Here is a 144,179-nt window from a genome sequence, read left to right as displayed (position 1 = left end):
AGCTCTGAACAATCTTGGTGGAGAGAGCAGAAGTGCACTTTCTTCTTTTACTACACTGTATTTATCTTTCTGTTAAAAGTACATCTTTTATAGAACCATGATACTCCTACATAATAGGATTTGTGCTCACAGGGAAACTTCACTGAATAGTGTTATGGATTTGCAGAACGTGAGACTATTGTGTATCTCTGTGAGACAAAATTTTGATGAAAAAACATAGTAACACAACTAATAGGTGGTGTCAACACTAAAAATGTGCAAAATTTGTTAAAGATGAACCGTTTTGATAAATCTACAGTAGATCATGTTAAGACTCTAGACTAAGTTTTCACTGTCTAAGAATTAGCACACCTGAAGAAATAGACATGAATTGCACATCCCAAAATCATACTTTGATCTAAAGCCGCTAGGCAAAAATTAAATACCTTCGCATGAAGTTCTTGGTTTAGCATTCTGATCAGACTGTATGAAGCCCACTGCCACATCACGGTGAACCTTTGAGTGGGTCCCTAATCTATGCCTGGAAAGGTGCAGCGTCGTGCGCCAACCACTTCCGCGGCGGCAATGCACCAGCAGGGCCAGTGACCTGGTGCCTCACAACACCCATGCTGTAAGGCTGAGTCCCCAAAATTCTAGGCCATGCCGCCCCACTGACACATACCACCACAACAATGGCCGCCCACAGCACTCTGTGAAAGGAGCTGTACACTCACCTTCCACAAGTTTCCAGTGTATAAACTGAGCAAAAAAGGCAGAACCCCTCTATGCAGTCTCCTGCTAATTAAAAATGCCTGTGCCAAATGGGAGGAGTGCTGGTCCAAGTAAAAAACAGACAAAGATAGAATACAAAATAGCACACCGGGAGAAATAGACATCAACTGCACCTCCCAAAACCATACTTTGATCCAATATCACCAGGCAACATTTAAATACCTGAACATGTGGTTCTTGGTTTAACATTCTGATCAGACTGTATGAAGTCCACTGCCATGTAACTATTTGTGTTCAGATTATTCATAACGAATCCCAAAGTGCTATTCATCAAGAATAACAAACTTAATGCAAGTCAATCGGGAACCCGAGCATTTTTCTTGCTGTGCCAAATACTGGAATGGTTCTTGGTGTTTGGGAAGCTCTAATAGTTACTATTCGCCCATCACTAGTAAATATGCTTCATTGTGTTTAACTTAGAAAAAAGACGTCTCAGAGGAGATCTCATTTATATGTGTGGCCAACATAAAGAACTGGCACATGATTTATTCCTTCCAAAGGCAATACTAAGGACCAGGGGGCATTCACTGCGAGTGGAAGAAAAGCGATTCCGACAGCTAAATAGGAAAGGGTTCTTTACAGTTAGAGCAGTCAGACTGGGGAATGCCCTACCACAAGAGGTAGGAATGGCAGATACTATAACAGCTTTTAAAAAAGGGCTGGATGATTTCCTCACTACACACAACATTGTCGGTTATAAATGACTTAGTGACCAAATGTAGAACTGGTGGAGAAAGGGTGAACTAGATGGACCTAGGCCTTTTTTCAAACTATGTAACTATGTAACTATGTGTTTTACATTCATTGCAAACCTATCAAATTCCAGCTATCAATCTTTTAAGTGAACATTAGAAAAGCTATTTTTCTTGCAGTGTGTTTCCAATGTCCAGTGTGTATAATGATGCCTTACTATTCAGCACTTCTAGGAATAGTTTTAGGAATTGGCATTTTATCAATGGCCCTAACGCCATAGTGTAGGATGCAAAGTCTCCACTTCGTAAACTCCCGTTTTATTTTCGTCTTGTGCTATATCTCAACAGGAAGCTGATATTTTAGTTATTAAAGAGTGCCTCTTACAGGGAATGTTAGCATACTGAATACAAGTGAAAATTAATTTTCTCGACAAGCTTTACAAAGGCATCTAAGCTGTAATGCAGAACGGAAATTCACAGGCACTAATATAAATAGCTGCAGAGACGTTATTAATTTTGCCACGTCTTCCCCCTCCTTCCTGTTTTTCTCTAATGCATTCTCACTCTCTCTTTATATATCCTATCATTCCCACACACAGCCGCGCTGCACACAGAAAATCATAGCACAAATGTGGAGCAAAATGAAATACCTCCCTTAAACAAGCTGAGATATAAAAATTCTCCATTGCATCCTATCCAGCAAGCTGAATTAGGCTAATAAGAGCTGCGGTGTAGAAGTACAAGATGTTCAGGCCGTGGAAGACCTCTGAGATTTAAATGCCTTTGATATGAAACATCACAGGTTTCTGGTTCATGTGTACCATCACAGCCATGGAGTAAATGGTTCCTACTTTCCCTTTTGCTCATTTTAGTAATAATGCTGGCTGTGTTGGCAGTGACCCATCCCACAAGAATCAAGTTTGCAGATATTCAGTGAGAAATTGCTGAAGTTTCATATCTGAATGACAGAATACAAGACAAAAGAGAATTTGAAATATATTGAATGTAAAAGCAATACAGGCCAGCTCGGTAATATCAAGGGCCTTCAAATAATTGCTATTTTAACACTGCATATGCAGACAGGCCAAAATGCAAGCATGACAAAAAATCAGAAATGAAGACTGATAAGATAGAACGAGTATAAAGATCATTTAAAGGAACACAAAACACAGAAAATCTATTAAAATAAATAGAATTGTGACGTCCTGGCAACATCAGGTAGTCACAAATAGGCCCCCGCATAACACCTTCCCTCACTAGGAAACACACAGCCAACCAAAAACCCTAGTCACCCCCCCTTAGGGAAAGATAGGCACACAAGTGGGCGTGACCAGGCTGTTGAAGACGCCTACCCAAGGGTCTAGACAGCCAGGGGCGGGAAAACAGTAGTTAGTTCAGTTGAGAGTTCAGTTTGGAGAGGAGTGTGGGTTGGAGCTAAGTGTAGCTCCAGCAGGAAAGTTCAAGTTGAACGGTACCAGGGTAGGAGCCCTGGTGCCACTGGCTAGGAGGCAGACGGTGGTCTCTGTCAGCAGGAGATGGGAAGACGGCTCGGTAGAACCGAGGTGGACCGGGACAGGGTTGTAGCCCGCCGCTACCGACACGGAGAACCGACCCGGAAACAGTAGCACAGAGGGGGTACTCAGACCCTGAAGCCAGAACCGGAAACAAGCGGACTGGTTAATTCACCGATTGAGGCCAGGACTACAGGTCCTGTCTCACCCAAAGTCCCTCATAGAAGACAACAGCCCACCGATAGGGATAGGAGGTCACCGCGAGGGCCCATAGATCCCATGGGCCAGTGTCTGCGGGCACGGCTCCTTAGGCCACATCCAGCCGGGAGCGGACTCTTGAGTTTCAGACTATGAAGTACACTTTACACAAAACAGTCTAGAGGAAAAAGATAGAGACCACCAGCCGGGTGGGGGATCCGAATGCAACTGGCCGCTGCACCGGCCACCAGCACCTTGGTTTACCAGAGACTTGTGTGGTTTATTAACTGTGAGTAAAGAAACTCTCCCTGCGGTCGCTATACCCTGCACAGAGACACCGAGTCCCGGGGCAACCATCCCTACCCACGGAGGGGTTAACAACTAGCTGCCACAACATCTCCCCCGGATGTCCCACAACAGCAGCGGTGGTTTCCCACCTCACCACACACCGTAGGTGGCTTCACGAACTTACTACGGCCTAGCCCGTACATCTATGTCCCCCACTTTTTATTCGTCGTGTCCGCGAGACCCCCGGGTCCGGAGACGCTCGAGCCACCACCCCAGAAGGCCCGGATCCAAGCAGCGTCAGCTGCTGGCACGGGGGCGGCACACCCCATTCCAGCAATTCCTCACTTAAAAGGGTTTTCCTGCGAACAAAGTTAATTTCACAGTTGATTTTAAATCACTAGATCTTGGAATAATAATTTCCACAATTGGATATGTTTAAAAAAAAATGTTCCCGAGGTGACATAATGTTATATATGTGCCCCTGTTATGTACTGTGTAATCGCTGGGTCTGACCAGTCAGGGAAGGAAGTAAAAGAGAGTGTGCAGATAGCACTCACTATCGGGTGGCACGGTGGCTCAGTGGTTAGTATTGAAGTGCTGGGGTTCTGGGTTCAACCACCAAGGATAACATCAGCAAAAAGTTTTTATGTTCTCCCCATGTTTGCGTGGGTTTCCTCCGGAGTCTCCGGTTTCCTCCCACACTTCAAGGTCATACAGATAGGGAATTTAGATTGTGAGCCCCAATGGGGACAGTTTTGCTAAATGTATGTAAAACACTGTGGAATCAATAGCGCTATATAAGTGAATAAATGTTATATAGGGATCATATCTGATTCTTTTTGTGAGGTAAAGCATTTCCCAGCCTGTTTTCAAAAATATTATACCTCATAGAATAAATTGCAATCCCGTACTGTAATGTCCGTATACTTGATTACTTCTCCCCCGGCCCAAGGGATGTGGGATAATGAGACTGTGTTCTTGTATGTAACAAAGGAGAAAGGGAGATGCGCTGAGTAGCACCCGGTGGTGAGGGGGATTGTGGTATTGCCTGGAGGCTGCTCACCTCAAATGGTTGTGCACCCGTGCACAACCCCGGTTGTTGCAGTAAAGGATCCACGGGGTCCCACTGATGCCTGGAACTGTCTGAAATTCCAGGGAACAGTATGGAGCGAGTTCTTCCGGGTTGGTCACATGACCGCGAGCACCCAGCAGTGCGTCACCGCAGGTCCTATGCAGTCAGAGCAACCCGGTGTCACAGCAACCATGGGTCCTGGTAATTGTTGTAGAAAGTCGCCACTCCCAGAGCTGTTCCTGCCGTTAATCTCTCAAGGGGATATTCTATGTGAGAATAACGGAGTAACGGTCAGATAGGAGCACTAGGGAACAGGAAAACAGGGAGGATTTTAAAATTACAAACCTTTTATTTAATTTAAAAACCCTCTAATGGCCACTACGTGTTTCAACAGCTGATTGCTGCCTTCATCAGGTGATTAGTGATTGTGTTCTTGTACGGTCAGACACGGCCATTACACAGCACATAGCAAGGACACATATATGAGATTATCTCAGCACAGGAACATTTTTTTTAAATACATCCAATTGTATAAATTATTATTCTAAGATCTATTGAGTAAAATGAACGTTGTTAGTGGGAAAACCTCTTTAATCTTTTTTTATTTTATTTTATTTTCTCATAATTCAATTAAAATTAAAACACAGCTCTGCAGATTACCTGGCAAAATCGGAAGTGTTGGTAAGTATGTAAGTGTAAGATATGCATTCTATGGTTAAATATCATCATACAGTATGGTGCTTAACTAATGTTGCTTAAACAACCGTTTCATAGAGATGGGTAAATGACAATTAAAAGCCATGCTGACACCGCTATATGTTGCATATGGATATAGCACTGGTCGGTGGTGCAAGCTGAGAAAAAGAATGGTTTGGTAGCCAGGTGAGAGCCTGGAGGTCAGTACAGGAACAAAATCACAATGCAGAAGATTAGTAAAAAAATAGTAACCAGTACAAGAGCCAGAAGCAAGATACTGAGCACTTTTCAAGAAGCATATCAGACTACAATGTCTCCCTCACGTGAGTGTGTGAATCAGACGAGTGCAATGAGAGAAAATTTCCCATTGCACTCTGAGCAATGTTAGTGAGGTAGAGCAGATCTGCAATTTTTTTCTCATGCCGAATTGGCATAAGGGTACCTTCACACTTTAGCGATGCAGCAGCGATCCGACCAGCGATCTGACCTGGTCAGGATCGCTGCTGCATCGCTACATGGTCGCTGGTGAGCTGTCAAACAGGCAGATCTCACAAGCGACCAGTGACCAGCCCCCAGCCAGCAGCGACGTGCAAGCGACGCTGCGCTTGCACGGAGCCGGCGTCTGGAAGCTGCGGACACTGGTAACTAAGGTAAACATCGGGTATGGTTACCCGATGTTTACATTAGTTACCAGCGCACACCGCTTAGCTGTGTGTGCAGGGAGCAGGGAGCCGCGCACACTGAGCGCTGGCTCCTTGCTCTCCTAGCTACAGTACACATCGGGTTAATTAACCCGATGTGTACAGCAGCTACATGTGCAGAGAGCCGGAGCTGGCAGCACAGGCAGCGTGAGAGCGGCGGAGGCTGGTAACTAAGGTAAATATCGGGTAACCACCTTGGTTACCCGATGTTTATCTTGGTTACAGCTTACCGCAGCTGCCAGACGCCGGCTCCTGCTCCCTGCTCGCTTCATTTGTCGCTCTCTCGCTGTCACACACAGCGATCTGTGTGTCACAGTGGGAGAGCGCCTTTGAAGAAAACGAACCAGGGCTGTGTGTAACGAGCAGCGATCTCGCAGCAGGGGCCAGATCGCTGCTCAGTGTCACACACAGCGAGATCGCTAATGAGGTCACTGCTGTGTCACAAAAAGCGTGACTCAGCAGCGATCTCGGCAGCGAGCTCGCTGTGTGTGAAGCACCCCTAAGGCCGGAGTCACACATGGGAGAGACTTGCATGAGTCTCACATCGCATCACCCGGCAAGGCAGCACACTCTCTTGACAGGAGCGGATCGGGTGCATGTATTTCTATGCAGCTGAGATGCTCCTGTTCAGAGGGCGGCAGGCTGTGCCGGGAGATGCGATGTGAGACTTGCGCGAGTCTCTCACAAGTGTGACTACGACCTAAGAGAAAGCTTACAGGCAGTATGCTACGATTGGCAGTGAGAGTCTGCTAACACCCACCCATTCAAGTCTATAGGTGCAAGTGAAACATCGAACTGCACTCTGTGATATCTGTGTGCAGTCCGACAAATGCCGAGACAGGCAATGGAGAAAATGGAAAAATTCCATTCACCTTTTTCTCCTCACTATGCTCTGAATCTCACATGTGATATATAATGACACTCAACTGATGTTCACAGCAGAGTTTGAGCCAAGTGTTATTAGCATATCACATTCTATGTTATACAGCAGGAGGACCCCGGCCTTACTGGCAGGTGGTAGCAGGATTTCAGAATCTTAAATAGCCTTCAGCCCCACCCCAATCACACAGTAATTAATGCTGTATTTCCCTGCATGGATGGGAGTACAAGTCCCAGAGGACACAAAAGAACAACAGATGCCTCACATCACCCACGAGGAGAATTTGCTGCCTCCTGATGATAGATGCAGGAAGCTCAGGTACTGATACAGATGTCATAGCAGGGACTTCCGGTTCTGATAAGACCCATGATGGTTCTGTGCAAGTTCAAAGAAAGTCACAACTTCATGAGACCAGAGATGTGAACAGTAAGGTGAGTGTAAGAATTTTTTTTTTATTTTTTAATCTTTTGTTGGCTGTTTAGGGTTAAGCAAAATAGCAGCCAGCCAAAATATAAACTGTGCTTTACTAATCTTACCTGGTTCAAGTACTGAGTGCTCACTTATTGTCTAATATCACGTCGATATAACTGCAGTCAGTAAGTGAGCTTAGATCCTAAAGCCGTCAACTCAGGTGGATGCACTGAGCTCAGTTATTGGCCACCGATTTGATGTCAGCACAGAGACAATAAAAGACACCAGGAACAACGGTCGAGATTCCAAAATAAATTTGGGAAGGGTGAGTAAAGTGAAAATTGGGTATGTGCACTCCTTGAGTATTTGTAGCTGATTTATGTGCGGCAAAATAAGGCTTCGTGGGAAAAACAATTTATATATATATTATATATTTATATATACAGTGGGTACGGAAGGTATTCAGACCCCTTTACATTTTTCATTGCAGCCATTTGGTAAATTCAAGAAAGCTCATTTTTTCTCATTACTGTACACTCTGTACCCCATCTTGTCAGAAGAAAAAGCAGAGAAGTAGACATTTTTTCAAATTCATTAAAAAAGAAAATCTGAAAAATCACATGGTCATAAGTATTCATTCCCTTTGCTCAGTATTGAGTAGAAGCACCCCTTTGAGCTAGCACAGCCTTGACTCTTCTTGAGAATGATGCAACAAGTTTTTCCACACCTGGACTTTGGGATCCTTTGCCATTCTTCCTTGCAGATCCTCTCCAGTTCTGTCAGGTTGGATGGTGAATGTTGGTGGACAGCCATTTTCAGGCCTCTCCAGAGATGCTCAATTGGGTTTAGTTCAGGGCTCTGGCTGGGCTAGTCAAAAATGGTCACAGAGTTGTTCTGAAGCCACTCCTTTGTTATTTTAGCTGTGTGCTTAGGGTCATTGTCTTGGTGGAAGGTGAACCTTCGACCAAGTCTGAGGTCTCGAATAGAGTTGAGCGTGGTTCACGGTTCGTGGTTTTCCAGTTCGCGGCTTGAGTGATTTTGGGGGCTGTTCTAGATCGAACTAGAACTCGAGCTTTTTTGCAAAAGCTCGATAGTTCTAGATACATTCGAGAACGGTTCTAGCAGCAAAAAGCAGGGCTTTTTACAGCTACAGTGTGCAGGAGCCATCGCTGGCAGCCTGCCAGATGCTGGTAACCAAGATAAACATCGGGTATCCAACCAAAGCGCTTTGGTTAGTAACCCGATGTTTATCCTAGTTACGTGCAGGAAGCCCACACTTCCCCGCTCAGCTCGCTCCACCCCCTCCTGCCCGCGGCATGTACACACGTACACACACACACACACACACACACACACACACACACACTCTGCACATATGGCCCCGCTCGGCTTACCTGCGGTGATGAAGTCCCGCCATCCCGACCTCAGCGCTGTCACTGTCCTCCATGGCCGCCGCTTGTCACATCACCTTCTCTCGCTTCCGACCCGAGACTGACTAGCGGTGACGTCACGGGCCTCTCGCGATACTTGGCTGTGAAGGCGGCGGTCATTGAACTCAGTGACAGGTGCTGTCGGCAGTGCAGGAGATCAGCGCAGGTAATTTACCTCGCTGACAGAAGCACTTGTCATGCCCTGCAGTGACCTGGGCTGACCTATTGATGTTAGCTCAGGTCACTGCACTGCTCTCCCAGCCAATGGGGAACATTCTGCTCTTCATTGACTGGGACAGTGTGGATAGTCATGGCAACCCCTTGGATTACACCAGACCTGGATTTGTTTTTCTTTCTAATAAATTGGTTAAAGAGGGAATGTTTTGGGGAGTGTTTTTTCAAATAAAAATGTGTTTGTCGTCTACTTTTTTTATTACTGACTGGGTTGGTGATGTCGGGTATCTGATAGACGCCTGACCTCACCAACCCCAGGGCTTGATGCCAGGTGACATTACACATCTGGTATTAACCCCATATATTACCCCGTTTGCCACCGCACCAGGGCGCGGGATGAGCTAGGGCGAAGCACCAGGATTGGTGCATCTAATGGATGCGCCACTTCTGGGGCGGCTGCGGCCTGCTATTTTTAGGCTGGGGAGAGTCCAATAACCATGGACCTCCCTAGTCTGAGAATATCAGGCCCCAGCTGTCTGCTTTACTTTGGCTGGTGATCCAATTTTGGGGAGACCCCTACGTGTTTTTTTTAATTTATTTATTTAATTTAAAATAACAGCGTGGGGTGCCCTCAGTTTTGGATTACCAGCCAAGGTGAGGTTGCCAGCTGTGGTCTGCAGGCTGCAGCCATCTGCTTTACCCTAGCTGGCTACAAAACTAGGGGGAACCCTACGTCATTTTTTTTTTTTTCATTTTTTTGGCTAAATACAAAGCTAAGCTAAGCACCCCTTAGTGCCACATGAAAGGCACCAAAGGGTGCAAAATTACAAAATGCAGGAGAGTGGGACATTATGTGTCTTTCTGCCATTATAATGACAGAAAAGACTGATATGAAGTGCACAAGCACAAGAAAATCACCAGAGCGCTCTACGCTGTGAAAAGCAGTAGAAAATGGCACTGGAGTGAACATGTGACCGCCTCATGTAGGATGAAGCTATGGATCCTGGGTAAATTTATGCATTTACCCTCCTTCAGTTTTTTTGCAGTACACAAAAAAAACGGAAGGCACACGGATGACAAACAGATGACATACGGACCATCTACGGAACGGAAACGGATGCCACACGGATGCACCCGTGAAAAAAAACGGACTGTTTTTTGCAGACCGCAAAAATGGATCGGTCGTGTTAATGTAGCCTTATTCGGATCTGCCGTTTATAAACAGCAGGCAGAAATAAGTGAATAACGCCCCCCAGCGTCAGAAAATCTCTGGGGTTTCAGGGCTAGCTGAGACCCTGGAGATCATGATTCAGGACGGTTTTTCCGGTCCCCGCTCACGTGATCACAGGTATACACTGTACACCGATGATCACGTTACAGTAAATGACAGCGCCGGTAAAAAATTATTTATCTCCCATCTGGCATGAACAAACACTTCTTCTCCACTTCTTCTCCACTTCTTCTCCACTTCTTCTCCACTTTTTCTCCACTTTTTCTCCACTTTTTCTCCACCTTTACTCCACTTTTTCTCCACTTTTTCTCCACTTCTCCACTTCTTCTACATTTTTGCTCCACTTTTTCTACATTTTTTTCTCCACTTTTTCTCCATTTTTTCTCCACTTTTTCTCCACTTTTTCTCCATTTTTTTCTCCACTTTTTTCTCCACTTTTTTCTCCACTTTTTTCTCCACTTTTTTCTCCACTTTTTTCTCCACTTTTTTCTCCACTTTTTCTCCACTTTTTCTCCACTTTTTCTCCATTTTTTCTCCACTTTTTTCTCCACTTTTTTCTCCACTTTTTCTCCACTTTTTCTCCACTTTTTCTCCACTTTTTTCTCCACTTTTTTCTCCACTTTTTTCTCCACTTTTTTCTCCACTTTTTCTCCGTTCTTTTTCTATGGTCGGTCTACCCATTAGCTCTGCCATGCATAGTGTAGCTCTACACCTACTGCACATGTTACTTTATGATTGACATCTCTTTCGTACCAGAGCTGTCTAAGCCTACTCTGACCCCATATTTGTCATTACTATATTGTCCTTGTACTGTATTATGACATTTGTATCATGTGTTTCATTTCTTGCTGTGTTGCAATTTTTTTGCTGCATCCCAATTGTACCTCTACATTGTTCGAGTTTATGTTATTGTTCTTACTCTTATGTGATACTGATTATTGTCATTTTTCATGATTACATGCAGATAAGTCCAATCTGACGAAGGCTCAGGCCGAAACGTCATTTGTAACTTGTTTTGGCCAAAAACATATATGCTTATGAAAAAAAAAAATTCTTAATACGGACCAATAAAGAGTGATTTTGCATTACTATCCGTTGTGACTTACTGACTAAAGCCCGCTACACATGCTTCAATATATCTCACAATCTGTCGTTGGGGTCAAGTTGTAAGTGACGCACATCCGGCATCGTTTGTGAGGTGTCTGCGTGTGACATCTACTTGCGATCAGGATTGAACGCAAAACCGTTGATCGCAAACACATCGTATCATTCTCTAGAATTGAGCGTTTTGTTGCACGAACCTAGTGAATTGTAACGTGTGACATCCCTCATACGATTTTGGTGTCTGAGGCTATGTGCGCAGGTGTGCGCTCTGCACCGCAGCTTAAAAAAGGTCCGCTTCAGAGCGCAGCTGAAAAGCTGCGTTCTGAAGCGCCTCACAATGTCTGTCAGTCACTAATCTCTGTCAGTCCGTCACTATCTCTGTCCCTCACTCTCTGTCCATGTCAGTCTATCCCCCTCTCTCATATACTCACCGATCCCCGATCCCCGGCGCTGCACGGCGTTCACACTGCTCCGGCGGCTTTTACTGTTTTGAAAAAGCCGGCCGCCCATTAAACAATCTCGTATTCCCTGCTTTACCCGCCCACCGGCGCCTATGATTGGTTGCAGTGAGACACGCCCCCACGCTGAGTGACAGGTGTCACACTGCACCCAATCACAGCAGCCGGTGGGCGGGTCTATACTGTGTAGTGAAATAAATAATTAAATAATTAAAAAAAACGGCGTGCGGTCCCCCCCAATTTTAAAACCAGCCAGATAAAGCCATACGGCTGAAGGCTGGTATTCTCAGGATGGGGAGCTCCACGTTATGGGGAGCCCCCCAGCCTAATAATATCAGCCAACAGCCGCCCAGAATTGCCGCATACATTATATGCGACAGTTCTGGGACTGTACCCGGCTCTTCCCGATTTGCCCTGGTGCGTTGGCAAATCGGGGTAATAAGGAGTTATTGGCAGCCCATAGCTGCCAATAAGTCCTAGATTAATCATGTCAGGCGTCTATGAGACACCCTCCATGATTAATCTGTAAATTACAGTAAATAAACACACACACCCGAAAAAATCCTTTATTAGAAATAAAAACACAAACATATACCCTGGTTCACCACTTTAATCAGCCCCAAAAAGCCCTCCTTGTCCGGCGTACTCGAGGATGCTCCAGCGTCGCTTCCAGCGCTGCTGCATGGAGGTGACCGGAGCTGCAGAAGACACATCCGCTCCTGTCACCTCCACGCAGGTAATGAAGACAGCCGCGCGATCAGCTGCTGTCACTGAGGTTACCCGCTGTCACTGGATCCAGCGGTGGCCGCGGGTAACCTCAGTGACAGCTCAGCTGATCGCGCTACTCACCGCCGCTCCTATCACCTCCACGCAGCAACTGAGGTGAGTAGCGCGATCAGCTGAGCTGTCACTGAGGTTACCCGCGGCCACCGCTGCATCCACCGCTGGATCCAGTGACAGCGGGTAACCTCAGTGACAGCAGCTGATCGCGCGGCTGTCTTCATTTGCTGTGTGGAGGTGACCGGAGCGGCTGTGTATTCTGCAGCTCCGGTCAGCTCCATGCAGCAGCGCTGGATGCGACGCTGGATCATCCTGGATTACGCCGGACAAGGAGGGCTTTTTGGGGCTGATTAAAGTGGTGAACCAGGGTATATGTTTGTGTTTTTATTTCTAATAAAGGATTTTTTCGGGTGTGTGTGTTTATTTACTGTAATTTACAGATTAATCATGGAGGGTGTCTCATAGACGCCTGACATGATTAATCTAGGACTTAGACTTTGGGGACTGTTTTTTCAAATAAATTTCTTTTATCGATTTTTTTTTTTTTTTTTGTTAGTACTGACAGTTTATGATGTTGGGTATCTAGTGGATGCGCCACGTCTGGGGTGCCTGCGGCCTGCTATTTTTAGGCTGTGAAGGCCCAATAACTATGGACCTTCCCACCCTGAGAATACCAGACCACAGCTGTCCGCTTTACCTTGGCTGGTGATCCAATTTGGGGGGGACCCTACTTTTATTGTGTAATTATTAATATTTATAAAATAATTATAAAAAAGAGCCTGAGGGGACCTCCACATTGGATCCCCAACCACGGTAAAGCTGCTAGCTGTGGTTTTCAGGCTACAGCCGTCTGCTTTACCCTAGCTGGCTATCAAAAATGGGGGGACCCAACGTCATTTTTTTTTAACTATTTTTTAAATAGAAAAAATTAATGGGCTTCCCTGTATTTTGATTGCCAACCAAGGTAACGGCAGGCAGATGGGGGTGGCAACCCATAGCTGTCTGCTTTATCTGCGCTGAGAATCAAAAATACCGCAGAGCGCTACGTCATTTTTTTAAAGATTTATTTTTACAGCACTGTGATGTCCAGCAATCAAAATACAGGGAAGCCCATTTTGTTTTTAGTTATTTAAATAAATAATTAAAAAAAATATATATGGGCTCCCGCTGCATTTTTTGTATTGCTAGCTAAGGGTAATCCAAGCAGCTACTGGCTGCTAACCCCCACTGCTTGGTGTTACCTTCACTGGCAATGGAAAATCCAGGGAAGCATTTTTTATTTTTTTTGCCAAAAAACTACAAAAAAAGGACGTGAGCTTCGCCATATTTTTGTATGCTAGCCAGGTATAGCAGGCAGGTGCTGGAAGAGTTGGATACAGCGCCAGAAGATGGCGCTTCTATGAAAATGCCATTTTCTGAGGCGGCTGCAGACTGCAATTCGCAGCAGTGGGGCCCAGAAAGCTCAGGCCAACCTGAGCTGCGGATTCCAATCCCCAGCTGCCTAGTTGTACCTGGCTGGACACAAAAATGGGGCGAAGCCTACGTCATTTGTTTCAAAAAGGGGAGGAAGGAGTGCACCACAGCAGCATATATAGATATATAATTATACTAAAAGGGTGCTGGAATTGCAATGAAAATTATAGATAACCACAGGAAGAAAAAAGACATGCACATATCCGCACAACCCAATTGTAATATCTAACACCTTTATTAGTACACTTGTACACAATAAAACCAATTAAAAACGTGAAACGTGAAAAACCAACAACCTGGCACCCACGGATATTATAATGGAATCAGTTAATAAACATACAATTTAAATGTATATTGCCAAAATAAGACAGGCCCGCGTCCCCCTGTTTGAACAATTTCGTATGTGAACTCCAGCAAACAATAAGGGTCACCTAAATAACAATCTAGGACAATTGTGTCCAATAGCAGGTTTTTAACAACACAGAAAACCATGCCAGAGTAAAAAGGATTCACATACAAAGTGTGTAGCAATATGTATAATGCTGCCCCAAGAATTCCTATAAGGACATGTGGCTAAAGAATGGAATGGAACCTGAGTCGGTAACAGCCAAATTAGACCCATACAAAAATGTAGTATTAGCAGCTCAGTCCCACACCCAAGAGGCGGCCAATAATCCACCGGGATAGTTTCACCCCCAAAAAGGAGGGGGGGCTGTACCTATGGGGAAGCTGGTAGACAGGGAGACACAGACCGTAGCAGTAAGCACGTGGGTGCACAGGAATTCCCACGCGTATCGCCGCCGCTGCGGCTTCGTCAAGGAAAGAAAGAGTCGTACCTGCCTGCTGTACCTGGCTAGCATACAAAAATATGGCGAATCCCACATAATTTTTTCAGGGGGCAAAAAACTTCTGCATACAGTCCTGGATGGAGTATGCTGAGCCTTGTAGTTCTGCAGCTGCTGTCTGTCTGTATGCCCACCAAAAAAATGACGTGGGCTTCGCCATATTTTTGTATGTTAGCCAGGTACAGCAGGCAGCCACGGGCTGCCTCCAACCCCCAGTTGCCTATTTGTACCCGGCTGGGAACCAAAAATATAGGGAAGCCCGTTTTTTTTAATTATTTCACTTATTTCATGAAATAATTAAAAAACAAATGACGTGGGCTTCGCCCCATTTTTGTGTCCAGCCAGGTACAACTAGGCAGTTGGGGATTGGAATTCGCAGCACAGGTTAGCCCGAGGTTTCTGGGCACCTCTGCTGCGAATTGCAGTCCGCAGCCGTCCCAGAAAATGGCGCTCTCATAGAAGCGCCATCATCTGGCGCTGTATCCAACTCTTCCAACAGCCCTGGAGCCGGGTGGCTTGTTGGGTAATCATGAGTTAATACTGGCTTTATTTTACTAGCCAGTATTAAGCCAAAGATTCTTAATGTCAGGCACGTTTGACCCGGCCATTAAGAATCTCCAATAAAGGGTTAAAAAAAAGACACCACACAGAGAAAAAATACTTTAATAGAAATAAATACACAGACACATTAGAGACTCCATCTTTATTACCCCCTGTCAGCCCTCCACGATCCATGGTCTTCTGTCTTTCTCGTTCAACAAATGCAGCTCTGCTACATCACTGCTGCATGGGGGAAGACGCTGCTTCCCGTGGAGCATTCACTCCGTGAAAACTGCACGAGAAGCAGCGTGCAGCCTTCACTCCGTGAGTGATCAGTGCTGCTATCGGTAACAGCGGTAACGCTGACAGACGCGTTACCATAGCAACGGTGCTCCCGGAGCCGCGGTTAGCGGTGACGTCACCGCTAACTGCGTTGCTATGGCAACGGTGATCTCCGTTAATGACCGGCTGTGTCAGCCGGTCCCTAACGGAGCGGGGAGTCGACCGTGTGCTAGAGCATGTCGCCGGTACACGGCGATACACAAATGTGCACCGTGTACCGGAGAGATGCACTCGCAGGTCCTACATGACGCGTCATAGTCATGTGACCAGTCTGTAGCCAATGAGATAATAGCCACGTGACTGGTCACATGGCTATTTTGACGTCACGATAGGTCCTGCATCTCTGCTGGCAGTGCCGGTCACTGGGAGGATTCAGCGATCATCGGATGGAATAGCGGCAGGAGACAGAGTGCAGGAGGGATCACGGGGACCGGTAAGTGTTATGGCAATGTTTATTAACTTTATGTGTACATTTATAATGCATTTTTATGTGTTTGTGATTGCCTCCCATTATAGCCTATTGGTTCGAGTTCGGTTCGTCGAACGTTCGACGAACCGAACTCGAACGGGACCTCGGCTCGGCGAACCGACCTCGAGCCGAACCGCGACCGGTTCACTCATCTCTAGTCTTGAGCACTCTGGAAGAGGTTTTCTTCCAGGATATCTCTGTACTTGGCTGCATTCATCCTTCCTTCAATTGCAACTAGTTGTCCTTTCTCTGCAGCTGAAAAACACCCCCATAGCATAGTGCTGCCACCACCATGTTTCACTGTTGAGATTGTATTGGGCAGGTGATGAGCAGTGCCTGGTTTTGTCCACACACACTGCTTAGAATTATCACCGAAAAGTTCTATCTACATCTCATCAGACCAAAGAATCTTATTTCTCATAAACTGGGAGTTCTTCATATGTTTTTTTGCAAACTCTATGCAGGCTTTCATATGTCTTGCACTGAGGAGAGTCTTCCGCTGGGCCACTCTACCATAAAGGCCCGACTGGTGGAGGGCTGTAGAGATAGTTGACTTTGTGGAATTTTTCCCATCTCCCTACTGCATCTCTGGAGCTCAGTCACAGTGATCTTGGGGTTTTTCTTTACTTCTCTCACCAAGGCTCTTCTTCTACGATTGCTCAGTTTGGCTGGATGGCCAGGTCTAGGAAAAATTCTGGTGGTCCCAAACTTCTTCCATTTGAGGAATATGACTTACAGCAAAGATGGACTGCAGCTGTACGTTACCTAGGCCAAAAACTACTACTCCAGCAGGATACAGCTAAGCTAGGTGGAGGCATCACAGGTGCAGGAGGAGCAAATCAAAACACACACTTCCAAACACGGAGGGAGCAATTTCTGGATGGTAAAACTGCACACTGATGGCTTGCATAGAGCGCTGTTTACACTTGCAGATGCACAGTCACAAACCCGCAGCCTATTAGGCGATGTCCATACTATTCCATCAGGCAGGCTGACAAGCCATACTCAAATGATTAAAATTTCCTCGGGGCAGTTGGTGATGGCGCAGCTGAGGTGATCTTGCTCCCCACAGGAGGAGCGAGACCCCCGGGGCGACCGTTAGGAAAGTCTATGGTGGATGTTGATGGGGCGCAGGAGAAAGCAGACGACACAAAGCTTTGCAGTCAAGATTTTTACTCATAATCTGTTCCAAAAACTGCAACTGACTGGTTTCTCCGTGGTGTGTCAGGATTCACTGTTGTGGGCCTTCGCTGATCTTGAACAGGTCAAGGGTCAGTACCAGTGCACCCCTCAATGTGTCTCTCCTGGCCGTCTCTACTGCTGACCTTCACTGGACTGTCCTGCGCCTCCGCCACCAAGCCCTGACTAAAGGGTGGCTGACTGTGGTCCTCTTGAAGCCTCCCTTGCAGAGGATGGGTGGCAAGTTGTGGCCTCGGGTGCTTACAGCAATCACCCGGGCTGTCGGATTGCTAAAAGAAATGTCTCTCTTCCTTTTGCCTGGGGACTGTCCCTGTTAATGCGGCCAGATTCCTCCACCCCGGTATTCTTGGTGGAACAAGCCCACGGAGGCCTCTCGCACATCCGTGGCACTCTGGATCCCTTCTCTCGGTGTCACCTGGGTCTAGCAGGACCCCAGGGTCTTCACTTTGAACTACAGTCTCTCCGTCCTTCTCGCTGGACCCCTGTCAACTCTTCAACTGTCGCTCACTCTGACTGAAACTCTCTCCCTGACTACAACTAACTGGTTCTGACTGATTCTCTTCACTACCCCACTGACTCCTCCCACACTCCCTCTGCCAGGCTCCACCCCTCCAGGACGGCAAATGGGACTTAAGGCTCCATAACCAGGTATACCGGTAGCTGCTTCTCAGCATTAATGGAGTGCCTGCCTTAAACCCTGACCCAGTGTGTGATCTAACAATTAGTGTGTGCAGGTTTTGTCTGTGAAAGGGTAGATAACCCCTTTCTTACCCAGGATGGGATACCACACCTCTGGCTGAGCTGCAGTACCTCTGCGGCGATGGAAGCCTCAGAGGCGCCACACTGAGTGTACATTAATGAGCAAAAAATGAACTTTTTTGAATTTACCAAATGTCTGCAATGAAAAAAAAGAGTGGCAAATTTAAAGGGGTCTGAATACATTATATATATATATATATATATATATATATATATATATATATATATATATATATATATATATATATATATAATTTATTTATTTATTTAGAACACATATTTCCATGCGTTTTCTAAGCATTTTTACTTCTTCCCCCCCCCATTTATTTGAATGGGTTCAAAAGGTTGAAGTTCAATTCTGTATGGAAAATATAAGAAGCATATGCATAAGAATTCAGAAATCGTATTCACTGTTATTGTAGAATGCAGTACTTGAATAAGGACATGGTGTTTTAAATCAAATTGCAGCTGTAAGACAGATGTTTACTGAAATCGAAAAAGCCCTTTGTGCCCTTAAATTAACAATATATAATTTCCATGCTTTTAATGGTTTGTTTTTTGGCCTCTTTTCTATTTCTTCCAGGTAAGTATGTATTTATTTGTTGCTTAAAATTACACAAAAGTTGGAGTTTGGTTGATTTTTCACCTTTTGTAATTTCAAAACATTTTGGAACAATAGATACTAATGATGCATTTAAAAGAAAAGTGCAATTTTCCTGATTAAACGCTGATTGTATTGATTTTAAGCAGGTCATAAAAATGAATAAACCTTGCTGCTGAAAGTGGAACCATATTGATTTCTGTTTTGTAAGTATCATTCCAAATTGCGTTTGTAGACTACATAAAATACCTGGCTGCTAATAAAATGTGTTATGTTCTCAAGACGAACAATAACAAAAATGCAGCAAATTCAATGCATATAGTAACTAGACTAGAATTTGAGTATAATCAATAACATAGCATCATAGAAACAGCATTTCACCCATAATGAATTTAACCCATAACTGCAAAGATTCACAAAACATATAGTAAAGTCCGCATTCAGTGTGAACACCAAACTTTACTGTTTGCTTTCAAAAAAAATAAGCCCTCGTCCAAAAATAGGCACTAGCAGGAATTTTTTGACTTTTCGGAGCAAGGCTTAAATATAAGCCCTACCTCAAAAATAAGCCCTAGTCGCAATTCAATAATGAGGTGTCCATGCAGCTAAAAAGTTAAAGCATACTGCAGGATTCTTCATTATAGAAAGCAGACACCGCCAAAAGAGAGAAGAAAGAAGAGAGAAGACCCCGCAATCATACTCACCAGACACTGAATGGGAGGACCTACAGCAGAGCGCACACACACATCAGATCACACACTCACACACATCGGATGACACACACACACACACATCACATCGCACACCTACATACTTCAGACTGCACACCTACATCCATCAGATCGCACACCCACACACATCAGATCGCATACTTTCATACGTCAGATCACACACCTACATACATCAGATTACACATACAATCACACATCAGATTGCTCATACAATTACACATCAGATCACACACACACACACACTCATTCACCTCAACCAGCAATACCGATTGCTTATGGCCGGCAGAGAATCCTGGAACACAGTGCGGTGGAATACATAGAGGACCTGCAGTGGAACGCATCTATGCATTCCACCACCAAGTCCTCCATACATTCAACTGCACTGTGTCTTATTGTCCCTCGCTGGTCAGAACCAGTCGGTATCGACGGATGTGGTGAGTGTGTGTGTGCAATCTGATGTGTGATTGTGTGTGCGATGTGATGTGTGATTGTATTTTTAATCTGTTATGTGTATGAGTATGAGTGTGTGTGTGTGTGTGTGTGTGTGTGTGTGTGTGTGTGTGTGCGCTTGCCAGAAGCAGGGGAGGACCACGAGCAGCATACCTGCTGGGAGCACCCACTGAAGATTGTAGGAGGAAATGGGATTGTGGACGCCTTTACAATCGGGACACCGCCACTCTGAAATTGCTGCTCATACATCGCCAGTGGAGTGAACAAGTGTCTAAAGTGTCTGGATGGGACTAGGTGGCATTATTTGCAGACAGACTGACTGAAAATTAATGACAGGGCTCTGTGAGTGATTGCCTACATTAAGTGTGTTACAGAACACTTGTAGACAGGGGCAGAGAAAATATATGATGATTTCATAGGCGCATGGTAACTGCTGGTATCCAGTAACCTGAATTAGCAGGGGATTCTATAAGTCTATATTTGCACTCACTTGATCACCTAAGACAGATGCAGTACAGCATCAATCTAAGCATGACTGACTAAGCAAGAAGGTCTCCAATAGAAGGTGGTCTTCTGTACAGAGAAAAGATGCTGAGATAGATTGCAAGCTGTGACTTGATTTTCAAGGATCTTTGTTGATATGCCCCTGGTGAGCCCCGATAACATTTTATAAAAGGGGTGAAACGTGTAGGTAGATTCTTGGATTAAATTATAGCAATCTTTGAATTGTTTTTCATTCAACTGATACACATACGTGATTAATCTAACTGGCAGTTGACTAAACTAGAACTACCCCACTAGATGATGACAGGAAAGTACTGACAAATGTACTCTGTATGACAGTACACATACTATCTCTTGTGGGCTTTCCTTTTGGTGATACACCTTACCCACTACAAAATAGGAGCACTGGGTATCAAAAGATAGAGGAGGGACAGTATATAGACGCCGAACGGGGGCATCAATTATTATTAGTATTATTATTATTATTTATTATTATAGCGCCATTTATTCCATGGCGCTTTACAAGTGAAAGAGGGTATACGTACAACAATCATTAACAGTACAAAACAGACTGGTATAGGAGGAGAGAGGACCCTGCCCGCGAGGGCTCACAGTCTACAGGGAATGGGTGATGGTACAATAGGTGAGGACAGAGCTGATTGCGCAGTGGTCCACTGGACTGAGGGCTATTGTAGGTTGTAGCAATTAGGACGCCAACCCCCGTATCTTAAGAAGGGAGAGAGCAGGGTGTATATGAATTTCCTACCTTTCTCTTCATTTATCAGCACACGAAAATTAAATGATTATATGTACTATGTTCGTGGCATAAATGTTCATTAAAGTAATTGTTTTTGAAGGTGGTGTGAAATTGTGGTATTTGATTGGAAATGGGAGCCACGCAGACGTCTGGGGTCTGGTAAGTATGATTCTCCTGGGAAGAGGGAAGTCTGCTTTTTTGGGAAGATAAACTTACCCCCAACCATGTTTCCCCAAGAATAAGACCTACCCAAAAATAAGCACTAGCACTTTTTCAGGGCAAAAAAAGGATAATACAGTGTCTTGTTTTTGGAAAAACACGGTAGCTAATAAAGTATCAAATGTAGCTAACACTTCATCTAAATGAAAATAACATAGAGCAGCAGTAGAGAAATAACAAACAACATAAACAGGATGATTACAAAAGCAAATAAACTGTCCACAGTATATTAAATCTGTGCGTTATGTAATAGTGTAAACAGGAGTCATTTAGAATCCATATAAAATGTATATAATAAAAAGATCCATGTTTAACTCCACCGTTAGCAAACCAAACAGTTTATCAATGGGCTATTTTGCATCACTGCTCTCTTGATAATGTATTTGCCAAATAAACAAACCAGTGAAGCAGTGAGGCGAATAGAGCCATCTGGAGGGAAAAGAAGCTATATCCAAATCTTCTCATAAATATGTAGCCCCATTGAAATTCTACAACAGCCATTTATACTACACAACCAGCCTAGTGCATTATTAGGAGCAAACTGGCTAGCCAGCATTGACGCATGATATGATGGAGAGCATCACAACATTTGGGGAATGGTTCATATTCACTTGTGCAAATCCAAGCTAAACAGGTGGATACATTAGGTTTAGTTAGAATATGAAATGTTACTGCAATTGCTTTAAGAGAACAGACATTAGATAGAATACTACTGCCTAAAATGTATTTAAAGACCAAAAACTGAGTCTATTCTTTTCCGAATACAGTACCGTCTCGGCCTACTTTATATTCATTGCGGAAAGGATACTGTAACTTGTCTTCTTATGTTATTTCCAATTTCCACATAATAGATGTCTCTCTATACTGCTCTATAATTGTCTTTCAATAGCTATTGTTTGCCCAATAGAGGAGGCAGCATAAAACAATCAAGGTTATGTCATGTCTAGCAGTCTCATTGTGTCCAATACTTAAGCCAGAAATCAGATGATGTACTATGGCACTAATGACCTAGCTACTTTAAAGGGAAATTATATCCTAATGGTACACAGGGTTATTACCTGTCAACATGATGTATTATTCACTAGCAAGAGTCATTCTACTAAGCTCGTATCTATTTATCAGCTATTTTGTGTCCAAAACAAGAAGAAGTAAAACCTATTTAATCTTCCTAACTCATCCATGGCAGCCATTTCTGCACCTTACATCAAACTTAGGCAAGAACTCAGCACAGCCCTGATATTGAATTTAGATGTACTGCAAGCCACATCATCATGTCGGATTAAAGTTTAGGATCTTTTTCTAGAAACTAATAACTATGCAAAACCTTAAATCAGATGTCAAGGACTACTATATTGATGACCGAACCTTAGGAGAGGTATTCAATATCAAATTGGTGAGGTGTGACCGCCACCAATCAGCAGATTCAGAATCTGTTGGAAGTACACGGTATATGGAACCATATAACCACAGGTCTGTACACTGCTTAGTAAATGTTATCTGGTACAACAAAGTGAATGGGAACTGCTGTAGATAGAATAGTACTAGTGATAAGGTCCAGTTACACATAACGAGGACGTTACTACGTCACAGTTTCCAGATCCTTGTTAAATCATTGGTGAGATGTCACAGTCATTTTCCCAACGACTTTAGTAACGATGCAGCGACCTGTATAACGACCTCATTGGTCGTTGGGACCCTTTCACACAGCAGCTATGTAACGATTTCGACCTCGAATAGGGGCGTAGTGTTTGACGCTGTAAGCCACGTAGGTGTGCATATGCGTCGCCTGTACCACACCCCTCCGCTCCGATTGGTGGCCAATACTGAGTTTTGATTAAGCGGCCGGCCTAGAAAGCAACTTTGTATCGCTTCATCCTTTGTCCCTTTTTGAGCCTTGCTTTGAGGATAGAACCTGCGACTCCACCCAGATTCATTCTTACTTTGTTCCCAGTTGTTTGCTTGTTTTTCGGATCAAAGCTGCACCTGCACCCGAATTTATCCCTCCTTCGTTCTATCCTCAAAGCAAGGCTCAAAAAGGAACAAAGCATGAAGCGATACCCAATCAGAACGCAGTACTGTTCTCAGCGCCAACCAATCGGTGCAGAGGGGGTGCGGAAAAGGTGACGCAACTACACGCCTACGTGTCACACTTTTAGTTCTCATCTAAGTCGTTAACGAATAACGAGATCGTTGGTAGGTGTCAAACATACAGATCCATCCTGCCTAGAAGGACTCCAATGAGCCAAAAATGGCCCAGGACATTCAGCAATGACCTACAATCTCACAGCAGGGGGCGGATCGTTGGTACATGTCAAACATAACGAAATCGCTGGTGAAGTCGTTGTTTCGTCACAGAAACTGTGACGTAGCAACGATGTCATTAGCGATCTCGTTATGGGGGGAAGTGGCCTATAGTTGGGTTCAGCACCACCATCTGCAGACATCACCATTTTTCAGGGTCATTTATAGACAGAGGAGCTGATTAGTAGATAGGGGACTGATCCAATGTTTATAGTCATACCAATCCAACAATCCAATGTTCTGCTTCTTAATGGTCTTCAGATGGTAACCTACATTGTACAATCAGAAAATTAATAAAAAGGACTGAAAGTAACAATTGTAGCTGCTTAAAGACAGGAATGAGAATTAATAATATAACCAAGAACATATAATGTACTGCCAGGTTATATGTATTTAGAGCTGATATAGGTAAATATGGTTAGATGGCATCCTCAAAAATGTGGAGAGAAATCTAAATAGTAAAATATAGATCATTTGTGTATATACAAACGAGAGGAATGGAGTACCCTATATGGGATGTGTATCAATTAGCTGAATCAGATGGCTGCTACTAAGAATCCATCAGGACAACCCCTTTCCTTATGCTTGATCATGGCAAATGGATATAATAGATTGGAGTTTTCTACTCATATTAGCCTTCCATGTACAAGGTCATACCAAAAATATATTGCCGGCAGTTCTCAGCTATCTTCTTCAGTGCCCAAGACTTTAAAGGTGATATAAACCTTGGCACAGATGTTTTTTTATTGTTCATATACTTTCAAAATGCAAAGTTAATCAACTTCTACATAGCCTTCATTATAAATGTTCTGCCATATTGCAGCTGCTAAGCATCTGTTAAGGCAAAAATTCACACCAAATAGCTGTTGACTCATAAGTTATATATTAGTTCAGAATTCTCTGCAGGGGTGGGCATACCGCCATTGCAGCCAGTGCAGCTGCACCAGGGCCCATAAGTGAAGTGGGGCCCATATTGGCAGTTAATAATGACGGTAATATGGCATTTTCGGAGCCTGAAGCTCAGGCAAGTCCATAGCCAGATTGCTCTCATCATAAATGGCGCACCGGGCAGGGAGCAGTTCTGCAGCTCCACTGCACAGTGTAGGCAGTAGAGACTCAGGAATCCTTCCACAGCTTCCTGCCTGACACTTTCTGTGACTCAGATGCATGTGGCCCAATGACGTCACCACACTGTGTCATTTGAAAAATACCACAAAATTTATTATATGGCCCTCATAGCATTCTCTTCACTCCACAATTCATTATATAGCATGATAGAGTCACCCAACAAAATTCATTATATGGCCCTCAAAACGTCTTCCCAATCCCACAATTCATTATATGGCCCTCAAGCGTCCTCCCCACCAAACAATTCATTATATGGCCCCGATAGCATCCATCCACGCCACAATTCATTATATAGCACTCATAGCGTCGTCCCCACCATACAATTCCCTATATGCCCTGATAGTGTCTCCCCACCCCCACTTAATTGTATGGCCCTCATAGAGTCCTCCCCACCTCACAAGTCATTATATGGCCCTAATAACATCCTCCCAACCCCACAATAAATTACATAGCACCTCATAGTGTCCTCCCCAACATTGATTATATGGCCCTGATAGCATTCACCCCCCCACAATTCATTATATGGCCCTGATAGCATCCTGCCCACCCACAGTTTATTATATGGCCCTCATAGCATCTTCCCACACCAAAATTCATTATATGACTCTCAGAGTACTCCCAATAATTCATTATATGGCACTGATAGTGTCCTGCCCACCCTCAGTTCATTATATGGCTCTCATAGCATCCCCCACCACACAATTCTTTTATGGCTTTCATTACTTCCTCTCTCCCCATGATTCATTGTATGGTCCTGATCCTACCTACCCTACATTTCATTATATGGCCCATGAAAATTCTGCTGCAAATCCTGTTCTTGACAGGAAGAACACTTGGTAAAAAAAAAATTATATGTGTTTTGTTGTATATTTTTCCCCACTCACTAGTATGTTTGATATACACTGCCAAAACCCTTCAAGAGCTGATATACTGCAAATCTTGATCTGTTGCAAATCTTCAAGTAAAAAATAAGAAACATGTACATGAGATTTCAGGAATCTTACTCCCTTTGCTTTTCTGCAACAAGAAGGCAACATGTTTACATAGCTTTAAAATTAATTGGGTGGAGAGTCACAAAGACTGATTAATTTTTATTTATTGGGCAGCAGAGGTTATGGCTAATGGGGGGGGCACAGTGCCGGCATATTTATCACTTTATACTTTGAATGGTGTATGGTTAATTGTATATTAATGTTGGGGTACATATTTGCATACAGGGGCACAGTGTGGGGAATTTTTTATTCAGGTGGCAAATGTATATAGACAATATCTGTGACCTTGTTATTTTCAGGGTTGTGCTGATTAGGATGACAAGACAAGTCGTGGCTGGAAGATGTCTCCATGAAGGTCTGACCGGATGGAGAAGAAACAACAGAAAATTAATCAGATGAGATGTCAGCGATAAGTCACTGAATGAAAATATTTATGCTGTACTGAATGACTTGGACTGTTATTTGTTAAATCCCTTAGGCCACATTCTCACATTCATGTGATATGTCCTCGTGCTTCCAGACTTTATTATCAGACTCAGGGACAATTTCTTGCACAGGGGCCACAAGATGTCAGTGTCCTCCCCAGGGCCAGATCTAAGAGTTCGGTGGCCCGGGGCCCATTTTGGAGGGAGGCCCATTTTTCAAGGTGTTGCAATATGTAACACAAAATGAAACAAAAACAAGTTTATTTACAAAAATAATTTACGCAGAGTAATTCAGGTAAAATCATTCATTTTTTACAATCCAGGCACTTTCTTTGATTTCCGTGCTGCAAAATCATTTCAATTCTGACTCGATGCTCATGATAGCCAAATTTACAAGTCGTTCCTGCTTCATGGATATCCTTAATTGGTTTTCAATTAATTTGAGTTTTGAGAATGAACGCTCACCACTGTAGTTTGTTACCATCAAAATTAGATATATCCTTAGAGCTATGTCAATATTTGGGAACGTGTCCTGCACACCCCTTTCCATGAGCAGTCATCTGAATAAGACCTGACGAGCTGCTCTGCTGTGGCCTTAAGCTCGTCTGAAGACAGTTCTTTCAGATGGCTAAAAAAGCTACATTTCCTTGATATATCTTTATATGCTTGAAGACGTTGGTCAAGAGAAGTGATAAACTGATCAATGAAAGGCAAGAAATGTTCTGCTCTGTATTTTTCAGAAGAGCTGAGTTGTACTTCATCCGTATGACCATAATCCAATGGATTGAGACACGTTTCGGCGTGTTCCCCCATGCTGGTAAATGACCCCATCCTGGTAAATGTCCCCCATCCTGGCATGTTCCCCCATGCTGGCAAATGTACCCCATCCTGGCATGTTCCCCCATGCTGGTAAATGTACCCCATCCTGGCATGTTCCCCCATGCTGGAAAATGTACCCCATCCTAGCATATTCCCCCATCCTGGTAAATAACCCCCTTTCCTGGTAAATGTACCCCATCCTGGTAAATGTCCCCCTTCCTGGTAAATGTACCCCATCCTGGCATGTTACCCCATCCTGGAAAATGTACCTCGATCCTGAAAAATGTACCGCATACCCCATCCTGCCATGTTTCCCCCATCCTTCCATGTTTCCCCCATCCTGCCATGTTTCTCCCATCCTGCCATGTTTTCCCCCATCCACCCTTGCATGTTTTCCCCCATGCTGCCATGTTTTCCCCCATTCCTCCATGTTTTCACCACTGCACGCCACTAGGTAGGGTCCTCAGCTCCCGCACTGCCACCAGTCGATATTACGCTGGTACCGCTCACTGACGCTCCCGCCGTCTCCTAGGCAACAGGCATACGGCATAGGAGAGGAGTGTCAGAGCGAGGAGAATTGTCTCCTCTTGCTCTGCTCCAACACAACTTTGAACTGCCAGTGCGATCACACCGGCAGTTCAAAGTGGCTGAATGAGGCGACAGCTTGCGTGCCGGCAGAGAGGGCTCTGCGTGCCCAGTCTGGCATGCATGCCATAGGTTTGCTGTCACTGGCCTAGAAGCTTCTGTTGGGATCGGAGAAGGCTGCCGCATACCATAACCTAAGCATTAGGTACATGTACTAAGGAAGTCTGGCTAGCCAGATCAGTGGATGCTGATGCAGGTGGCATGACTCTGCGCCAGCCACTGAGATGTAGGAACATAGCCAGTCCCTACACTTTCAATAGTTTCTCTTTTGTTAAATGTTCCTTATCATTAGAAACGGTTCACAGCAAAGAGACGTGTATTTTACATGTTTTGAGATATTTACCCCTGTATTGGTGGGAGGTCTCCGCTTGGTGGGTGGCCCAGGGCCCGGGCCCCTTGGCCCCCCCCTAAGTCCAGGACTGGTCCTCCCCTGGTTCTCTGGAGTGGTTTATCTCAAAAGATAATAAAAGTATCAGCTGATGAAATTCAGCTAGCTGGATCCTTCTCTTCCACATTCTCATCTATCAGGGGAGGGTTTGGAAGTCCATATACCCATTAGGCCTCTTTCACACGTCAGTGAAAAACAGCCATCTTAGTTTTACCATATAGTGAACAGGGTGAGTAAAAGACCCCAAAAACATCGTGCAATTGCACTTGTTTTTGCAATTTCACTGCACTTGGAATTTGTTCCCATTTTCCAGTGCAATATTTGGTAAAATTAATGGTTTTATTCAAAAGTAAAACTCCTCCCGCAAACAAAAGCCCTCATGTGGCTATATTAGTGTTATGGCTCTTGGAAGAAGGGGAGGAAAAAATGAAAATGAAAAATGGCAAGTCGCCAGGGGGGGTGAAGGGATTAAATTAATTTTTTCCTAACCAAATTCATGTGCCTGGGAATAAAAACAAGCACAGGACCCCTGTTCTGGTGATCTAGAGACGATATAACAGTTCTCACTTATGCCAATTCAGTTCTTTTCCTTCCCCTAAAGTCGATGACAAAACATCTTTTCCTGACGTTTTGTCTTTCTGTTTAAAATACCTGTTTTTCCCATTAGCAGAATAGCAGTATTGTCTATTAGACCTTCTAAGCATCAACCTGACTAAGGGCCGTTTCACACATCCGGCATTTTGCCGGATTGATGGATCCAGCACACTCCAGTACAGTGTTAATACTGTACAATGGCATCGTGACAACCTCCGGTCACATGCTGTCATGTGACCGGAGCATGTGACCGGAGCTTGCCGCAATGCCATTGTACAGTATTAACACTGTACTGGAGTGGGCCGGATCCGTCAATCTGGCGAAATGCCGGATGTGTGAAACAGCCCTTAACCACACCAGCGGCGTCTGGTCACATATTTATTACAAAACTGCTTTTATTATTTTAAGCATGAGGAGATTATAAATATATTATATACAGTACAGATTGGACACACCTTCTCATCTTTAGAACAACTGTTAAGAGGAGACTTTGTGCAGCAGGCCTTCATGGTAAAATAGCTGCTAGCAAACCACTGCTAAGGACAGGCAACAAGCAGAAGAGACTTGTTTGGGCTAAAGAACACAAGGAATGGACATTAGACCAGTGGAAATCTGTGCTTTGGTCTGATAAGTCCAAATTTGAGATCTTTGGATCCAACCACCGTGTCTTTGTAGAAAAGGTGAACGGATGGACTCTACATGGCTGGTTCCCACCGTGAAGCATGGAGGAGGAGGTGTGATGGTGTGGGGGTGCTTTGTTGGTGACACTGTTGGGGAATTAATCAAAATTGAAGGCATACTGAACCAGCATGGCTACCACAGCATCTTAGAAAAAAACCTGTTGAAAAAGAAGCGCAATAGGGTCTTACCCTGACAAACAGGGGATGACAGAAAGGATAATCCTACTGACCAAGGAGGGTTGTGAATGGCACAACTCCTGTAACAGCATAAATCCAGATCAACGGCAGCAGTACCCCAGGTGGCTGATAACAGAGAGAGATTGTGGAATGGGGCTTTGTAACCGCGCCAAAGATCACTGACGAAAACTTGGATTAATGTAAACTTTTTATTCTTGCACAGGTCTACGCGTTTCAGGAGGCTCTGCTCCCTTCCTCAGGACCAACAGGCATAAGCTATATCAACAACAGGCATAAGCTACATTTGATGTAGCTTATGCCTGTTGGTCCTGAGGAAGGGAGCAGAGCCTCCTGAAACGCGTAGACCTGTGCAAGAATAAAAAGTTTACATTAATCCAAGTTTTCATCAGTGATCTTTGGCGCGGTTTACAAAGCCCCGTTCCACTACCACAGCATCTTGCAGCGGCGTGCTATTCCATCTGGTTTGCGCTTAGTTGGACCATCAAATTATTTTTCAACAGGACATTGACCCCAAATACATCTCCAGGCTGTGTAAGGGCTATTTGACTAAGAAGGAGAGTGATGCGGTGCTACGCCAGATGACCTGACCTCCACAGTCACCAGACCTGAACCCAATCGAGATGGTTTGGGGTAAGCTGGACCGCAGAGTGAAGGCTAAAGGGCCAACAAGTGCTAAGCATCTCTGGGAACTCCTTTAAGACTGTTGGAAAACCATTTCCGGTGACTACCTCTTGAAGCTCATCAAGAGAATGCCAAGAGTGTGCAAAGTAGTAATGAAAGCAAAAGGTGGCTACTTTGAAGAACCTAGAAAATAAGACATATTTTCAATTGTTCAGTTGTTTCATTCCACATGTTTATATTAATAGTTTTGATGCCTTCAATGTGAATCTACAATTTTCAGAGTCCTGAAAATTAAGAAAACTCTTTGAATGAGAAGGTGTGTCCAAACTTTTGGTCTGTACTGTATATATATGTACCGCCCCCCGCGACAGCCAACGGGCTGCTTGGATCTGGATCCGCAGTGGCTTGAGAGGTCTCTGGACCTGAGGCGGGGTCGCGCGGCCTCTCGAAAATACAAAGGGGCCGAAAGGAAGGGTGGATTGAATAGTGTTCGTGACGCCACCCATGGTTCGTGGTAAAATGGGATACCACCAATGCTGCGTTTAGGAGAGAGGGGGAGCGCTCGGGAGTGATGGGATGGTAGCTAGTGATGTTAAACCCTCCGTGGGCAGGGGAAGGTGTCCCGGGGCTCGGTGCTGGAAGGCTGGGGACCCGTTGGAAGCAAAGGGGCACAACATACTCACACAGTCCAGAGATGCTGACACTGACACCAGCTAAACCAAAGTCTTGAACGCCCTGCAGCCTTAGTTTGAACACGTTGGGTCCGTGCCCTTTTGGCGTTGCTGGTTGGTCTGAAGCCTTGTCCCTTGGCACTGTGTTTACACTTGCTGGATCCCTTTCGCCTAAAACTACTCGGGTCCCGCTCACCTGCGTGGCTAGCAGAGTGAGCTTGCTCTCAGGGTTCACGCTTGGGATTTTCTGGACGGTTTTAGGAAGTTCTATCCCTCTCAGTGCGCTAGTTCCCCGATTTTGGAGTGGGTAGAGAGCGGTTCATGAAGATTCCGTCCTCGTCGGGTGAATTACTGGGCTGCATGAAGCTACTTGCCAGCCTAGGGTCTGCGTACCCCGTCGTGCCCTGGCCCCTGCCTGGGTGTAGCACAAGGCCACCGATCTGCCTTCCGTGGTAGTAACGTGCCCCCTGTCACTAACATCTGCAACCGGGGTTCCAGATCCTTCCAGGCCAGGCCAACGGCCAAGTCCGGCACCTGGGACATGTACAGGAGCCAAGCTCCGCAGCATGACCTTTCCTGTCACTGCTCACTGGCACTTCTCTACAACTACTACTGACACTTCTACCATCCCTCCATCTGGGCGGCCCTATTTCCCTCAGGCTGCCCAATGGGTGTTTGTTGGGTGTGGTGCAGAGTGTTCCTCAGGATTTGTGTATACCTGTTCTTAGCAACACCAAAGGGACAGGACCCGTAACCAAGGAGGAGCGGGTACTGTACAATCGGGCAGGTAAAGTACAATCAGTGTTGGATAATAGAATATAACCAACATCTAGTTTACATTTTATCAAGGTGCAGAACACAAGTTACACTATTAGGTAACAACCAATATTATTAGCACATAAAGATATAGGGGCCATCACAACCAATAACTTTAGTTCTAAGCAGAAATAACAAGTTGTTAAAAAAAATGTGTTCTTCATTTATTCTTCAAAATATATAGGAAAATAAATTCTGTAGTCTCTTCATAGATTAACATTATGCCATTATTATTACTTAAAAATCTATTGCTATTGGTGTAACAATGGAATGGAATATATTGCCAGCCATTAGGAGCATATCACAATTTCACAAAATAGATGTAAAAGACATTGAAATGTAATTCTTTAGTGAGGTGTGCAGTGACATTTTCATATAGAACTAAAAATTGGTAGGATTTAAAAAAAAAAAAACCTAGAGTTAGGCATATGGCAAAGGACATTCGTTGAAGTGTTCCAACACTGAAGCAACCTTGAACAGAGGAGATGAAGGATAAAGTTTTGCAGAAGATAAATGTCTTTATATAAGAACAAAGACATAAAAAGGCATAAAAAATGCCAGTATATCTGAAGGTTAAGAACACTGCAAGTTTTTATGGAGTGTGGACCTGTTCAGTATCACTCTTAAACAATTCATACTATTTCCAAATGATAAAACAAAATGTACTCCATAAGAATTAATATATCTTATATGAACAAACAAGAACAAGTGCACGATTTTCAACAGAAAGTTCCAATTTCAACATATTGTATAGCTCTAAAATAAAGAATAATAGAAACTGTACTTCATTTTATACCATGCAAATCAATGTGTTTCATTTCTGACAGTTCTAGGCTGTAGGCCCTTTTACTAACGCATGAAAGCAGTTCATTATCTCTTACCTTTATGCCAACTGTCTTTCTTAAAAGTTGAAATTTTCCATTTTTTATTCTTCCATAGGAATTTTAGAATAAATCCTAGTGACTTGATCATCATTATCTGATCAAATTTTTCTCCCAATAATCTGCATGTCAGCAATAATTAAATTTTACCTCTAGTGAACAATGTAAAACTCTTTTGGGATACGCATCTCGGTGGGCAATTATAAGCTTCTAATCTAGTATTAAAAATGAATCATCTATGCTGTTTGTTAGCTTCATTCTAATGGCTTTACTAAAGCTGACCATCTGGGTCCAGGATCTTTATAGGTCAAGCTCCATTCCATGGGGTTCCTTGTCCAATCATTTACTCTTGTAGGCCCCAGGTGGAAACGGTTTTCCATCCTACGAGAAACTTGAGTAGGCTTGTAACATCAGTGAACTTTCAGCTGTGGTGCAATCATACCACTACATTGCACCGCCTGTGCTGGGACACTTGTAGACAAGAGGAGGTCCTCAGCTAGTTGGCTGTGAAAAGTAAACCATAACATAACATTTTTATTTTTCTCTCCACATAGCCATATGAGGGCTTGTTTTTTGTAGGATGAGTTATAGTTTGGAATTACCAGAAAAAGATTTGTCTGGTCACGACACTTGCTTGAAGATCCAGTGCACAGAAGCCGATAGTGCCATCAGGGAAAGACTGGAGAAAAGGTAGAAATTCCAGCAAAGGTTCTTCTAAAAAATATCCATTAAAGGGAACCTGTCACCAGATTTGGTGACTATAAGCTGCGACCACCACCACTGGGCTATTATATAAAGCATTCTAAGGCTATGTGCGCACTTTGCGTCGAGGTAGATGCAGTTCATAAAGCATCCTCTGGCAGAAAGGACAATACTTTTGGCTTTAAAAATACATGTAAAACGCAAAGAAAGTAGCCTATGCGCACCTTGCGGTTTTCAGTGCTTTTCCGGTGCTTTTAGAAACGCTGCAGTTTTGTATTAAATTGAATGGATGGGAAACGCAGCCAAAATGGCAAAAACAATTAACATGCTGCTTCTTTGAACGCTGAGTTTTTGCCCAAATTTATGCAAATTAAACACAGCGTTTTGAACAGCAAAGTGCGCACAAGAAAGCTCAATGTCCCATTGACTTTGCTTGAAAAGCATAACGCAAGCATTTTGGCATGAAAACGCTGCAGTTGAAAAAGCAGTGGAAAAGCAGGTAAAAAAGCAAAGTGCGCACATAGCCTAACATGCTGTATATAAGAGCCCAGGCCACTGTGTAGAACGTAAAAATGACTTTATTATACTCACCTAAACGGTCGGTATGGTGCAGACTGGTCAGACAGGTGTCTCCGTTCTCCGGGTGCGGCACCGCCATCTTTGTCCTCCCTCTTCTGAAGCCTGGGTGCATGACGCATCCTACATCATGCACATGCATGGCATTGAAATCCCGCGCAGGCGCACTACAATACTTTGATCTACCCTGTTCAGGGCAGATCAAAGTGCGCCTGTGCAGGACCTCAATGTCGGTGCATGTGCATGAAGTAGGACCATTAATTTTATTATAAAATGTACTAAAAACAGGGTAACAAAAAAATTAATATGAGATGAAATCATGAAAAAAATGCAATTTCACCATTTTTTTTTTAAAATGGTCATTTTATGTTAAAAAAACATAAATGTGATTTTCCAGGTCACTAAGAATTCAACAAAACCTAACTTGCATAACTTTTTGTGGTAAAGTGGTGAAAAAATTATAAAGTTTTTTAAAAAAAAAAATTTGGTTTGTGTTTCTATTTCCGAGACCTATAATATTTTATAGGTGGACCTGTGTGAGGGCTTATTTTTTGTGGGCTGAGCTGATGTTTTCATTGATACCATTTTGAGGTAAATACAAGGTTTTGATTAATTTTTTTTCTTTTTTCTAAATGGGTGGAAACATTGATTCAAATTTTTATTTATTTTTTACCTTATACTTAGTCCCCATAGTGGTCTTGAACCTGTTTAATTTAATTGTTTGTATTATATACCGAAATTAAACAGTATTGCAGTACAGTATATAGTGAAAATCATGATTTCCTATTAGGCTTCTATTGGCTATGCTTCATAGGAGGACCAAAATGGCAGCAATGAGGGCCTGCACTGGCCTCACGGCTTCTGTGGTATATTTCATCAGTGCCTGACAGACCGCAGCATAGTTATGCCCATATGCTGCTTCATTCACTTTTAGGTTGCAGTCTATATTTTAGTATGGGCTGAGTAGGGGAAATAGATTAATGGAGTAGTCTACTACTTTGACACCTTCTTCCTAAATGTTGTAGTAAAATGAAAAAAACTTAAACTGTCCTCTTGCACAAGAGCCATTGGTTGAAGTGCCCATTGGTGATGAGCAAGAGTGCCCGTCACTACTCAATACTTGATCAAGCATTGGGGTGCTCTGTCACTCTCATTACTTGATCAAGACAGCCAATAAACATGCAGGCATTGCCTTTCATACATGGTAATGCCATAACCATGTTGGCTACTGGAATTACTGTGAATGGCAGGCCCCATTGCATCATCAGGTCTTATATGAGACCCAGGGGTATGATACTCAGCATGCTGTCCTCTGGAACCAGTTCATTGAGCAATGATTCAGGAAGGAGATCTTAGATTACAGCAGAGTTTGTACACTTGCACCCTTTAGTGCCTTTCATGTGGCACTAAAAGGTGTTTTTAGCCTTGTTTAACCTAATAAATAAATAATTTAAAAAACGGCTTATAATCCCCCTGTTTTTGATAATCAGCCAAGGTAAAGCAAACAGCTGCATGTTGGTATTTTACAACTGGGAAGGTCCATAGTTATTTGGCCCTTCCCAGCCTAAAAATATCAGCCCACAGCCATTCAAGAATTGGTGCATCATGTTAGATGCGCCAATTATGGTGCTTTGCCCAGCTCTTCCCATTTGCCCTGGTTTGGTGGTAATCAGGGTAATATTTTGGGGGATTGACGTCACACAAAGTGCAATGCGAGACCTGAACTGTCTGATGAGTAATGATGTTACTGAGTTACTGATGTCACTGCTCCTGGGATATTCTGAGTCTCACGCTGCCTTCTGTGTGTCCCGGTGAGAGTGGTGATGAATGCTAACATTACTGATGTCATGACCAATTGTCACAGTCACTGAGTATCGAATAGTGCCACCTAACCAGGAGTGAGCTATGAAGCGTTGTTCTCAGAACGAGGCTCCATAGGTTGTACTACAGAATTGGGGACATAGTGGGAACACCATGGACTACGTTGGAGCTATGGGGATTATTTTTATAATAATACATTGGTGAACGAGAGACAGAGATGTTCATTTCTTGTAGGTTTCATTCCGTTTTTGGTAAACGAAAGAATGATGTGCTTTACCAAAAAGCTCTATCATAGTCTCATCTGTCCACAAGACGTATTCCAGAAGGATTTTGGCTTACTCAAGTACATTTCGGTAATCTGCAGTCTAGCTTTCTACTGTCTCTTTGAACAGTAGGATCATCCTGGGTGTCCTGTCATGGCATTTAATTCAAATGTCGATGGATAGTTTGCACTAACACTGATGCACCATGAGCCTGCAGGACAGCTTGAATTTCTTTGGAAATTGTTTGGTGCTGTTTATCCACCATCTGGATCATCCTTTCATCAATTTTTCTCTGTCATCCACATCCAGGGAGATTAGCTACAGTGCCATGGGTTGCAAAATCTTGATTATGTTGCACACTGTGGAAAAAGGAACACTAATATCTATGGAGATGGACTTGTAACAATGAGATTGTATATATTTTTCAACAATTTAAGTCCTCGGTCATTTCTCTTCTTCTCTTTCTATAAGCCATGCTTAGTGTGGAACACACATACACACAATCCAAAGCTTGGCTCAACTTCTCCCCTTTTTATCTGGTTTCAGGTGATTTTCACACTGCCCACACTTGTTACTTGTCACAGGTGAGTTTGAAAGAGCAAAACATGCTTGAAACAAAGTTGTGTTTCCACAATTTTGGAAAGATGCCAACAATTTTGCCCGTTCTATTTTTGAGGTTTTGTGTGAAATTATGTCCATTTTGCCTTTTTCCCCCTCTATTTTTTTTGTGTTGTTCCAAAGCAAATAAAGGAAATAAACGTGAATAATAAAATATGTGTAATTGAAATGTGTCGCCCTGGGCAAGCCAGGGGACACAGGTCACACACCACCACACCTTACATCCCAGGTAGGAACACCACAGCTAACCAAAAATCCTTGTTGCCTTCCTCCAGAGGCTGATGATTCACACCAGGGGGTGGGCCAGGCGGTTGGCTCCGCCCACCGAGGAGGTCACAGCTCTGGAGGCGGGAGAAACCAGGCAGTTGAGTGCAGGCAGGACAAGAGTTAGCTCAGGGAGGAGCAGGAGTGAGGAGCTAAGCAGAGGAGTTAAGAAAGTGAAAGTAGAAAAGTAGAAAAGGAGGAAAGCAAGTGAGTTGACAAGAAAGAGAGAAAGCCTGAAGGGTCCAGCTTTGTGTAGGACCAGGTCAGCAAGGTCAGCAACGGCGGTGACTGTCTGGAGGGGGACCGTTTGGAAGTTCCTGGAAGGACCCCGTTGGCTGTGTGCCCGGCGGTCTGGAGCAGTGTTCCGAAGGACAGTCAGCACCATGGCAGGGGCCTCTCGGACCCCGGCAAGGCTAGGAGTCGCCAAATTTGCCGAATCCGTCAGTGAAGGGGACGTAGATCCCCCAACAACCAAGTCCCGATTGAAGGCAACAGCTCAGCCAGTATAGAAGAGACACCGCCACCGCCAAGGCACCAGTTTCTTAAGGCCAGCGCCTGCAGGCAAAGAGTAGAGCTCCCCCGGTCCAGCTTGAAGCCGGGGAGCGGGTTACCGGTGGGGACCCATCGCAACCAACAAGTACATCAAGGTGCAAGGAAAAGGGACATCACCGTCACCTACCGGGAGAGCAAGTGCAGCCGTCCGTGGGACCGTCTATCCAGCCGTTTGGTTTACCGTAAAAACTGTGTCACGTCTCAGGCTGAGTGAGTACCACAGGGCCGCAGGGCACAGCGCTGCCCCCGCGTCCCTGCGCCCACCAGGCCCTGCACCTCCCTCACCATCACCGGGCCCCGGGATCACCAACCCCTACCCACGGAGGGGCAACACAACACCTGGCTGCTCCGCATCACCATCCCCGGGAGCCCCGTAGAGAGCAGCGGTGGTGAAATCACCACAACCGTGGGTGGCGTCACGGACAATAATCATCCCCACACCCAACAACCCCCTTTCACTCACGGGCGAGGAGTGCCGCTCGAGAAACCCCCGGGATCCGGCCCACCGCTCGAGCCACCACTGAGCAGCAGCCGCCGGACCCGAGCAGAAGGGGGTGAGCGTAGTGTGCTGACACCCTCCTCCCCGCCCGCGACAACTTGGCGTCACGAACAGGATCTTACCGCTCTGCCGTCTGGTAGAGGTGCGCCTTGTTACCGCCGGAGGTATCCGGCAGAAAAATTTCAGAAGCCGCCATCTTTGGCGCGAAAAGTTCCCGCTCGAGCGTCTTCTCGAGCAGTAGAGGCGCGAAGGCCAAAACCCCGCCCCGAGAGAGGAGGGGCCGGAAAGAGCTAAGGGGGACGCGATGGCGGCTGGACGCATGTAGCTGCAGCTATAAAAAGCAGGGACGCCAGGACTCTGCAAATATACCGTTCCTGGAAGTAGAGAAGAAGCCATCATGTGGATGCCGTCCCGCGACACCGTAGCCCCCGCGCCTGGAACCGCGGCGTGGGTGGAAATCCGAACCGCGCAGCTCTACCAAAGGCTGCAGGTCAGGATGCAGCTCCTCATGGAGGAGTGGGAGGCCGACATGGCGGACGTTGTAGCCACCGTGCGGAGACGCAAGGAGGAAGCGGAGAAAGGGAGGGTGAGTGACCCACATCCCGATGCCCTTGCAGGGCCGGTCATCGCGGCTGTGGGGCCCGGTCCAAGCCCTCTCCCCCCGTTGCCTCCCTCGCCACCCATCCCGGAGGCCGTGACCCCGCCACTAGGCCTGCTACCACCGCAACCGGTAGCAGTACGCAGCGTCCCCGCCCAGGCGGGCCAACCTGTAGCCGGAGCCCGCGGCACCCCGGAGGTGTTACCATGGAAGACTCCGAAAGTGGAACCAGAGGCATCCCCCGAGAAGTTCCCCGAGCCGGAGCCGATGACCCGCTCCGAGCCAAAGGCCCAGCAGCAGAAAGCCCCTATGCCCATCCCCCACACCTCGGCTGAGGTAGCGCCGGGTTGTTGTTGCAAGGCAGCGCCCAAGGCCAAGACACCGCGGGACATGCCGCCCAGATTTCTGACAGTGGGCAACGTCCAGGATGTCCCGCGGGGCCCGACCCGTGCGCCGGCGCTGGCGGCAGTGCCGTATTGGGATAGGGAGCCAGTACCGCTGGGCCTGGAGATCGCCAAGAGGGAGCGGAAGAAGGCTGATCTGGTGGCCCGAGCTATCCGGGAAAAGGAAAATCTCCGCCAGGCCACGTTCCGTGTCCGGGGCCCGTTGTACGTGGGGCAGGTGAGGCGGTTTGATGTCCGCCGGGGCTACGGGTTCATCTACGAGCCGGGCCTGGAGGCCGAAGTGTTTGTAGCCCGGCGGGATGTGAATGCCCACCTGCCTGAAGAGCATCCCGGCCGCAACTTGATGCCGGGCGACATTGTGCAATACACCCGGCACTGTGGGGAGCGGGGGTGGTTCGCGCTGGACGCTAAACTAAAGGGCAGCCCAGAGGCCCGAGCGAGCGCCGCGCCCCCTCCCTTGGAAGGAGCACTAGAGCCTGAAGGCCTGGAGTAGGGCAGCGGATGCCCGGTGCACCGTCCCCGTTGGGACCACCACTGAGTTGTTGTGTCTGTTTAAAAGTTTGAAAGTTTTGAAAAATGATAAGAAAATGATACCGAAGTTTCACCTGATTTACCGTGATTTGCAACCGGCTGGAGCCGGCACCGTTGTCCCCGTGGGGACCGTTAAAAAAGTTCTGCATGGAGGACTATCCATGGACAAGCCCGTGAACTTGCAGGGCAACCACAAACGTTAAGTGGCTTGTAAATAAGTTGTTTACCGTTACCGTTTTCCGCAATGCCGCCTCCGGAGAGGCAGGTTGGAGGGAGGGCCCTGAGCAGAGCAGGCTGGGGCCCAGCCACCAAAGGAACCGGTGGCTACCCTCTGGAGGGAAGGACAGATCCCGCTCGGGTACCGTGTGCTGGACTGTGGGTCAAGGGGTGCTGCCTGGGTTTTAGGGGCAGCATCAGGGCCAGGTTGCTTGGGTGGGAGAGAGCGGAAACCGTAACCGTGAACCGTTATGCAACGTTAAAAGAAATGTGCCTCCCGTCTTGGGAAGAGTTATTATTAAAAATGTAAATATGTTATATCACTATGTTATCTTTTTCAGAAAAATAAAACCGGTGTTGGACGGCAGCCCGCGGACGGTCTGCATTTTGCTAAGGGGGAATGTGTCGCCCTGGGCAAGCCAGGGGACACAGGTCACACACCACCACACCTTACATCCCAGGTAGGAACACCACAGCTAACCAAAAATCCTTGTTGCCTTCCTCCAGAGGCTGATGATTCACACCAGGGGGTGGGCCAGGCGGTTGGCTCCCCCCACCGAGGAGGTCACAGCTCTGGAGGCGGGAGAAACCAGGCAGTTGAGTCCAGGCAGGACAAGAGTTAGCTCAGGGAGGAGCAGGAGTGAGGAGCTAAGCAGAGGAGTTAAGAAAGTGAAAGCAGAAAAGTAGAAAAGGAGGAAAGCAAGTGAGGTGACAAGAAAGAGAGAAAGCCTGAAGGGTCCAGCTTTGTGTAGGACCAGGTCAGCAAGGTCAGCAACGGCGGTGACTGTCTGGAGGGGGACCGTTTGGAAGTTCCTGGAAGGACCCCGTTGGCTGTGTGCCCGGCGGTCTGGAGCAGTGTTCCGAAGGACAGTCAGCACCAGGGCAGGGGCCTCTCGGACCCCGGCAAGGCTAGGAGTCGCCAAATTTGCCGAATCCGTCAGTGAAGGGGACGTAGATCCCCCAACAACCAAGTCCCGATTGAAGGCAACAGCTCAGCCAGTATAGAAGAGACACCGCCACCGCCAAGGCACCAGTTTCTTAGGGCCAGCGCCTGCGGGCAAAGAGTAGAGCTCCCCCGGTCCAGCTTGAAGCCAGGGAGCGGGTTACCGGTGGGGACCCATCGCAACCAACAAGTACATCAAGGTGCAAGGAAAAGGGACATCACCGTCACCTACCGGGAGAGCAAGTGCAGCCGTCCGTGGGACCGTCTATCCAGCCGTTTGGTTTACCGTAAAAACTGTGTCACGTCTCAGGCTGAGTGAGTACCACAGTGCCGCAGGGCACAGCGCTGCCCCCGCGTCCCTGCGCCCACCAGGCCCTGCACCTCCCTCACCATCACCGGGCCCCGGGATCACCAACCCCTACCCACGGAGGGGCAACACAACACCTGGCTGCTCCGCATCACCATCCCTGGGAGCCCCGTAGAGAGCAGCGGTGGTGAAATCACCACAACCGTGGGTGGCGTCACGGACAATAATCATTCCCACACCCAACAACCCCCTTGCACTCACGGGCGAGGAGTGCCGCTCGAGAAACCCCCGGGATCCGGCCCACCGCTCGAGCCACCACTGAGCAGCAGCTGCCGGACCCGAGCAGAAGGGGGTGAGCGTAGTGTGCTGACACCCTCCTCCCCGCCCGCGACAGAAATATTTCATTTTCTGGACAAATTTCAAGGGTGCCAACACTTTCAGCCACGATTATATCTATGTGCTTTGAATGTGTAGTTTACTTACTTATTAATGAATAAATAAATAAATAAATGAAACAAAAATGATATGGGGCCTACCCTTCATCTGATAACCAGCAAAAGTAAAGCAGACAACTACTGCTTGGTATTATCAGGCTGGAAAGCTCCATGGTTATTTGGCTATTCTTTGCCTAACAAAAATAGCCCACAGCCACCCCAAAATTGGTGCATCCATTATATGTGCCAATTCTGATACTTTGCCCGGCTCTTCTGATAGATAACTCTTCTTTACTAACCACTGGGCTTGATGCCAGGTGACATTGCACAGCTGACATCAACCCCACAAAATATTAGCCCTAGCACCAGGGCACCACGGCAATCGGGGTATTATTTTTGGGGGTTGATGTCAGTTGTGTAATGTCACCTGACATTAAGCCCAGGGGTTAGTAATGAAAAGTTGTCAATTATACAACCCCATTACTAACCCAGTAATCCCCTCCAAAAACATACACACAGGAAAAAAAATTATTTGAATAAAGACTAACCACACTATCCCTCATACACCCATTTATTATCTAAAATGTTCCCACAAAGTTCCGTCATAGTTTCAAATTATTGCAGGCATTTACATCTTCCTAAAAGATGAATACTGTATTGAGGGATCCCTTGGTAGCTGATAAAGTCCTGACTGTAGTTTAGGCATTGTTTTAAATAAGAATTTTCTATAATGTAGAAGACCTGAGAAGAGGAGGAATGAATGGCAAGTGTAATAGGAGGTAGCAGGATTGAAAGACAGTGATTGGACTTCAGCTTTACTATATTAGTACCTTGAGAATGATAATGAGATACAATGAGAACATCTTACTGTTCAATGAATTATGAAAGAGAACAAATGATTGAGTATTAAGGGCAAAAACTGGACAGGGCATTGTACATAAGGATCAAAAATATTGGGACATTACAAGGCTTGGCTGTGAAGATTTTGAAAGGGAGATTAGCTTTGAGACCCCTAATTGATAAACTAAAACATAAAGGTATTTTTTATAAATGGAGTTCTACGGTCACATAATTGCACAGTTTCCAACATACAGTATATTTGCTGTGACCAGGCAGCATTTGTAGACACATTAGCACAAAAAAAGTCAAATAAGGTCATCTCCTTTGTGGCAGCGTATATTTGACTTTAATCTCTGTAGTAGACACTTCTTCTGGAACAAACTGAAACTTTAAAGAATGAGATACAGTACGTAGGTTTTAGTTGGGTGACATTTAATGCCCCTGTAATTCTAATACTAAGATTTCATTTTTTGCGGCTCAACATAACTTGTCTAGCCGGATTGATTATATCTTGGTCCAGCACGCCGTGATCCCTGAAGTTTTAGTAGACTTGGTAAGTATGAGAATCTCTGATCATTTCTTAGAGTTCTGCTGTATAACTGACTTTAATAAAAGGAGTACAGAAAGACTCCAGCAGATAAATGAAGGATTGATGAAAAAAAGATATTTTTTTTTAGTTATATGAAACATTAACCAGTGGAGCCAGCTAGCAATATTGCTTATAGCACTGTAGTCCTTTGTTCAAAGACATATTCATTGAGTTTGTGTTTCCTCCCCATGTTTCATTTGGTTTCCTCTGGGTACTCTTGTTTCTTCCCAAACTTCAAAGATTTACACATAAATAATTTAAGATGTGAGTCTTAACAATGTCTGTAAAGCACCATTGAACATGTTGGTGCTATTTAAGCGTCAGTGTATATCCCTCTGACATGGGTGTCCTCCATAGGTTCCTGTTATCAGTGGCTATTGTCGAGAAAATCACCCCACACTGATACAAAATGCTCTGGCTCTTTACTGCATATATATATATATATATATATATATATATATATATATACAGTGCCTACAAGTAGTATTCAACCCCCTGCAGATTTAGCAGGTTTGATAAGATTCAAATAAGTTAGAGCCTGCAAACTTCAAACAAGAGCAGGATTTATTAACAGATGCATAAATCTTACAAACCAACAAGTTATGTTGCTCAGTTAAATTTTAATACATTTTCAACATAAAAGTGTGGGTCAATTATTATTCAACCCCTAGGTTTAATATTTTGTGGAATAACCCTTGTTTGCAATTAAAGCTAATAATTGTCTTTTATAAGACCTGATCAGGCCGGCACAGGTCTCTGGAGTTATCTTGGCCCACTCCTCCATGCAGATCTTCTCCAAGTTATCTAGGTTCTTTGGGTGTCTCATGTGGACTTTAATCTTGAGCTCCTTCCACAAGTTTTCAATTGGGTTAAGGTCAGGAGACTGACTAGGCCACTGCAACACCTTGATTTTTTCCCTCTTGAACCAGGCCTTGGTTTTCTTGGCTGTGTGCTTTGGGTCGTTGTCTTGTTGGAAGATGAAATGACGACCCATCTTAAGATCCTTGATGGAGGAGCGGAGGTTCTTGGCCAAAATCTCCAGGTAGGCCGTGCTATCCATCTTCCCATGGATGCGGACCAGATGGCCAGGCCCCTTGGCTGAGAAACAGCCCCACAGCATGATGCTGCCACCACCATGCTTGACTGTAGGGATGGTATTCTTGGGGTCGTATGCAGTGCCATCCAGTCTCCAAACGTCACGTGTGTGGTTGGCACCAAAGATCTCGATCTTGGTCTCATCAGACCAGAGAACCTTGAACCAGTCTGTCTCAGAGTCCTCCAAGTGATCATGAGCAAACTGTAGATGAGCCTTGACATGACGCTTTGAAAGTAAAAGTACCTTACGGGCTCGTCTGGAACGGAGACCTTTGCGGTGGAGTACGTTACTTATGGTATTGACTGAAACCAATGTCCCCACTGCCATGAGATCTTCCCAGAGCTCCTTCCTTGTTGTCCTTGGGTTAGCCTTGACTCTTTGGACAAGCCTGGCCTCGGCACGGGTGGAAACTTTCAAAGGCTGTCCAGGCCGTGGAAGGCTAACAGTAGTTCCATAAGCCTTCCACTTCCGGATGATGCTCCCAACAGTGGAGACAGGTAGGCCCAACTCCTTGGAAAGGGTTTTGTACCCCTTGCCAGCCTTGTGACCCTCCACGATCTTGTCTCTGATGGCCTTGGAATGCTCCTTTGTCTTTCCCATGTTGACCAAGTATGAGGGCTGTTCACAAGTTTGGGGAGGGTCTTAATTAGTCAGAAAAGGCTGGAAAAAGAGATAATTAATCCAAACATGTGAAGCTCATTGTTCTTTGTGCCTGAAATACTTCTTAATACTTTAGGGGAACCAAACAGAATTCTTGTGGTTTGAGGGGTTGAATAATAAATGACCCTCTGAATAAACTTTTCACAATTTAAAAAAGAAATAAAAAAAGAAATAACATTCTTTTTTGCTGCAGTGCATTTCACACTTCCAGGCTGATCTACAGTCCAAATGTCACAATGCCAAGTTAATTCCAAATGTGTAAACCTGCTAAAGCTGCAGGGGGTTGAATACTTTGAAAAAGTTTGGGCACCCCTATTAATGTTAACCTTTTTTCTTTATAACAATTTGGGTTTTTGCAACAGCTATTTCAGTTTCATATATCTAATAACTGATGGACTGAGTAATATTTCTGGATTGAAATGAGGTTTATTGTACTAACAGAAAATGTGCAATCCGCATTTAAACAAAATTTGACCGGTGCAAAAGTATGGGCACCTCATCATAAAAGTGACATTAATATTTTGTAGATCCTCCTTTTGCAAAAATAACAGCCTCTAGTCACTTTCTGTAGCTTTTAATGAGTTCCTGGATCCTGGATGAAGGTATATTTGACCATTCCTGTTTATAAAACAAAAACAATTCCAGTTCAGTTAAGTTTAATGGTTGCCGAGCATGGACAGCAGGCTTCAAATCATCCCACAGATTTTCAATGATATTCAGGTCTGGGGACTGGGATGGCCATTCCAGAACATTGTAATTGTTCCTCTGCATGAATGCCTGAGTAGATTTGGAGCGATGTTTTGGATCATTATCTTGCTGAAATATCCATCCCCTGCGTAACTTCAACTTCATCACTGATTCTTGCACATTATTGTCAAGAATCTGCTGATTCTGAGTTGAATTCATGCGACCCTCAACTTTAACAAGATTCCCGGTGCCGGCATTGGCCACACAGCCCCAAAGCATGATGGAACCTCCACCAAATTTTACTGTGGGTAGCAAGTGCTTTTCTTGGAATGCCGTGGTTTTTTGCCTACATGCATAATGCCTTTTTGTATGACCAAACAACTCAATCTTTGTTTCATCAGTCCACAGGACCTTCTTCCAAAATGTAACTGGCTTGTCCAAATGTGCTTTTGCATACCTCAGGCGACTCTGTTTGTGGTGTGCTTGCAGAAACGGCTTCTTTCGCATCACTTGCCCATACAGCTTCTCCTTGTGCAACATGCGCTGTATTGTTGACCGATGCACATTGACACCATCTGCAGCAAGATGATGCTGCAGGTTTTTGGAGGTGGTCTGTGGATTATTCTTGACTGTTCTCACCATTCTTCTTCTCTGCCTTTCTGATATTTTTCTTGGCCTGCCACTTCTGGGCTTAACAAGAACTGTACCTGTGTTCTTCCATTTCCTTACTATGTTCCTCACAGTGCAAACTGACAGTTTAAATCTCTGAGACAACTTTTTGTATCCTTCCCCTGAATAATTATGTTGAATATTCTTTGTTTTCAGATAATTTGAGAGTTGTTTAGAGGAGCCCATGATGCCACTCTTTATAGGAGATTCAAATAGGAAAACAACTTCCAAGTAGCCACCTTAAATACCTTTTCTCATGATTGGATACACCTGTCTATGAAGTTCAAAGCTCAATGAGGTTACAAAACCAATTTAGTGCTTTAGTACGTCAGTAAAAAGTAGTTAGGAGTGTTCAAATCAAGAATTTGATAAGGGTGCCCATACTTTTGCACCAGTCAAATTTTGTTTAAATGCAGATTGCACATTTTTTGTTAGTACACTAAACCTCATTTCAATCCAGAAATATTACTCAGTCCATGAGTTATTACGGTACATATATGAAACTGAAATAGCTGTTGCAAAAGCCCAAATTGTTATAAAGAAAAAAGTTTAACATTAATAGAGGTGCCCAAACTTTTTCATATGACTGTATATATGTATATATATATATATATATATATATATATATATATATATATATACAGCTCTGGCTAACATTAAGAGACCACTGCAAAATGTTCTCTAGAATCTCTGACATGTAATCAAAAGGAAGATGAATAGTCACAAGCCATCAAACAAAGAAGAGCTGCTTACATTTTTGCACCAGGAGTGGCATAACCCAAAAGCAGTGTGAAAGACTAGTGGAAAGCATGCCAAGACGCATGAAAGCTGTGATTAAAAATCATGGTTGTTCCACAAATTATTGATTTTATGAACTCTTCCTGAGTTAAAACATTAGTGTTGTTGTTTCTAAATGATTATAAACTTGTTTTCAATCATTAACACAGATGCAATCACGGACGTCACGTTATTTGAGGTCTGAAAGCAATGCATTTTTTTTGTTATTTTGACCATTTCTCCTTTCAACTACTGGGTTAGTAATGGGGGTGTCTGCTAGATGCCACCCATTACTAATACTAGGGCTTGGGGCCAGCTGGAGCTGGTATCAACCCCACAAATATTTACCACTGCACTAGGGCAATGGGAAGAGCCAGGACCTGCATCTAATAGATGCACCACTTCTGGGGCAGCTGCAGGCTGCGCTTGTTAGGCTGGAAAGGGCCAAATAACAATGGCCCTTCCCACCCTAATAATATCAGTACCCAGTTGTCTACTGCACCTTGCCTGGTTTTAGGAAAATGGAGGGGGACCCCAAGTCATTTTTTTTAAAAATAAAAATATGTAAAAAATAAGCCTGGGATTCCCTCTATTTTTCATAACCAGACAAGGTACAGCAGAGAGCTGAAGGTTGCAGCCCGTTGTCGCTGCTGTTACTATGCTGGATAGAAAAATGGTATAATTGTAAAATAAAAATGTTGCAAGCTAGTTATCTCTTTATCTATTGAGCTATTCTATCTGTTTATTCTTTCTGTCTTTCTGTCTATTTTATATGTTCTTCCTTAATTTCTTTTTTTAAATCTCTCTATTTTATCTATCTATCTATCTATCTATCTATCTATCATTTTTCAGGCTTTGCCCATCTTTTACACATTAAAAAACCATACATTTCAGTATCATGTACTGTATTTATTACTGGTACCAGTCACATGGATGTCACACGGATGCAAACAGGGATATCACACGGACGTCACACGTATGACACACGGATGTCCCACGGATGATCATACCGGTGCGCGCAGCTTGGACTTGTTTAAACACGGACGTCTGAAAGGGGCCTTATTGTGATTAGTAGATCCTGTATTATCAGCTGTACACAGAGGTTTTACCCGTCATTGTAATCCTGCCTCTAATAATGCCTTGCTGTAAATACTTCCTGAAAGAATAGTTAGAATGGGTCTAAAATAACTCTAAAGGCTAGTGTGAAAATTGCAAGTACATTTCCTTATTGTTTTTTTTAATAAGGATCATACTAAGAGATGGGCACATAGTGAAATATTCAGGTTCAGATTATGCTATCCAAATACTGGGTACTATTATAATATTTGTCACGAATAACGAATCTAATCAATGGGGAACCAGAGCATTTTTCTTGAAGATTTCCCAGAATAATGCTCAGGTATTCAGATAGCATAATCCGAACCCAAATATTTCACTATACACCCATTTCTAATCATAATGTAAGAATAATAAAAACAATAATATTTTTTTTTTTTTTTAAAATACATGTAACACAAAAACCTGACAAACAATATGTAATTTTCTGCTGAAACACTCCCTGTAATGTAAATCCTTACCCTGTTATATATCACGGAAAACAAATTCATGTGAATTTGAAACAAAATAAATCCTTTTGCATACTCCCTTCATGAGGGTGGTGTGTACTGTGTTAGGCCCCATTCACATGTCTATGATAAAAATGCACGTTTTTCACAGTCCGTGGTGTGGGTGTGTATATGTGTGTGTGTTCCATATGTGTGATAGAACAAAGACAGCAGTAACTTCTATACTCACCTGTCCCCGGCTCTGCTGTTTCTGGCGTTGTTTCTGGGTCTGTGGTGCAGTGAATATGCATAAGCATAATGAGCAAGCCCGGAAGCAAGTGACAGCAGTGCCAAAGACAGCAGAGCTGCAGACAGGTGAGTATAGAAGATCATTTTATTTCAAAGACACATATTTTCTCCCGTATGTGTCACACTGATGTCACATGGATCAAATCAGTTTGTGGTTTTTGTGACACCAGTGCTTCCGGAGAAAAATAGATGTAAAGAGAAGAAAAAAAGAGAAGGCGCTCCTGTGTAGGACTGACAAATAGAATGGTAAGTGCTGATAAATAATTGCACTCACCTAGTGTTGTTGCACTTCACAGGGACAACTCTGCAGCAGCGCATACACGCATAGCACCTAATGAAGGGGACATACCTTCCGGAAACGCGTTATGCAATTAAAGGGCTAAACTTCCCTGTTGGTGTGGTCTGGTTCTGTGCAGCGCCAGGATTACCATCTCATTTTATCTTATCTTGTGGAGAAAAAAAAGATGTCGCTGTATGGAGAACACGGACATGCGTGTGCTCCATACTGACACACATCTGTGAGAAAACAGGGATGTGTGTCCAAATCTGTTGATTTTAATGGGCCTGTGTATCTCCTTGTCTCTGGTATGTATGGAAATGGACATCATACATACCGGAATGCTTAGTGGGGGAGCATACAGGGGCTGTCATTATGTAATATATGCCTTTCCATCTATGTATGTCACCATCCCCTTTGGTGTAGCTGGATGTTACTTGCTTATACAATATGTCTCAGAGGCTATGAGATCCTTGTTCTAAGTCTCATAGACTAAAGGGGGCTTTACACGCTACGACATCGCTAATGCGAACTCGTTGGGGTCACGGAATTAGTGACGCACATCCGGCCGCATTAGCGATGCCGTTGCGTGTGACACCTATGAACGATTTTGCATCGTTGCTAAAATGTGCAAAATCGTCCATTCTCAAAAATCGTTACTGCAGCAGTAACGAGGTTGTTCCTCGTTCCTGCGGCAGCACACATTGCTCCGTGTGACACCGCAGGAACGAGGAACCTCTCCTTACCTGCCTCCTGGCCGCTATGTGGAAGGAAGGAGGTGGGCGGGATGTTACGTCCCTCTCATCTCCGCCCCTGCGCTTCTATTGGGCGGTGGTTCAGTGACGCAGCTGTGACGTCGTTGTGACGCTGAATGAACCACCCCCTTAGAAAGGAGGCGGTTCGCCGGTCACAGCGACGTTGCTGGGCAGGTAAGTAGTGTGACGGGTCTGGGCAATGTTGTGCGGCACGGGCAGCGATTTGCCCGTGTCGCACAACAGATGGGGGCAGGTACCCACGGTAGCGATATCAGTCATGATATCGCAGCGTGTAAAGCGGCCTTTACATTGAGAAAGCAGACTTTGGTCCGTACAAAAGATGATGCGTGAGCCGGCAAGTCATAACAGCATCATGTGATGCAAAAGAGTATTCGAGTGGTGTTGGAAATGGTAGAATACAGAAATGAGTAAGTATTGAAATACAGTCACTAAAATGTTAAAGGGACAATAAAGGAGCACTATGGTAGATAGTTTTAATATTAGATTTATTCTAGAATAGGAAGAAGTGAAGGTTGGGGTAAAAATGTATTGGTAAGATCCAAAGAGGAAGGTTGTCTGACTTTCACTCTGACAGCGAAGAATAAATGATCTAGTTAAATATGATGTGAATAATTCAGTGGAGACTCATTGAAGATAAAGTTACTAGGGATGATCAAATATCACAAATATTCAGCAATATCACGAATATCTGACGAATAGTACGCCACTATGTGAATATTCGATGCGCAATGTAATGCGGGCATCACACGAGACGATCCATTGTGCGATATTTCGTCGGGGTCACGGTTGTCGTAACGCATATCCGGCATCGTTTGCGACGTCGTTTCGTGTGACACCTACGAGCGTCTCAGAACGATTGCAAATCGGTTACAAATCGTGTATCATTTACACGTCGTTTATTTTTAAAAAATCGTTTATTCTTCTCTGCGCCGGTTGTTCATCGTACCCGGGGTAGCACACATAGCTCCGTGTGACACCCCGGGAACGATGAACTGCAGCTTACCTGCGCCGCCGGCAATGCTGAAGGAAGAAGGTGATTTTTACATCCCGCTCATCTCCGCCCCTCCGCTTCTAATGGCCAGCGGCTGTGTGACGTCGCTGTGATGCGGAACGTCCCACCTCCTTCAGGAAGTGGATGTTTGCTGCCCACAGTGACGTCGCTCAGCAGGTAAGTACGTGTGACGTGGGTTTAATGACTTTGTGCGCCACGGGCAACTAATTGCCCGTGACGCACAAATGATGGGGGGGCGGGTACGATCGCTCATGCGATCGCACGATAGATCGTATCGTGTGACGGCTGCATTAGTCTATGGGAAGCCTGAATAGTTGCTATTCGGCAACTATTCGGGTTTCCCATAGACTGACATTGCGCATCGAATATTCGCAAATTGTCGAATAGTGGCGACCTATTCGGCGAATATGGGCGTTGCCGAATATTTGCGGTATTTGATCATCCCTAAAAGTTACTGTAAACCTCTATTTTTTGTTGTAGATTTTTGAAAACAAAATGACCACTCATAATATATAATACTACAGTACTTCTCACTAGAAACATTAACACCAATTCCAACTACCGTACAGTAATTCCATATTTCTTCCTGCATTCCATAGAGATATTTTTTAAACTAATCAAAATGGTGCTCATTTTCAAACAGGCATCTACATCTTGCCTGGATATGTTTAGGCTAATAAACTTCACCTCCATTGTAGGTGAAATGTATGAGGTGCTTGTGAGGGCCTTCATACAGGAGTATGTGGTAAAAATAGCATTACTATTGATAACCAGCATAGCATTACCAAACTTTAAAATTGTGAAAGTAATCTAATTTTTTTTAAAAAATGCCAAAAAAAACTTGAACCAAAGCTATAGCTATAGTAATTTTGGTTAAGAAGAGATTATACGTCACCTGGAAGGAGGGGGGGATTGGCCATCTCTTGAGGATATCTGTGGACTTCTGCTGCCAGATCCATTGGGGAGTTGGAGGCCTATGCAGTTGAGGCACTTTCTGGGCTCTCTCCCCCACTTCACTCGGTATGCTGGCCCTCCTACGAGATTCAAAACCATGTGCCTAGGGGAGGGTGTGCTGCAACACTCCCTTTCTTTGGTATATAATATGCTATCAGACCCGAGAGACTTGCCCCCACCGGCTTATTTGATGCAGTGGGAGAGAGATCTAAAGATTTTCCTGTCAGATACGCAGAGATAAAATGTTACTGTTGGCACATAAAACTTCAATAAGCTCTAGGCTGTTGGAAGCTTATTTTAAGCTCCTGGTAAGGTGGTGTAGAGTCCCGACTAGACTACATAGGATATTCCCCACAGTGGACTCCACCTGTTGGAGATGTGGTTCGAGGGAGGGTGATTACGTGCACGTCTTTTGGTCCTGCCCTTCTTTGTAAAGGTTTTGGTCTGATGCGGGGGAGGTAATTAGATTGGTGACCAACACGAGTGAGACATTGGGCCCGGAGCTGTTTCTTTTACAATCTTCAGAGTCTTCTGCTCTGGTATACAAGCACTCATTGCTAAGATTTCTGGTTATGGCCGCTAGGTCTTGTATCCCATTTGGCTGGAAGTCTTCCCCCCCCCCGTTGCCCCCCACACACACTGGCACACACAGTGGGTCTCAAGGGTCAATGACCTTTTGCATATGGAGGATCTGACATCTTCTCTTCACGACCAGCATGACAATTTTTACAGGGAATGGTTCCCCTGGTTGGAGTTTATTTACTCGAATGAGTATACAAGATTGCTCTCTGCCCCCATAGGAACCCCCGGACATATCGATGGCGTGCTGCTCTTGGTGGGATTCCTCCCCCCACCCTTTTTTTTCCCTCTCTTTCCCCTCCTTCCGAGCTCCCCCCACCTCTCCCTAGAGTCCCTCCTGTTCTTTTCTTTCTATTTGTCTTCTAATTTCTTTTTCCTTTGCTTCTTCTTTTTTCTGCTTTCTGTTTCTTCTCTTTTTCCCTGTATTGGGTTGAATTTAAAATGTTTAAAACTGGGCCAGACTCGATTGAGTGAGAGGCTGGGAACTGTTTATTGGTACTGTTTGTCAGGATGCATGCTATTGTCTTGTCCTCAACACAGTTTATGTTGCTCCATGGGGAGCAAAAGGAATGTTTTCATGTTCTGAGTTGGTCTTTAAAAGAAAGAATATTTTTTAAAAAAAAGAGATTATACATTTTACAAAAATCTTTTTTAGTGATGAGCGAGTACTAAAAAGCTCGGGTGCTCGAAGCTCGGGCCGAGCCTCCCAAGATACTCGTGTACTCGGCCCGAGCAACGAGCCCAATGTTATCCTATGGGAGACCCGAGTATTTTTGTGAAATGACCCCCCGGCAGCATGGAGAAACCCTAAAAATGGCACAAAAGTCTCAGAAGAGTGCTCAAATGACATGGCAACAGCATGGGGAAGACCCCTTGAAGCATTTATCACTCAAAAGTCACAGCTGTGAACAATTTTGTCCGCGTTTTACGCCATTTTTATGGACTCACCAGAAAACCTTCCAAAATGACCCCAAAATGATTTTTCATGGCGGAAATGTTAAGGGCACATACCCAATAGTGAGATAGAGCTGGTGTATGTTACTTTTTGAGATTAATACATGAAAGATTTTACGTGAAAACATTGTGTGGCACTCCGATGTCCCTGAGAAGAGACGTACATGAAGGCCTCTTGAGTCTAATGTGCCCATTTTGAGGAAGTGAGTCTTTGTAGTATTTTCCTTTGCCAGGGCAGCCAAAAATTGGGAGGCTCCACGTTGTCCCTGGATAGAGACGTGCATGATGGCCTGTAAACCTGAAGTGCCCATTGTAAGGAAGTGGGTCTATTGTAGTATAGCCCTTAGGCAGGGCAGCCAAAAATTGGGAGGCTCCACGTTGTCCCTGGATAGAGACGTGCATGAGGGCCTGTAAACCTGAAGTGCCCATTGTAAGGAAGTGGGTCTATTTCAGTATAGCCCTTTGCCAGGGCAGCCAAAAATTGGGAGGCTCCACATTGTCCCTGGATAGAGACGTGCATGATGGCCTGTAAACCTGAAGTGCCCATTGTAAGGAAGTGGGTCTATTTCAGTATAGCCCTTTGCCAGGGCAGCCAAAAATTGGGAGGCTCCATGTTGTCCCTGGGTAGAGACGTGCATGATGGCCTGTAAACCTGAAGTGCCCATTGTAAGGAAGTGGGTCTATTTCAGTATAGCCCTTTGCCAGGGCAGCCAAAAATTGGGAGGCTCCATGTTGTCCCTGGGTAGAGACGTGCATGAGGGCCTCAAAACATTAAGTGTCCATTTTAAGGAAGTGGGTGTATTATAGTATAGCCCTTAGGCAGGGCAGCCAAAAATTGGGAGGCTCCACATTGTCCCTGGATAGAGACGTGCATGAGGGCCTGTAAACCTGAAGTGCCCATTGTAAGGAAGTGGGTCTATTTCAGTATAGCCCTTTGCCAGGGCAGCCAAAAATTGGGAGGCTCCATGTTGTCCCTGGGTAGAGACGTGCATGATGGCCTGTAAACCTGAAGTGCCCATTGTAAGGAAGTGGGTCTATTTCAGTATAGCCCTTTGCCAGGGCAGCCAAAAATTGGGAGGCTCCATGTTGTCCCTGGGTAGAGACGTGCATGAGGGCCTCAAAACATTAAGTGTCCATTTTAAGGAAGTGGGTGTATTATAGTATAGCCCTTAGGCAGGGCAGCCAAAAATTGGGAGGCTCCACATTGTCCCTGGATAGAGACGTGCATGAGGGCCTGTAAACCTGAAGTGCCCATTGTAAGGAAGTGGGTCTATTTCAGTATAGCCCTTTGCCAGGGCAGCCAAAAATTGGGAGGCTCCATGTTGTCCCTGGGTAGAGACGTGCATGATGGCCTGTAAACCTGAAGTGCCCATTTTAAGGAAGTGGGTGTATTATAGTATAGCCCTTAGGCAGAGCAGCCAAAAATTGGGAGGCTCCACATTGTCCCTGGATAGAGACGTGCATGATGGCCTGTAAACCTGAAGTGCCCATTGTAAGGAAGTGGGTCTATTTCAGTATAGCCCTTTGCCAGGGCAGCCAAAAATTGGGAGGCTCCATGTTGTCCCTGGGTAGAGACGTGCATGAGGGCCTGTAAACCTGAAGTGCCCATTGTAAGGAAGTGGGTCTATTTCAGTATAGCCCTTTGCCAGGGCAGCCAAAAATTGGGAGGCTCCATGTTGTCCCTGGGTAGAGAAGTGCATGAGGGCCTCAAAACATTGTTCCCATTGCAAAGGAGCGGGTCTCCTGTCGTTGTAATGTCCATTCTGCAAAGAATGGGCGAAAAAATTTACCACTGGGGGTATACCTGAAACAAAGGACTAAGTATTGCAATTTGTAATGGTCATCATCATGGTGGCGCATGAGGAGAAGGAGGAGCAGTCCAGCGATTATCCAAAGTCCAGAAGTGTGTACCCATGGGTGAGTGGAGGTACATGGCAAACTTTAAATTCCGCTCTCATTTGCTGGTGGTGTGGTGAAGTCTGGCCCAATCCAACCCTTGTTCATCTTGATCAGAGTCAGCCTGTCAGCATTTTCAGTTGACAGGCGGGTGCGTTTATCTGTAATGATTCCACCTGCGGCACTAAAAACACGCTCTGACAAAACGCTAGCAGCAGGGCAGGCCAGGACTTCCAAGGCGTAGAGAGCCAATTCATGCCACGTGTCCAGCTTGGATACCCAATAATTGTAAGGCACAGAGGAATGTCGGAGTACAGTTGTTCGATCTGCAAGGTACTCCTTCAGCATCTGGGCAAACTTAGGATTTCTTGTGGCACTACCCCGCACCTCAGGGGCTGTGGTACGTGAGGGGCTGAGAAAACTGTCCCACATCTTAAAGACTGTTCCCCTACCTCTGGCGGATTGGACTTGTGCCTCTCTCGGCTGTACGCCTCGGTTGTCCACTGATTCCTGACCTATGCCGCTAGCGTTTTGTGAGGGGAATGCTTTGCCTACTTCCGTGAGTATGGCCTTCCGGAACTGCTGCATTTTGGTTGACCTCTCCTCCACGGGAATAAGAGACAAAAAGTTCTCCTTGTAGCGTGGGTCTAACAGTGTTACCAACCAGTAATGATTGTCGGCCAAGATGTTCTTAACGCGAGGGTCACGAGACAGGCAGCTTACCATAAAGTCAGCCATGTGCGCCAGACTCTTAACAGCCAGGACTTCAGTAGCCTGACCAACAAGATGACTGAACATGCTGTCCTCCTCCTCCTCCTCCTCCTCCTCCTCATCTACCCTGTCCTCTGGCCAGCCACGCTGAACCGAGGATATGACTGGTGTGCATGTCATATCCTCAATTTGGCCGGAGAGTTGCTCCATGTCTTCATCCTCCTCCTCGTCATAGTCCTCCACTGCACGTTGTGATGAGACGAGGCTGGGCTGTGTGTTATCACCCACACCCACTACTGTTTCTTGCTGCAACTCATCGCGCTCCGCCTGCAATGCATCATGTTTGTTTTTCAGTAGAGACCGTTTTAGAAGGCAGAGTAGCGGTATGGTGACGCTAATAATGGCGTCATCACCACTCACCATCTTGGTGGAGTCCTCAAAGTTTTGGAGGATGGTACATAGGTCTGACATCCATCTCCACTCCTCAGGTGTTATGTGTGGAGTTTGACCCATTTCCCGACGGTTTAGGTGATGCAGGTACTCAACAACTGCCCTCTTCTGCTCACATATCCTGACCAACATGTGCAGAGTTGAATTCCAACGCGTGGGGACATCACACACCAGTCTGTGAGCCGGAAGATGCAAACGGCGCTGAAAGCCGGCAAGGCCGGCTGAAGCAGTAGGTGACTTTCGAAAATGTGCAGACAGGCGGCGAACCTTTACCAGCAGATCAGACAGCTCTGGGTATGACTTTATAAACCGCTGAACCACGAGGTTGAGCACATGGGCCACGCATGGAACATGTGTCAGCTGGCCTCGCCTCAAAGCCGCCACCAGGTTCCGGCCATTGTCACACACGACCTTTCCTGGCTTTAGGTTCAGAGGTGTGAGCCAGTGATCTGCCTGCTGTTTCAGAGCTGTCCACAGCTCTTCTGCATTGTGGGGTTTGTCACCTATGCAGATTAGCTTCAGCACAGCCTGTTGCCGCTTCGCCGAGGCAGTGCTGCAGTGCTTCCAGCTTGTGACTGGTGTGGAGGGCACAGTGGATGAGGATGCGCAGGAGGAGGAGGAGGCTGAAGAGCATGACATTCCGGAGCTGTTGAGTGTGGGTGAAACACTGACTGAGGTAGGGCCTGCAAACCTTGGTGTGGGAAGGACGTGTTCCGTCCCTCGCTCAGACTGGGTCCCAGCTTCCACAATATTAACCCAGTGTGCCGTCAACGAGATGTAGCGGCCTTGCCCACAAGCACTTGTCCACGTGTCTGTGGTTAGGTGGACCTTGGGTGAAACAGCGTTGTTCAGGGCACGTGTGATGTTTTGTGACACATGGTTATGCAACGCGGGGACGGCACACCGGGAGAAATAGTGGCGGCTGGGGACCGAGTAACGTGGGACAGCTGCCGCCATCAGGTCACGGAATGCTTCTGTCTCCACCAGCCTAAAAGGCAACATTTCCAGCGCAAGCAGTCGCGAAATGTTAGCATTTAGAACTGTGGCATGTGGGGTGTTGGCAGTGTATTTGCGCCTGCGTTCAAAGGTTTGCTGAATGGATAACTGAACGCTGCGCTGGGACAAGGACGTGCTTGATGATGGTGTTCTTTCTGCGTAGGCAACTGCAGGTGCAGGAGTGGAGGAGGCTTGTTCGCAGGCAGCATGGACAGGGGATTGGCTCGCATGCACAACCAGCGAACACGTAGCAGTGACATCAGCAAGCACTGCTCCTCGACTCTGTTGTACTTCCCACAAAGTCGGGTGCTTGGCTGACATGTGCCTGATCATGCTGGTGGTGGTCAGGCTGCTAGTTTTGGTACCCCTGCTGATGCTGGCACGGCAGGTGTTGCAAATGGCCTTTTTTGAATCATCTGGATCCAACTTAAAAAACTGCCAGACTCGGGAAGACCTAACATTTGTACAGGCACCTTGTGTCGTCGTGTTGTTCCGGGGAACGGTTGCCTGACTTCTGCCTGGGGCCACCACCCTGCTTCTTACTGCCTGTTGTGATGCTACGCCTCCCTCCCCCTGTGCACTGCTGTCCTCGCTCTGCATATCCTCCTGCCAGGTTGGGTCAGTTACTGGATCATCCACCACGTCGTCTTCCTCTTCCGCACCCTGCTCCTCCTCCTGACTTCCTGACAATTGTGTCTCATCATCGTCCACCACTTGTTGAGACACGTTGCCAACTTCGTGAGAACGTGGCTGCTCAAATATTTGGCCATCTGTACAGACGATCTCCTCATGACCCACTTCAATATGAGCTGGCGAGAGGCCAGAATGTGTGAATGGAAACGTGAACAGCTCTTCCGAGTGTCCAAGTGTGGGATCATTAATGTCCGAGGAGGACGTGTACTCAGCCTGGTGGTAGGAAGGAGGATCAGGTTCAGAAATGTGCGGTGCAGTATCACGGCTACTGACACTTGACCGTGTGGAAGACAGAGTGTTTGTGGTGGTGCCAATCTGACTGGAAGCATTATCTGCTATCCAACTAACAACCTGTTGACACTGGTCTTGGTTCAAGAGCGGTGTACTGCTGCGGTCCCCAAGAATTTGGGACAGGACGTGCGAGCGACTAGATGTGGCCCTTTGTTGTGGCGAAATTAGAGCTTGCCCACGACCTCGGCCTCTGCCTGCACCACCATCACGTCCACTTCCTTGTTCCTTGCCAATGCCCTTGCGCATTTTGCAATGCTGTGCACTGCTGACGTGTATATTCACTACTTGTGCGTTATATTAAAGTTTCTGGAAATTGCACACAAGTGCACCTGTACGCTGCCACCAACAGGCACACACGTGCGGTTTTAAAAACCAAGCACGGACGCAATAAGAACCTAACAGGTTTTTTTGGGGAGCGACAATTACAGACAAGTCAGACACTATCTGGACTGTTTTACACTGTGTACACCAGCCCCAGATATGATGAAGGCTGGTATACGGTCACCACTACCCTGCCTGCCTGCCTGCCTGTATACTGGTACAATAGTCCTGACAAGGACTCTTTTGGTCACTAGCCTGTATTCAGACCTGGCTATACCCTGCCTGTATATAGCAACAGTAGTCCTGAGAAGGACTCTGCTACTGTACTCCGACCTGGCTATACCCTGCCTGCCTGTATACAACTAGAATAGTCCTGAGAAGGACTTTTGGTCACACTGTTTGCAGCCCTGCAACTGAAAAAGCTATAAAGGGCCGCAAAGCTTTCCCTGAATCAGCGACACTCTCCCTGCACTCACTGTCTGGATAGCTGTGAGCAGAGCACAGCGCGCCGGCCGGTATAAAGGCTCGGTCACGCTGTGCAGGCCGGCCAATCACTGCAATTCCACAACTAACAGGGCTGTGGCATTGCAGTGGTCTGCCAGCCAATCCCTGCATGAGGGCTGGCTCTCAAAAGAGCGCCAACATGCAGAAATGAAGACCACGAGTACAGCACGAGTATCGCGAGATTACTCGGTCCCCGCCGAGCAGCCCGAGTACAGCGATACTCGTGCGAGTACCGAGTAGTGACAAGCATGCTCGCTCATCACTAATCTTTTTATAATTTTCTTTAGCATTGATTCAGCAAAATGGCAATTATTGGAGATAATTTATGTGAACTATAAAAGGACCACAAAATTGTTTTTAAAAAAACCCCAACCTTATACTTATCCCTCAGGTACTGAATTCCATGTGGCAAAGGTATCCACCAATTACCCATAAACCTTGTCCTATTTTACCTAGGCTCTGTGGATTTTAGAGAGGTGTACTGTTTTTTTCACGCTAAATCTCCTGTTTAAGCACTGCCGATAAATTACCAATAGAGTTCAGATGGGCCATGTCCTTATTTTCATCTTTAAGACCTTTACTGGCTAGCCAAGCCGTGGAGTACTTTAATATGTGGTGGAGCTTTGTCGTGCATACAAATTTTGGTTTTCGTGAAATTCACAGACTATTTCCTGTAGCACAGAAGAAAGTGTATTAAAAAAACTGGCAGATTTAGGAGTTGATTTTGAGTTCATTTTCAACATGAAAATGTGTAATAATCTCACCTTTAACAATACCAGCTCGTAACAGTACACTAAAGGCCGCTTTACACGCTGCGACATCGCTCAAGCGATCTCGTTGGGGTCACGGAATTTGTGACGCACATCCGGTCGCTTTAGCGATGCCGTTGCGTGTGACACCTATGAGCGATTTTGCATCGTTGCAAAAACGTGCAAAATCGCTCATCGGTGACATGGGGATCCATTCTCTAATATCGTTACTGCAGCAGTAACGAAGTTGTTCCTCGTTCCTGCGCGCACACATCGGTACGTGTGACACCGCAGGAACGAGGAACCTCTCCTTTCCTGCCTCCAGCTCGCAATGCGGAAGGAAGCAGGTGGGCGTGATGTTCGTCCCGCTCATCTCCGCCCCTCCGCTTCTATTGGGCGGCGGTTCAGTGACGCAGCTGTGACGTCGCTGTCACACTGGACGAACCGACCCCTTAGAAAGAAGACGTTTCGTTGGTCACAGCGGCATCGCAGGGCAGGTAAGTAGTGTGACGGGTCTGGGCGATGTTGTGTGCCATGGGCAGCGATTTGCCCATGTCGCACAACCGATGGGGGCGGGTACCCACGCTAGCGATATCGGTACCTATATTGCAGCATGTTAAGTGGCCTTTACTCCACCTTGTTGGTGTCTGAGTCGAAGTGGTGGTCTGTGACCAGTACAGATACAGCCATGGCACATCTGTGGCGCCCCTGAGGCTTCTGTCACCAAAAAGATGCTGCACCTCATCCAGAGGTGTGGTATCCCTTCCCAGGGTAGGAAAGGGGTCATCCACCGGTTCACAGCACCCACACAGACAGACTCATCACAACACTCCACTAAACCGTGGTTAGGGTCTAGCGTAGCTGGACTTGTATAGTGGCTAGCACCATCCCCGAAGCCAGACTCGGGGTGGAGCTTAGTGGGTGAGGTGTCACCTGGGTCAGAGCGCTGTGTGCGGGGGTGCGGGACAGGAGGGTGAGAGTCAGCGCAGTAGAGACGACCAGGAAAGGCTCATCTGGGGGGTGCACCGGTATTGACCTCTGACCTGTACAGGATCGTCGGAGGCCCATCACAGTGGATCCCACTATACCGCGGGTGATTGCCAGATTATTGTACACCTGTGGAACTGGTACCATGAGTAAAGACTTTGACTGCAACACCCAGTGTCATCTAAGTCCTTCCCGCGCCCTCTCGTCATCCTCGGGCCTCAAGCTCTATCTGTGGGGAGCAATATCATCTCAGCTGCACCATCAACATCTGCCCTGGAGAATACACAGCGCAGCGGCGGCCCACATAGCTGCAGTACCACAGGTGGCGTCACAAACTTATAGTCTTAATTACAACCCCATCATCATAATCATCATCCATTTTATTACTGAAAGACACTGCCAGGGTCACGGAACCGGGCCACGCCGCTGCGACATCACCAGACTAGTCCGGCCCAGTACCGAGTACCCCCCGGCCCTGGAGCTGGGCGTGTCACATCCATCTAGTCCATCAAGAGTCACTCTCATCTCATGAGTCCATAAAAGATTTGAAAAATCTATATTCAGATATTTCTTGGCCCAGTCTTTACATTTCAACTTATAAGACTTGTTCATTGGTGATCAGGTGTCAGCCTTCCTTACCTTGGCCACGTCTCTGAGCATTGACCAAATTGTACTTCAGGGTTCTCCAGGGAGGTTGTAGTTCTAGAATTTGACAGCACTAGAGGATAATGGGTTCCTGGTTGCTTCATGTTTGATTCTTCTCAAATATCCGTTAATGTTTGCCTTTTTTTCTCAACATGTTTTTGCAACCATGTTGACTATGTGCAATAAACATTTAATGGTTTTGTGATCACACAACAAAATTTAACAAGTTCAAGAGTGCTGCACCTCTCTGTAAGACTTTTAACAATCTATTTTTTTAAGTCAATTACCATATTTTTCGCTTTATAAGACGCACCTGATTATAAGATGCACCCCCAAATTTGGTGAAGGAAATTTTTTTTTTTTAATGTTAAATGGGGTCCATCTTATAATGCCAGTATCTGTCTAACAAATCATATAGGGTATATGTCCCTCATAGCACCCCATCCTAACATTAGCCCCCTTAATCTGGATATGGCCCCCTTATATTGAATATAGCCCCCTTGTGCTGGCACATGTTCCTCTGTGCTGCCTATGGCCCCCTATGGATTGCACATGTTCCCTGTGCTGCCTATGGCCCCCTATGGATTGCACATGTTCCCCTGTGCTGCCTATGGCCCCCTATGGATTGCACATGTTCCCCTGTGCTGCCTATGGCCCCCTATGGATTGCACATATTCCCTTGTGCTGCCTATGGCCCCCTATGGATTGCATATGTTCCCCTGTGTGCTGCCTATGGCCCCCTATGGATTGCACACATTCCCATTTGCTACCTATGGCCCCCTATGGATTGCATACATTCCCCTGTGCTGCCTATGGCCCCCTATGGATTGCATACGTTCCCCTGTGCTGCCTATGGCCCCCTATGGATTGCACAAGTCCCCCTGTGTTAGATATTGCCCCATGCTGCTGCCCATAGTAAAATAAAACACTCTTTCCTTACCTCCTGCAGCGCTGATCTCACTCCTGTCTCCCTCCATGCTTTTCTTCCTCCACTTCCTGGTTCTTGGTGCCGGTCATGTGATCGGCACAGCAGAGTGAGTTCATCTCTGCGTGCCTGATCACAGTGGAAGCAGGGACACCGGGGAGAAACGCTGGAGGAGGTAAGTAAAGCTTTTTTATTTTAGGATGACCAGCAGCATGGGGGCCATATCTAACACAGGGGGGGCATGTGCCATCACAGGGGGGCGCAGGCTCATATAATATGCACCGCTCCCCCAGCCCGTCACTGCGGTGCGGTTTCAGCACCATGGAGATGGACAGCGGCTGTGCATATTAAATGAGCGGGAGCAGGAGATCAAAGGCTGCCGCCCGCACCGTTCACCTGCCCCCAGCAGCACTCCACAGTGGACCCTGCAGTATATATAGATATATACACACACACCTCATATATTCGGCTTATAAGACGCACCCCCGGCTGTCCCCCAAAATTTGGGGGAACAAAAGTGCGTCTTATAAAGCGAAAAATACGGTAACTCTTTTTTGGAACCATTTTGGCCCTAAGGAAACAAAACTGCATAATTATTTCGCACACCTTGACAAAGGGTCTTGATATCCTTATTATGCAATACCATTCCTCATTACACAAATACACATCACCTGATCTGCTTCATCCAATGAGAATGCAAATTTACACAACTTGGAGTTGGAAAATCTGCATAAAAATTATTATATGGCCAAAATACTTGCTTGCCAAATAATTGTGCACATTGTGTATAAGTGGTATAGCCTTACAATTCAGTGTTGTGTCTGCTAATATTCAACTTATTCATTAACCCATTACTTGCCAAATTAGCAATTTTCCTTTTTTTTTCATTAAATGACAGATTTTTAATGATTTGGGTCCTAATGAATCAAAAACATAATTTGCCAAATTTTGAATAAAACTCATACATGGGTGTTTTGAAAGCTCTCTGGGTGGAAGAATATTCAATTAAAAATGACAATGACATGATTTCCTGTTTTGCAAACATTCTTTTTACAAAAACAACACAAAAAATTGGACCTAATTATAAAATCTTAGTTGCTACAAGCAAAAGATTAGGCGTCCCAAAAAAAAGGACATTGGTAGATAATAGGTTAATGGCATATAAGACCAAAGTAATTATTTTTGCAGATGACACCAAATTATGATATGTAGTGCAATATATAGAACATGGGTTCTCAACTCCAGTCCTCAAGGGCCGCCAACAGTGCATGTTTTCAGGATTTCCTTAGTATTGCACAGGTGATAATTTAATCACCTGCACAGTTGATGATTCCAACACCCATGCAATGCTAAGGAAATCCTGAAAACATGCACTGTTGGCGGCCCTCGAGGACTGGAGTTGGGGAACCCTGATATAGAAGATGATCTTAAGTTAAAGGCTGAAATGGACAAACTGAGTGTTTGGGACTCGATGTGGCAGATGAGGTTCAATGTTGATAAATGTAAAGTTAGGCATCTTGGCACAACCTGCGGGCACAATAAAATTAGGCCACTTGTAGAGAAAGATCTGGGTGTAATTATCGATCAAGGACAATTAAAAGCATGCAACTTCAATTTCACTCTGTGGCTTCTAAGGTAAGTAAGATATTGTTATGTATTAGAAAAGTAATTGACTTGCAGGACAGGGACATAATACTAGCAATTTACAAAGCATTAATGCAACCTCATCTGAATTATGCAGCTCAGATCTGAGAATCAGTACATAGGAAGGTGGAAGGATGCTCTGGAGTAAAAAGAAAACACAAAGTCACAAAATTGATCAGTGCCTGAACGATCTTGATGGTTTCAAAAAGAAAATATCAGATATACTGCTCAAAAAAATAAAGGGAACACTAAAATACCATTCTGTTGTTTAATTGTTCCCTTTATTTTTTGAGCAGTATACGTGTGTGTGTGTGCGTGTGTGCGTGTGTGTGTGTGTGTGTGTGTGTGCGTGTGTTTTGAGTATTGATCAAATTGATTAACATTCAGGATCAGAAGGGGAAAAACTTTCATTTTAGAGCAAACTAAGTGTAAGCTAGAAATTAGTGTAAACTTTAACTCACAGCAGGCATGAATCTTGGTTTCTAGCTTAAGAGCAGACAAATATACCAAATATATTAAGGAGTTTGAGCAGCTTCATAAGTTTGGTACAATTTATTCTTTTTTAGGAGTTTGGCATATTTTATTCCAGCACAGATCAGTTTATGACTGGCATAATTAATGTAACCTAATGACTGTATAGTATGTGTGTTTTTCAATAATTTAGTTTTCATTTACTCTTTATTTTTGCACTCTGTTGTTCACATAAATAGTAGTAAGCCGGCAACAGAGCGGTGTAAGAATACCCAGCATGCAGAGACCAGCGCCGCCCCTGCAGGCGACGTCACTGGTCTCTACTGGGTATTCTTACACCGCTCTGTTGCTGGCTTATTACTCTTTGACAACTGCGCTCGCGCTGTACACAGTGCACAGCTCAGAGGGACAGAGCAGGGTTAAGCCCTTGAAACAAGCATCACTGATGACGCTTCATTTATGGGAAGTATCCCAGCATACACTGAAAGGAAGTTGGAAAAATATTACAATATCAAAGAGATAGTGTAGTTAGGGAAGGATAAGAAATTTTTAAAGAAAATAAATTTGAAAATAACTTAAAGTCATCAGGAGATAGTTAGGAGTCAAAATACTTTGGTTTCGAACCACCCCTTCAACCATTATAATGGGAAAATTGAGACATTATGTTTTGACCCCTGTAACATCCAAAACTTCACCCTCTATGACCAGGACTGATACTTTTGGTGGGTTTACATGACCAGCTCTTTTGCACTACAGCTCCTGGGACTGACTCAGCAAAATAGGAACTGTCTGACTCTATGCTACATACATTCATTTACCTCTTACTGAATTATATCATCTGTACATTGTAAGCATTGGTTTATTATTCCTTTAAACCTAGGACTAAACGACAACTTTGATTAAGTGGCCAAACAAACACGATACCGTTGCAACATCACAGTGCAATGAAGGGGAATGGAGTCAAATTTCAAGTACTATGACAAGCAAGTCGCAAAAAGTTGTAACTAAATTGATTTTTCTCAATTTGCTTGTCATGATAACATCTAGAGATGAGTGAACCCATCGAAGTTCGGTTTGGCGGGCGCAGCCGAACCATACCTTCATGGATTCAGACTTGGCCTGAATCCCAATGGAAGTCACTGATTGGCAGTTCGAGTCTGTGTCTACATACAGCCAGCCATAAATAGAACACTTTTGGGGGAGGATGGGCAGGGTTTTTCCATTTTTTGGAGTGGGTTACACACTACATGCGATCATGGGCACTGGGCTAAGCACTGAGTGAACCCAAGCACAGTGATACTCGTGCAAGGGGTCAGCATAAATAAAGCATCCGAACTCAAACTTTGTGGGGGTATTTTAACAGTCAATGTTCAGCCGAAAACCAAGCACCAAACCTCAAGTTTGCTCATCTCTAGTCACAGCGCCTTTGAGATCACCCATTCACTTGATGTAGGTGAATCCAAAATCGTAGTGTTGCCAAAGTTTAAATAGAAAAATAGCCTTATATATTCTAATATAGAGGAGAACAATTAAACATAAGAATCCGTTACGTGGTAAAACAGATGAGAAAAATATGTAATACACTTATCTTGTCACAATCCAGTGGTACTTTTAGACCAATTTGTTGATATCAGCCTTATACCCCGACATACAACATAAAACGCTGCAACACACAATTTATATAGCTGGTCAAAATTAATCTGCTGTCATTTTACAGAAATAGTACTTTGTTCCTATTGTTAATTCTTACTCCATGTTCTTCTTTATTCTTTTGTTTATCTCTGATTTTGGTTGACCTCAATGCAATCTTAAGCACAGATATACTTATGTATCAGTTTGTTAAATCTTGATCTTACTGCCAGTGGATAAGTATATGGACGTGTCTTTGAAAACTGGGAAATTGGTCTGATGGATGACACATTTATTGTATCTAGTCATGTGAAGATCAGTGATAAGCTATATAGATTAATGAGGCAACATAAACTGCAATTTCTTACTGGACCTTTATTTTGTATGGATGATGCTGTACTGTTTATGAAGACTGAAAAAAACAATACACCAATGTGCGTACCTTCCATGACCCAGAAATTGAGTTTCCAGCTGTAATTGCCCTTGGGAGATGTATGTGCATTGCAAAATATTGTGATCTGTTTTAAAACATAATTATGGGAACCTTCATATAAGCCTTCACTCTGAGCAGATTTTGTTTGTGATTTAATACCATGAAACTGAGTTTAATTGGCCTATTAGCAAAAGAAGCAACAAAGTAATTGCTTTTAGATTAGCAGCTTTAAAGGAGCACTATCATTTTTCTATCACAACTTTCACTTGTTGACATCATAGAACAAATATAGCCAAACCATTCATCTAAATATGACACTATGCTCCTGACATTATTAACTTCCTGTAAGCGATACACTTACCAAATGCTGATTTACTGTAGTGATATCCCACCAACATTAATAGCATCACATTTCTACACTTTAAATATCGTTAGAAAAAAAAAAAATAAAAACACACAGCATTAAAGGTATTAATTAATTAATTCTTCCTATATTTCTTGTTTGGGTATATTGGGCAGAGTATAGAAGTACTGCAAAGAGCAGCAGCTGACCTGGATTGCTTGGCATTACCATGACATCAGTTTCCTATACGTGTCATCAATCTTGGACCAATGATATTATTAAATCCAACTGAAGTGTGACGAACTACCACTAGGTGAATGTGACTAACAACCACTAGATGTCACCAGATGTAACTAGTAATGGGGAAATCAAACAAACCAGAGGTCAGGAGCCAGGAGGTCACGTATGGAACACAGGATGAAGCAAAGCTGAGGTCGGAGTACAAGCCAGGGGTCAGCAGCCAGGAATTCACATAAGGTACACTGGGGGGAAGCGGAGCCGAGGTCAGGGTACAAGCCGGAGGTCAGGAGCTGGAGAACAATGTTAGAGTCAGGGACACTGGAGAAGAGTGTTAACAACAGGTCCGGGGTAGGAGAACAAGATGAAAGCAGAAACAGAAGCCAGAGCACTTACTGCAGGCAGGAACTATGACTGGCAGCGTACCGGGTGAGGTTGCTCCCTAATGAAGCAGAGTAATCACCTGAAACAAGGCGCCTGGAGAGAGGCCCCTCCCAACACCAGAGCAGGAACCGAGAACGGAAAACCACACGTTGACCGGCGCAAAATACAAAACAGAACACCGGCTCTGCTGGAGAGCAGACTACCATGGATCAGAACCCTGACATTAAGAAAGAGTTCTTAATTCTTTGTTCAAAATCCATGTGCCATGACAACATTGATAGTAGGTGACGCTCCATTTACCGCATTTCGGAATACAATTTCTTAATCATAGTTCATCTTTTAATGTTGTCTTTCACATGGATTTTGAAAAAAATGACTACTGACTTTTTCTTCAGTTGGATTTATCTTCATGCCTCCTCAGGCTTTCGAGCATCTGGGATGTCAAGATGGCAAGTATGGTAAGCTGTCCCATTTGTGAATGATATTCTGTCAATAGAATAAGTATTTAATCTGTTCTGTATTTGTAATGGAAATCTCAAACGTGGGTCAAAGGGGTTGTCAAGTTTCAGACTTTTTTGTAGCATCCATAATGCCGTAAATCATTATGTTAGTAGTAGAAATAAATATATTGACTGAGAAGGAAATGATCAGCTCACCTATCCAGCAGGTGCAAAGAATCCTAAACCCAAGGCAAATGGAATCCAAAGTTAGCGATAGACCCAGCATTTCCATAAAATAGAAAACTTTAATTTGTATCCAAAAACCATGTAACAAAAATATTGCCTAATGAAACAGAAGAAAAGGTCTTTAAAAAATTAGCAGTTTTGGGGGGGACTTTTTCTCTGTCTGATTGTACATGATTGTTTTTGTTACATGATTGTAACTGGATACGAAAAAAAGTTTTATATTTTTTATGGAAGTGCTGGATTTACTGGTTCAGTATATTCTCAGAAAAAAGGAAGTGGCATGAGGGAGCTGAGCAACATTGAGGAGTGGATCACAAAGCATGCTTACAGTAATTATTACATAAATAGTAATTTTGGCATAAACCACTGTTGCCATAGGATGTAAATGAGCAGCATGTATTGCGCAAAAACATTATGCACAGTTTTATTTTTGGAGGGAGGGGTAGAAGCAGACAAATTTTCAGAATTTTCTATTATGCCTACAAACCTAATGCTAAAAATATTTAGTTACTAATATGACATTACATATTGTAATATATCATACTGGATAATATAAGCCCTATTCTTATATACTTTATAAATGATAGAATTCTCATGTCTGCCATGGTGTTGACAGAAAAAGTTAACAACCAAAAACAAAAAAAGTACATTTATGAATTCAGAATTTCTTTCCATTAGTTATATACATGCTGTCCTTTCTGATCAGAAGGAGGAGGGTTGCAGGATTTAGGCTGGCCCCATATACAAAGTCAAAGGCTGCAAAAGCCATTTATAACTATGCAAATCGACTGCTCTAGACATATAGCAAAAATAAATAAATCAATAGAGTAAATAAATAAATAAACAAAAATTAATGAATAATTGATTTATTAGATTTTATAACATTTTGTTTGTAAATCCTTGCAGTGGTAGTTTTTACCAATTCGTGTGCATGCACTGTGCGTTGTGAAAGTATTCACTCCCATTGGCATTTTTTGTGTTTTGCTCCCTCATAACCTGGAGTTTCATTGTTTTTTTGAGGGTTTGCATCAGTTCATGTAAAGAAATACTTACATTTGTGGCAAAGTGCAAATTTAGTTTCATCTGACCACAGCGCGTTCCTACATACATTTGGGGAGTCTCCAACATGTCTTTTGGCAAAATCAAAACGAGCCTTCCAATTTTTGGCTGTAAGTAAAGGCTTTTTTGCCCACTTTTCCATAAAGGCCACCTCTATGGAGTGTACGGCTTATTGTGGCCATATGGACAGACACTCCAGTCTACACTTTAGATCTCTGCAGCTTCTTCAGGGTTACCTCTAGTCTTTGTGCTGACCATCTGACTATCTGATTAATACCCTCCTTACCTGAGCTGAGAGCTTTAGTGGGCAGCCCTCTTGTTGTGGTAACATGTTCTTTCCATTTGATGATAATGGATTTGATGGTGCTACTGGGAGATCATCAGAGATTGAGATACTTTTTTTAAAACCCAACTTTGACATATACTTCTCAACAACTTTGTCACTTGTTTGGAGATCTCCTTGGTCTTCATGGTGTTGTTTGGTTAATGGTGTCCTCTTGCTTAATGGTTCTGCAACTTCTATGGCTTTTTGGTAAAGGTGTGTATATGTTGACAGACCATGTCATACTTAGATTGCATACAGGTGGGCTTCCTTTCCCTAAATGTGTGACTTATGAAGATCATTGCTTGCTCCAGAAATTTGTAGGGGCTCATAGCAAAAGAGGTAAATAAATATGCACATGGCATTTTTAATTTATTTTATCCCAAAAAATTATTTTCTGCCTAGATTTTTCTCACTTCATTTTCCCAACTTAGACTATTGTGTTGATGTATCACACACAAATCAGAATATAGAAATATTTAGACATCAAGTTCTAATGTAACAAAATAGGTAAAAACCCACTGGGGTGAATACTTTTGCAAGGCACTTTAACTAAATTACAGGTGCATTTCAATTAGTTAGAATATCAAAAATTTTATTTATTTCAGTAATTCAATACAAACAGGGAAACACATATATTATATAGAGTCATTACAAACAGAGTGATCTATTTAAATTGTTTATTTCTGTTAATGTTGATGATTATGGCGTACAGCCAATGAAAACCAAAAAAATATTATCTCAGAAAATTAGAATACCGTAATTACCACAAAACACCTCCAAAGGCTTCCTAAGTGTTTAAAATGGTCCCTTAGTCTGGTTCAGTAGGCTACACAATCATGGGGAAGACTGCTGACTTGACAAATGTGCAGAAGGCAGTTATTGACACACTCCACAAGGAGGGTAATCCACAAAAGGTCATTGCTAAAGAAGCTGTCTGTTCCCAGAGTGCTGTATCCAAGCATATTAATGGAAGTTGAATGGAAGGAAAAAGTGTAGTAGAAAAAGGTGCACAAACAACCAGGATAACCGCAGCCTTGATATGATTATTAAGAAAAGGCCATTCAAAAATTTGGGGGAGATTCACAAGAAATAGACTGCTGCTATAGTCAGTGCTTCAAGAGCCAACACACACAGACGTATCCAGGACGAGGGCTGCAACTGTCGCATTCCTTGTGTCAAGCCACTCATGACCAATAAAAAACACCAGAAGCAATTTGCCTGGGCCAAGGAGAAAAAGAACTGGACTGTTGCTCAGTGCTCCAAAGTGATTTTTTTTTTCAGATGAAAGTAAATTTTGAATTTCATTTGGGAATCAAGGTCCCAGAGTCTGGAGGAAGAGTGGAGTGGCCACAATCCAAGCTGCTTGAGGTGTAGTGTGAAGTTACCACAATCAATGATGGTTTCGGGAGCCATCTCATCTGCTGGTGTAGGTCCACTGTGTTTTATCAAGACCAAGGTTAGTGCAGGAAATTTTAAAGCACTTCATGCTTCCCTCTGCCGACAAGCTTTTTGGAGATGGAAATTTCATTTTCTGGCAGGACTTGGCACCTGTTCACACTGCCAAAAGTATCAATACCTGATTTAATAACCACAGTATCATTGTGCTTGATTGCAAACAAACTTACCTGACCTAATTCTCTATGTGGTATTGTCAAGAGGAAGATGAGAGACACCAGACACAACAATGCAGATGAGCTGAAGGCTGCTATAAAAGCAACCTAGGCTTCAATAACACCTCAGCAGTGCCACAGGCTGATCGCCTCTATGCCATGCCACATTGATGCAGTAATTGATGGAAAAGGAGCCCTGACCAAGTATTGAGAGCATTTATTGTACAGACTTTTCAGTAGGCCAATATTTCTGAGTTTAAAATCATTTTTTCAGTTGGTTTATATAATATTCAAATTTTCTGAGATAATGACTTTTGGGTTTCATTGACTGTAAAGCCCACTTTACACGTTGCAATTAGTTGTACAATCGCATTTGCGATGTGACACGCCCAGGTCGCATACGGGATCTTATGAGATTGCACGTTGGTCGTTCATTTGCTGTCACACGTGCGTTAGTAGTCTATGTTAAATTGGTCAATTTTGTGTGCGATCCTTTAGATCATGTGTTCTGTGACGTATGCATTGGGCACCTTTTTTTTTTTTTTATTTATTGACTTGCCAAGCGTGTGTAATGTGTAGGGATGCGTTTTTACTATGTCATCTGCCATTCAGCTCTGCTACATGGCTGCTGACAGCAGACACAGACAGCCATGTAGCAGAGCTGAATGGCAGATGACAGCAGACACAGACAGAGCCGCACTGTCAGAATGAACTCGGGTGAACTTCACCCGACTTCACGGTCATGCTGCCTGCTGCGGCTCTGTCTGTGTCGCGTCCTGATTAGCGGTCACCAGTGAAGGACTCACCGGTGACCGCTAATCTCCTAAGTTACTGAAGTTAGCAGCCCTCTCTCATATACTCACCAATCCCCGATCCCCGGCGCTGCACGGCGTTCACACTGCTCCGGCGGCTTTTACTGTTTTGAAAAAGCCGGCCGCCCATTAAACAATTTCGTATTCCCTGCTTTCCCCGCCCACCGGCGCCTATGATTGGTTACAGTGAGACACGCCCCCACTCTGAGTGACAGGTGTCACACTGCACCCAATCACAGCAGCCGGTGGGCGTGTCTATACTGTGTAGTGAAATAAATAATTAAATAATTAAAAAAAACGGCGTGCGGTTCCCCCCAATTTTAAAACCAGCCAGATAAAGCCATACGGCTGAAGGCTGGTATTCTCAGGATGAGGAGCTCCACGTTATGGGGAGCCCCCCAGCCTAACAATATCAGCCAACAGCCGCCCAGAATTGCCGCATACATTATATGCGACAGTTCTGGGACTGTACCCAGCTCTTCCCGATTTGCCCTCGTGCGTTGGCAAATCGGGGTAATAAGGAGTTATTGGCAGCCCATAGCTGCCACTAAATCCTAGATTAATCATGTCAGGCGTCTATGAGACACCCTCCATGATTAATCTGTAAATTACAGTAAATAAACACACACACCCGAAAAAATCCTTTATTAGAAATAAAAAACACAAACATATACCCTGGTTCACCACTTTAATCAGCCCCAAAAAGCCCTCCATGTCCGGCGTAATCCAGGATGCTCCAACGTCGCTTCCAGCGCTGCTGCATGGAGGTGACCGGAGCTGCAGAAGACACAGCCGCTCCTGTCACCTCCACGCAGGTAATGAAGACAGCTGCGCGATCAGCTGCTGTCACTGAGGTTACCCGCTGTCACTGGATCCAGCGGTGGCCGCGGGTAACCTCAGTGACAGCTCAGCTGATCGCGCTACTCACCTCAGTTGCTGCGTGGAGGTGATAGGAGCGGCGGTGAGTAGCGCGATCAGCTGAGCTGTCACTGAGGTTACCCGCGGCCACCGCTGGATCCAGTGACAGCGGGTAACCTCAGTGACAGCAGCTGATCGCGCGGCTGTCTTCATTACCTGCGTGGAGGTGACCGGAGCGGCGGTGTCTTCTGCAGCTCCGGTCACCTCCATGCAGCAGCGCTGGAAGCGACGCTGGAGCATCCTGGATTACGCCGGACATGGAGGGCTTTTTGGGGCTGATTAAAGTGGTGAACCAGGGTATATGTTTGTGTTTTTTATTTCTAATAAAGGATTTTTCGGGTGTGTGTTTATTTACTGTAATTTACAGATTAATCATGGAGGGTGTCTCATAGACGCCTGACATGATTAATCTAGGACTTATTGTCAGCTATGGGCTGCCAATAACTCCTTATTACCCCGATTTGCCAACGCACCAGGGCAAATCGGGAAGAGCCGGGTACAGTCCCAGAACTGTCGCATATAATGTATGCGGCAATTCTGGGCGGCTGTTGGCTGATATTGTTAGGCTGGGGGGCTCCCCATAACGTGGAGCTCCCCATCCTGAGAATACCAGCCTTCAGCCGTATGGCTTTATCTGGCTGGTTTTAAAATTGGGGGGAACCGCACGCCGTTTTTTTAAATTATTTAATTATTTATTTCAATACACAGTATAGACACGCCCACCGGCTGCTGTGATTGGGTGCAGTGTGACACCTGTCACTCAGCGTGGGGGCGTGTCTCACTGTAACCAATCATAGGCGCCGGTGGGCGGGGAAAGCAGGGAATACGAGATTGTTTAATGGGCGGCCGGCTTTTTCTAAACAGTAAAAGCCGCCGGAGCAGTGTGAATGCCGTGCAGCACCGGGGATCGAGGATCGGTGAGTATATGAGAGAAGGGGATAGACTGACATGGACAGAGAGTGAGGGACAGAGATAGTGACCGACTGACAGAGATTAGTGAATGACAGACATTGTGAGGCGCTTCAGAACGCAGCTTTTCAGCTGCGCTCTGAAGCGGACCTTTTTTAAGCTGCGGTGCAGAGCGCACACCTGCGCACATAGCATCAGACACCAAAATCGTATGAGGGATGTCACACGTTACAATTGACTAGGTTCGTGCAACAAAACGCTCAATTCTAGAGAATGATACGATGTGTTTGCGATCAACGGTTTTGCGTTCAATCCTGATCGCACGTAGATGTCACACGCAGATACCTCACAAACGATGCCGGATGTGCGCCACTTACAACTTGACCCCAACGACGGATTGTGAGATATATTGAAGCGTGTGTAGTGGGCTTTAGGCTTTGTGCGCACTAGAAAAGTGATTTTTCTCAAGAAAATTTCTTGAGCAACTTCTGGGAGTTGAAGATTTCCGCACCTGCGGAAACATCCGCGGGAAAAACGCATGCTGATTTGCCGCAAATTTGCCACGGATTTACCGCGGATTTACCGCAGGTTGGTCCCTGCGGTTTTGCAATAAATAATATGGATAATCGATAGACAGATAATGGATAGAGGGAAAGATGGATAGATGAATAGATAGATAGATGAATAGATAGATAGATAGATGAGAAAGACCTATATAATGTCACACCCCCCTGCATTTTCTAAGCTGGCACCCTTTAGTGACTTTCATGTGGCACCAAAGGGTACCTAGCCTTGTATTTAGCCATAAAATAAATAATTAAAAAAAAAAAAAACGACGTGAGGTCCCCCCATCTTTTGTAGCCAGCTAGGGTAAAGCAGACGGCTGCAGCCTGCAGACCACGGCTGGCAGCTTCACCTTGGCTGGTAGTCCAAAACAGAGGGCACCCCACGCTGTTATTTTACATTAAATAAATAATTTAAAACAAAAAACGTGGGGTCCCCCCCAAATTGCATCACCAGCCGAGGTAAAGCGGACAGCTGTGGTCTGGTATTCTCAGACTAGGGAGGTCCACTGTTATTGGACACTCCCCAGCCTAAAAATAGCAGGCCGCAGCCGCCGCAGAAGTGGCGCATCCATTAGACGTGCCAATCCTGGCGCTTCGCCCCAACTCATCCCGTTGCCCTGGTGCATTGGCAAATGAGGTAATATATGTGTAATGTCACCTGGCATCAAGCCCTGGGGTTGGTGAGGTCAGGCGTCTATCAGATACCCGACATCACCAACCCAGTCAGTAAGAAATAAAAAATAGACAACAAAAAAAGTTTTATTTGAAAAAACACTCCCCAAAACATTCCCTCTGTCACCAATTTATTGAAAAGAACTATCAATTCCACGTCCGGCGTAATCCAATAAGGGGGGGGGGTCCCACGGCGATCCATACCATAGTCGCTGTCCCAGTCAATGAAGAACAGAATGTTCCCCATTGGCTGGGAGAGCAATGCAGTGACCTGAGCTAACATCAATAGCCCAGGTCACTGCATGGGATGCCGAGCGCTGCTGCCAGGAGGATAGATGAGATCATTACCTGCTGTGATCATCTCCTGTACTGCTGACGTCAGCGCTGTCACTGACCTTCTATGCCCCCCGCGTTGTCAGAAGTATCGCGAGAGCCGTGACGTCACCGCTAGTGATAGTCTCGGGCCGCTCGCGAGACGGGCATAGACAGCAGTGACCGCGGTGACGTCAGGAGGCAGGAGATCGTCACAGCAGGTAATGATCTCACCTCCTGACAGCAGCGATCATCATCCCCGCGGCTGCCAGCACTGCAGGGTGTCAGTGTTTGCCTGCGCTGCCGCGTGACAGGCTGCTGACACTGCAGGCAGACACTGACACCCTGCAGTGGAGTGTCAGTGTCTGCCTGTGTCAATGTCTGCCTGCGCTGCAGGGTGACAAGCTGCTGACATTGCGGGCACACACTGACACGCTGCAGTGCGGGCAGCCGCGAGGCTGGAGCGGGACACAGACTGCATGGGCACCTGGAGGTCGCACGGAAGTGCTTCTGTGCGGCGTCCAGGGAGTGTGACGTCTGTGTTTACTCTGCTCCGCTTCCTCTTCCTGGCATAATAACATCGCTTCCTGCAAAACCGCAGGCAGCGATGAGCATTACCGCAGGTAAATCGCGGCTATACCGGGGGTATACCGCACATCATTTGCTACCTGCGGTATACCCCCGGAATTTCGCGATTACATTACAGTGAATGGAGTGAAATTCCGGGGGTATTCCGCAGGTACCTGCGGAAAATAATGGACATGCTCATTTTCTCAAGAAATGTTCTCAAGAAATTCTTCTCAAGGAAATTTCTTGAGAAAAATCCGCAGTGTGCGCACAGCTATTTTTTTTCACATAGGATTTGCTGGGAAATGTCTGCACAAAAATTGCAGACATTTCTCAAGAAATTTCCGCGGCAAATCCGCGGGTAAATCCGCGGGTAAAACGTACTAGTACGCACAAGGCCTAAGACTATGTGCGCACGTTGCATATTTGCATGCAGTTACGCTGCAATCTGCACCGCAGCGCAACTGCATGCGTCCCCAGCATAATCTATGAAGATTATGCAGGAGACGTACGCATGTGGCGTATTAGAGCGCAGCGCTTCGGCTGCTGCTTGAAGTGCGCGTTCTAAAAATTGACATGTCACTTATTCCGTGCGCTCTGCATGCAGTCCCCGCTTTGTCTATGGGATGGGCTGCACTCAGAGCGCATGGAATCGACTTTTATTTTTCGTTACGGACTCTTTCTGCAGCGATTTGAAGCGCACGTGTGCTGTTCAAATCGCTGCAGAAATTTCTGCAGGGACAGAACGCTAAGTGCGCACATAGCCTAAAGTCATAATCATCAACATTAACAGAAATAAACACTTGAAATAGATCACTCTGTTTGTAATGACTCTATATAATATATGCATTTACCTTTTTGTATTGAATTGCTGAAATAAATAACTTTTTTATGATATTCTAATTTATTGAGATGCATCAGTATATGTAAAAACACAGGTATGCAACATTTGGGTTTATGAAAATTGATTAAAATCCAATGACTAACCCTTATGTTTTATTATGCCCTGTTTTAAAAAAAATCACTTCTATTTTTAAAAATCAGGTGTGGATTTTGCACAATATGTGCGTGAAATTCAGAAAAGCAAGAAAAATTGTAGCTAAAAATTTACTGAACATTCATTCTTCAACTTTATTGGAAATTCATTATTGTGCCTTTTCATTTCCGCTTCAATGCTTCTCTTGATTCTTTTTCTCTTATAGAAGGTCGGCAGATCCTCTCTGTGACGCATTCAACAGTACTCTCCCATCATATTCACGTTCCATCTACTTGATATCCTGATGAAATATTTCTCCTTGTCCTTCACTAACAGCACCAATGTTTTAAGGAAAATAGCCCAAGTGGAACAAAAAAATCTAATTTAAAAGTCATCAGACAACCCAAGGCTTTGAAACCTTTCAGCATGTTCTTCACAATGGACGTAAATTTTGGATCTTTGTTGCAACCTAGAAATTAATTCACAACTTATTTAAAATAATCCAAAGCCCTTTTCTCAACAGCTTTCATTTTTGTTTCGAATTTGTAGTCCTTCATGAATTTCCAAATATTCTGACCCATAAAAATGCTTTCTTACAGTTTTGCTTTGGACAGTCCCTGAAACTTGGTACCTAATTATTTAAAAGTCTCTCCTTCTTTAGGTAGAGCTTTCACAAACTGCTTCATCAGTCCAAGTTTAATGTTGAGTGGTGGCAGGAGAACTTTAGTCGAATTAACTAAAATTTCTGCAACTATGTTCTTCGGTTTAGGTTGCAAGATATTCTTGTTGGACAAGTTGTTTGGCCCCAGTAATGAGTCCTATCCCGGCTGTCCCAATCACACAAACAGCATGGGTACTTTGTGCATCCTCCTAGCTGCCTAAGGGCCGTTTCAGATCAGCGGTATTCTGCCACACTCGCAGATCTGGCACAAGGGCAGTACAGTACTTTACAGTTCACAGACAGTGCGGCAAGCCCCGGTCACATGCTGTCACATGCTCCGGTCACATGATCCTATGTGCCCGGAGCTTGCCAGTGAACTGTAAAGTGTAAAGTACTGTACTGCCCTTATGCTGGATATGCAAGTGCGCCAGAATACCGCTGATCTGAAACGGCCCTAAGATGCCAAGAGACAGCTTTCAGATCACCACATATTGACCATCCTTGATCCTCATAGTTAAATTTATTATGAATAAAGTCTAAATTCTCATAGCATTCATTGAAGTGCACAGAATGACCTACAGGCACTGAAGCATACTTGCTGCCATTGTGCAGTGGCACAGCTTTCAGACTTTTATTTTTTAGAGTCTCCTTTTCCTTTTGCTCTCATAGAAAAATTTACATTAATTACAATCAGCCCAGGAACATCACGGTAATAACACTGGAGCACCATCTTGAGAAAAATATGGAAGAAATTCCTTTTTTCTGCCTACCATGAAAAATGGGTACCAAGAGCTAGCAGGTTCTTTTCCTTTATTCTAAAACGTTCTGCAGAATGTTTAGGAAGGTCCAAGTTCCTGACTAAGTCATTTAATTTGATCTCTGAAAAAAGCTGTGGCTAGTTGGAACTAGCGTGAAAGCTGTCAGGTTAATTACAACACCCCATTGTAGCCATTTCGATTACGTTGTTAGAAACAGAAACTTAATCCACTATAACCACTAAATACTGTAAGGTATCATGGTAAGCACACCACTACACTCTTTTTAACTCGAAAAGAAAATCTTCTCTGCCCACAGCACCCAATCGCAGCACAGAATCCATTAATTTCTAACCAATCTAAGGACACCAAACTAATCCACCAATGGTAATGCAAAGGTGTCAAAGTATGGTGCAGGAAAAAAACCTATGAAGTCAATGTTTGTGAAAAAACTATACGTGATGGAATTTTTTCTGATATTTTGTTTTTTGTTATATTTTTACTTAGTCCCGCAATCTTAGTCCGGTATATAAAAATTCCCTCTAACTTTTCAAACATTTTTACCCTGGGAGTCTTGTGTAATTGTAGATATGTGTTATGAATTTCTTATTCTTCCTATCTGAATTTTTGAGAGACAAAGTATAACATGAAATCTACAGGAATGCTAAAGTTTTCAAAAGATTTTAACAATTCAAGATTCAAGATGTTCAGCCAGTTTATACAGAATATGAAGCCAGATTTTTATAATCACTTACCACTGAGTTTTCTTAGCAGGTACAATACAGTTGTCATTCAAGAATTGTATTCCTGTCACTGTGCATTATATTTTGTTATGGCACTGAACATCAGATATGCTTCATGTATTTATACTATCATCATTCTTACTGTGCTGCACTAGTCTGTGTTATTCTTACTTTCTCAGTACTTTCTATTGCAAGTTATCCCAATTAATTCTTTTCCAAGAAGTGTCATTAAATATAACATTTTGGTTGGTGATAACCTAACATATTAATGTACTTCCTTGATATCTATAATTTGTTATTATGTAATATTTATAATATACAGGCATAGTGGTATTTGCCACTAGGCACCAAATTTCATGGCCGTATTTGCCACTAGGCACCTTCCCTTCAAACTAAATAACAAAACTGGCTTCTTTGTTAAAGAATGTTTGGTTAAGGAATAAGGAGATTGTCTGCATTAATTTGTTCTTGTTTATAAGATGCAGACATAAATGAACTTTCAAGTGGATCTCTGTAGTACCAATCAGCCCCAACGTGTAGTAGCTTGATCACAATGATAAGATCGCTGCAACTTGATGAGGTCACCTCATCACACTGATGACATCACTGCAGCTAAATGAGGTCCCCTCATCACACTGATGACATCACTGCAGCTAAATGAGGTCCCCTCATCACACTGATGACATTGCTACAGTGATGCAGAGGTGGCAAAGATACAGGAGTAGGAACAGGTAGGTTGTCCATAAAGCTGACGTTATAAGGGACGTTTTCTATAGACAGGGAAAAGGAGTTGGGTTCATTATATAGAGCAAGGGATAGTGTGAGAGCACAGAATGGAGAGTTTACAGCATTGGATGACAGTGTAACCAGGGGCCACAGTATTGAGAAGGAGCAGCATGGAGCAGAAATGGACATATTGCCGAGGAAGCCAATACAGCTGCATTGGGCCCCAAAGGTGGAAGGGAGCTGTTACCATGCGTGACTATTTTAAAATGTATTGCGGCACAAGGGACCCACCAGCTGACGTTGCTGTGCCTATGAATGGTGGCACATGACAGAGACATATACCAGAATGGGGGACATATATACCCCCATATATATGAGTATATGAGTTCAACTGTATGCCTTTTGGGCTCTGCAATGCACCGGGAACATTTCAAAGATTGACGGAGTGTTGCTTGGGATATTACAACTTTGAAACCGTGCTATTGTACCTGGATGACGTCATAGTCTACTCAAACACCTATGAAGACCACCTGAAGCACCTGGCTGAAGTGTTTGAGTCTTTGTTCAGGTATGGCCTGAAGATAAAGCCGTCAAAATGTCACCTCTTGAAGCCAAAAGGTACAGTACCTGGGTCATGTGGTCAGCGCAGAAGGTGTGGCACCATTCAAAGAAATAGAAAAAAAGCGAATTTTGGTGACACATGCACTTTAAAGGCATTGCAACTATTGTACATTTTTGTGAGTAGGTATTAAATGTTTAACTTAATAGGAATCATTAGATTTAGTATATAGAAATATCTGTAATTACATAGGAAACCTGATTCTGGACAAATTGATACCAATATCTTTGTATGATCTCCCTAAAATCACTCTTGGTTATAAACTAGTGTATTTATTGGCACAAGCAATAAAACCAGAAATCGCACATAAGAGATGTTCTGCTTCAGCTGAACCTGAATTTATTAAATGACTTCAGGAATGACAGTTTTGTATGTTGTGTTCTTCCTAGCGCAGATGGGATATAATTTATCTCTTTGCAGTAAAAACAAGGATTGCATGATAGACATTCAAGAACTTTTAACAATAGGTACAAATTGGGAAATAGCATGCATTCTTCCTAATGGTAACATTTTTAATTACAGAATAATAATAAGAATAATAATAATAATAATAATTCCTGTTTATTAACTTGTTCTCCAACTTACAAGACTCTCTAAAATTAGAAAACCATTAAAGGAGTTATCCGGCTTATTTTGCTTTTTTTTTTTATATTTCACTTAAGGGCAGGTAAGTAGATAGCAACTACTTATCCACCCTACTGTCAGCCCCTCTCCCCCGCCTCAAAACAGTCATGTGACTGCTCATGCTGGGATTTTGATGCTTCATGTGACGTCACGTCGACAGGGGCACGACCTTGTTGACGGGTATCACTGCCGTCATCATGTTGCCGCCCTGCTGCCTACCAAGTACAGTGTGATGCAGCTCCCGCTCCCTCTCATCCTCCCCTGCATCCTCCCCACATTCCGTACTCTCCCCCGCCACCTGTGCACAGCTATATGTGGTCCTCAGCTCTTTATGATGCATGACGCCCGTGTAACTGTCTCTCCTCCCCCCCCGTGCGCTGTCTCTCTGCACTATGTGATGAACGCAGCATCAGGCGTGCCTGGAGTTTGAATACTGCCGGGAGCAGCGCCCAGTGACATCACCTGACACCGCGGTCAGCAAGCACTGAGCTCTGCAAGAAGAGAGTGCAAGAAGACAGTGCAGTGGAGATAGAAGAGAGTGCATGGGTGAGAGACAGAGCAAGTGGGTTCTATCTGGGAATATATGTATATATATACCATACTCACATGGTGTATATATCTACTATAGACTCACATTGCGTGCTATACACAATGAGTGGGCAGACGACGGGGCTGGACACTGAAGCTGGGCAGTGCCAGCTGTGAGTGTGAAGTTCAGCTGTCAAACATGTCATGTTTGGTTGAGCTACAAGTAAACAAAGAGCTGCAGAGAATAAAGTAAAAATTCAGGAGGAACAAAAGTTAGAAACAAAAAAAAAATAATGTAGGGATGTTTTTAATAATGACAATACAGCACAGATTAGCTTATATATATATATATATATATATATATATATATATATATATATATATATATATATATATATATATATATATATCTATATATATATATATATATTATATATATATATATATATATTGTGGCTGGACAACTTCTTTAAAAAGAAAACCTAGGGTAACCAGTACCAAAAAGTATTTATAAAAAGCAAGAGTGGACTATCTGTGAGTTCTTCCTTAAGATAATTCAAAACGTAGTTGTATGTTGAAAAGAGACAAAGTTCCATCAAGTTCAACACTGTAGATCAAATTATACATTATTTATGACAACATTAATAAACCACACTGCAATTTGTTATAAGAAAAGGATCCAAAAGGATCCCTTTTAAAATATAGACTGTAAGAGGTAGTAAGTACGTCTGATACTATAACAACTATAACTGTAAAGAACCCTTTTCTATTTAGTTGTTAGAATCACCTTTTCTCCACATGCAACATAGATCTTAACCATTCCGGATTTAGCGTGACTGTCCCGGTTTGAGAAGCCAGTCCCGCCGTCCCAGCACGTCAGTGATCTGTTCTGATTTTCACTCACTCTCTATGTCAGATGTGTTCTCTCTTCGTCTTTATTGCTCCTTAGCCCCTTCTCTTCATGGGGTGTGGCTGGCATCTCTGCTCTGCACACATTACATTAATTAAAGGCATTATCTGGCTTATATTTTTTTTTTGTCATTTCATTATTGGGCTACATAGGGGCAGGTAAGTAGATAGCGACTACCTACCTGCCCTGCTGTCAGCCCCTCTCCCTGGCTCAGAGCGGTCATGTGACTGCTCATGCTGGGATTTTGTTGCTTCCTGTGACGTCACATCGACAGGGGCAGGACATTGTTACTGGACATCACAGCAGAATCCATGTTGCTGCCATGCTGGGCGGGTACAGTGCGTGGAGTCCCCACCCCCCTTACCCGCACCCTCCCACACATTCCATAGTGCAGTAGTACAAGACGCTGCCGGTAGGCCAGCAGCTGATAACTGGAGAAGCTGTGACGCCCTGGCCTATCAGGTCATCCCAGGGTATTGTGCAACCTGCCCTTCTGCACAGTATCTACATCCTCCTTGGTTACAGATTCCTGTCCTTTGGAGTTGCTAAGATCAGATCCAGTCAAAACCCTAGGAACACTTTCCACCACACCCACCAGACATACCATTGTGGGGCCTGGTGGGAATAGGGCCATCCACTTGGGGGGTTGGTAGGGGAAGTGACAAGTGAGAACAGAGAGAGAAAGTGAAGGGGGAGGAGTGTGGAGTGGTGTCTCTCGAAGTGAGAGGTTACCATTGTGGAGCAGGGCTCCTGGAGACTACTAGGTGGCAGACGTTGGTCTGGGCCTGGTAGGAGCTCGAACCCCAGTCGCAGGGGATCGTGTCAAGGGGCACGGATCTGCCGAGGAGGGCAGCCGGTGGCCTTGAGCCATCTCTGGTCAGGGGCCAGGGCACGATGGGGTACGTGGACCCTAGGCCGGGAAGTAGCTTCAAGCGTCCTGGTAATTTACCCGACGGGGGTGACGTCTTCAAGATTCATCCCTCACCTGCTCCAAACTCTGGGTACTAGCTCAACGAGGGGATAGGACTTTCCCAAAACACAAAAAAATAACAAATAGGAATAACGTTTGGAACACCATTCTAAGTCCGAACTGTGTGCAAAAACCTAAAAAAACATCACTATGGGGAGATAGGGTATGCACACCAGTGACTATGTAAGGGGAATACATGAAATAGCAGAAACTGCTGTGTGAATACTGACTTGAAAAATCCAATAGCTATATGCAAGAGTGAAAATGTGAAAAATGGAATCTGCATTACTGCCATGAACATATAAATCAAGAGAAATTACTTTGGCGTAGTGTTGGGGCTCTATTGCATTGATCAATTCAGTAGTTAATTTATTTACATTTACTAAGATGGGAGTTTATCATGGTTGGGATGCCCATGAGTGAAAATTAATTGCTTATATCTTGCATGGTTAATAGCAAATATAGGACCATTGAACTGCGCAGGTTTCCATTCCTCATTGATGAATTAATTAATATTTGGCACAGGTCTCTTATGTATACTTGCCTGGCAAGTTGGTGTTCATGTCCCAGCTGGAATTTTGACATTTATTGGGACTTAGTAGATTTCCTGTCCTTGTCTCTCTGTCCATTCGGTGCCTTTATGCTTATTTTTAACGGTTTTAATGAATATTAATAAAGATTGTTTTTTATTGCAATTTGTGTCACTCCCCTGATTTGGTCATCCATTAATGTCCAAAAGTTGTGTTTGATTATGCCATTGGAGTGCTATTTAGTACTTATTAGGACATGAAGTTGTTAATAAAATATGAATAGTGGACAAAATTTTAATTATTTTTCACAGAAAACACCAAAAAATCTTTTTTTTCCAAATTTCACACAAAGATATGAAAACACACACAAAAATGTATAGAAAGCTGTAGCAAACTAGCTGCAGCTACATTTATATTCTAACTTTCTTTTCTATTATATTAGTCTTCCAAACAATTCTGACATGTTATTTTTTCAGAAGAATGTTCTTTGCAAACATTTTCCTTACAAGTGGAACAATATCGCTCAGTTTTCCTCTCTATGTTTCTTGGACACATGAAACAGCGCTTTCGTTTTCTTTCTCCTGGCTCTGGAATAATCTGATACTGTACGCCACACTGTTTCATTGCTTCTTTAGTTTGCTTTGGCAAGCTCTTCAAGTCGCTTTGCTCTATCATGTGAGGCATTACAAGTTCATGACAAAGGTCCTTCAAGAATATGCATCTCCTGTCCTTCCTCTTTGCATGAAATTCCGGATGAGTTTTTGTATAAATAATGAATGAATTTAGGGCTGCTACATCAAGCATATTTGAAAATAGTACTACAGGCCATCATTTTGTTTGCTTCTTACACGAATATTCTCCCACCATCTCATCCATTTTATCTATACCTCCTTTGTTGTATTGTAATGCAAGATGATTTCTGGTTTCAATTTTTTGTCATTGCTGTCAACACTGCAATCATGATGCATGGTACTGAGTAAAATCACAGATTTCTCCTTCTCCTTGTAATATACCAAAGTCGCTTTGTTATTGAATCCAAAGACACTCTCATAAAGTGCTCGCTGACGATTGTGTTTGAGTGCTGCTGGAATTTCTCATCTGTTTTGCTTTATAGTACTAACAATAGCTTTTGCAAGCAGAAAATTGCCTAGTTCAACATTGGTGAAATAATTGTCCATAGTGATGTTTATACCTGAATTGAATACTGGAACAGCAAGAGTTTTGACTATTTCAGACCCCAGATCCTTCTGTACTGGTGCACCAACCTCTTTGCCATAGTAGATTACACCATTTATGTCATAATAATTTGCAGAATCACACATCCAGAAGATTTTTATTCCATACTTGGCTGGCTAGCTAGTATGTATTGTATGAACTTACAGCGTCCTCTGAACGGTACAAGTTGCTCATCTACAGTAACATTAGTACTAGGATTGTAAAGTTTTGTGCAATTTTTGATAAATATGTTCCAGATATAACTGATAGGGGCTAATTTGTCTGTTTCAAACCTCACTGCATGAGTTCGCTTATCATCAAAGCGAATGATTCTTCTAATTTCCTCATATCATATCATATATGCCCTTATCCCGCCCTCCAAAAATCACATGATCTCCTCACATGTTATTATCCACACCCTGGCCCCTCCACCAGCATTACTGAGTACAAATAAAGTAACTTGAGACACTACTCACTACACTACTACTACTGAGAACATGATAAAAATAGCGGGGGCCTAAAAGGCCCCCAATCCGTACAGATGTAGTTTTCACCAAACAAGCATTCTTACACCAAAATGCCTATGAAAAAAATTATATGAACAACTGGATATTATCAACAACGACATACTTGAGGAATACCTGGAGTTTCAAAATTCTAACAAAAGTAATTTTGCAGATAATATAAAAAATGTAAGCATGGGGGCCTAAAAGGCCCCCAATATGCGTTCTAGGGTTAAACATCACTTTTTGACTGTACTGTTAAACTTTGAAAAATGTTGGAATGGGCAGACACTTGGCAAATGAGATTTAATGTTGATAAATGTAAAGTAATGCACCTAGGACGGAGTAATCCTATAGCTGCGTATACATTAAATGGAAGTAAACTCGGGACTACAGAACAGGAGAAGGACTTGGGTCTTCTCATTACAAATAAGCTGAGCAGCAGCACTCAATGTCAGGCAGCAGCTGCTAAAGCAAACAAGATTTTAGGGTGTATAAAAAGAGAGATGAGATCCCAGGATCCCAACGTATTATTACCCCTCTATAGATCACTTGTAAGGCTACATCTGGAATATGGGATCCAGTTTTGGGCTCCACATTTTAAAAAGGACATTCAAAAGTTAGAATCAGTTCAAAGGTGGGCAACTAGATTATTACAAGGAATGGAAGGCCTTCCATATGATGAGAGGTTGAAAAAGTTAGATATGTTTAGCTTAGAAAAAAGATGTCTCAGAGGAGAGCTCATTTATTTGTATAAATACATGTGTGGTCAATATAAAGGACTGGCAGTCTGGCACATGACTTATTTCTTCCAAAGACAATACTACGGACCAGGAGGCATACACTGCGAGTGGGAGAACAGCGATTCCAGCAGCTAAATAGGAAAGAGTTCTTTACAGTTAGAGCAGTTGTGGCGCCCTGGACTAACCAGGTATTCACAGACATAACACCACACACACACCCTACCCTAGACAGTCACACCAGTCAAACAAAAACCCTTGTTACCTCCCTCCAGGATCTGATGTCCACACCAGGTGGGGCGGAGCCAGGTGGTTGGCCCCACCCACCGAGGAGTTCACAGGCCTGGAGGCGGGAAAAGTTTCAGTTTAGTTTTGGAGGTGAAAGTGAGAGGACACAAACTGTCGGTGTCTGGGTAGGGGCCCAGACACAAACAGCAAGGTTGGCAGACGGTGATGGCCGTCTGCAGGAGTTAGTGATCTCTGCAGAGCCGTAGGACCGGGGTTGGGCATTGGCCCATCGGTACTGAACCGGGGAGCGGAGTGAAGCTAAGCACACAGGCAGGGCCATCGGACCCTGACTAGGCTTGGAGCCGCCGACAACGGTCAAATCCGAGTGTGACCGGAACACCAGGGGTTTCCCAACAACCAAGACCCGACAGAAGGCAACAGTCCACACCGTGAGGATATACAGCCACCACCGTAGGCTAGAGATCCAAGGGCCAGCACCTGCGGGCAAAATGGGCTCCTACGGCACCTATACGCCGGGGAGCGGACTACCGGTGGGCAACCACAGGAGTCAGAACATTCTAACAGGTGCAGGGAAAGACAGCCACCATCAGCTGTCCGGGGAGAGCACAACACTGCAGCCGGCTGTGGGACCCATCCATCCAGCCGTTTGGTTTACCAGAGGCTCTGTCATTGACTGTCTGAGTGAGTACACCAGTGCCATCCGGCACCGCGCCGTGCTGTCCCTGCAACCCCAGCCATCCAGCCTCCCCGTTACACCACCGGACCCCGGGATCACCAACCCCTACCTGTTACGAGGGGGACCCGGGGAAGCGTGCCAAGATGGGAAATGGACAGCTTCCGCCGGTCAAGGTCCACAGTGCGGTGTAAGGGACCGCTGCTATTGTCAGGAAAGAGTGAGCGGGTTGCTGCTAGTGATCGTCTGGAACGTCACAGACGATCTATGTACACCAGTCCGCCCTAACCCGTGAGGGTTGTATGGCTCGGGGCTTCTCGTACAGTGTACCTGTTGCACGGGGACGCACAGAGGTGCCTACACACGTGTGCCAGCGGGAGTCACAGGAATATGGCACGGGGGTAGCACAGAGGTGCCCACGCACGTGTGCTTCAGAAACCAAGTGAGTCCGACAGAGACTCGAGGAGCTCACCTGGGACAGGAACACAGCCTGCTAAACGGGATACTGCCGGAGCAGCAAGGCAGGGGCAAGACCTGCAAACTAGGTGCTGCCTGAGCAGCAAGGGCAAAGCCCACAAAAGACAATAATGCCTAAGCAGTGGCGTGGCAGCACGCTGCCAGACATCCAAACATAGAAGGACGGTCGCACACCACCATGATGGCAGGGGGAGCTTTTAAGGAGGTGTAGCTCCACCCAAGGGCGGGCACGAGACGGGCGTGACCCAATCAGGGTTCGTGACGTCCTGGCCCAGCCAGTCAGGATTCAGCACATCACCAGCCTCGTCATGGGGCCGTGTGATATCAGTGAGCAAATCAGAAGACGTCACGTGGAGCACATGCTCATCTTCCTGCCTCTGGGTCATAAAGGCGGGATCCCCGGTTCCACAATGTGCAGAGACATGGGAAGTCTTGCTGCTTCCCTGAGCATCTATTCTTTGCACACTGCGCAATCTCCCAGAGCCTCCGTGATGCTGAGCAGGAGAGCTCGTGGCAGGCAAGGGATGGGAGACCGCTCCATTCCTTGCAAGGGGAGAACCACTAGGTGTCACCCTTCTGCTGTGTCTCTGAGAAGGCAACTCCTGCAGACTGCGCAGTCTCCCAGACCTTTGGTGCTGCTGAGCAGGAGGGCTCGTGGCCGACAAGGAATGGGGGACCACCTCATTCCTTGCAATAAGAGAGCCACGACGTGTAACACCTACCCATGGAGGGGACAACATCCTAGCTGCTCCCTACCATCTCTCCCGGGATCCCCATCACCAGCAGCAGTGGTGCTAATAATCACCACGACCCGTGGGTGCGTCACGAACTATCTCCCTAAACAAACCACCCCCTTTTCACTCAAGGGTGAGGAGCACTGCTCGAGTCCCCAGGTCCGGCCCACTGCTCGAGCCACCGAGCAGCAGCAGAAGCCCAGGACCCGAGCGTGGCGAGCACGTCCCCTCCACCCGTGACACAGTCAGATTGTGGAATGCCCTACCGAAGAGGTAGTAATGGCACTCTGTGGTTTGAAGATAAAGAATCCAGCTGACCCTGGAGACCACTCAGTTCTGTTGGTAATAGAAAGCAAAGGATTCCGCTGCTGCTTCAACGTCAGGTACAAGTGAAACAAGAAGAAATGTCGCATGATTCATGAATAATATAGCAGGATCTGATATATTACTCATGAGTTATGCGATATTTTCTTGGAAGATTTTAAAGAAATTACCAATAAAGGTTAATTTTATTATAAAGGAAAAAAAATCTGGAAGCTGGATCATTTCTTCTTGTTTCAGTAATGGCACTATGACAACTCTTAAAAAAGGGCTGGATGATTCCTCCGTCGACACAACATTGTCGGTTATAAATGACTTAATGACAAAATGTAGATTTGGTGAAGGCAGATTGAACTGATGGACCTAGGTCTTTTTTCAACCTAAGTAGCTAAAAATAACTCTAAAATTTAAAAAAAAAAAAATTGCAATTATATTATTTATTTGTCTTTTTTTTCTTTTTTTTAACAGATACTTTTTATACAAAAGATATTAAGCAGATCAAACATCATTTTAGCTTGTCTGTAACACCTGTGCATTGGGTATCTTCCTATTCACACTTAGTTTTATCTTCTTCCTTGAATTATTTTTGTGCGATTTGTTTATGGCTGACTCACATCTCCAGCAGAGTTCAATGACTAAAGGAGTGCAAATTGTCCCAAAACACATTTGCACCTCCATGGGTAACAATCTGTTCTCCACTTCATAAGGCAATAATCTGCCAACTGTCTAAAAGTCTACATGTCATTATGCTACTGTTAATATATACGGTGGATAGGGATACCTGAGTCTGTGATGTCTGATGCTATTGTTCCACTGGATGGTGATATCTGAGGCTTTTGGTGCAACAGATCATTATATCTGAGGCTATTGTTACATTGTATTCTGATATCTGAGGTTATTTTTATGTTGGATCGTAATATCTGAGGCTATTGATCCAGTGTAGTGGGATATCTGAAGCTATTGTTGTAGTGGATTGTGATATCTGAAGCTATTGTTACAGCTGATCGTGACATCTGATACTATTGTTACATTGTATTGGGATATTTGAGGATATTGTTACATCGTATTGGATAGCTGAGTCTATTTTTACAGGGGATCATGATATCTGAGGCTATTGTATTGGGATATTTGAGGTTATTGTTGCATTGTATTGGGATATCTGAGGCTATTCTTATAGTGGATCGTGATATCTGAGGCTATTGTTATATTGTATTGGGACATCTGACGCTATTGTTATAGTTGATTGTGATATCTGAGGCTATTGTTCCATTGTTTTATGATATTTGAGGCTATTGTTTCATTGTATTGGGATATCTGAGGCAATTGTTATAGTGGATCGTGATATCTGACGCTATTGTTGCATTGTATTGGGATATCTGAGGCTATTGTTATAGTGGATCGTGATATCTGACGCTATTGTTGTATTGTATTGGGATATCTGAGGATATTGTTATAGTGGATCGTGATATCTGAGGCTATTGTTGCATTGTATTGGGATATCTGAGGCTATTGTTATAGTGGATCGTGATATCTGACGCTATTGTTGTATTGTATTGGGATATCTAAGGATATTGTTATAGTGGATCGTGATATCTGACGCTATTGTTGCATTGTATTGGGATATCTGAGGCTATTGTTTTAGTCGATCATGTTATCTGAGGCTATTGTTCCAATGGATTGTGATATCTGAAGCTATTGTTCCAGTGGATTGTGATATCTGGGGCTATTGTTCCAGTGGATATGTTATTAATTTGAAAAAGAATAGTAATATACCAAGAGATAATAATGACTAAAGCCCTGTGCACACACTGCATTTTTACCGCGGTTTTGCTGCATTGTTTTGCTGCAGAAAATGTTCAGAACCTTGCTGCAGTCCTTCCCCAGCAAAACCTATGGTAAAAAAAAAAAATGCTGTGCGCACACTGCGTTTTTTTCACCAACGGATTTGCTGTGGAATTTCCGCTGCGGAATTAATGTGCATGTCACTTTTTTTCCGCAGGTACCTGCAGTATTTTACCCCGTTGGCTGTAATGAAATCATGAAATACCACAGGGAATAACGCAGGTAGCAAATTATGTATGTTTCATTGCGTAATTCCCACGTTATTCCCGCGGTATTTCACGTTTTTCGGGACATGGTGATAATCACTACCCTGCGTTTTGCAAGAAAGTGATGTCATTAGGACAGGAAGAGGAAATTGAGCAGAGAGTAAATACACACATATCACACTCACACACATACACATACATATATAATGCATAGACACATAGAAATCAGAAATGTGCATATAAAAAAAGAAGAAAAAAAAACTGTGGGCTCCACGATATTTTTAGTATCCAGCCAAGGTAAGCACACAGCAGGGGTCTGGTATTCTCAGGCTGGGGAGGGCGAAGGCCATGGTTTTTGCCCCCCACCCTCCCGCAGCCAAGAATATCAACCCGCAGCTGACTCGAGAATGTGTGTCACCCAGGGACAAGGGGTACTCAGATCCGGGCCAAGGGGTCACTTCTGAGGGTATCACGGTGGCGTGACCCAGTCTGCTATGCCAGGCACCACAACAAAAGGGTGATTATATACAGGGGAGATTTTGGTAAAGTTCGTGACGCCACCCACGAGTTGTGGTGAAGGTGGACACCACCGCTGCGGTTATGGGGGTACCCGGGGGCCGATGGTGATATAGCGAGATGTTAACCCCTCCGTGGGTAGGGATGATGGCCCCAGGACCCGTTGGGCTTTGTAGTGCAGGGAGATGGGCGGCCGTCTGAGAGCTGCGCGCCCGGTTGGACCAGGGGATGTTGTTACACACAGTTCGCTTTGCAAGAAAACACACAGAGTCAGGAATTAACCAGAAATTGCCGGTGTCCGTAGCCCTTGGTACGGAGGGTGTTCGGATCCCACACCCGAAACAGCAGGGCCCTTTCTCTCTCTGTCCACTACTATAAGAAGCCTCAACTCCTCGGCTTGAATCGGGGTGTCCACTCCCCAGCGACGATCCGGAGCCTGATTACTATGCCTGCGGGCCACTACCCTGCCCCGGCCACCTTGGCTCTTTCCCACTACTCTACTCCTTCCAGCAATCCTGGAGCTCGCTTCCACACTCCACAGCAGCCGGGAGCTTTCACACTCCTGTCTGCTCTGCTCCCTCTCCTCTCACACTCTGCCCCAGCCCCTCCCCTGCTGCTCAGTTTAGCTCTTACACTGGGGGGGAGGGGTATGTCTGTAGAACAGTACCAGTGTGGGATCAAATTACCAAGGAGGATTACATGTATCTGTGACTCCCTGGTTTTGCCAAGACGTCACATTCCCCCTTGGTTAAACACAGCCCGTCCGCGGGCTGTCCGGGCACCGACATTTATTGTAACGAGAAAAAGAAAAAGTGTACACATTACAACTATACATCTTCCCACATTGGGAGGTACATTTTATTAAACCTTTAATTATCCTGCATCCCCCCACCTGCTGTGCAGATGGCCTCCTCCGGAACTTGAGGATGTTCAACAGGGGTGACAGTCCATAAAACAGTCAACTTTCAACTTGCGGGTAGCCGTCCATGTTACGCTACCACTGCTGCTGCTGCCGCCACTCCCAGTACGGGGCACGGGTTTCGTGCTCTGCCTCCTGCTCAGGAGCCAGGCTCACTCAGATGCCCTCGGCGCCGGCTACAATCGGCCTCGCTAACTGCCGAGGGCCCCATCGCTCAGTGGCCCGCTCCTCCTCCCTGCAGGTGCACTACAGCTACTCCACAGCTGGGGCGGGGTATTTGGGAGCGGCTGCTGCCGCATCTGGGGCGGACTTCCGGTCGGGTGTCGCCTCTGCTGCGGCCGGGCGGACTGCCGGGGACGACGTCATCACCGTTGCGGCCGGGCGGACTGCCGGAGCCGACGTCATCACCGTTGCGGCCAGGTGGACTGCCGGAGCAGGGTGAGATGTCATCGGGGTTGCGGCTACTGCTTCCAGGAACCAGACGGGTGCAGAGTCCTGACGTCCCTGCTCTTTAGCCCCGTGGTCACATGGGGCACGATCTTCACCCGCCCGCCTCTTCGTCTTTCTGCAGCACTCTGCTCTCAGGGGGCGGGACTTCACTTTCGCGCTCTTACTGCTCGGAGAAGATGACTCGAGTGGGAAATTTTCATGCCCAAAAATGGCAGCAAGATGGCGGATTCTGAAATTTTGCAGCGGAGCACCACTGACAGTCCAGAATAAAGCGCACTTCCTCCAGGTAAGTGGATGGGTAAGGATCCTGTTCGTGACGCCAAGTTGTGTCGCCCAGGGACAAGGGGTACTCAGATCCGGGCCAAGGGGTCACTTCTGAGGGTATCACGTTGGCGTGACCCGGTCTGTTATCCCAGGCACCACAACAAAAGGGTGATTACAGTTAGGTCCAGAAATATTTGGACAGTGACACAAGTTTTGTTATTTTAGCTGTTTACAAAAACATGTTCAGAAATACAATTATATATATAATATGGACTGAAAGTGCACACTCCCAGCTGCAATATGAGAGTTTTCACATCCAAATCGGAGAAAGGGTTTAGGAATCATAGCTCTGTAATGCATAGCCTCCTCTTTTTCAAGGGACCAAAAGTAATTGGACAAGGGACTCTAAGGGCTGCAATTAACTCTGAAGGCATCTCCCTCGTTAACCTGTAATCAATGAAGTAGTTAAAAGGTCTGGGGTTGATCACAGGTGTGTGGTTTTGCATTTGGAAGCTGTTGCTGTGACCAGACAACATGCGGTCTAAGGAACTCTCAATTGAGGTGAAGCAGAACATCCTGAGGCTGAATAAAAAGAAAAAATCCATCAGAGAGATAGCAGACATGCTTGGAGTAGCAAAATCAACAGTCGGGTACATTCTGAGAAAAAAGGAATTGACTGGTGAGCTTGGGAACTCAAAAAGGCCTGGGCGTCCACGGATGACAACAGTGGTGGATGATCGCCGCATACTTTCTTTGGTGAAAAAGAACCTGTTCACAACATCAACTGAAGTCCAGAACACTCTCAGTGAAGTAGGTGTATCTGTCTCTAAGTCAACAGTAAAGAGAAGACTCCATGAAAGTAAATACAAAAGGGTTCACATCTAGATGCAAACCATTCATCAATTCCAAAAATAGACAGGCCAGAGTTAAATTTGCTGAAAAACACCTCATGAAGCCAGCTCAGTTCTGGAAAAGTATTCTATGGACAGATGAGACCAAGATCAACCTGTACCAGAATGATGGGAAGAAAAAAGTTTGGAGAAGAAAGGGAACGGCACATGATCCAAGGCACACCACATCCTCTGTAAAACATGGTGGAGGCAACGTGATGGCATGGAAATGCATGGCTTTCAATGGCACTGGGTCACTTGTGTTTATTGATGACATAACAGCAGACAAGAGTAGCCGGATGAATTCTGAAGTGTACCGGGATATACTTTCAGCCCAGATTCAGCCAAATGCCGCAAAGTTGACTGGACGGCGCTTCATAGTACAGATGGACAATGACCCCAAGCATACAGCCAAAGCTACCCAGGAGTTCATGAGTGCAAAAAAGTGGAACATTCTGCAATGGCCAAGTCAATCACCAGATCTTAACCCAATTGAGCATGCATTTCACTTGCTCAAATCCAGACTTAAGACGGAAAGACCCACAAACAAGCAAGACCTGAAGGCTGCGGCTGTAAAGGCCTGGCAAAGCATTAAGAAGGAGGAAACCCAGCGTTTGGTGATGTCCATGGGTTCCAGACTTAAGGCAGTGATTGCTTCCAAAGGATTCGCAACAAAATATTGAAAATAAAAATTTTTTTTTTGGGTTTGGTTTATTTGTCCAATTACTTTTGACCTCCTAAAATGTGGAGTGTTTGTAAAGAAATGTGTACAATTCCTACAATTTCTATCAGATATTTTTGTTCAAACCTTCAAATTAAACGTTACAATCTGCACTTGAATTCTGTTGTAGAGGTTTCATTTCAAATCCAATGTGGTGGCATGCAGAGCCCAACTCGCGAAAATTGTGTCACTGTCCAAATATTTCTGGACCTAACTGTATATACAGGGGAGATTTTGGTAAAGTTCGTGATGACACCCACGGGTTGTGGTGAAGGTGGACACCACCGCTGTGGTTACGGGGGTACCCGGGGGCCGATGGTGATACCACGAGATGTTAATCCCTCCGTGGGTAGGGATGGTGGCCCCAGGACCCGTTGGGCTTTGTAGTGCAGGGAGATGGGCGGCCGTCTGAGAGCTGCGCGCCCGGTTGGACCAGGGGATGTTGTTACTCATAGTTCGCTTTGCAAGAAAACTCACACAGAGTCAGGAATTAACCAGAAATTGCCAGTGTCCGTAGCCTTTGGTACGGAGGGTGTTCGGATCCCACACCCGATACAGCAGGGCCCTTTCTCTCTGTCCACTACTATAAGAAGCCTCAACTCCTCGGCTTGAATCGGGGTGTCCACTCCCCAGCGACGATCCGGAGCCTGATTACTATGCCTGCGGGCCACTACCCTGCCCCGGCCACCTTGGCTCTTTCCCACTGCTCTACTCCTTCCAGCAATCCTGGAGCTCGCTTCCACACTCCACAGCAGCCGGGAGCTTTCACACTCCTGTCTGCTCTGCTCCCCCTCCTTTCACACTCTGCCCCAGCCCCTCCCCTGCTGCTCAGTTTAGCTCTTACACTGGGGGGGAGGGGTGTGTCTTTAGAACTGTACCAGTGTGGGATCAAATTACCAAGGAGGATTAGATGTATCTGTGACTCCCTGGTTTTGCCAGGGCGGCACAAATGTCGCATCCATTATGAGGCAGTCCCGGCATGTTACCGGCTCTTCCCGATTGCCGTGATGTGGTGACAATCGCAGTAATAAGGAGTTAATGGCAGCCCATAGCTGCCACTAAGTCCAAGATTAGTAATGGCAGCGTCTATGACACGCCATGACTAATCTGTAAGTTACAGTAAATAAATACACACCGAAAAATCCTTTATTTGAAATAAAATACAAAAGATCCCCCTCTTTCACCACTTTATTAAAATCCCCAAATACCCCTCCAGGTCCGGCATGATCCACACGAGGTCCCACGACGCTTGCTTACTGATCCAGTGGCATCTGAGACATCGTACTCAATGCAGTCCCATGAACAAAGCTGCAGGGGTAACTCCAGCGAGAACTTCAGGGCCTCACAAGCGGTAATAGAGTCACATCACCAACTGGCAGTGACCCTGTGAGAACTCAGATCCAAGGTCCCACAGGGTCACTGCTGTATCACAAATATTGTTGGGGGAGGGAAACACATACATCACAAATAAAGCTGTAATATCTATCAACCTATCATATCTATCTATCTATCACTCTATCAATTTATCTATCTATCTATGCATCCATTATCTATCTATCCCTCTATCTATCTATCTATCTATCTATCTATCCATTATCTACTGTATCTATCTATGTATCTCAGAAGAAGAAGGAATGACAACACATATATATATTTTTTTTTCAACATGCTTTATTGCATTGAAGGCATAAAAACAGAGGTACCAAACCGCGGAAAAACCGTGACAAAACCGCGGCAAACCGCATGCGGTTTTCGGTTGCGGTTTGCTGCGTTTTTTTGTTACAAGTGCGGTAATCTTTTATAGGGTGCAGAATTTTCTTAAGAAAATTCCATTTTCTAGTGCGCACAGGACCTAAGGCTATGTGCCCCCGGGACAATGTACCTTGGGATTTTGCTATAGGTTTGTCCGCAGGTTTCCCGCAGCTGCTCCCCAGAATCTGCAGCTATCCATTGCTCCGGGTTCCAAGCATTTTTGTTGCGGTAAACCTATGGGACAAGTGCGGAAATACCTGTGGAATTCCCGCCCTGTATCTCCATGGTGGAGGAGTGAGAATGCTACAGATATTTCCACATGAATAATTGACATGCAGTTACGTGTGGCTGCGGGACATTCGCAGCATATTCCACAGCCGCACATATCGCAGCATGGACACAGCACTCCCCAAATCTCATAGGGTAACATGGGGAGTGTCTGTACTTGCTTAAACCTTCAGATTTATCTGGAAAATCCAGATAAATCAGTGGGTTTTCCGCAGCAAAATTCGCAGGTACATTGTCCCGTGGGCACATAGCCTAAAGGTCCATATGCCCCCCCAAAAATGGAAAAACTCCAGAATAGTAATGAATCCCATAAAATTAATGTCATAAACCCATGTAATAGGTAATTATAAAAAAACATAATTTTATTAAATATAACTAGACAAACATAAATTTAAGTTTAAAAGGGTCAGGGTCAGAGGTACAGACTCAAGAATATGGGGCACAAAGTGGCAAAATGTACAGAGTCACAGGCACAGCAGCATTGAAAGATACAAGTGCATCTCAGTAAATTAGAATATCATCAAAAAGTTAATTTATTCAGTAATTTAATACAAAAAGTGAAACGCATATATTATATAGAGTCATTACAAACAGAGTGATCTACTTCAAGTGTTTATTTCTGTTAATGTTGATGATTATGGCTTACAGCCAATGAAAACCCAAAAGACATTATCTCAGAAAATTAGAATATTATATAAGACCATATGAACAAATTATTTTAAATCCAGAAATGTTGGCCTACTGAGAAGTATGTACAGTAAATGCACTCAATACTTGGTCGGGGCTCCTTTTGCATGAATTACTGCAATTGTTACCACAAAACACCTGTAAAGGCTTCCTAAGTGTCTAAAATGGTCCCTTAGTCTGGTTCAGTAGGTTACACAATCATGGGGAAGACTGCTGACTTGACAGATGTCCATAATGCAGTCATTGACACACTCCACAAGGAGGGTAAGCCACAAAAGGTCATTGCTAAAGATGTTGGCTGTTTCCAGGCATATTAATGGAGAGCTGAGTGGAAGGAAAAGGTGTGGTAGGAAAAGGTGCACAAGCAAATGCGATAACTGCAGCCTTGATAGGATTGTTAAGAAAAGGCCATTCAAAAATTTGGGGGAGATTCACAAGGAGTAGACTGCTGCTGGAGTCAGTTCTTTAAAGGGGTTGTCCGACATAAACTCAAACATTTTTGGTAAGCTAATCTGTGCTGTATAGTCATATAAAACACCCCTACATTGTTATTTTTTGTTTTCTAACTTTTGTTCCTCTTGAATTCACCCTTTATTCTCTGCAGCTCTTTGTTTACATTCAGCACAAGCAAACATGATAACTTCCTGTGCTAAACCCCCCAGTCAGAGCTGGCACCGCCCAGCCTCAGTGTCCAGCCTCGCCCCAGTGTCCAGCCTCGCCCCCTGCCCTCTGCCCGCCCCCTGCACACACATTCCCTGTCAGTATTATTCCCCAGCACCTGACCTGTTATGACTACAGCATTGCAAATAACAGCCCCACATCGGGCTCTGCACCCCACACCACATCGGGCTCTGCACCCCACACCACATCGGGCTCTGCACCCCACACGCACATAGGGCTCCGCACCCCACACGCACATAGGGCTCCGCACCCCACACGCACATAGGTCTCCGCACCCCACACGCACATAGGGCCCTGCACCGCACACGCACATCGGACTCTGCACCGCACACGCACATAGGGCTCTGCACCGCACACGCACATCGGGCTCTGCACCCCACATGCACATAGGGCTCCGCACCCCACACGCACATAGGGCTCCGCACCCCACACGCACATAGGGCCCTGCACCGCACACGCACATCGGACTCTGCACCGCACACGCACATAGGGCTCTGCACCCCACACGCACATAGGGCTCTGCACCGCACACGCACATCGGAGTCTGCACCGCACACGCACATCGGAGTCTGCACCGCACACACACATCGAACTCTGCACCGCACAAGCACATCGAACTCTGCACCGCACACGCACATTGGACTCTGCACCGCACACGCACATCGGACTCTGCACCGCACTCGCACATAGGGTTCTGCACCGCACATGCACATCGGACTCTGCACCGCACACGCACATCGGGCTCTGCACCGCACACGCACATCGGGCTCTGCACCGCACACGCACATCGGGCTCTGCACCGCACACGCACATAGGGCTCTGCACCGCATACGCACATTGGACTCTGCACCGCACACGCACATAGGGCTCTGCACCCCACATGCAAATAGGGCTCTGCACCGCACACGCACCTCAGGCTCTGCACCGCACACGCATATCGGGCTCTGCACCGCACACGCACATAGGGCTCTGCACCGCATACGCACATTGGACTCTGCACCGCACACGCACATAGGGCTCTGCACCCCACATGCAAATAGGGCTCTGCACCGCATACGCACATAGGGCTCTGCACCGCACACGCATATATGGCTCTGCACCGCACACGCACATATGGCTCTGCACCGCACACGCACATCGGACTCTGCACCGCACACCGGACTCTGCACCGCACACACATATGGCTCTGCACCGCACACACACACATATGGCTCTGCACCGCACGCACACACGGCGCTCTGTACCGAACCCCCCTACCCACATAGGGAACACATGTAGGGAATACATACTCACCCCTCCTCGGTCCCAGCCACTCCTGCACGTTCGCACGCTGTCTGTGGTCTGGACATATCAGCACAGTAGTGACGTCACCGCTGTGCTGAAGAGAGCACAGACAGTGGGGCAGTGATGAGAAGCAGCGCTGCGCTCCCTCTCATCAGCGCTTTCAAATGTACTGGCATCTGTGATGCCGGTACATTTGAATGTGCGATCCTGAGCAGGGGCCCGGTGCTGGCGGTGACACCACGGCAGCCGCCGCCAGGCCCCTCCCCCAGGTGGCGGACCCCACAGCAGTGCAGGGGGAGGTTGCGGGGAGAGTGCGGGGTGCGGAGGAATGTGTGGGGGGGTGCAGGGAAGGGGGCGGGGCTCATCACACTGTACCCGCCCAGCAGGGAGGCGACATGCTGTTCTAGATTTGCATGTCAACATGGCCCTGCCCATGTTGACATGAAATGATGGGAAGCAGCAAAATCGCGGCAGGAGCGGTCACATGACCACTCTGAGCCGGGGTAGAGGGGCTGACAGCTGGGCAGATAAGTGCTCTCTATCTACTTACCTGCCTCAATGTAGCCCAATAGGGTAATAAAAAAAAAAGTCAAAAGAAGCCAGATAACCCCTTTAAGAGCCACCACACACAGACGTATCCAGGACATGGGCTACAACTGTCACATTCCTTGTGTCAATCCACTCATGACCAATAGACGCGCCAGAAGCATGTTACCTGGGCCAAAGAGAAAAAGAACTGGACTGTTGCTCAGTACTCCAAGGTGTTTTCAGATGAAAGTAAATTTTGTATTTCATTTGGAAATCAAGGTCCCAGAGTCTGGAGGAAGAGTGGAGTGGCCACAATCCAAGCTGCTGGAGGTCTAGTGTGATGTTTCCACAATCAGTGATGGTTTGGGGAGCCATGTCATCTGCTGGTGTAGGTCCACTGTGTTTTATGAAGACCAAAGTCAACACACCCGTCTACCAGGAAATTTTAGAGCATTTCACGCTTAGCTCTGCCGACAATCTTTTTGGAGATGGAAATTTAATTTTCCAGCAGGACTTCTCACCTGTCCACACTGCCAAAAGTACCAATACCTGGTTTGATAACCACAGTATCACTGTGCTTGATTGGCCAGCAAACCTGCCTGACCTAAACCCCATCTATGGGGTATTGTCAAGAGGAAGATGAGAGACACCAGACCCCACAATGCTGATGAAATGAAGGCTGCTATCAAACCAACCTGTTCGAAACGCGTCAGCGTTTAGGGGCTGCGTCCCCACATGAAATATTTATTCTTGACATACAAATAAAATATTGAAGATTTTAATGAAGAGACACCTAGTGCTGGAATTTTCTCCTTTTTTTTCATTGCTGCTTATGAGTGGTATCCAGCCACTTGTTCCAGGCACCTGTGTTCTGCTGGATTCCGTTGAAGCACCACTTATCCCCTTATTCCTTTCTCCTGGTCAGTTGTAAGTTTCCATAACACCTCAGCAGTATCACAGGCTGATCGCCTCCATGCCACGCTGCATTGATGCAGTTATTCATGCAAAAAGAGCCCTGATCAACTATTGAGTGCATTTACTGTACGTACTTTTCAGTAGCCAAAATTTCTTTGTTTAAAATCATTTTTTCAGTTGGTCTTATATAATATTCTAATTTTCTGAGATAATGAGTTTTGGTTTTCATTGCAAGAAATGCAGGGTGGCGGTCAGATACGAGCGCTAGGAAGCAAGAGGAAGTTTGTTGTTGAGGTAAAATAAACAAACCTTTTATTGTTAATAACCCTCTAATGGCCACTACGCCGTTTAACCTTAAGGATTAATCCTTTATCCAATTATGGTTAGGTATGTTATCCAATCGCTGTGTTTTTCTAGTTATATATGTCACTTCCGCATATTCACCCTCTAATCACCTGATGAAGACAGCAAATAACTGTTGAACCTCGTAGTGGCCGTTAGAGGGTTACTAACAATAAAAGGTTTGTTTATTTTACCTCAACAACAAATTTCCTCTTGCTTCCTAGTGCTCGTATCTGACCGCCACCCTGCATTTCTTCCTATGTTATATCCCGGCCGAGAGATTAACCCCTTCAACCCTGGGGCACTTTCCGTTTTTGCGTTTTTGTTTTTTGCTCCCCTTCTTCCGAGAGCCGTAACGTTTTTATTTTTCCATCAATCTTGGCATTTGAGGGCTTGTTTTTTGCGGGACAAGTTGTACTTTTAAATGAAAGCATAAGTTTTACCATATGGTGCAGTGGAAAACAGCAAAAAAATTCCAAGTGTGGGAAAACTGCAAAAAAAGTGTGATGACACAATAGTTTTTGGGATGTTTTATTCACGGTGTTCACTATATGGTAAAACTGATGTATGGGTATGATGCCTGAGGTCGGTGCGAGTTTGTAGACACCAAACATGTATAGGTTTACTTGTATCTAAGGGGTTAAAAAAATAACAAGCTTGTCCAATAAAAGTGGCGTACGTTTTGCACCATTTTCCGAAATCCGTAGAGTTCTCATTTTTTGGTATCTATGGCTCAATGACATCTTATTTTTTGCGTCTCAAGCTGACGTTTCCAATGGTACCATTTTTGCGCAGATGCTACGTTTTGATCGCCTGTTATTGCATTTTGCGTAAAACTTGCGGCGACCAAAAAACATAATTTTGGCGTTTGGAAATTTTTTGCCACTACGCCGTTTACCAATCAGATTAATTGATTTTATATTTTGATAGATCGGGTATTTCTGAACGCAGCGAAACCAAATATGTGTATATTTATTTTTTTGTTAACCCTTTAATTTTCAATAGGGCTAAAGGGGGGTGATTTGAACTTTTAGGTTTTTTTTGTTTTTTTTATTTTCTTAAAACTTTTTTTTTATTTTACTAGTCCCCCTAGGGGGCTATAGCGATCAGCAATCCGATCGCTCTGATCTATCTGCTGATCACAGCTATACAGCTGTAAACAGCAGATACAGTCACTTCCTGCTTCCCTGGCCTCCAGGCTGGGTGAAAACGAAAGTGAAACGTCATAGCTGCAGGCGTCATCACATGACCCTGTGCTACCATGGTAACCACCGAAGGTCACGTGATCACTCACGTGACTTCCAGTGGGGGCGGCGGTAAGTGAAAATCTTCACCACGCGTATATACATCTCGCTGCCAGACTTTGGTAGCGAGATGTAAGGGGTTAATGTTACGGGTGGAATGCGATTCCACTCGTAACATGCAGGCACACATGTCAGCTGTTGAAAACAGCTGATATGTGCGCTGATTGCCGCCGCCTGCCTGCAGCAGGGGGTGGGGCTTAACGTGACACGCTCCATGACGGATAGATCCGTCCATGGTCGTGAAGGTGTTAACGGCAGGAGCAGCTCTGGGAGCATAGAGTTTTCCTCACCAATAGGACCTGCGGTTGCTGGAATACCGGGCTTTCATTGGCTGTGCGACAGGACCTGCGGTGACTCACTTCCAGTCGCTCGCAATCATGTGATTTACCCGGGAAGAAGTATCTCCACAGTGTTCCCCAGGATCTACAGCCAGCACAGGACATCACCAGCTCCCACGGATTAATCTTCTGCCCTAGCTGGAGTTTTGCAAGGGTGCACAACCCTAATAGGTGAGCAGCCCCTGGGCATTTACTATTTCACCAATACCACCAGGTATCACACAACACAACGCATCTCTCCTTTTTCCTCCTTGTCATATTTTGGGTTTTCATTGGCTGTAAGCGATAATCATCAACATTAACAGAAATAAACACTTCAAATAGATCCATCTGTGTGTAATGGCTCTATATAATATATGTGATTCCCTTTTTGTACTGAATTGCTGAAATAAATTAACTTTTCAATGATATTCTAATTTATGTAGATGCACTTGTATGTATATATAAAAATAAATATTCCACTTATCAGCCCTTAAGATGGGATATCCAAACATGTACAGCTATATAATCTTACTCAGGAAGTATGTTTACCCACTTTTCTATGTGTCTCAATGATAGCCAACAGCCCTGATGCGCGTTTCACGTGGACTTTCTAGAGGGGTAGTGTATTACGATGCATAGTGGTATCTGAGGCTATTGGTACAGTAAATAGGCATAGCTAAGACTATTGTTACAATATATAATTATGCCTGGGGCTACTATTACGGTAGATCATTATATCTGATGATATTGTCACAGTGGATAGGAATATCTGTGGCAATTGTTTCAGTAGGTTGAGATATCTGAGGTCGCTGTTACAATGGACAGGGATACATGAGGGTATTGGTTTGCGTACAATCTACATAATGATTGTCTTTGATGTGTCCTTTTACTGTTCAGAATACAAAACATAAGCTAAAGCCATCTGTGTACCATAGCCAACTGCGGCATGCATGCAGTAACTCAAATTTAACACAAGATGGTGCTAGTTGTTATGCAGAATCTACTGTACATGGAATAAGTGTTTAAAAGGACGAATACAAATCAAAATAATTTACCATGATATCCATAACATATAATCTCAGTATTTAATTAATATCAGTACTCATGGAATTTGATTTAATTACTTAGAATATAATGAATGAAAACACAAAAAAATGTGTATAATAAACTACTTTCTAATCAGATTCCTGACTAATGAAGCAAGGAAATCACACTGAATGCATAATCTCTAGTTTCATATCAATGAATTTAATTAAGGTAGTAAAAGTGCTTGCAAATATCTTTAAAGACATTACAGAGTGCTTTAAAAATCTATATTTTTTATGATTTTTGGCAAACATTATTGAGATAAAAGACTCAGATATAAGTTGCACAAAAAAAAAATTGAATTTTCTCTGTATAGTAAAATTATATAACTCTATTCAGGTCGATGTACTATCTTTTTTACATTTATCTCTTGATGTCATATTGTAAGGTGCAGATGGATTAACAGGATACCATGGAGTAAGCAAAGAACAATCAACTAATGGTAATTTTTTGCCTGTAAATGTCAAGGGTGCAACAAAATCCTTAGCTGAATATATAAGGGTTGAAGGGTCGAGGGCATTAGAGAACAACCCAAAAACAGTCAAATGGACCTAGAAAACACATCTTTGGCTGTTTCCAGAAAAAGAGCCTCCATTCTTCTGCTTTTGTAACTTGTCTGTCCTCCTGTTTCTTCCCGGATGACCTGACCATTTTTGCCAGATTGCAACACCACCCAGCAGTCTACTTTATGTCATGAACTCAGCTGCTCTTGTGTATGTCCATAAATGTGTTCAGGGGTTAAAGGGTTTAAAGGATTAAGTCCAGGGTATCTGGTAAACTGAGCGGTTAACACTAAAGGGTGCTTTACACGCTGCGACATCGCTAGCGATAGCACCCGCCCCGTCGTTCGTGTGACATTTTGTGATCGCTGCCGTAGTGAACATTATCGCTACGGCAGCGTCACAAGCACATACCTTATCAGCGACGTCGCTGTGACCGCCGAACAATCCCTCCTTCAAGGGAGAGGTGCGTTTGGTGTCATAGCGACGTCACTGCGGCGTCACTAAGCGGCTGCCCAATAGCAGAGGAGGGGCGGAGATGAGTGGCCGGAGCATGCCGCCCATCTCCTTCCTTCCTCATTGCCGGTGGACGCAGGTGAGGAGATGTTCGTCGTTCCTGCGACGTCACACATAGCGATAGTGACAACCAGCGGCATGCACCACCAACGATATTTGGAAAAGGAGCGACGTGTCAACGATCAACGATTTTAGACGTTTTTGTGATCATTGCAAGTCGCTCCTTGGTGTCACACGCTGCAATGTCGCTAACAGCGCCGGATGTGCATCACTAACGACGTGACCCCGACGATATATCGCTAGCAATGTCGCAGCGTGTAAAGCACCCTTAAGTCTGTTTTTGGGAGCTATTTTTAGAGATGATATGCGACCACTGACAGAACCCTATTATACCAAAGACTACTGACATGTAGAAGGACCATGAGCTTAATGAAAGTCAAAGGGCTGTGGAAGACATTTTTACTCCATTAGCGGCATCCTCGCATTGTCTTACCCCCTCCTACTGATGGGGATGCTGGCACTTTCTCCCTTCCGGCTGCTCAGTGGTAGATACTGTATCCCCAGTTCCCGCTGCTGACTCTCAGGGCCTGCGCACTCCTCACAGGTCTCTAGGGAGTGCACTTAGGGAATGCATGCGCTCATGTATTTTTAAAGGGTCAGCATGGCCTAACTTAGAATTGCCTCTCATTCTATGGCTGAGAGGCACTAGGTATTTAAGGTATCCTCCTCTTATGGGAGATGCCTGGGCAATGGGATCTTCCCTTAGAGACACGTTACTAGTTGTTCAGTTCCCTTCCCATCTGCTGTGTGTACTACTAACACCTATATGTATCCTAGCACCTGCTGTAGTTGCTGTGTAGCGCCCCTGAAACTGGTCGCTACAGGGTATATCATTATATCCTTCTCAGGTAGGAAGAGGTTAATTCGGTAAGTTTACACACACCTCACATAGCTCCTCTAAACACAGTCAGGAAGCCACTCAGCCAGTTCCTATCAGACCCAGGCACTGGGGAAAATTCCAGGTCACCATAAAAATGATCTGGATGCTTGCAAAGGTGGGGGGCAGGAGTAGGTGTAAGTTACAAAATCAGACATGAAGTCGAGTTCAGTTCCAGTCAAACAGACGCAGAGCAGACACGCTGTGGAGCAGCTCCCTGACGGGTTGCTGCCAGGCACCCCTCAGGGAGGCAGAACAGAACCATCTGAGATGTAACACCACACCGACCTCTGCAGGAGTCTCCCAGAGAGAGCCAGCCAGACTGGAGCTAGTAACACCTGGAGGGACGGGACCTGGTACCAGTAATCGTGGGAAAAGGAGTACAGTCGCCAGAGAGAGTACGGTGTGAGTACTCACAAGGCTGAGCACAGGCAGGATACAGAGCTTCAAGCTCACCTGATAACAATCTGCCCGGTGAGGGGACCATCAAGGACCTTACCGATGTTAGTGTCCGGGGCACAGCAGCAAAGAGGGAACCCAGGGAACGGGGACAGAGGTCCGACCCAGGAGAGGTTCAAGCTGCCTGCTATACATGCCAAGACAGAGAGTGAGAAAGAGCAGGAGGGGATCCCAAGATGTTTCAGGCCACGGGGACCCACCAAGTACAGAGTTGTGCATGGAGGAGAGAGCCCACTGATTACCAGACCGGACCAGACCTCTGACCTGCCCGGGATCAATCGGAATCTCTGACGGCAAGGACCAGCACCTGGAGTGCGATACCATCTAAACCAGTGAATAAGATCATCTGGAACCCGCCGCACCCATTGACTTTGTGAGTAAATGCCACCGCCCTGAGCTCCGGCACTCCCGTGGACTGCGGCCCCGTTCTCAGAAACCTCCCGGGGTCCCGCTCCACCTGTGGGGAGCGATACCATCCTGTCTGCACCCAATACCTGCCCCGGAGAGTGACTCTGTAGCGGTGGCTAATTCCTGGCCGCACACCACGGGTGGCGCTACAAAGCATCCCCAATCCATCTAACACCGCTCCTGAGAGAGGAACAGTCTCAGGAAGGGTCTGCGATGGAGGAGGCCGAGACCCAGTTGCCATTGCAACTGGCGACATGCTTCCCAGGAACCTTTCGCCCTCCACCTATCCCCACTCACACTTGTTTGTCTTTTCATGTAGCCGACGGGGCCACAGAGCCAGGTCAGGCCAGTCACAGCAACCCCAAGAAACCACTGGCCCGGTGATGAGTACCCTAAGGCCCCGTGGGGCGCTACAGCTGCATCCACTGTATCATCCATGCCTGCTGTAGCACCTGTAACTGCTGCACCCGCTATACCATCCTTGTGGGCCAGTGTTTCTACTCCTGCTCGCACCCGCAGTTTGCCAAGCCGATGAATCCCACTGGATCCCGTAGTCCTCAGCTTGTAGGCCTGCAGGAAGAAATAGTCCATTGACGGGAGACGGGAAAAACAGAACCGGATCCTGACCTACTAGCAGTCAGTGGACACCTGATTACAAGCTGTGACATCTATGTCTCTACCAGATCCTGTTCCAGGAAGTTGCCACACTGACAAAAAATCAGCACCAGGCTCTGGTCCTCATTTGTTTGCTCCTGCATGGTTTGACATTGACGCCATGCAATGCAGGGAATTCAAAAAAAATCAGTGCTCCTTGCACTCTGAACTCTTGTTGCATCAGTTCGTTTCAGACCGGGCCAAGGTGGCTTTCATGATGTCGCACATGACTGGCAAGGCCCTTGCTTTGATCAATACTTTATGGGAGAGAAGGGATCCTATCTTCATGAACCTGAAAACTTTTCTGGAGGCATTCCGCAAGGTTTTTAATGAACTGGGTCAAGTCCCATCAGCATTCATCTTTGCTCCTTAGACTTCAGGGATGTCTTACCGTATGTCAGTACGCCATCAATTTCTTCACCTTGTCTTCTGAACTAAGCTGGAATAATGAAGCATTTGTTGCTGCATTCTGGGAAGGACTGCCCGGTAAAATCAAGGACAAACTGGTCGGTTGTGATGTGTCTCCTTCCCTTCTCTGAATGACATGGTATCTCTGGTTACACGCATCGATCTCAGGTTCCAAGAATGTTCCAGAGAGGCGAACTAAGAGAGGAGATCATTGCACCTAGCTCCTACCTTCCATATCATTCCATGATTCGCAGTCCCCAGTGCTTCTCCTAAGCCCATGGAGGAAGATCATGTGAACTTGGCAAAGTCTCACTAGGAAGACCATAACACCACAGAGGGATGCTTCTATTGCAGAAATTCTACTGGCCTGATCCATTTCTGTCCTTTGAAGTCAGAAAACTTCCAAGCCTAGGGTCTGTATGCCTAGGGTCCATATCCAGTGGCAGTACTCGATTCAAAGAGTTAGCCTCTCTGATTCTAGTTTCTCTGGGAACTTTATAGAACAGGCCAATATGGATATCAAATTCCCATCCAATGACCTCAAACTCCCATAGTTGTATCATCTATGGATGCAAAACCTCTGTCCAAGGTTATTCTGCTCATCAGAGAGCAAGCGGAGCTTCAGGTGGGAATGCTTCACTTAGAGAAGTTTGCCTTCTATGTGCTTCGAGAGTTGTCTAACCCACTGCTGCTGGTCCTGCCATGGCTTCAGATGCACAAACCTGTCTTAGACTGGAGATCCGGAAATGTGATCAGATGAGGTCAGTCCTGTCACAAAAATTGTCTTGTTCCAGTCTGTCTTGACCACCGGTAAAACCATCACATCTTTCGTGTCTGCTCTCCTCCTACTGGGCCTACACAGATGTCTTCAACAAGGAGGAGGCTGAGACTCTGCCACCACCTATGCAGTATGATTGACCTATTGACCTACTTCATGATTTGACCCCTCCCGGCGGCCGTATCTACCCTCTGTCACAAGAGGAGACCCAAGCCATGTCTGAATACATCATGGAGAATATGGCAAGGGGATTTATCTTGAAGTTCTCCTCACTGGATGGAGCTGCTTTCCTCTTTGTAAACAAAAGGGATGGTTCCCTTCGACCATGTATTGATTATAGAGGTCTCAACCAAATGAAAGTCAAGAATAAGTATCCACTGCCACTTATACCAGAATGGTTTGACCGTCTCAGAGGTTTCAGGGTTCGCTCCAAACATTCACCTTCATAATGCGTACAACCTTGTCAAGATACAGTCTGGTGACGAATGGAAGCCTGCTTTTAATACCCATGACTGCCTCTACAAGTATGCCCAAATGCCGGGCACATAGCTTTTTATACTGCACTGCTCAGCAGTGCTTTAGCTCATTTCATCAGGCCACAGCGGCAGCATTTACCACAAGCCTTTTTCCCACGTGCTATTGTGGCGCCCTGGACTAGCCAGGTAGCCACAGACAAAACACACACACACCCCCACCCCCCAGACAGTTACATTAGTCAGACACAAAACCCTTGTTGCCTCCCTCCAGGGTCTGATGTCCACACCAGGTGGGGCGGAGCCAGGCGGTTGGCCCCACCCACCAAGGAGTTCACAGGCCTGGAGGCGGGAAAAGTGACAGATTAGTCTTGGAGGTGAAAGAGAGAGGTCACGTACTGCAGGTGTCTGGGTGGGAGCCCAGACACTGACAGCAAGGTTGGCAGATGGTGGTGGCCATCTGCAGGAGTTAGTGGAGCTCCGCAGAGCCGTAAGGACCGGGGCTTGGCGGTGGCCCACCGGTACCAGACCGGGGAACGGAGTGAAGCTAAGCACACCCAGGCAGGGCCATCGGACCCCGACCAGGCTTGGAGCCGCCGTCAATAGTCAAATCCGAATGTGACAGGAACCCCCGGGGATCCCTAACAACCAAGTCCCGATTGAAGGTAACCGCTCACACCGTGAGGACATACAGCCACCTACACCGGCTAGAAGTCCAAGGGCCAGCGCCTGCGGGCAAAACGGGCTCCTCCGGTATCTATACACCGGGGAGCAAACTACCATTGGGAAGCAATTGGAGTCAACACAGTACACAAAGGTGCAGGGAGAGACAGACACCATCACCTGTCCGGGGAGAGACACTGCAGCCGGCTGCAGGACCCGTCCATCCAGCCGTTTGGTTCACCGGAGACTTTGTGCCGTGGTGGCCGTCTGCAGGAGTTAGTGGAACTCTGCAGAGCCGTAAGGACCGGGGCTGGGCGGTGGCCCACCGGTACCGGACCGGGGAACGGAGTGAAGCTAAGCACACCCAGGCAGGGCCATCGGACCCCGACCAGGCTTGGAGCCGCCGTCAATAGTCAAATCTGAATGTGACAGGAACCCCCGGGGTTCCCTAACAACCAAGTCCCGATTGAAGGCAACCGCTCACACCGTGAGGACATACAGCCACCTACTTGGCGTCACGAACAGGATTAAACCCATCTGCTTACCAGTAAAGGTGCGCCTCGTGGTCCCCGCCGGCGGCGTCTGGCCGAAAAATTTGAAGCGCCGCCATCTTTGGCGCGAAGATTTCCCGCTCGAGGGTCTTCCCCGAGCAGGGAAGGCGTGAAAGCGAAGCCCCGCCCCCAACAAGCAGAAGTGCTAAAGAGAACCAAGGGGAGTGGGTGAAAACCTGCCTGATGTAACCGAGGCCATAAAAGCAGGGACGCCAGGACTCTGCAAGCCATTTGGTTCCTGGAATACCGCTGCACAAGATGTCCCGTCCGTCCGGCACCGCTGAAACCCCAGAGCCCACGCCAGGAACAGCGGCGTGGGTGGAGGTCCGGACCACACAAATGCGCAGCCGCCTGCAGGCCCAAGTGCAGTCCCTCGTGGAAGAATGGATGGCCGACATGGCGGGAGTGGCGGCGGCCGTGCGGGGACGCGAGGTGGAGACAGAGTTGGAGGAGCGGGTAGGTGACCCACGCCCCTGTGTCCCCGAGGGACCGGTCGCTGCGGCTGAGGGGCCCGGTCTGCGCCCACTCACCCTGCTGCCTCCCCCGCTATCAGTTTCGGCTGCTGCTGCCCCACCACTAGGCCCGCTAACCCCACCACCGGTAGCGGAGCTCCGGCCATCCGCCCTGGAGGACCAGCCTGCAAGCGATGTCCGCAGACGACCCGCACCGCTGCCAAGGAAGATCCAGCGGGAGATGCCCGTCCGCGAGGAAGAGCCGTCGGCACCGGAAGTGGCCGCACCTAAGTCCGTCCCGGCTCCGGTAGTCCGTTCAGTCTAGAAGGAGGCAGAGGTCCAGCCGGTGAGGACCCCTTTTCCCATATCCCAAACCTCGGCTGAGGCTGCGCCGTGTCGCCGCTGTGAGGCAGCACCCCAGGCCATGTCACCGCGGGACCTTCCAAAAAGGGCGCCAGTTGTGGGCAGTGTGAAGGAAGTCCCGCGGGGCCCAACCCGTGCGTGGGGACATGCAGACGCCCCTTATTGGGACAGGGAGCCGACCCTGCTGGGCTGGGAAATTGCAGAGAGGGAGCGACAAAGAGCCGAAGTGGTGGCCCGCACCATCCGCGAGAAGGACAGCCTCCGCCATGCTACATTCCGGGTACGGGGCCCGGTGTATGAAGGTCAGGTCTGGAGATTTGATCCCCACTGGGGGTACGGCTTCATTTACGAGCCAGGCCTGGAGGCCGAGGTCTTCGTGGCTTGCCGAGACGTGCATGCTCATCTGCTGACGGGCCACCCAGGCCGAGACCTGCTGCCAGGTGACCTCGTGTCCTACACTCGACACTGCGGGGAGAGGGGCTGGTTTGCCGCAGTTTCCAGGCGCAGTCTCAGTCCCCTCCCCCACCTTGCTGCCAGGATGTCGAGGTGGAACAGGTCTATGAAGAGGTCGACCTAAAGTGAAGGCAGCGGTCCACCCTTGCACCCTGTTGTCCCCCGTTGGGACCCTCAGCACGATGAATCAATCCGAAAAATCACCTGATTACCGTCCGAAAAGAGAAACGTCCCTGTTGGGACTGGAGTTGCCCTGTTGTTAAGTTCAGTCCCATACCCACATGAGAAACTGCTCATGAACATGGCTGAGAACTGGCAGGCCACCCACGAACTTGCGGGCCTGTAAATAATGTTGTGGGATGGAAACCGTTGCCGCCTCCGGAGAGGCTGATTTGGAGGATGGGCCTGGAGGAAAGAGATGGCCCAGGCCCGCCACTACCGTAACCGGTGGCGATCCTCTGGGGGTCAGAGGTCCCCCTGGACGCGGGGTCCCCTGAAGTGACAGTCGGGTGCGAGATACCGTACCCGTTCCCGCTCAGGCAGCCTGAACCTGGACTGGGGTCAAGGGGTGCTGCCAACTTCTTAGGGGCAGCAGCAGTGCTAGGTTGCTTGGGTGGGAGAGCGGAAGACATTTGTCCGTCCGTCAGTATTAAAAATGTTTTATATGTGCAACATTTAAAGTGACCAGAAGAATGCTTATGTTGATATGTTTACCGTTTACATGTTATTTATATTTTTACAGTTTGAAAAATAAAACCGGTGATGGACGGGCAGCCCGCGGATGGTCTACATTTCACCATTTCACCATTTCACAAGGGGGAATGTGGCGCCCTGGACTAGCCAGGTAGCCACAGATAAAACACACCCCCCCACCCCCCAGACAGTTACATTAGTCAGACACAAAACTCTTGTTGCCTCCCTCCAGGGTCTGATGTCCACACCAGGTGGGGCGGAGCCAGGCAGTTGGCCCCGCCCACCAAGGAGTTCACAGGCCTGGAGGCGGGAAAAGTGACAGATTAGTCTTGGAGGTGAAAGAGAGAGGTCACGTACTGCAGGTGTCTGGGTCGGAGCCCAGACACTGACAACAAGGTTGGCAGATGGTGGTGGCCGTCTGCAGGAGTTAGTGGAACTCCGCAGAGCCGTAAGGACCGGGGCTGGGCGGTGGCCCACCGGTACCGGACCGGGGAACGGAGTGAAGCTAAGCACACCCAGGCAGGGCCATCGGACCCCGACCAGGCTTGGAGCCGCCGTCAATAGTCAAATCCGAATGTGACAGGAACCCCCGGGGTTCCCTAACAACCAAGTCCCGATTGAAGGCAACCGCTCACACCATGAGGACATACAGCCACCTACACCGGCTAGAAGTCCAAGGGCCAGCGCCTGCGGACAAAACGGGCTCCTCCGGTATCTATACACCGGGGAGGAAACTACTGTTGGGAAGCCATTGGAGTCAACACAGTACACAAAGGTGCAGGGAGATACAGCCACCATCACCTGTCCGGGGAGAGACACTGCAGCCGGCTGCGGGACCCGTCCATCCAGCCGTTTGGTTCACCGGAGACTTTGTGTCTCTTTTGCTGAGTGAGTACACCCGTGCCATCCGGCACCACGCCGCGCTGTCCCTGCAACCCTGCACCTCACCGACTCTGCCTCCCCGTCACACCACCGGGCCCCGGGACCACCAACCCCTACCCACAGAGGGGGAAAACAACATCCCAGCTGCTCCCTACCATCGCTCCCGGGATCCCCATTACCAGCAGCGGTGGTGCCCATCTTCACCACAACCTGTGAGTGGCGTCATGGACTAAATCCCCAAACAAACCACCCCCTTTTCACTCACGGGCGAGGAGCGCCGCTCGAGTCCCCGGATCCGGCCCACCACTCGAGCCACTGAGCAGCAGCAGCAGCGCCGGACCCGAGCGTTACCGAGCGCAGCACCCCGCCGCCCGTGACACTATACCACAGGCTAAATGATCTGTACCAGGTCACAACAAGGTTGATACACAACTTGTGTGCATCTGATGAAGGTCCTTGAGGCAGAAATGTTAAAATTTAATGTCACACTGACACCTTGCCTGTAAATAAACTTTCACGGAATCCATCTTGTTTTGAGTTCTGGATTGATTATTTCACATTGCCTCTACGAGTATCAGGTAATGCCATTCAGGTGCTAAATACACAGTGCAAAAATTGTATGTGTCACATAAAAAATGGTCAGATCTCACCCAGTCTATAGTAGAAAGCAAATTATTCAGAATCTAGGCGGGAAATCACAGGATATGAAACCAATGATAGATACCCTGTCAAGCCCCATGTATGGCTTCTACCCTAACAAGGGCAGCACCCAAGTCTGTAAAATAACCAAATAACCACAGATAAAAGGGCACTCCCTAGGCATTTCCTCCTTAATAGCGAGGAAAATTATCAGGGTAGTATACGTAATGGGGAATATATTAAATCTGCTCTTGCACAATTTTTATATTAGCAAGGTGCTGCTTAATCTCATGCACAAGTAAGATGGTAACTTGAGCGCAAATACTCAGTTGGCGACCGAGAACTGTTGGCAATCAAGATGGCTCTAGAGGAGAGGCGATACCTTCTGGAAAAGGCAGTGCATCCCATTGTCATCTTCACCAAACACAAAAACATGCCCTACCTATAGCTGGCTAAGAGGTTGAATCCACGCTAAGCTCGATGGTTGCTGTTCTTTGACCACTTTAACTTTGTTCCACGTTTCCGTCTGGCCAAAACAAATATCAAGGCGAATGCTCTTTTCAGGTCCTTTCTGTCCACTGACCAGGAACAAGTGCCTCAACACAATATTGAGCCCTCCAAAATGCCCATTGTAACTCTGGTAAACGTGTCTGAGGTACCAACCGGAAAAACTTTCATTGCTGAAATGGGTATGAAGCATGTGTTGCAGTGGGGCACTCCTTTAAGATGACTGGTCATGACAGAAGACAATTCTTCCCATCTCAAGGTACGATTGCTGACCAAGTCTGCTCAAGGATGTTTTGGTCTTTGGGTCAGCCTGTCCCACGTATGCTCACAACAAGACCCCTAATAAGCTTTCCGCTGGGCGACTACTTTTCTTACCAGTGTTGTCCGCTCCTTGGCAGCACAAATAGATGGACTTCATCGACCTGCCGAGGTCCTCTGGTTGCTCTATCATCTGGGTAGTAGTGGACAAATTCACTAAAATATCCATTTCACTCTCCTGTCCAGTTTGTCTTTTGCACCAGTGCTCACTGAGCACTTCATTCAACATATTTTCCCACCTGCGTAGCCTACTTCTCCAAATTTCGTCCAACAGAGGCGTCCAGTTCATATCTTTATCTGGAAGGCCATCTAAGCAAGTAGAAAGGAGGCATGCACATAGAACACTGACCACAGGTATTTTATAATGCAGATTTAGCCTAATAGACTAATCTTCTAACTGCTAAGCTCTCTATTTTGAGTATATTGTCAATAGTTACTCTGTTCCTGACATGGTCAGCTATTGTACTTTTAATATATTTCCTTTCCTGACATGGTCAGCTAGTGTACTTTTAATATATTTCTGGTAGGTTAAAGGAATAGGGTGAATAGAGTGGGTTTTCCTTTTCTTTTACTTATAGGATATTAACCATTGATACTATTTATACTACACATAAATAAGGCTACACTTAAAGGCTGCTTACATTACATCCGTATGCTTTTTATAAGTAGGCTCCTATATTGACCCTGTACTTTGTTATTAAATATTTTTTTACCATCTGTGTATTAGTAAGTCAGGAAGTGATACATTATTTATTTATTTATACCTATCTTTATACAGTATTACTGTTATATTGCGAGTTTTTGGTCTATTTTTGGTCTTGTGATAGTCTCCCACACTGGTGATATTCCTTTGTTTTTAATTGTGTTTTAGTATGAATTACATTAATAAAATATTAGTTATTTGTCAGCATATCTTTATACCTAGTTTAATTGTTTTGCGATATAGCCATTTGGGGTTTAATTCTATAGTCAGGGCTTGATGGGAGGCTGAGTCATGTTAGCCTTAGGGTCTAGAAATGAGCTTTAAGCTCTTTCTTTGATTTTCTTCTAGCCAATCATTGTCACATTGTCATAATTTTACACAAAATTCACAGACTGTGATCGTGTCATCAGACACTGTTCACACTGCAGATTCTGATACTGCACTTGATTATTTCTCTAGTATTTCTGAGTTACACAGGCAGACGTGGGCATCGAACTGCTGTGTACTCAGTCATAGTCAGGCTAACAATATTGAACCTCTTAGCCTGCTTGTTAGGCTTCTGGGATCACACGTTGTAAGGAAGCCAATTACATCTGCACCTCTCATACATACATTTGAGGAGATCTACCACCCACGCTGACTATGGTTTCTGCTGTGTTCGTCTGTGTGCTGTGGTTTTGGTTTCTCCTATTTGTCTTTTTCTGTGTGTTAAATCATACTCTTGCCTTCCCCCTCCCCCCCCCCACTGAAGAAGGGGGTGTAAGGTCAGGGCTGGTCAGGAGCAGGGCAAGGGAGGAGACAGGCATCTATACCATTTGGGGTATCTCAGATTAGGGCATACCTCCCAACTTTTAAAGAAGGAAAAGAGGGACAAAGTTTGCGGCGCGCGTAGCGCGCCGCGGCAAATTTTTAGGCCACGCCCCCTAACCACACCCATTTCACAGTCACGCCCATATCCACTCCCCATCCACACCCATTCAGCACAAACACGCAGGCAGCCGGCGGGCCTCCAGCACGGACACGCAGGCAGCCGGCGGGCCTCCAGCACGGACACGCAGGCAGCCACAGTGAGGCGGCCGGTCGCCCGCACAGTGAGGCGGCCGGTCGCCTTCACAGACAGGCGGCCGGCCGCCTTCACAGACAGGCGGCGGGCCGCCCGCACAGAGAGGCGGCCAGCCGCCCGCACAGAGAGGCGGCCGGCTGCCCGCACAATGAGGCGGCGGGCCGCCCGCACAGACAGGCGGTGGGGGGCGCCCGCACAGACAGGCGGCAGGGGGGCGCCCGCACAGACAGGCGGCAGGGGGGCGCCCGCACAGACAGGCGGCAGGGGGGCGCCCGCACAGACAGGCGGCAGGGGGGCGCCCGCACAGACAGGCGGCGGGGGGCGCCCGCACAGACAGGCGGCGGGTGGCGCCCGCACAGACAGGCGGCAGGGGGGCGCCCGCACAGACAGGTGGCGGGCCGACCGCACAGACAGGCGGCCGGCCGACCGCACAGACAGGCGGCCGGCCGACCGCACAGACAGGCTCCGGCCGGGGGTGAGGGGGGAGGGAGGGAAATCAGCGCTGGGGAGATTAGTTTACTGTACCAGCAGCAGCACAGGCAGCGCTCCTCTCTATGCCACGTCTACTAGGATGGTAGGAGGGAAAAGCAGGGAGGCGGAGAGAGAGTGGGTGGGCGGAGCCCGGGAGCCGGCCGTCCCGCCCGTGGCAACGGGACAAACAACGTAAAGCGTGAAAGTCCCGCTGTATCCGGGACGGTTGGGAGGTATGCAGCATGTTAGAATGTGTACATAAGATCCCGCTGGTGGTGGCCGCAGCTTATAGGCCCCAAATCTGGTGACAGGTTCCCTTTAAAGTGAACCTGTCAGGTGCAATATGCACTCAGAGCCAGGAGCAGTTCTGGGCACATATTGCTAATCCCTGCCTAACCGTCCCTGTATACACTAGCATAGATAAAGAGATCAAGAACAAATATTTTTAAAGATCTTATATCTTATGCTAATGAGCGCGGGGACTAGTCCGAAGGGCGTTACTTCACTTGGCTAGTCGGCTCGCATAGCATGTTAGCATGTTATTACGCCCCTGTGTGAGTACTAATACGCTATGTGAGCCGACTAGCCAAGTGAAGTAACGCCCTTGGGACTAGTCCCCGCGCTAATTAGCATAAGATATAAGCTCTTTAAAAATACTTTTTCTATAGATGCCTTTATCTATGCTAGTGTATACAGGGACGGTTAGGCAGGGATTAGCAATATACACCCAGAACTGCTCCTGGCTCTGAGTGCAGATTGCACCTGATAGGTTCCCTTTAAAGGGAAACTGTCACCAGAAATTTAGCAAAAAAAATAAAAGATTCCCCTCTGCAGCTCCTGGGCTGCATTCTGGAAAGGTTCCTGTTGTTATTGTGCCCACTTTGAGACCTAAAAAAATACTTTATGAAGTCTTACCTTTTTGTATGCAAATCTGTTTTTATGGTCACGGGGGCGGGCTGCCTGGCGTCCGTTATTCCCCCTCCTGCCGCTGTACGCCGTCCCCCATTGCTCATTTCCATACATGAGGACGCCTTCCTCATGTAACTGTCCTCCTGAAGTTTTGTGCATGCCCAGTGCCACTCTCGCGGGACTGAGCACTGTGCAAAGTGTGAACGCTTTTGAGGTGATTGCGCAGGCGCGAGATTATGGGCGGCGCTGTGATTGTCATCAGCAGCGTCATCCAAGTACCTGCCCATAATCTCGTGCCCGCGCTTCTCACTCTGCCTCCACCGTTATGTGCAAGCACTGGCCATATGAACCACGTTACCTATTATCATGGGCGCGAGATTATGGGCGGCGCTGTGATTGTCATCAGCAGCGTCATCCAAGTACCTGCCCATAATCTTGTGCCCGCGCTTCTCACTCTGCCTCCACCGTTATGCGCAAGCACTGGCCATATGAACCACGTTACCTATTACCATGGGCGCGAGATTATGGGCGGCGCTGTGATTGTCATCAGCAGCGTCATCCAAGTACCTGCCCATAATCTCGTGCCCGCGCTTCTCACTCTGCCTCCACCGTTATGCGCAAGCACTGGCCATATGAACCACGTTACCTATTACCATGGGCGCGAGATTATGGGCGGCGCTGTGATTGTCATCAGCAAAGTCATCCAAGTACCCGCCCATAATCTCGTGCAAGCGGTAATAGGTAACATGGTTCATATGGCCAGCACTTGCGCATAACGGTGGAGTCAGAGGGAAAAGTGCGGGCACGAGATTATGGGCGGGTACTTGGTTAACGCTGTTGATGACAATCACAGCGCCGCCCATAATCTCGTGCCTGCGCAATCACCTGAAAAAGCGTTCACATGCGCAAATCTTCGGGAGGACAGTTACATGAGGAAGGCGTTCTTGTGTATGTAAATGAGCAATGGGGGACTGCGTAAAGCGGCAGGAGGGGGAATAACGGACGCCAGACAGCCCGCCCCCGTGACCATAAAAACACATTTGCATACAAAAAGGTAAGACTTCATAAAGTATTTTTGTAGGTCTCAAAGGGGGCACAATAACAACAGGAACCTTTCTAGAAGCAGCCCAGGAGCTGCAGAGGGGAATCTATTACTTTTATTGTGAAATTTCTGCTGACATGTTCCCTTTAACTGGTAGGGCAGCCAGGATAAAGCAGAGCTGAAGTTGTTGGGAAGCTAGGACCCAGCAGCTCTGCTCCACAGGCAGGAGACCACTGATCGGTAAGCTAATAGAAGCCTGCAGATGTCACTCTGCATAGGTTATTACTGGCCAGTGCTATCTGCAGGAGAGAGAAGTGCTGATTGCACGGTCTCCTCAGCGTCCTGACTCCCCGCGTGTCTGCAGCAGTGAGAAGCCGCACACGGGGAATCAGAGAACAGCTGCAGAGAAACGCAGGCTCCAGGACTGGGGGGGTCGGCTCTGGGGGAGGGGGGATCGCTCTGCTGCAGGGGGGGCTCGGCTCTGCTGCAGGGGGTGATTCATACCTCAGCAGCAGTCACAGGAGTAGGTGCGCGGTCGGCTCTGTAATGAATAGAAGGGAGAAACAGCGAGGCGGGGCTACAGTGGGTGGGTGGAGCCCGGGATAAACAGCCTCACGGGCGGGACCCGGGATCAAAGGCTCAGAAGAGGGACTGTCCCGCTGTATCCGGGACGGTTGGGAGGTATGGATTAGGGATAGCACAGGGCCTCCTAGTCTGAGGGTCAACTTAGGAGCCCCGGTTTCCCGTTGTCCCCATAGTCACTTGTAACGGTCATTCCTGGATCCCGATATTTATAAAGGATAGCTACAGATTTAGGCCCATGATATACAAATACTGTTTGTAAATCTCCATATGAGCTTCTAGAAAAAGAAAAACTGAAACGTCTTTCAATGAAGACAATATTCCTGGTTGACTACTACTACAGGCTTTGTCAATTAAAGATCCATATTAAAGGGAACTAGAAGACTGAATCATACTTAGGCTAGATCCATAATTTCTCCCTAAGGGCTCCGCCACACATCCGTGAAAACCACGTCCGTGTAAAACGGGCCGTTTTTCGGGTCCGTTTTCCGTTTTTTAGGTCCGTTTTTATGGTATGTGTGGCCTGCGTGTGTATCCCGTATGCTAGCCGTATGTGCGTGTGGAATGTCCGTGTGTGCGTGAGTGAAATAACTGACATGTGTATGTGTTGTCCGTGTGAAATGTACGTGTGTGATGCAAAATGTCGTTACTACATGTCGGAAGACAGAGTAGCGGGATGAGAATGAACTCGGGTGAACTTCACCCGACTTCATTGTCATGCTGCGGCTCTGTCTGTGTGCCGTGTACTGATTAGCGGTCACCTGTGAAGGATTCACCGGTGACCACTAATCCCCCGAGTGACTGAAGTGTCCCCCCCCTCTCTCATACTCACCGTTCCCCGATCACCGGCGCTGCACGGCGTTCACACTGTTCCGGCGGCTTTTTCTAATTTGAAAAAGCCGGCCGCCCATTAATCAATCTCGTATTCCCTGCTTTACCCGCCCACCGGCGGCTGTGATTGGTTGCAGTGAGACACGCCCACCACGCTGAGTGACAGGTGTCACACTGCACCCAATCACAGCAGCCGGTGGGCGTGTCTATACTGTGCAGTAAAATAAATAAATAAATAATTAAAAAAACCGGCGTGCGGTCCCCCCCCATTTTAATACCAGCCAGATAAAGCCATACGGCTGAAGGCTGGTATTCTCAGGATGGGGAGCTCCACGTTATGGGGGGCCCCCCACCCTAACAATATCAGTCAGCAGCCGCCCAGAATTGCCGCATACATTATATGCGACAGTTCTGGGGCTGTACCCGGCTCTTCCCGATTTACCCTGGTGCGTTGGCAAATCGGGGTAATAAGGAGTTATTGGCAGCCCATAGCTGCCAATAAGTCCTAGATTAATCATGTTAGGCGTCTAGGAGACACCTTCCATGATTAATCTGTAAGTTACAGTAAAAAAACACACACACGCCCGAAAAATCCTTTATTAGAAATAAAAAACACAAACAAATTCCCTCATTACCAATTTATTAACCCCGACAAACCCTCCATGTCCGGCGTACTCCACGGACCTCCAGCGTCGCATCCAGCTCTGCTGCATGGAGGTGACAGGAGCAGCAGAATACACCGCCGCTCCGGTCACCTCCACGCAGCTAATGAGATGAGTAGCGCAATCAGCTGCTGTCACTGAGGTTACCCGCGGCCACCGCTGGATCCAGCGTTGGCCGCGAGTTACCTGACTGACAGCAGCTGATCGCGCTACTCATCTCATTAGCTGCGTGGAGGTGACCGGAGCGGCGGTGTATTCTGCTGCTCCTGTCACCTCCATGCAGCAGAGCTGGAAGCGACGCTGGAGGTCCGTGGAGTACGCCGGACATGGAGGGTTTGTCGGGGTTAATAAATTGGTAATGAGGGAATTTGTTTGTGTTTTTTATTTCTAATAAAGGATTTTTCGGGCGTGTGTGTGTTTTTTTACTGTAACTTACAGATTAATCATGGAAGGTGTCTCCTAGACGCCTAACATGATTAATCTAGGACTTATTGGCAGCTATGGGCTGCCAATAACTCCTTATTACCCCGATTTGCCAACGCACCAGGGTAAATCGGGAAGAGCCGGGTACAGCCCCAGAACTGTCGCATATAATGTATGCGGCAATTCTGGGCGGCTGCTGACTGATATTGTTAGGGTGGGGGGCCCCCCATAACGTGGAGCTCCCCATCCTGAGAATACCAGCCTTCAGCCGTATGGCTTTATCTGGCTGGTATTAAAATGGGGGGGGGCCGCACGCCGGTTTTTTTAATTATTTATTTATTTATTTTACTGCACACTATAGACACGCCCACCGGCTGCTGTGATTGGGTGCAGTGTGACACCTGTCACTCAGCGTGGTGGGCGTGTCTCACTGCAACCAATCACAGCCGCCGGTGGGCGGGTAAAGCAGGGAATACGAGATTGATTAATGGGCGGCCGGCTTTTTCAAAAGAGGAAAAGCCGCCGGAGTTTTTATAACAGCCGTGCAGCGCCGCGCCGGAGATCGGGGAATGGTAAGTATGAGAGAGGGGGGAACTGACCGACAGACAGCTAGAGGGACAGACAGACATAGAGACCGACCGACGGACTGAGGGAGAGAACGAAACATAAAAAGAAAAAAGACTGACATCACATGAAAAAAGCACAAAACATACAGGGAACAAACAGATGCGTCCGTGTCACTCGGACGTGCGCACAGACCCATTGACTTTCATTGGGTCCGTGCTGCGTGTTGCGTGAATAAAACGGACATGCTGGCGTGAGACACGGACCAAAAAACGCATCACGGAGACGGACTCACGGACATAACCAAAAACGCAATTGTAACCGCAGAGATATAGTAACATTGGTGCACGTTTGGCCGTGTCTCCAGTATACACGGAAACGGACCAAACACGCACGTGTTTCACGGATGTGTGTTTCAAGCCTAAAGTAGTAATGAACTTCCATATGAATCTGGATAATTCTACCCCTCTTCTGTCAGAATCCCAAAAATCTGCAACAACTTTTGTGTCGCCCAGGGAAGGGGGTACTCGGTCCTGGGCGGTTGCAAATGAGAATGTCACTTCGGGTGGCCGTTGCCCGGTCCCGTGCCCTGGGGACACTTAATGAAATGGCAGGGGCTATTTACAAGGGATAATAAAGTTAATGTTCGTGACGCCACCTGCGGTAGTGCGACAAGGGAATAGGTGCCGCCGCTGCTGCTTATGAGGGACTGGGGCTGATGGAATTGTGGTGCCCTGGCCTGGCCAGGTCGTCACAGATAACACACAAACAACCCACCCCCATTTGACAGGGACACCAGCCAAACACAAAACCCTTGTTGCCTCCCTCCAGGGTCTGATGTCTACAGTTGAGCACGGTTCGCGGTTCGAGGTTCTCCAGTTCTAGGCTCGAGTGATTTTGGGGCCTGTTCTAGATCGAACTAGAACTCGAGCTTTTTGCAAAAGCTCGATAGTTCTAGAAACGTTCGAGAACGGTTCTAGCAGCAAAAAAACAGCTAATTCCTAGCTGGCTTTCCGCTGTAATAGTGTAAGTCACTCTGTGACTCACACTATTATGACATTTCAGTGTATAGTGTGCGTGAACAGCGCCTTCAGATCACTGCTGTTTGTATAATGGCGATCGCCATTTTTTTTTTTTTTTTCCTTGTCTTCCTTCCCTAAGCGCGCGCGTCTTGTGGGGCGCTCCAGCATGTCAGCCAATCCCAGACACACACACAGCTAAGTGGACTTTTAGCCAGAGAAGCAACGGCATGTGTGATAGGATGTCCATGTCACATGTCCCTGCATTATAAAAACGAGTATCTGCCCGTCCGGACGCCATTATCTCTTCTGCGTCCTTGGTGTCAGACATCACTGGCGCAGCTCCGTCCTTTGTCCTATCGCCGATACTGGATACGCTGGACAGCATAGGGATAGCACTATCTATCAGTCCTTTTAAGGGCTCGTACCGGCAGGGTCAGAGCCATAGGTGACAGGTCCTGAAAACAGAGACAGCGTCTGTGTAGCTAAGGTCAGGGATTTCGTCGCTGCATTTCCCCATTAGGAGGGAATAGAAAGGCAGGCTTCCATTCCTCTACCCAGAGCCCCACAATCCTGGCACTGTACCCTCCTGTCCTCTGCACACTCCAACTCATTATAACTAAGCCATTATACTAGCAAACAGTCAGTGTACCTAGTGGCATCCTAAACGTGGCTATTGGACTTTTGTGTAGTCACACTAGTGGAAAGATATTTGCAGCACGTCTGCCTGCATTGCACACTCAAACTCTTTTTAACTAAGCCATTATACTAGCAAACACTCAGTGTACCTAGTGGCATCCTAAACGTGGCTATTGTACTTTTGTCTAGTCACACTAGTGCAAAGATATTTGCAGCACGTCTGCCTGCATTACACACTCAAACTCTTTTTAACTAAGCCATTATACTAGCAAACAGTCAGTGTATCTAGTGGCATCCTAAACGTGGCTATTGGACTTTTGTGTAGTCACACTAGTGGAAAGATATTTGCAGCACGTCTGCCTGCATTGCACACTCAAACTCTTTTTAACTAAGCCATTATACTAGCAAACAGTCAGTGTACCTAGTGGCATCCTAAACGTGGCTATTGTACTTTTGTCTAGTCCCACTAGTGGAAAGATATTTGCAGCACGTCTGCCTGCATTGCACACTCAAACTCTTTTTAACTAAGCCATTATACTAGCAAACAGTCAGTGTACCTAGTGGCATCCTAAACGTGGCTATTGTACTTTTGTCTAGTCACACTAGTGCAAAGATATTTGCAGCACGTCTGCCTGCATTGCACACTCCAACTCATTGTTACTAATACATTATAATACCAAAAATTGAGTAAACTTAGTGGCATACAAGAAGTGGCTGTTGTACTCCATTAATGCCCCACTGGTGCAAATCTATGTGCAGCACCTCTGCATGACACCCTCCTGCTCTGTTTTTAATAAGCTATAATGATAGCAAAAAATACTGCCATTTAGTGGCATCATAGAACTGGCTGTTGTATTCCATTAGTGTCCCACTGGTGCCAAGTTATTTCTAGCACCTCTGCATGACACCCTCCTGCTCTGTTTTTAATAAGCTATAATTATAGCACAAAATACTGCCATTTAGTGGCATCATAGAACTGGCTGTTGTATTCCATTAGTGCCCCACTGGTGCCAAGGTATTTCTAGAACCTCTGCATGACACCCTCCTGCTCTGTTTTTAATAAGCTATAATTATAGCAAAAAATACTGCCACTTAGTGGTATGCAAAAAATGCCTGTAGAACTCCTTTATTGTGCCACTGGTGCCAAGCAATCTCAAGCACCTCTGCATTCTACACTCATGCCCATTTTGCTATGCTAATTTTATAGCAAACTCAGGGAATTCCTTGCTGCATTTGATCATTCGGAGGGATAGAAAGTGAGGCTTCTTTTACTGTCCTGGTACGCACAGAACACGGCCACTGTACCCATCTGTCCACTTTTGCCACGCTATTTAATTTGCACAAAGAGCTGACTCTTTTTCTGCCTTCCTAAAATTGTCTGGAATACTAAGTTAGTGTTCCTTTGCTGCCAAGCAAGGTACAACACATGTGCATTCTACACTCCTTTCCATTTCTGGAATGCAATTATTAACTGCAGGTAGTCCAGGCAATCTGTGACGAAGGTGCAGGCGTGGATATAATGTAGCCTGCATCCAATGATGGTTCTCTCGATGTCTGACAGCTCAACAATACCTTCTGTTTCCACTTCCAAAACAAGTGATGACCTGCCAATCACACTCCCTGTTGCGGGTTAAGGAATGGAAGTTCAGTGTGAAAAACCATGTGTGACTGCTGTCACCACAGTCACAGAGGATGAAGAGCACGCAGATGCACTTGATGGGGCAGGCGGTGGTTGCACAGGCACGCTAGTCCGCATTGTAGCACAGTGAAATTCACATTGCGACTTATGCTTCATTTTAAGTCGTGTACAGGGTGGGCTCCCCAGTATGCAGCAAAACCAGGCAAAAGGAAAAGGACTCTAGCTAGTTGGGTTGATAAATGATTGTTTAACTTTACCAAAACAAACAATAAGAACCATGCATACAATTAAAATAATTGAACAATCTATTCTGTTGCCTACTACCTGCTAATCCCTCTGTGTAGCAGTAATTGTGTGTTTGTGCGTGTGTGTGTGTGTGTGTGTGCGATCACGACTTACCAGTGGCGCATCACAAGAGCTTCCAAGTTATCTACCTAAACATAGACAAAACACATGACCCCCCCTGAATACCATTGTTAGCTGAAGCCTCACAGATATTGCAGATGATAACAGTGTGAATGCAAACCACACAGCTCTGCAACACAGTCATGGAAATCTTGAAAAGCAACAGTCAATGCAAACATGTGTTGCTGTCCCTCTATGATTTAAACTGTACGTGACAATTTGACAGTGCAGAGGCAGCAAGTCTTATTGTCTATATAGTCGGCCTACCCAGAACAGATATGTGTTTTGCTAATAAAACAAAGTGTTTTGTGCCCGCATTATTGTCTGGGCACAGCCTACCGTACCCGGGTACTGTGATGTCCAGTTGCCAGAAATACAGACTTTACGCTCCTCTCACGGTAAACAGTATAGACAGCACTGTAAGAATGTTGGTCTGTGGCACAGGATGCTGCTCACTGACGTTACAGTGCTCATCATCAAAGTACAACACAACTCCCCTCACAATTGAACAAAGTGTTTCCGCGGTGGCTCCTTGCTGTAACACACACCTTTAGCTTTTCATTCTGTTCATAGACAGCATCTCCAAGTCCACCCCCGAAGAGCAATTTTCTATTGCTATAGTGACCAAAGGCAGATCCAAAAAAACAGCAGCCCCTTGTGTGTAGTCTGCAACAATGCATGCAATGAATGGCAAATAAGCATATTGCGTTGACAGTTGCTAAAGCTGAGCAATACACCTTCACGCTGTCAATTCATATCCATGTGATACTTCATGGAGGAAGTACTCAAAAGTGTGAGTTTTTGCCTTCTACTAACAGATTGTTGACAAATCTTACAGATTCCATGACTTGGGTGATCCTTTGCGATGTCCAAAAATTCACAGGCTAGGAAAGGCTTACAGCCCATGCGACCTGCATAGCCAACACGACATCTGCTCAGAGTCAAAGTTGTGGTCCAGGATTCAGTTGTTGACGTGCTTCCAGTACTTTGTCTCTGGCCAGGAAGACGCAACGTAACCTCGTCGTCAGTAGCATCCTCCTCCACCTCCTCTGCTGACCTCATCGACTGGCTGACTTTGGTTTGACAGTAAGTGTTGTCTCCAACCTCATCAATAACCCTGTGTGTTTTCATTCCCCTCGTCCTGAGTCCTCCGAGACAACCTCTTCCTGCCCTGACCGAATAGTAAAGTTGTCCTTCCAATCAGGTATCTGTGCTCCTCATCATGTTCCCCATTGTCTCCACCAGGAGGATTTACTATTTGGAAATGAGGGTGTAGATTAGGCTCAGCACCTTCTTCATCGGGGCCTGGATCCCAGTCACAAAGCTTCAGGCTATCTGCGCAGATCATTTCCCCTGTCTCATGGAACTCGCTACCTCAACACGTTAGATTATCTGCTACACACACAAGCTTCAAACTGAATCTGAAAACTCATCTGTTCAGAAATGACTATAACCTTCAATGACACCACCACCATACGTACTTGACGCTCAACCTAAACAACTCCTACTGTCTCCTCCCAAAAATCCTTTAGAATGTAATCCCGCAAGGGCAGGGCCCTCTTCCCTCTGTACCAGTCTGTCTATAGTTACTTGTATATGTATTCTGTATGTAACCCCCTTCTCATGTACAGCACCATGGAATCAATGGTGCTCTATAAATCAATAATGATAAAAATAATAATAACTTCCTTGTCTGTACTCATTGCAGCTTTGGAGCAGACCTCTGATTCCCAGGCTATAGTGCGACTGAACAGCTATGCAAACTCAACCATCTCTGTCACCCCATACTCAGCAGGGCTGGTGGAAACTTGAGAGCTGTTAGGAAGCAAGTGTGATTGGATTGACACCACAGAGGAATGGAGTATTTGGGATCTTGAAATTGGGGTGGAGGAGAGGCCACTTTATGGAGCAATTCAGATCCATTGAAGCAGCTGCTGATTTGGCCTCATCTACATTTGTTAGCGATGGTCGTGTCCATGAAAAAAGGGATCATATCAGATTATCCATGGGAAGAAGTACACCTGTTCTTTTGGATGTTATTTGTTGTTACAAAACGGTGACGCCTTAAACGCAAGCAGCCTGCTGCGGTTTCAGTTGCGCCCAGGCATCAGCTGCCATTTAGGCCTGTGCCTCGGGTTGTCCAGCTGGCTGCTTTCTCCTCCACGTGTAAGTGTGGAGAGGCAGCTAGTGCGCATGCGTGTGATGAATTACCCCAGCCGCAGCCTAACTCCAGTGTTTCGCCTAGTGAGTATGCTCAGCCCTGACTGCGGTGCCATTCCTGAGGCTAAGTCTTCATTTCGGGCTACAGCGCATGCTCCCACACTTAGTGCGAAAAGCCTCTTTGCACAGGTACTTGCACTCCGTGACGGGTCTAAGTCCTGTGTTGTGCATAGACACCATGCTAAAGCTGATAGTCTTTTTTCAGAGACTGTATTTTATGCAACTGACTATGGTCAGGCACTTACTGCATCAGAAACTAGGTCCGGTAATGAACTCTTTGGCCCTGCCCGTGATGTGGGGGGGCCCATTTAGACCACAGGGCATCAGGTTGTCCTGACGATGTGGCCAGGCCACTCCAAATGGCTTGCAGAGGCCCGCCCCTATGACTTGTCACCTCATTATTGATGGTCAGACGATGACTGGTGAGGTGTTTGGGACATGACAGCCATGAGGTCATCATTGAAGTTGCGGTTCCAAATAGGACGCTAGTTATGCCACTCATGACGTGTCACTCTGCTTTTGTCTCCAGGAGGTGCATTGTGGTCCACCCTGGTTTGGGGCGGACCCAGGTTATAGAAGGTGCTGAGACAACAAGGAGGTGCGCAGTCTTCTATTATGCTCCGAAAGAGCACACCTCCATGTGTTGAACCCATTGTGGCTTTAGGCCAGAGGTAGGCAGGGATAGGGCGTTGATGCAGGCCGCCACCACAGTTGGTAACGCAGAACGGTTAAGACCAGCTCCTGTCCTACAAGTCCTGCTTGTGCAGCCCAGTGGCATTAACAGGCCTGCTGCTGCTGATGCGCCTGCTGTTCACAGGTGTGGCCCCAATGCACACGGTCAGCGTACTTAATGGCCCCTGTGATGTTAACAGGGGAGTTCCTGGCTGGGTGGGCGTGTGACCCTGTGACGCTAACAGGGCTCCCAGTCTCAAGATCCGAGTGGCGTCTAACTTGGTTCAGGCTACTATTAGTTTCATAGCCACACAGCTCTGTATCCTCCACCGAACCTTCCAGTTGCCAACCTCTCCTTTTCCATCTGGGAGCACGGTGGACACTGACTGCTGATGGGGATATATACCTTTATCTTTCTTTTCTTATTAATTTTCGTTATATAGCGGTAACATAGTATATACCACCTTATCCAAATCTGCCAGTCCCACCGTAACAGATGGTGTTTCTTCATCAAATGTTACTTTTGCTTAACCACCAAACCCACGGACCAAAACTTTTTCCCCTTTCCAACACACCTGTTCCCCTTTTCACCCGCATCTGTCATTTTTCAACTCATTTTGTATATGACCAAAAGTGCAACTCTGCAGGGACACCGTACTCAATGGCATCTCAGCACAACAGCCACCCCTCGGTCCCTCAGATGTGGACAAGTAAAAGAACATTTCCTCCTATCCATGACAAACCGTTGAGATTCACTCTGTGCAGCACTGGTGTTTAGTGAAAAAGCAGATCGAAGATTGCGTAACACCTTCTGAAGATACTCCTGTACCCGTGCGTCCCTTTATGTGGCAGGAATTATTTCGCCAAATTTTGTCTTGTACCGGGGATCTAACAGTGTGGCAACCCAGTAGTTAGCATTACTTCGAATTCGTACAATCCCGAGGGTCATGTTGTAGTAGTGCAGCAAGAAGACGCTCATGTGTCTTGTGCATCCAGGAGGACCAAGTCCTTGGTGTGTTGGTGGCAGAGAGGTGAGAATCGTGCCTCCTTCCTCTGCCCTCTCCCCCAACCTCGCACAACGAAATGTGAGCAAGCTCTCACTCATCTGCTGAGTCTTCCATGCCCATCGCAAGTTCGTCCTCCATTTCTTCATGGCTCCTGCACCTTCCTCAACAATTTTTGCTGATACTATGCGCCCTTGTTAATCCCTATCCCCCACCATAACTGCTGCCTAGGTGCCGCTTACCGTAATGGACCTTGTAGATCTTATTATCCCTTCTGCATATGACTCCTCTGTACTTCCTCACCTTCCTCTTGGACCAATACCTGACACTCCGAATAATGCTTACAGTGTGCTCCATCATGTAGGTGACCAGAATTGTCACACTGAGAATGGCATTGCCAGTGCTAAACATCTTCGTCGACATTTGGAAACTGTGTAGAAGGGTGCATAGGTCCTTGATCTGACACCACTCCAGCAGCGTGATCTGCACCACCTCTGGATCAAGTTAGCCCAGGGTATACGTCATACCGTATTTCAGCAGGGCTCTGCGGTGCTGCCAAACACGCTGCAACATGTGCAGATTCCAATTCCTGCGTGTCGGAACATCGCATTTCCGGCGTTTAACTGCCAGACCCTAAGACTTCCGGAGCGATGAAAGTTGTTGAGCTGCTGGGTGCGAAGGATGAAAGTGACCACATAGCAGCGTGCCCGCTGCACAAGGCCATGTAGGCCGGGATGGTATTTTAAAAATTGCTGGAGAATCAGATTCAACACGTGAGCCATACAAGGCCCGTGTGTCACATGCCCTGACGAAGGGCCGCAGAAAGGTTTTCATCATTGCCGCACACGGCTTTTAAGTCACCAACGTAGTCCACTCAATCAATTTGTACTCTGGTCCCAATGGGAAGACACCACACCCTTTTTTAGGCCCCTCCTGTCTGCAGACCACTGCCAGACAAAGCTATGAACCTCTTGTTACTGTTACCCCCCAGCTCAGTTTTATGAGTTTGTGTGCTTGTTATCTGACTACGTTTCCTGCTTGCTGTTTATGTACCTCGTTGGCCGATCCGCATTTCACCTCTGCTTGTTTTCTGATTAAGTCCTGGCCATCCCATTCTGTTCCTCTTCCTCAATTAATGTTTTTGAACCTGCATGACTACTATTCTCTGGAACTGCAGCCTTCCACAGGTATTGATCAACGTGGGCCCTGTGTAATTCCAAATCACTGTATAGGGGTTAAAGGGTTTCAGGGTTCTGGGTGTCCAGCTTGGTGAGTGGCTTGCCTCTAGCCTATCCTTTACAGCCCATCTGAGTGTGTCGATCCAGGCAGGCGTTACACCGTGCCCTCTGCAGAAGGCCATGTAGGCAGGGATAGTGTTTTAAAAATTGCTGGACAACCAGGTTCAACACGTGAGCCATACAAGGCACGTGTGTCACATTGCCCTGAAGAAGGGTCGCAGACTGGTTTGCATCATTGTCGCACCCGACCTTCCCTGACTGCTGGTTGACTGTAGACAACCATTGAGGAAACTCGGTCTCACTCTCCAGAGCTAACCGTCCACAATTCCTCAACGGTGTCTCACATTTCCCCTACATTTCAAAGTAAACATTTGACCGCATAATGGCCTTGAGCTCTCCTGCCAGCATAGTAAGGAGGTGTGTGGGATTCCTTGGGCGCAGTTACAAGGAAGGGTGGCCTGACCACACAGGGTTTGGGCCGAGGTGGAGGACCCACACGAGGTTGAGGAGGCAGAAGCAGTGGAGGAACTTGTACATACAGAGGAAGGATTGACACACAAGTCGTGGGGACGGCAAGACTTGTACAGCAAACCCTTCTCCATCTCTCACCATAGTTACCCAGTGCCCAGTCAGCAACATGTAACTCCCCTGTCCATGCTTACTGGTCCAAGTATCTGTGTTGAAATGCACCCTGTCACACACAGAGTTTCTCAAGGAATCGGTGAGGTTGTGTGGGACCTACTGTGGTAGCGCGGGCACGCCTTTCTTGGAGAAGGAGTGACGACTGGCCATCGGCTCTTGGGGCACTGCAATGGGCATAAGGTCTCGAAAATCCTCGGTTTCAAAAGGGTGTAAAGGCAGCCTTTCTGTTGCCAACAAGTTGCAGATGATGAAACTCAAACCTCCTAGGCATGTCATGCCCTTCGAAAATCATGTAAAACATAGCGAGGGGACTCCAACCACAGTCTCCCTCGTTTCCACTAATTGGGCCACACACACCCCACTTGACTGGCATCAGTTGACCCCCCTTTTCAAGATGAAAAAGATGCTTTGCATGAAGCACTCTCAAAAATACGCGTGCCTTTCCCGTCCCCTGGCTGACCCAGGGGAAGAAAAGTCCTCTGAGAGCCATGACTTGTTCATCTTGGTTCTTTTAGAAACACAGCGAGGGGACTCCAACCACAGTCTCCCTCGTTTCCACTAATTGGGCCACACACACCCCACTTGACTGGCATCAGTCGACCCCCATTTTCAAGATGAAAAAGATGCTTTGCATGAAGCACTCTCAAAAATACGCGTGCCTTTCCCGCACCCTGGCTGACCCAGGGGAAGAAAAGTCCTCTGAGAGCCATGACTTGTTCATCTTGGTACTTTTAGAAACACAGCGAGGGGACTCCAACCACAGTCTCCCTCGTTTCCACTAATTGGGCCACACACACCCCACTTGACTGGCATCAGTTGACCCCCATTTTCAAGATGAAAAAGATGCTTTGCATGAAGCACTCTCAAAAATACGCGTGCCTTTCGCCTCCCCTGGCTGACCCAGGGGAAGAAAAGTCCTCTGAGAGCTCCAAGAGCCCCAAGAGCCGATGGTCACTCCTTCTTCAAGAAAGGCGTGCCCGCGCTACCACAGTAGGTCCCACACAACCTCACCGATTCCTTGAGAAACTCTGTGTGTGACAGAGTGCATTTCAACACAAATACTTGGACCAGTAAGCATGGACAGGGGAGTTACATGTTGCTGACTGGGCACTGGGTAACTATGGTGAGAGATGGAGAAGGGTTTGCTGTACAAGTCTTGCCGTCCCCACAACTTGTGTGTCAATCCTTCCTCTGTATGTACAAGTTCCTCCACTGCTTCTGCCTCCTCAACCTCGTGTGGGTCCTCCACCTCGGCCCAAACCCTGTGTGGTCAGGCCACCCTTCCTTGTAACTGCGCCCAAGGAATCCCACACACCTCCTTACTATGCTGGCAGGAGAGCTCAAGGCCATCATGCGGTCAAATGTTTACTTTGAAATGTAGGGGAAATGTGAGACACCGCTGAGGAATTGTGGACGGTTAGCTCTGGAGAGTGAGACCGAGTTTCATCAATGGTTGTCTACAGTCAACCAGCAGTCAGGGAAGGTCGGGTGCGACAATGATGCAAACCAGTCTGCGACCCTTCTTCAGGGCAATGTGACACACGTGCCTTGTATGGCTCACGTGTTGAACCTGGTTGTCCAGCAATTTTTAAAACACTATCCCTGCCTACATGGCCTTCTGCAGAGGGCACGGTGTAACGCCTGCCTGGATCGACACACTCAGATGGGCTGTAAAGGATAGGCTAGAGGCAAGCCACTCACCAAGCTGGACACCCAGAACCCTGAAACCCTTTAACCCCTATACAGTGATTTGGAATTACACAGGGCCCACGTTGATCAATACCTGTGGAAGGCTGCAGTTCCAGAGAATAGTAGTCATGCAGGTTCAAAAACATTAATTGAGGAAGAGGAACAGAATGGGATGGCCAGGACTTAATCAGAAAACAAGCAGAGGTGAAATGCGGATCGGCCAACGAGGTACATAAACAGCAAGCAGGAAACGTAGTCAGATAACAAGCACACAAACTCATAAAACTGAACTGGGGGTAACAGTAACAAGAGGTTCATAGCTTTGTCTGGCAGTGGTCTGCAGACAGGAGGGGCCTAAAAAAGGGTGTGGTGTCTTCCCATTGGGACCAGAGTATAAATTGATTGAGTGGACTACGTTGGTGACTTAAAAGCCGTGTGCGGCAATGATGAAAACCTGTCTGCGGCCCTTCGTCAGGGCATGTGACACACGGGCCTTGTATGGCTCACGTGTTGAATCTGATTCTCCAGCAATTTTTAAAATACCATCCCGGCCTACATGGCCTTGTGCAGCGGGCACGCTGCTATGTGGTCACTTTCATCCTTCGCACCCAGCAGCTCAACAACTTTCATCGCTCCGGAAGTCTTAGGGTCTGGCAGTTAAACGCCGGAAATGCGATGTTCCGACACGCAGGAATTGGAATCTGCACATGTTGCAGCGTGTGTGGCAGCACCGCAGAGCCCTGCTGAAATACGGTATGACGTATACCCTGGGCTAACTTGATCCAGAGGTGGTGCAGATCACACTGCTGGAGTGGTGTCAGATCAAGGACCTATGCACCCTTCTACACAGTTTCCAAATGTCGACGAAGATGTTTAGCACTGGCAATGCCATTCTCAGCGTGACAATTCTGGTCACCTACATGATGGAGCACACTGTAAGCATTATTCGGAGTCAGGTATTGGTCCAAGAGGAAGGTGAGGAAGTACAGGAGGAGTCATATGCAGAAGGGATAATAAGATCTACAAGGTCCATACGGTAAGCGGCACCTAGGCAGCAGTTATGGTGGGGGATAGGGATTAACAAGGGCGCATAGTATCAGCAAAAATTGTTGAGGAAGGTGCAGGAGCCATGAAGAAATGGAGGACGAACTTGCGATGGGCATGGAAGACTCAGCAGATGAGTGAGAGCTTGCTCACATTTCGGTTGTGCGAGGTTGGGGGGAGAGGGCAGAGGAAGGAGGCACGATTCTCACCTCTCTGCCACCAACACACCAAGGACTTGGTCCTCCTGGATGCACAAGACACATGAGCGTCTTCTTGCTGCACTACCTACAACATGACCCTCGGATTGTACGAATTCGAAGTAATGCTAACTACTGGGTTGCCACACTGTTAGATCCCCGGTACAAGACAAAATTTGGCGAAATAATTCCTGCCACATAAAGGGACGCACGTGTACAGGAGTATCTTCAGAAGGTGTTACGCAATCTTCGATCTGCTTTTCCACTAAACACCAGTGCTGCACAGAGTGAATCTCAACGGTTTGTCATGGATAGGAGGAAATGTTCTTTTACTTGTCCACATCTGAGGGACCGAGGGGTGGCTGTTGTGCTGAGATGCCATTGAGTACGGTGTCCCTGCAGAGTTGCACTTTTGGTCATATACAAAATGAGTTGAAAAAGGACAGATGCGGGTGAAAAGGGGAACAGGTGTGTTGGAAAGGGGAAAAAAGTTTTGGTCCGTGGGTTTGGTGGTTAAGCAAAAGTAACATTTGATGAAGAAACACCATCTGTTACGGTGGGACTGGCAGATTTGGATAAGGTGGTATATACTATGTTACCGCTATATAACGAAAATTAATAAGAAAAGAAAGATAAAGGTATATATCCCCATCAGCAGTCAGTGTCCACCGTGCTCCCAGATGGAAAAGGAGAGGTTGGCAACTGGAAGGTTCGGTGGAGGATACAGAGCTGTGTGGCTATGAAACTAATAGTAGCCTGAACCAAGTTAGACGCCACTCGGATCTTGAGACTGGGAGCCCTGTTAGCGTCACAGGGTCCACACGCCCACCCAGCCCAGGAACTCCCTGTTAACATCACAGGGGCCATTCAGTACGCTGACCGTGTGCATTGGGGCCACACCTGTGAACAGCAGGCGCATCAGCAGCAGCAGGCCTGTTAATGCCACTGGGCTGCACAAGCAGGACTTGTAGGACAGGAGCTGGTCTTAACCGTTCTGCGTTACCAACTGTGGTGGCGGCCTGCATCAACGCCCTATCCCTGCCTACCTCTGGCCTAAAGCCACAATGGGTTCAACACATGGAGGTGTGCTCTTTCGGAGCATAATAGAAGACTGCGCACCTCCTTGTTGTCTCCAGCACCTTCTATAACCTGGGTCCGCCCCAAACCAGGGTGGACCACAATGCACCTCCTGGAGACAAAAGCAGAGTGACACGTCATGAGTGGCATAACTAGCATCCTATTTGGAACCGCAACTTCAATGATGACCTCATGGCTGTCATGTCCCAAACACCTCACCAGTCATCGTCTGACCATCAATAATGAGGTGACAAGTCATAGGGGCGGGCCTCTGCAAGCCATTTGGGAGTGGCCTGGCCACATCGTCAGGACACCTGATGCCCTGTGGTCTAAATGGGCCCCCCACATCACGGGCAGGGCCAAAGAGTTCATTACCGGACCTAGTTTCTGATGCAGTAAGTGCCTGACCATAGTCAGTTGCATAAAATACAGTCTCTGAAAAAAGACTATCAGCTTTAGCATGGTGTCTATGCACAACACAGGACTTAGACCCGTCACGGAGTGCAAGTACCTGTGCAAAGAGGCTTTTCGCACTAAGTGTGGGAGCATGCGCTGTAGCCCGAAATGAAGACTTAGCCTCAGGAATGGCACAGTCAGGCTGAGCATACTCACTAGGCGAAACACTGGAGTTAGGCTGCGGCTGGGGTAATTCATCACACGCATGCGCACTAGCTGCCTCTCCACACTTACACGTGGAGGAGAAAGCAGCCAGCTGGACAACCCGAGGCACAGGCCTAAATGGCAGCTGATGCCTGGGCGCAACTGAAACCGCAGCAGGCTGCTTGCGTTTAAGGCGTCACCGTTTTGTAACAACAAATAACATCCAAAAGAACAGGTGTACTTCTTCCCATGGATAATCTGATATGATCCCTTTTTTCATGGACACGACCATCGCTAACAAATGTAGATGAGGCCAAATCAGCAGCTGCTTCAATGGATCTGAATTGCTCCATAAAGTGGCCTCTCCTCCACCCCAAACCCCAATTTCAAGATCCCAAATACTCCATTCCTCTGTGGTGTCAATCCAATCACACTTGCTTCCTAACAGCTCTCAAGTTTCCACCAGCCCTGCTGAGTATGGGGTGACAGAGATGGTTGAGTTTGCATAGCTGTTCAGTCGCACTATAGCCTGGGAATCAGAGGTCTGCTCCAAAGCTGCAATGAGTACAGACAAGGAAGTTATTATTATTTTTATCATTATTGATTTATAGAGCACCATTGATTCCATGGTGCTGTACATGAGAAGGGGGTTACATACAGAATACATATACAAGTAACTATAGACAGACTGGTACAGAGGGAAGAGGGCCCTGCCCTTGCGGGATTACATTCTAAAGGATTTTTGGGAGGAGACAGTAGGAGTTGTTTAGGTTGAGCGTCAAGTACGTATGGTGGTGGTGTCATTGAAGGTTATAGTCATTTCTGAACAGATGAGTTTTCAGATTCAGTTTGAAGCTTGTGTGTGTAGCAGAGAATCTAACGTGTTGAGGTAGCGAGTTCCATGAGACAGGGGAAATGATCTGCGCAGATAGCCTGAAGCTTTGTGACTGGGATCCAGGCCCCGATGAAGAAGGTGCTGAGCCTAATCTACACCCTCATTTCCAAATAGTAAATCCTCCTGGTGGAGACAATGGGGAACATGATGAGGAGCACAGATACCTGATTGGAAGGACAACTTTACTATTCGGTCAGGGCAGGAAGAGGTTGTCTCGGAGGACTCAGGACGAGGGGAATGAAAACACACAGGGTTATTGATGAGGTTGGAGACAACACTTACTGTCAAACCAAAGTCAGCCAGTCGATGAGGTCAGCAGAGGAGGTGGAGGAGGATGCTACTGACGACGAGGTTACGTTGCGTCTTCCTGGCCAGAGACAAAGTACTGGAAGCACGTCAACAACTGAATCCTGGACCACAACTTTGACTCTGAGCAGATGTCGTGTTGGCTATGCAGGTTGCATGGGCTGTAAGCCTTTCCTAGCCTGTGAATTTTTGGACATCGCAAAGGATCACCCAAGTCATGGAATCTGTAAGATTTGTCAACAATCTGTAAGTAGAAGGCAAAAACTCACACTTTTGAGTACTTCCTCCATGAAGTATCACATGGATATGAATTGACAGCGTGAAGGTGTATTGCTCAGCTTTAGCAACTGTCAACGCAATATGCTTATTTGCCGTTCATTGCATGCATTGTTGCAGACTACACACAAGGGGCTGCTGTTTTTTTGGATCTGCCTTTGGTCACTATAGCAATAGAAAATTGCTCTTCGGGGGTGGACTTGGAGATGCTGTCTATGAACAGAATGAAAAGCTAAAAGGTGTGTGTTACAGCAAGGAGCCACCGCGGAAACACTTTGTTCATTTGTGAGGGGAGTTGTGTTGTACTTTGATGATGAGCACTGTAACGTCAATGACCAGCATCCTGTGCCACAGACCAACATTCTTACAGTGCTGTCTATACTGTTTACCGTGAGAGGAGCGTAAAGTCTGTATTTCTGGCAACTGGACATCACAGTACCCGGGTACGGTAGGCTGTGCCCAGACAATAATGCGGGCACAAAACACTTTGTTTTATTAGCAAAACACATATCTGTTCTGGGTAGGCCGACTATATAGACAATAAGACTTGCTGCTTCTGCACTGTCAAATTGTCACGTACAGTTTAAATCATAGAGGGACAGCAACACATGTTTGCATTGACTGTTGCTTTTCAAGATTTTCATGACTGTGTTGCAGAGCTGTGTGGTTTGCATTCACACTGTTATCATCTGCAATATCTGTGAGGTTTCAGCTAACAAGGGTATTCAGGGGGGGTCATGTGTTTTGTCTATGTTTAGGTAGATAACTTGGAAGCTCTTGTGATGCGCCACTGGTAAGTCGTGTTCGCACACACACACACACACACGCACAAACACACAATTACTGCTACACAGAGGGATTAGCAGGTAGTAGGCAATAGAATAGATTGTTCAATTATTTTAATTGTATGCATGGTTCTTATTGTTTGTTTTGGTAAAGTTAAACAAACATTTATCAACCCAACTGGCTAGAGTCCTTTTCCTTTTGCCTGGTTTTGCTGCATACTGGGGAGCCCACCCTGTACACGACTTAAAATGAAGCATAAGTAGCAATGTGAATTTCACTGTGCTACAATGCGGACTAGCGTGCCTGTGCAACCACCGCCTGCCCCATCAAGTGCATCTGCGTGCTCTTCATCCTCTGTGTCTGTGGGGACATCAGTCACACATGGTTTTTCACACTGAACTTCCATTCCTTAACCCGCAACAGGGAGTGTGATTGGCAGGTCATCACTTGTTTTGGAAGTGGAAACAGAAGGTATTGTTGAGCTGTCAGACATCGAGAGAACCATCATTGGATGCAGGCTACATTATATCCACGCCTGCACCTTCGTCACAGATTGCCTGGACTACCTGCAGTTAATAATTGCATTCCAGAAATGGAAAGGAGTGTAGAATGCACATGTGTTGTACCTTGCTTGGCAGCAAAGGAACACTAACTTAGTATTCCAGACAATTTTAGGAAGGCAGAAAAAGAGTCAGCTCTTTGTGCAAATTAAATAGCGTGGCAAAAGTGGACAGATGGGTACAGTGGCCGTGTTCTGTGGGTACCAGGACAGTAAAAGAAGCTTCACTTTCTATCCCTCGTAATGATCAAATGCAGCAAGGAATTCCCTGAGTTTGCTATAAAATTAGCATAGCAAAATGGGCATGAGTGTAGAATGCAGAGGTGCTTGAGATTGCTTGGCACCAGTGGCACAATAAAGGAGTCCTACAGGCATTTTTTGTATACCACTAAGTGGCAGTATTTTTTGCTATAATTATAGCTTATTAAAAACAGAGCAGGAGGGTGTCATGCAGAGGTGCTAGAAATAGCTTGGCACCAGTGGGGCACTAATGGAATACAACAGCCAGTTCTATGATGCCACTAAATGGCAGTATTTTTTGCTATCATTATAGCTTATTAAAAACAGAGCAGGAGGGTGTCATGCAGAGGTGCTGCACATAGATTTGCACCAGTGGGGCATTAATGGAGTACAACAGCCACTTCTTGTATGCCACTAAGTTTACTCAATTTTTGGTATTATAATGTATTAGTAACAATGAGTTTGAGTGTGCAATGCAGGCAGACGTGCTGCAAATATCTTTGCACTAGTGTGACTACACAAAAGTACAATAGCCACGTTTAGGATGCCACTAGGTACACTGACTGTTTGCTAGTATAATGGCTTAGTTAAAAAGAGTTTGAGTGTGCAATGCAGGCAGACGTGCTGCAAATATCTTTCCACTAGTGTGACTACACAAAAGTCTAATAGCCACGTTTAGGATGCCACTAGGTACACTGACTGTTTGCTAGTATAATGGCTTAGTTAAAAAGAGTTTGAGTGTGCAATGCAGGCAGACGTGCTGCAAATATCTTTCCACTAGTGTGACTACACAAAAGTCCAATAACCACGTTTAGGATGCCACTAGGTACACTGACTGTTTGCTAGTATAATGGCTTAGTTAAAAAGAGTTTGAGTGTGCAATGCAGGCAGACGTGCTGCAAATATCTTTCCACTAGTGTGACTACACAAAAGTCCAATAGCCACGTTTAGGATGCCACTAGGTACACTGACTGTTTGCTAGTATAATGGCTTAGTTAAAAAGAGTTTGAGTGTGCAATGCAGGCAGACGTGCTGCAAATATCTTTGCACTAGTGTGACTAGACAAAAGTACAATAGCCACGTTTAGGATGCCACTAGGTACACTGACTGTTTGCTAGTATAATGGCTTAGTTAAAAAGAGTTTGAGTGTGCAATGCAGGCAGACGTGCTGCAAATATCTTTGCACTAGTGTGACTAGACAAAAGTCCAATAGCCACGTTTAGGATGCCACTAGGTACACTGACTGTTTGCTAGTATAATGGCTTAGTTAAAAAGAGTTTGAGTGTGCAATGCAGGCAGACGTGCTGCAAATATCTTTCCACTAGTGTGACTACACAAAAGTCCAATAGCCACGTTTAGGATGCCACTAGGTACACTGACTGTTTGCTAGTATAATGGCTTAGTTAAAAAGAGTTTGAGTGTGCAATGCAGGCAGACGTGCTACAAATATCTTTGCACTAGTGTGACTAGACAAAAGTCCAATAGCCACGTTTAGGATGCCACTAGGTACACTGACTGTTTGCTAGTATAATGGCTTAGTTAAAAAGAGTTTGAGTGTGCAATGCAGGCAGACGTGCTGCAAATATCTTTCCACTAGTGTGACTACACAAAAGTCCAATAGCCATGTTTAGGATGCCACTAGGTACACTGACTGTTTGCTAGTATAATGGCTTAGTTAAAAAGAGTTGGAGTGTGCAGAGGACAGGAGGGTACAGTGCCAGGATTGTGGGGCTCTGGGTAGAGGAATGGAAGCCTGCCTTTCTATTCTTTCCTAATGGGGAAATGCAGCGACAAAATCCCTGACCTTAGCTACACAGACGCTGTCTCTGTTTTCAGGACCTGTCACCTATGGCTCTGACCCTGCCGGTACGAGCCCTTAAAATGACTGATAGATAGTGCTATCCCTATGCTGTCCAGCACTGTGTATGGAGCGCATACAGCTGTATCAGCGATAGGACAAAGGACAGAGCTGCGCCAGTGATGTCTGACACCAAGGACGCAGAAGAGATAATGGCGTCCGGACGGGCAGATACTCATTTTTATAATGCAGGGACATGTGACATGGACATCCTATCACACATGCCGTTGCTTCTCTGGCTAAAAGTCCACTTAGCTGTGTGTGTGTCTGGGATTGGCTGACATGCTGGCCCGCCCCACAAGACGCGCGCGCTTAGGGAAGGAAGACAAGGAAAAAAAAAAAAAAAAAATGGCGATCGCCATTATACAAACAGCAGTGATCTGAAGGCGCTGTTCACGTACACTATACACTGAAATGTCATAATAGTGTGAGTCACAGAGTGACTTACACTATTACAGCGGAAAACCAGCTAGGAATTAGCTGTTTTTTTGCTGCTAGAACCGTTCTCGAACGTTTCTAGAACTATCGAGCTTTTGCAAAAAGCTCGAGTTCTAGTTCGATCTAGAACAGGCCCCAAAATCACTCGAGCCTAGAACTGGAGAACCTCGAACCGCGAACCGCGCTCAACTCTAACCACAGTCTCCCTCGTTTCCACTAATTGGGCCACACACACCCCACTTGACTGGCATCAGTTGACCCCCATTTTCAAGATGAAAAAGATGCTTTGCATGAAGCACTCTCAAAAATACGCGTGCCTTTGCCGTCCCCTGGCTGACCCAGGGAAAGAAAAGTCCTCTGAGAGACATGACTTGTTCATCTTGGTTCTTTTAGAAACACAGCGAGGGGACTCCATCCACAGTCTCCCTCGTTTCCACTAATTGTGCCACACACACCCCACTTGACTGGCATCAGTTGACCCCCATTTTCAAGATGAAAAAGATGCTTTGCATGAAGCACTCTCAAAAATACGCGTGCCTTTGCCGTCCCCTGGCTGACCCAGGGGAAGAAAAGTCCTCTGAGAGCCATGTGCACATTGTCAGTGGACAGTGCTTATCTGCCAGCAGACCCCCAGCAGCACTGAAGACAGGTTCCGAGAGAACGCTGGCTGCAGGACACGACAAGATCCCCAAGGCGTACGTGGCGAGCTCAGGCAATTTATCCAGATTGGAAGCCTAAAATGAGCAGGGCTCAAGTTGCACAATGATGGAATCGATGTTTCCTTGCATGTATTCATATATCTGTGTGTCCTCCTCTTTTTCCTTGTCCAGCTGTTTTGTTTTCGCATGAGTATATGTCCTTGTCACTTTCCCATGTGTTTGTGTTGTGTTGTGAGTTGTTTGTCACCTTTTGGACACCTTTGAGGGTGTTTTCTAGGTGTTTTTATGTGTTTGTGATTGCCTGCCATTGTTTCCTATGCAGTTCGAGTTCGGTTCGTCGAACGTTCGACGAGCCGAACTCGAACGGGACCTCCGTTCGGCGAACCGACCTCGAGCCGAACCGGGACCGGTTCGCTCATCTCTACTGATGTCCACACCAGGTGGGGCGGAGCCAAGCGGTTGGCCCCCACCCACCGAGGAGTTCAAAGGCCTGGAGGCGGGAAAAGTGGAGAGAGAGTTTGGAGTTTGAGGAGTGAGGGGTGAACACTTGGGTGTCTGGGTTTGTGGCCCAGGCACTGACAGCAAGGTTGGCAGACGGTGGTGGCCGTCTGCAGGAGTGGTGGAGCAACGCGAAACCGTAGGACCAGGGTCGGGCGGCGGCCCGCCGGTACCGACCGGGGAGCGAAGTGAAGCCAGCACACACAGGCATAGTCAGATCCGAATGTGACTGGAACCCCAGAGGTTCCATAACAGCAAAAGTCCTGATTGAAGGCAACCGCCCACACCGTGAGGGTATACAACTCCCGCCTAAGGCTAGAGACCCAAGGGCCAGCGCCTGCGGGCAAACGGGCTCCTCTGGTACCCATACGCCGGGGAGCGGACTACCGTTGGGGATCCACAGTAGTCAAAAGGAGAACATCAAGATGCAGGGAAAGACAGCCGCCATCACCTGTCCGGGGAGAAACACTGCAGCCGGCTGCGGGACCCGTCCATCCAGCCGTTTGGTTTACCGAGGACTTTGTACCTTTCTTGCTGAGTGAGTACACCCGTGCCATCCGGCACCGTGCCGCCCTGTCCCTGCGACCCTGCATCTCACCAACCCTGCCTCCCAGTCACATCACCGGGCCCTTGGACCACCGACCCCTACCCACAGAGGGGGAAAACAACATCCCAGCTGCTCCCTACCATTGCTCCTGGGATCCCCATCACCAGCAGCGGTGGTGCCCATCTTGACCACGACCCGTGGGTGGCGTCACGGACTAAATCCCCCAAACCAACCACCCCTATCACTCACGGGCGAGGAGCGCCGCTCGAGTCCCCAGATCCGGCCCACCGCTCGAGCCACAGAGCAGCAGCCGCAGCAGCGCCGGACCCGAGCGTGCGAGAGCGCAGCAGCGACGGTGTCCTCCCCACCCGCGACAGAATCAGCAGCAAGTGTGTTACCCCCTCCGCAGGTAGGGTAACCCCAGTGTCCTCTAGGTGCTGGATGAGGTGGATAGTGCAGGAACAGGCTATGAGACCTCTTGTTGTTGGATGAGGTACACAATGCAGGAAACAGACACACACACTGCTGTTTACAGTGGTGCTGAATGAGGTGCAGGCTGAAAGGAATCCAAACAGGCAAAGTCCGAGTGAAACAGGGAGTCTTTGCTGATGATTTTTACTCACAGGTTACACTCCCCTGGTGCTGGGGACAGATTCCTGGTTCTCTTTGTCCCGGCTCTGTCTGTGTAGCCTGGCTACGGCCCCATCCGTGCACTTCTCTTGCATAGCTCTGTCAGAGTCCCTTGCAGACCCCGCAGCCAGCTTCCTCACCCCTGGGCACCATGCGATGGATCCTCAGGCCTCAAACCCGGACCTGACACCCAGCCGGGCGTTCTCCTCCTTCCTTCTCCTCTCTCCGTCTCTGTCTGAACTTGCCTGATTTTCTCCTCCACTTCACTCACCAACTCCTCCCCTTCCCTCTAGGGACCTAGCTACAGGAGGGTTGGATTTACACCTCCTAGGCAACCTCCACTTCCTGGACAGGTTTTACACCATAGGACGGCCAACACTCTTGTGGTTCAGGGTTGTGTGAGTGTTTTAGGTGTGTGCGGGTTTAGCCAGAGCTAGGACTCCAGGAACCAGGTTGCAGATTTTAGCAGCATGACTGCAGGGGCACTACATTCCCCCTTGGCTAAACACAGCACGTCCTCGGGCTGTAGCAAGATAGAGGTTTATTGTTGTTTGTCTTTTTTTTTAACTTTAAGGAAAAAGATGGCATAAATATAATAGTCTTCTAACGCAGGGGAGGTAATACACTTCAACCGTTACAACCTCTGAGCATCCCCCAGCAATCCACCACCCAAAAAGGTCCTGGTTGCCCAAAATCCTTCGAGGAGGCAGGTCACCGATCCCTTTGGTGACCAGGTCTGGGCCTTCTCTATCCCAGACCTTTCCTCCAACCTTCCCCTCCATGGTGGCGGGATTAATGTCTTGATGGTAACCTGGGGTACTCTGGAAGGCACACTAGGTGCAAATATACAGTATACAACACACGTAAGTTTGTGTTGGCTGCTGCCAGTCCTGCAGCCATGGGCCAT

Source organism: Anomaloglossus baeobatrachus, chromosome 4, assembly GCF_048569485.1.
Source record: "Anomaloglossus baeobatrachus isolate aAnoBae1 chromosome 4, aAnoBae1.hap1, whole genome shotgun sequence".
NCBI classification, from domain to species: Eukaryota; Metazoa; Chordata; class Amphibia; order Anura; family Aromobatidae; genus Anomaloglossus; species Anomaloglossus baeobatrachus.
The sequence above is the reverse complement of the archived record's forward strand: the minus strand, read 5'-3'. Positions refer to the sequence as shown.